A 144,179-nucleotide genomic window follows, 5' to 3' on the forward strand; every position below is an offset into this window, starting at 1 on the left:
TTAAGAAACTTGATCTTCTTATGAAAGTTCACTTTTCCTCATTGAATTCAGTTCCGTTAGGTTATGTAATTATCTGTTGGATCAGCAACCTTGTTCAATCACCAAAACTTAAAATATTCCAACAATTTCTTCTTTTTTGGTGTTTGACAAAATTATACCAAAAAATACCAAATCCATTTATTTTCAACAATGCAAACAACTGAATTATCTTACTGATTATATATTCATTGTTTTTATGTATCATCATCTAAACTGACCAGAGTATTTATCTGTATGTTTCTTCTGTGCATCAGTAGATTTAGGCTGACTGGAACTAGTTGACTTCTTCTCTTCCCCCTTTTTTGTCAACACCAGATTGTGGATTTAGGTAGGCAAGAACAGAAGCTAACTGAGAACTGACGCTGTCAATCTTGTCATTAAAATTTTCTTGAGGTTCCTTTATCTTGATGTAGATTTGAATGTTATTGGCTTGAATTTGCCCACCAAGATGAGTAGAAGTGGCAGACTGGGCCTTTTTGAGCTGCTCCAGTCGAAAAAATTTGTCGATCATGCATCTTGATAGATCTGAAACTTCTTTGAGTATTTTATCTTTGAAAGATTCTAAGACTTCTTTAGTATTCAGATTTCTTCTTTTCAGAACTGTTACAGAGGAGGAAATGACAACGAGACTTGAACTTTTCTGATCCAGAGTTGTTTTCATTAGTTAAGTCCAAATCAGTAGATGATGTCTCTATTCTTGGAATTTCTTTGGATGTAATAACTGTAAGTCAAAGAGCCTTACTATTAGAAGTCCTGCTTGTTCGATCATTAAGACTCTTCATTCAGCTTGGCTGATAGTTACCTCAGCCTATTTATCTATAGTCTGACTGATCTTTTCTTCCGGTTTTGATCATCTTGTTCAGTCATAGCTATCTCAACTATTTCTTGTATAAATTTCTCGAAAAAAAGCATCTTCATAAGATTCAATCATAAGTATGTCCTCAAACATGATGAATTCTGCATTAGAGATCATCTTGGTCAAGGGAGATGTGGAAATAAGTAGTTTGCTTAGTAAAAATTCATCTTCTCATCATCTTGTTGTTTTGCAATGGATTGCCCAACTTCCTCAATTTTTGCTAGAGTAATCTGCCTCAAATGTGGAGAGGTGATATGATATGACTGATTGGGCAGTTTGGCTTCCTTGTAGTCAATGTCAATCGGCTTCTCAGAGACATACTGAAATGAATAACTACCCATTCTCTGTTCCTTGGAATCCACTGGCTCAAACAATTTGTGATCATTCTCCTAGAATTTCACCTTCATCTGCAGGGAGACCATGCCCATATCTAGTTGATTTAGTGCACCTATATCATCAAATGCAGTTAGGCATGAAGGATCATAATTGGATCGAAAATGAGCTTGCGGCCTACAATCAAGTGTTGTTAGGATCGAAAATAAATTTTGAAGGGGTGGTGAATAAATTTATCTCAAAATAGTTCGGTTAGATTTGTAACACTGAAATTTTGTTCTTTTCAATTAAGTTCTCAATAAGTCAAAGTGTGAACTATGTGGAAGTTGACTTACTGAAATTGGTAGAACAAATGGCTTATCAAGAAAATCAGTTGGATTTTTCTGAAGAGTAGTAAGGTAGGTAGACTGAGAGTAAATAAACACGATGTTGTTTCTGGATGTTCGGAGATGTCAAAACTCCTAAGTCACTCTTTCTTATGTTTTATCAACCCGGTTTCGTAATAAGTTAGGCTTCTTAAGAAACTTGATCTTCTTATGAAAGTTCACTTTTCCTCATTGAATTCAGTTCCGTTAGGTTATGAAATTATCTGTTGGATCAGCAACCTTGTTCAATCACCAAAACTTAAAATATTCCAACAATTTCTTCTTTTTTGGTGTTTGACAAAATTATACCAAAAAATACCAAATCCATTTATTTTCAACAATGCAAACAACTGAATTATCTTATTGATTATATATTCATTGTTTTTTATGTATCATCATCTAAACTGACCAGAGTATTTATCTGTATGTTTCTTCTGTGCATCAGTAGATTTAGGCTGACTGGAACTAGTTGACTTCTTCTCTTCCCCCTTTTTTGTCAACACCAGATTGTGGATTTAGGTAGGCAAGAACAGAAGCTAACTGAGAACTGACGCTGTCAATCTTGTCATTAAAATTTTCTTGAGGTTCCTTTATCTTGATGTAGATTTGAATGTTATTGGCTTGAATTTGCCCACCAAGATGAGTAGAAGTGGCAGACTGGGCCTTTTTGAGCTGCTCCAGTCGAAAAAATTTGTCGATCATGCATCTTGATAGATCTGACACTTCTTTGAGTATTTTATCTTTGAAAGATTCTAAGACTTCTTTAGTATTCAGATTTCTTCTTTTCAGAACTGTTACAGAGGAGGAAATGACAACGAGACTTGAACTTTTCTGATCCAGAGTTGTTTTCATTAGTTAAGTCCAAATCAGTAGATGATGTCTCTATTCTTGGAATTTCTTTGGATGTAATAACTGTAAGTCAAAGAGCCTTACTATTAGAAGTCCTGCTTGTTCGATCATTAAGACTCTTCATTCAGCTTGGCTGATAGTTACCTCAGCCTATTTATCTATAGTCTGACTGATTTTTTCTTCCGGTTTTGATCATCTTGTTCAGTCATAGCTATCTCAACTATTTCTTGTATAAATTTCTCGAAAAAAAGCATCTTCATAAGATTCAATCATAAGTATGTCCTCAAACATGATGAATTCTGCATTAGAGATCAGCTTGGTCAAGGGAGATGTGGAAAGTAAGTAGTTTGCTTAGTAAAAATTCATCTTCTCATCATCTTGTTGTTTTGCAATGGATTGCCCAACTTCCTCAATTTTTACTAGAGTAATCTGCCTCAAAGGTGGAGAGGTAATATGATATGACTGATTGGGCAGTTTGGCTTCCTTGTAGTCAATGTCAATCTGCTTCTCAGAGACATACTGAAATGAATAACTACCCATTCTCTGTTCCTTGGAATCCACTGGCTCAAACAATTTGTGATCATTCTCCTAGAATTTCACCTTCATCTGCAGGGAGACCATGCCCATATCTAGTTGATTTAGTACACCTATATCATCAAATGCAGTTAGGCATGAAGGATCATAATTGGATCGAAAATGAGGTTGCGGCCTACAATCGAGTGTTGTTAGGATCGAAAATAAATTTTGAAGGGGTGGTGAATAAATTTATCTCAAAATAGTTCGGTTAGATTTGTAACACTGAAATTTTGTTCTTTTCAATTAAGTTCTCAATAAGTCAAAGTGTGAACTATGTGGAAGTTGACTTACTGAAATTGGTAGAACAAATGGCTTATCAAGAAAATCAGTTGGAGTTTTCTGAAGAGTAGTAAGGTAGGTAGACTGAGAGTAAATAAACACGATGTTGTTTCTGGATGTTCGGAGATGTCAAAACTCCTAAGTCACTCTTTCTTATGTTTTATCAATCCGGTTTCGTAATAAGTTAGGCTTCTTAAGAAACTTGATCTTCTTATGAAAGTTCACTTTTCCTCATTGAATTCAGTTCGGTTAGGTTATGTAATTATCTGTTGGATCAGCAACCTTGTTCAATCACCAAAACTTAAAATATTCCAACAATTTCTTCGTTTTTGGTGTTTGACAAAATTATACCAAAAAATAACAACTCCATTTATTTTCAACAGTGCAAACAACTGAATTATCTTACTGATTAATAATCATAGTTTTTTATGTATCATCATCTAAACTGACCAGAGTATTTATCAGTAGGTTTCTTCTGTGCATCAGTAGATTTAGGCTGACTGGAACTAGTTGACTTCTTCTCTTCCCCTTTTTTTGTCAACACCAGATTGTGGATTTTGGTATGCAAGAACAGAAGCTAACTGAGAACTGACGCCGTCAATCTTGTCATTAAAATTTTCTTGAGGCTCCTTTATCTTGATGTAGATTTGAATGTTATTGGCTTGAATTTGCCCACCAAGATGAGTAGAAGTGGCAGACTGGGCCTTTTTGAGCTGCTCCAGTCGAAAAAATTTGTCGATCATGCATCTTGATAGATCTGACACTTCTTTGAGTATTTTATCTTTGAAAGATTCTAAGACTTCTTTAGTATTCAGATTTCTTCTTTTCAGAATTGTTACAGAGGAGGAGATGACGGCGAGACTTGAACTTTTCTGATCCAGAGTTGTTTTCATTAGTTAAGTCCAAATCAGTAGATGATGGCTCTATTCTTGGAATTTATTTGGATGTAATAACTGTCAGTCCAAGTGTCTGACTGTTAGAAGGCCTGCTTGTTCGATCATTAGGACTGTTCATTCAGTTTGGCTGATAGTTACCTCAGCCTATTCCTCTATAGTCTGACTGATTTGTTCTTCCTGTTTTGATCATCTTGTTCAGTCATAGCTATCTCAACTACTTCTTTTATAAATTTCTCGAACAAAAGCAGATTCGTAAGACTCAATCATAAGTACACTACAAGAAAATATTGAATATACAACACATTAAAGATAACGGTTTTACAAAAAAACCATTGTCTTTTACTCACTAAAACTGTTGTCTTTGCGCGTATTTTTAAGCAAAGACAACTAAAAACCGTTGCTTTTAACTTACTATTTAGGCCAAAGACAACGGTTTTGAAAACTGTTGTTTATGTGTTTGTTTTTTTGTATCAACGACAATGATTTTTGTAAAACTGTGGTGGATTAGCGAGTTTTTTTTACAAACAACAACAATTTTATAAAACCGTTGGGGATTATCGAGTTTTTTCGACAAACCACGACAGTTTTAGCGAACCATTGTTAATTAGAAACTATTTTATAAAACCGTCGCAATTTTTAAATATCGACGGTTTAAACAAAAATTGCCACCAATAGCGACGATTAAACAAAAACCATCGTCATTTGCGACGATTATTTATTAAATTGTCGCTATTAGTGACGGTTTTTTCTTAACCGTCACAAAAGCCACTGTCGATAATAGCGACGGTTTAATAAACAAACCGTGCTAATAGAAACTGTTTTACCAAAAACCGTCGCAAATTTTCTATAAATACCCGCGTTTTTGGTCCATTTTCCTCCACACCGTCCACATCTACGATAAATTTTTCTCTCTCATAGACGATTTTAGTTTCGATTTAAGGTAAATTTTTTCGCTTCAATTCTTGGTAAATTTTTAAGTATTAATTAAGATCATTAATACTATTAGCTTAGCCAGATTGCAAGTTTTTTTGGTAGATATATTTAATTATAAAAGTAATTTTTTTTTATTATACATAAAACATTAATGACATATTATGTCTAAACCATCGCTAATTACGATGGCTTAGTAAAAAAACCGTCGCTAATTTTAGCGATCGTATGTTATGAACCTTCGCTAATTAGCGACTATTTTTCAAAAACCTTCGCAATATGTTGTCGTTGAACGCACTTTCAACAACACTATCAATTACAACAGTTCTATGGCAGCTACGACAACGGATAATATCCGTTGTCTTTTTATGTTTTTTTTTTAGTTGTATGTCCTCAGATAAGATGACTTCTGCATTAGAGATCAGCTTGGTCAAGGGAGATGTGGAAAGTAAGTAGTTTGCTTAGTAAAAATTCAATTTTATCATCATCTTCTTGTTGTTTTGCAATGGATTGCACAACTTCCTCAACTTTGACTAGAGTAACCTTCCTCCAAGGTGGAGAGGTGATAGGATATGACTGATTGGGTAGTTTGGCTTCCTTGGAGTCAATGTCAATCGGCTTCTCATAGACATACTGAAATGAAGAACTACCCACTCTCTGTTCCTTGGAATCTACTGGCTCAAACAATTTGTGATCATTCTCCTAGAATTTCACCTTCATCTGCAGGGAGACCATGCCCAAATTTAATTGATTTATCAGCTATAGCATCAAATGTGGTTAGGCATGAAGGATCAAAATTGGATCGAAAATGAGGTTGCGGCCTACAATCGAGTGTTGATAGGATCCAAATAAATTTTGAAGGGGGGGGGGGGGTTGAATAAATTTATCTGAAAATAGTTCGGTTAGATTGGCAACACTGAAATTTTGTTCTTTTCAATTAGGTTCTCAATAAGTCAAAGTGTGAACTATGTGGAAGTTGACTTACTGAAATTGGTTGAACAAATGACTTATCAAGAAAATCAGTTGGAATTTCTGAAGAGTAGTAAGGTAGATGGACTAAGATTAAATAAACACAAGGTTGTTTCTGGATGTTCAAAGATTTCAAAACTCATACGTCATACTTTCTTATGTTTTATCAGTCCAATTTTATAATCAGTTAGGCTTCTTAGAAAACTTCTTCTTATGAAAGTTCGGTTTTCCTCCTTGAATTCAGTTCAGTTAGATAATTAATTATCCATTGGATAAGCAACTTTGTTCAATCACCAAAACTTAAAATATTCCAACAATTTCCTCTGTTTTGGTGTTTGACAAAATTATGCCAAAAATTACCAAATTCATTTATTTCAACAGTGCAAACAACTGAATTATCTAACTGATTATATATGCACTGTTTTTCATGTATCATAATCTAAATTGACTAGATTATCTATTAGTAGATTTCTTTTGTGCATCAGTAGATTTAGAATGACTGGAACTAGTTGACTTCCTCTTCTCTTCCCATGTTTTTGTCAACACCAAATGGTGGCTTTAGGTAGGAACTGACAGAAGCTAACTAAGAACTGACGTCCTCAATCTTATCATTAAAATTTTCTTGAGCTTCCTCTATCTTCTTGTAGATTTGAAAGTTGTTGACTTGAATTTGCTCACCAAGATGAGTAGAAGTGGTTGCCTGGGCCTTTTTGAGCTACTCCAGTCGAAAAAATTTGTCGATCATGCCTCTTGATTGATTTGACACTTCTTTGAGAATTTTATCTTTGAAAGAGTCTAAGACTTCTTTATTATTCAGATTGCTTCTTTTCATAACTATTGTAGAGGAGGAGATGACAACGAGACTAGAACTTATCTGATCCAGTGTAGTTTCATTAGTTAATTTAAATTAGTAGATGATGGCTCTATTCTTGGTATTTATTTGGATGCAATAACTGTCAGTACAAGATCTTGACTGTTAGAAGGCCCTACTTGTTCGATCATTAGGACTCTTGACTCAGTTTGGCTGATAAGTACCTCAACCTATTCCTCTGACTGATTCGTTCTTCCGGTTTTTGATTATCTTGTTCAGTCATAGCTATCTCAACTACTTCTTGTATAATTTCTTGAACAAAATAAGCTTCGTCAGATTCAATAGTAATTACATTCTCAGATATGATGACTTCTGCATTAGAGATCAGCTTGGTCAAGGGAGATGTGGAAATAGTTGGCTTAGTAAAAATTCATCTTCAATTTCATCTTGTTGTTGTTTTGCAATGGATTGCACAACTTCCTCAATACTGGCTAAAGTAATTTGCCTCGAAGGTGGAAAGGTGATAGGATCCGATTGATTGGGCAGTTTGGCTTCCTTGGAGTCATCGTCAGTCGGCTTGTCAGAGACATACTGAAATGAAGAACCACCCACTCTCTGCTTCTTGGAATCCACTGGCTCAAACAATTTGTGATAATTCTCCTAGAATTTGACCTTCATCTGCAGGGATGCCATGTCCATATCTAGTTGATTTATCACAGTTATATCATCAAATGCGGTTAGGCATGAAGGATCAGGATTGGATATTTGTTCGACACAAACTATGGTCAAATTTTGAATTTTTAGAAGATTTAGAAGATAATCTCGTCGTGGAAGAGCTTCAGCTATGACCACAGTTTTGACTTGATGTAGAACACCTTTTCTAGTGCTATGTACCTTTTCAGCATATCCATATTCTTCAATTTTGTTGCGAAGATGATTGTTATAAATTCCACCCATTCATCAAAAAACTTTATCTTTTCTGCAAAAAAATAATTAAATGCATTCATCAGCAGGTATATTTGAGTCTGGATTGCTGATATTGGTTCCTAGACATGAGATTCATCCACCTTAGCTTTTACTTTTCTCGTGGTTGTGGATAAGGTAGAAACCAGTCTTGATCTGATAGATTGGATGGGATATCATATGCTTTCTCTTTTTGTTGGTCTTGGAGGAAGGATAGTCGTTTTCATATTGATTTTTCTAGGTGGAGATGCCACCACTATCAGTTTCAAATTTTCTGTCGGATGGTCAGTAGCCTTGTTTTCAGTATACTAGACAACTTGTATCTGATATATAGATACTGCCTTGATAGGTGGTCTTGTCTGGTTTTTGTCGTTCTAGCATTTTTATGGAAGAGGAAAATGAGTTAATACCTCAGAGTCACTGGATTGAAAAATCAGTTTCCTCATTGGCCTTGGTCCATTTAACTTGATTCCCTTCTTTTCAACCTGTTTCTTTTCAACAGCCAGTTCTTCTCCAATTTCTTTCTTGATTAAAAATATCCCAATGGGAGAGATATTCAGTGCATGTCCTTTAGGCTTGAGAGAAAGGATATTTAGTGCAGTGAGAGCCTTGAGTTGTGTAAAGTTATAGAGTTTCTCAGTAAGGCTACTGAGTCTTCAAACAATCTGATCAAGAGGATGGCGAATCCAATTGATTGCTTCTAATTTTGAATAATCTCCTTTAGAATCTGAAACATGATGTCTGACTAGTTAACTTTGAGTCATGTGGCTGTGGTTGTTGTAACGTCCCGAAAATTTGAAGGTCCATGTGAACCACATGCATGCAAGTTATCAAATTTCTTATGTATTTTAATTAATTATTTAATTACATGAACTGATTATGATAAGAATGTTTACATGTTTAAAATGTAGTTTTATTTTATAATGCATAAAAATGTGTTTTAAAATGTTAGACGCGATCGAGAAACGGAGACCAGAGAGCATATAAAGGAAAATATTTTTATTAAATAATAATTTTTAATTGTTTAATGTGTGGTGTATTTTAAATGAAATTTTAGAAAATGAGGTGTTTTGAGGTGTTTCTATATGTCGAGTCTCATTTTTAAACGATATTCGATTTTCGACGAAAATATGAATTTTTCGAGAACTCGGCTAATAACTTCACAAACTTTCTTAAACAAAATATTTTAAATAATAACTAATGGTCTTATGGGCTTATTATACTTGGATAACAGGCCCAAACTTGCACCATGAGTTTTAATTAAAATAAAAGCAAAAACCCTCCCCAAAACCCCACACAGCTCACGCCCCTTCACCTAAAATAATACTAGGACTCTTTTTCTCCATCAGCAACACACACCACACGAATTGGAAGGAAATTTATGCAAGGTTTGAAGAAAAATTCAGCAAGCTCCTTCCCCCGTCTCTCCGTCAACGTCTCTCGCATCTTCAAGCCGTTTTTTCTGCTTACTAAACTCAAAGCATGCCTAATTATTTTTTTCTCATCTATCACACCATAATACTTGATTGATGCATGATTGCATGTAAAATATGTCCTTCGTGTATTATTTTCGTTTTTGTGTCATACTACGCCTTGAACATGTGTTTTTATAATGAAAAACTATTGTAATATAGCTCCAAGGGGGCTGCCATGTTAGGTACGTAAAAAGGGGCTAAATTCAGTTTGTTTTCGGGGCCTTAAGGGTCACGGTTCGGGGCTAGATCAGGAGAAGCCAAGGCACGCACGACTCGAAGGTTTAAAGGATGGTACGAGATCGACTTTGGGGTATTAGGAAGGGAGGCTGCGTGGGGCTCTTTTAATGTGAAGGGCTGGGCTCGTGAGGGCCCTGGTCTCGAGAAAAAAAGGTCTACACGAAGCTGGAAGGGCTGGAGGAGAAGAGGCGCATGGAAGGGCTCTTCCTAGCCGCGGCCGCATGAGGGAGAGGATCCATGCACGTTTACATGAATGGGCCGTGGGGGCTGGGCCAAGGGGACTCTAAGAAGGTTAGTCTTTGTCTTAGGAGGGTGGCTCGGTGGTGGCTCGGTTAGTAGAGTCCTAGTCGAGTAAAAGACTCTTAGTCAAGGAAGGTAACTCGCATGGATAGGTTTTGATCGAGGGCCTATGTGCGTGGGTTAGGGCGAGTCCAGAGGGTTCAATAGGGTCCCTAGGAGATCTGTTCAGGTGTTGGCTCAGGTGTGGCTCGAGTAAATCGTGAGGTGGCTTGAGGGATACACGTTAGGGTTCGAATTAGGATAATAATGGCTAAGGGATTCGAACCATGGGACACAGAGGTCGATTCATGGTTCACGAGGGTAATTTATGCATAAAAAGTCTATGTTTAAAATTGGGGATTAAAATATCAAGGTTTGAATTAATCAGAGAATTTAACACTTTACGAGTTAATAAATAGGAAATTAAATTGAAAGCCTCGAATTTAATCTAAATAAAAATATGACAAATTTAATTTAAGCTTAAATAATTATTTGAGATGGTCTAGAGTTAACGAAAGTAAAAAAAAAGTCAAGATCGAGAAATTCTAATTTTAGGGGTAAAACAGTCATTTCACACCTAAAAATATTAGACGTCGTGGCAGTGCCCTGAATGCAGTAAATAATGTTAATATGTTTATTTTAAATATTTATGAAATTTTATGATGAAACGTTAATGCTAAAATACGTGTTGCATGCTTGGTTTAAAAAGAAAAATGATTTCTATATGCATGAATTTTTATAAGTGATGAAAATATAAAACGTTGAAGGAGGTGAAGTGATTGTGACTAATACGATGATACGATTATAGGATTGGAGATAGGGGTGTCAAAATGCGACACGACCCGTCAACCAGACACGACCCAACACGAAAAAAATCAGGTTCGGGTTGGGATTTTTCGGGTTCGGTTGGGTGGATTCGGGTTAGTGTCATGTTAGGCGGGTTTTGAATTGGGTCGGGTTGGGTCGCGGGTTGACCCGCGAACTTTTTTTTTTGAAATATTACCTATATTTTTATATATTGTATGTTTGAACAAAACTTACTGTATATTTATATGATAAATTTTTATCATTTAATATTTATTTTGCATATTTTTATTTTTTAACAATTTTTTATTTGATTTAGTAAATATACTTTTAATTTTCTACAATTAAACATTCAAATTTAAATCGAAAATTTTGTTATTATGTGTTTAAATTATTTTTTTTTTATATTTTTGAATTTTTTTTAATTTTTTAAAAAAAAATTAGAAAAAATTAATAAAATTCGGGTTAGGCAGGTTAGACGGGTTGAGTCGGGTTATACGGGTTCGTGTTCAGGTTGGGGGTTTTCGGGTTGCTTCGCGTTCGGGTTGAAAAAAATAAAAAAAAAATTCGCGGGTTGACCCGAAACCGACCCAACCCACCCGATTGACACCCTTAATTGGAGATATCGTGAGGGAAAAGGCCCCAGAGGAAGCCTGTTTACGGGAGAAGGCCCTAGAGGGAGATCGACAATCGTATTTCCATCGACATGATATGATAATACGTAAGGCCAAGGCTCAGTTGACTGGTGAGAGTATCGTTGATGTCCCCGTCGCCCAATATTGTACATGTGGGATCCATCGATCTTCAGCTGAAACGAAAGTCACAATTAACGATCTGAATTCAATAAAAATAAAAATGTAAATGTATATGATGAAAAGGGAAATGTATATGATGTAAGGAAAATATTTAAGTGTATGCATATTCATGTGAAGTTATTTTAAGTAAAATATTTCACTATTGCATGTAATTGTATATGTATTACTTGTTATCATGGTTAAGATATGCTGAGTTAATAAACTCACTAGGTCTGATCGATGGAGGTGAGCATGATGTTGATGTTAATGAGGGACTTGATGGTTGATCTTGCTGGACTGAAGGTGCACACAACATGAGGACCAGTGCTAGTTTTCCGCAAATAAATTACGTTTATGATTTACGTTTATGATTTATGCTAAATGATTTGAGTTACTTTTAGGATTTTATGACTTATGATGCTTTTGAGAGGTTTTTGAGATGATGTTAGAGTTAAGGTTATTTTCGAAAATATTAAAGTCAGGTTGGTTGATGATTTTTGATTTTATGCTTGAATTTCTTTCCTTTGAATTTTCAAATAATAGTTGGTGAATTTATTTAAAATGGTGCAAAGATATTTTTAAATATATATGTATGTGTATGGTAGTTCGGCCGAATAGTGTAGGAAGGGAAAAAAAATTCTTGTATATTTTAAAGAAAAACGAGTAGTGGATATTTCAGTTGTTATCACCAAAAAAATTACTTCTATGTAGCCATTAAAAGAATCTATCTCCATTAGAATTGACTTGGCCACAACATCAGCCAGAAGTTGATAGTCTAACTTATCTCTTTCTTCTTTCCTGAAGTCTTGATATTATCAGCAGATGGAAAATATTTCACCTTTATCTCTTCAACTGCTTGTTGAGGTATTAGAGAGAAGTCAGTTAGCCCTTCAATGGGCAACTGAAACAATGCAGAGAAATAAACTTGCTCAATTACCAGACTATCATCTCCCATTATATCTTTCGTGTAGAAACTTTTCAGCTCATCCATGTAGATGTCCAAAGATGAATTGAGAAAGCCCCAAGTCTAGATGACTCAACAACTTTAAAGACTTAAGAGACAACATCTTCCAAAGAATAAATTGATTTGAAATCGATTGCAAGAGCGTTCATGATACAGGAACACTGCAAATATCTTGAGATTCAAATGAGAGACAACAGCTTCTTTGGTATGAGATTCAAACTTGTTTGCAGCGTCCGTCAATTGTGGTGGAATTTTGCATTATTTTTGTAAAACTCCATCACATACATTTGAATTAATGGAGTTACGTTGTGTGTTTATGTTATTGTATTTAATTAATTAACATCGAGTATTAGTGAGAAATGTATGCTATATGGGGAAAATATATGTATGCTTTATAGATTCAAATTAATGAATATTTTCATTAATTTGATAAGAAAAATATAATTTCCACGTATTAAAATAGCATCCTTATTTGCGTTTCCTGATTTTATAATAATTGAAATTTTTATAGTTTAAAAATTTACATAAACTATTTTACAACATTAACATACAAATTTAGTTAAATTTACATAAACTATTGTACCATTTTAACATAAACTTTTCCGATAGACCAGATATATAAATTAATGTAGACCGCAAATAGCCAATAAATTAGTGTTCCATGGCACATGATATATGTCATATTAATTTTTTTTTGTTTTTGATAATTTTGGTGTAAAATACCAACTTCTCTATAATTTGTATTAAAAATTCAAACTATCTCCCTAAAATGGAAATAAACTATTGTGTCATATTAGCATACCATATTTAGTTAAATTTGTTAAAGTCTAATAATATATATAATATAGATTATAACTTAGACAGCAAAATGCATGCAGGTCTCTTGGGTTGCGTGGATTTCAAGGAATATGCATCATTCACACATATATGTTAATTTATTCATATTATATCAAAAAAATCAATTTATAACAATTATTACAAGCTACTATAAATATGTTTGTCTCCGCATATGCACACACCTATGTTCTCAATCTCTTTAGGAAAAATGAGTCTGAAAATGGAGGTTGCACAAGGGGACGAGGCTTCTTTCTTATTCGCCATGCAACTAGCCTCTGCCTCAGTGCTGCCTAATGTCCTCAAAGTGGCGTTGGAGCTCGACCTCTTTGAAATCATGAAGAATAAGGGGCCCGACGCCTTTATTTCACCAGCAGAACTCGTTGCGGAAATTCCCACCAACAATCCAGAGGCGCATAACATGGTGGACAGAATCCTCCGCCTGCTCGCGAGCTATTCTATTTTAAATTGCCGAGTGAAAACCCTGCCTGATGGCGGCGTTGAGCGGCTGTATTCCTTGGCTCCGGTCTGCAAGTTCTACACCAAGAATGATGATGGAGTTTCTCTAGCCCCTATGTTGATCATGAATCTAGACAAGGTTCACTTGGAGACTTGGTAAGTATTTGGCAAGTATCAACTACATATCAACCTCTACAAGTACTATATGTGTTTGTGTGTAATTAATCCTTAATAATTGTATGTGTAGGTATCACCTGAAAGATGCAATTCTCGAGGGGGGAGTTCCTTTTGAAAAAGTATATAAAATGAGCACGTTCGAGTATCACGGCACAGATCCTAGATTTAACAAGGTTTTTAATAGAGCAATGTCCAATTCTTCGACAATTTTGATGAAAAGAATCCTAGATACCTATGAGGGATTCAAGGGTCTGGGAACTTTGGTCGATGTTGGAGGTGGAATCGGTGATTCCCTGAAAATGATCCTATCCAAGCATCCAACTGTAAAGGCCATTAATTTTGATTTGCCCCATGTTATTCGAGACGCACCATCTTATTCAGGTACATTAAATATTTGTGTTGGTTCTTTATCATGTATTTTAAAGTGGTTCCACTAAATATTTGTGTTTGTAGACCACCTTTTAATTTAATTGCATGGTTTATGTGAAACTCGAAGTTGGTCGACCTTTTTGTATTGATCAGGCATGGAGCATATGGGTGGAGACATGTTCGTTAGTGTTCCGAACGGCGATGCCATTATCATGAAGGTAAAATTGTTTTCATCATCATCATATGGATCAAGATCCTCTGGTTTCCCCCACAGCAGAGATGCTGTGTATTAAATTTTTTTTATTTTTTTTTAAAACTGGTATTTTTACATTTTAATTAATTTAAAATCAAAATTATTTTTTTTATATTAAAATATGTGAATAATAATTCAATTTAAATTTACTATTTTATTTTTGGTTATAAATATATATTGTGTGGGTAAAATAACGTTTCTCTTATTATTTTTTCTTTTATAATTTTTCAACTTTTTTTTAAAAAAATGTTAATAAAAATTTAATTTTTTGTTATAACTATGTTATTCCGAACGAACAAGAAAAAAATTCGGTTCATTCAATATTTTTTTTTAATATTATAGTTCTTTTTTTAAAATAAACTATTTTTCTTATCTTGTTAATTTTTATTTAGAAATTAAAATTTTATTAATCACATATTTGTAACAGATAATAATCTTGTTGGCTTTTTATATTCTAATTCTTTTGAAAAACCGTCAACTCTTTTTTTGTATTGTGAATTTTTCTCATTCCTTTTTAAAATTTTAAATACAAAAAATATTTTTTCTTTTCTTAGGGATTTAAGAAATAATCCAATTTTCAAAAAAATGTAAAAAAAACTAAGTGTTCGAACACGAAAAAATTACACAAAATAATTTTCTTTTTATATCGTGTCAATTTTTTGGTATTATTTTTAATTGTTCGATAAGTTCAACCTTTTTAATTTTTTTGTAAATTTTTTAATTGGATTATTTCTTATATCCCTAAAATATAATTTTTTTTAATTTGATTATTTTTAAAATATATATATATATATATATTTCCTGTATTTAGACATTAATTTTATTTTTGTTACAAATATGTGATTAATAAAATTTTAAATTCTAAATAAAAAATTAACAAGAATAAAAAAAAGAGAAAATAGTTTTTTTAAAAAGAACTATAATACTAAAGAAAAATGACATATACCGTCGTTTTTTTTGTTCGTTCGGGATCACGTATTTGTAACAAAAAAATTAAATTTTGATTAACAATTTTTTAAAAAGAGAGTTGAAAAAATTATTTAAAAAAATAATAAGAGATGCGTCATTTTACCCACATAATATATATTTGTAACCAAAAAAAATTATGACTCTGAATTGGATTATTAATCACATATTTTAATATAAAAAATATAATTTTAATTTTTAAATAATTAAATATAAAAATATCAATTTTTTTAAAAAAATTACTACACAGCACCCTCTGCTGTGGGGGAACCCACAGCAGAGGATCTTGACCCATCATCATATATATATATATATATATATATATATATATATATATATATATATATATATATATATATATATATATATATATATATATATATATATATATATTTGGCAGCCAACCGAATTCCCTATTTTCACCATTTTGTTAGCCTTCTAAATTGTTCAATAATAATAATAATAATAATAGATGTCACACCTGGGTCATATATATGTGGAAGCATGACTGCAAAATAACATTTATAACAACTACTTTTTATATGTCATTGTCTTTATGAAATACTTAAATGATGTTACTATGGAAGTTCATTGTAAACATCGAAAGCTCTTTTAAATTTTTTTCTTTTCAATGTGAGAATACAGGGGAATCACAAGAAAAGTATATTTTATCAAGACATATAATTAAACAATTGTTCACATTAACTATCCACCCGATTTAAAAAAAATGTTTTTGATAATTTTTTATTCCCAATTGTTTCTTACAACTTTTTAATAATATTTTATGATTATATTCTGATTAGACCAATTCAATTCTTTTTTTATTATATCCACAGTGGGTTCTTCATGACTGGAGCGATATACATTGCTTAAAAATACTGAAGAGATGCCATGAAGCACTTCCAAATAACGGAAAAATAATCGTTGTGGAGCGTATTCTTTCAGAGAACTCAAGAGAAGATTTTATATGTAATTTACAAATTGACATGCTTATGCTAGCACATAGTCCCGGTGGGAAGGAGAGGACAGAAAATGAATTTCATGCATTGGCAAAGCAAGCTGGATTCAAAGAATCTCGAACAGTTTGTTGTGTTCTCCCACTCTCGGTCATGGAGTTTTATAAATAAATATATAAATAAATATTAAGTCGTTAAAGATAATTACCGTTTTTAATAAAAGTTTGGGCTTGCTATTGCTCTTTTCTCTTTTACTTTTGTTAACATGCAAAAACTAATGAGTAAATAATGAACTACATGCATATGGATGATAAGTTCAACTTGAAGAATAAAATATTTAGCTTCACCTAATGTCAACCAGTTTCTTATTTATGAAATATTATTTAGTATAAAAAATATATATATATTTATGACTTTTTTGTATAATATTTTAAAGTTTAAAGTGTATTAAATATTTAAGTTTAATAATAACTTGTATAAAAAAAAAATATGTGTTGTATAATTGTATTATTTTTGTTATTTTTACATGTTTGGAAAAACAATAACAACTTTGGATAGTAAAATGAAAATGTGATGATACTTAGACATATATAAAGTTGATTTCAATGTCCACAATATTGATGAAAATTTTGAGATAAAATTATTATCAAAATTGCGGTCAAATTGAGCAACAAGTGAAAGTAGTACCAATGAAATTACAATTTTACCAAGCTTGAGTATTTTGACCATATCTGTCAAAATACTTGGTAGAAAAATATAAAATGTTTACCAAACTTGACTATTTCTGACTATTTTGGCCAAAACTTTAGTATTTCTGACTATTTTGGTCAAATTTCTGACACGACGCAAGATATATAAGCATTTTCTGACGTCAGATACTGAAAATTTCAATGTCATGTCAGCATTTTCTCACGTCATATGAACATTTTCCGGTGTCATATCAGCACTCCGACGAAATAAGATTTTTTTTAAAAAAACAAAGTTATGTACCAAAACAAAAATTTGAATACTTAATGGACCAAAATTGTTTTCCCATCAAATTAATTTATACAACTGTTGTGGCTAAATCTACAACTCAGGCTAATCCAAAATTGAAATATCCATACAGGTCCTCCTCATGGAAAAATTTTACGTATGTAATGTCTTTTGATTTATACTCGCAACGTGACAATTATAGATAATTTCACAATTGTGAAAAAATACCCATTACCCATCTGTATACATTTATAGAAATAGATAGAAAGAAGGTATTTTTTTAAAAAAAAATAATTTGTCGGATATTGCAAATTAATTTGCAGCGTTTGTCGAAATGGACAGAGGACGCTAGCCTTTTAATTTTTTAATCATTATTATTTTATATAAAAATTTGAAACATCTCTTTAAAAAAATGAACTTATGACAACAACCAAAAAATGAGAGTTGAAGATTTCAATAATTTAAAAGATATCCTTAAAATATTGGACCGATCATTTTTTTAAAAATTCTTTATTTATAAATCTGATGTAATTTACCTTTTAAATTTTTTTAGTTTTTAAACAATTTTTTATTTAAATATACGTTGATTCATAAAAAATCACATCATATTAAATTTGTGCATTTGTGTCGATTCACGTTGATTTAATTTTTTTAAAAATAAAAAATTTATGCGTTTGTGTCGACTCACCTTTAAAAAAATTAAATTAAATTAACCAACACATTTTTAAATAAATAAAAAATACTTTGATTCATAAAAAATTACATCATTTTAAGGAGATCCATCTTTCAAATTATCGAACTTAAACTTCAACTCTCATTTTTGGTATGTGGTATCATGTTCCATTTTTTAAATCAGAGATGTATGTATCCAAGTTCTAAAAGAAAAACAACAATAATAATAATAATAATGAAAAAAATTATAAAAAAATTGTTAGTTTAGTTTTCAAAAAAATAAATAAGGTGCATGTGTATCTGTCCGATTATTTTTTATTTTATTTTTACTAGTAACGTGGTTAATAAAAAAAATAATGATAGTTGGGATATGCAAATTCTTGAATTTTTGTATGAAAAATCTTGAATTTGTGCTCTTTTTATTTTTTAAAAAACAAATTATTTTATTTAATTAAATATACGTTGGTTTAGTTTTAAAAAAAAAATTAAAATAAAGGAAGGTGTGTGTTTAGATCCAATTAATTTTTTATTTTAAAATTATTGACTTTGAGCACCAAATTCCACTTTTTTGCATGTGGATTAATTTGAAACATAAATCACCTTCAAGTGGTGAACCATTCAACTATTTAAAAAATTTCCTTATTTTTAAAATATTAGGCAATTTATCTTTCGAAAAAATTTGTATTCTTTTAATTTTTTTTAAAAATATATTTTATTTATTTTAATATGTGTTGGTCTATTTTCGAAAAATTTAAGGAAAGTATGTGTGTGTAGGTCTACTTATTTTTTTATTTTAATATTTTCTAGTAGTAGTAATAATAATAACTAGTAAAAGAAGCACATGCATTGCATGTGCTGTTATTATTTTTAATTTGATCAAATAATATTAAATAATAACACGAAATTATTTTCGATTTAGAAAAGTTGTTCGATTTAAAATGGAAGTTTTATTTGATTTTTTCTATTTAAAATATGGAGTGATTTGAAAATGTTTTTAGTATGGTAAGAAGGGTAATTATGGAATTAAATATTTTGGTGTCCTCAAATGTAGTTATTCTAAGGCCCTCACACTTAATATAATAGTATAGAAGTATAGATAATAATAATAATAATAATCATAAATATTTTTATAAAAAAAAGAGCACAAATTTAAGATTTTTTCGTACAAAAATTTAAGAATTTGCATATTCCAGATAATAATAATAATAATAATAATAATAATAATAATAATAATAATAATAATATTATTATTATTATTATTATTATTATTATTACTTTTTATTAATCATATTATTACTAAAATAAAATAAAAAATAAGTGGATCTATACACATACACTTTCTTTATTTTTTCGAAAACTAAACCAACATTTTTTTAATTTTTCATTATTATTATTGTTTTTCTTTTAAAACTTACACGCAAAAAAGATATAAGAGTTGAGATTACATGCAAAAAATGAAAGGTGAAGATCAAGTTCAGTAATTTGAAAGATATATCACTTTTAAATAAATACAATTTTTTTTTAAAAAAAAAGTACAAATATTTATTAAAGATAAAGTACCTAATATTTTACAAATCAAGAAATTTTTTTAAAAAAATTTGTTGACCAATACATCATTTTAAAATGATCTATCTATTAAATTATTGAAAAACTTCAACTGTCATTTTTGGCTTATTGTCTCAAGTCTCATTTCTTTAAACAAAGATTTACCAAAAAAATAATTTTTTTTTTGACAATAGCTGAAACATCCTTTGGCCATTTTGGCAGCGGCCATAAATAGTGATGGAGTTTTGCGGTACTTTTACAAAACTCCACCACATACATTAATTTTGAATCTGTCAAAAATAAAAATTTATGGTAAAAAATAAAAATATCAAACTCACAAAATATATTAAACTACAAACTTTAATTTTCTCCACTCAATTGTGTTTTATCTTCACAAGAGAACTATTTATAGAATTTATTTGAAAATAATCTAAAAATATAATTACATCATTACATACATCATCACACACTAATTTTCAATATTAACAACTTTTATTTTCAACACTCACTCTTGTGATGATGATCCTGATACAATGATTGTCTTCATTATGTGTTTTTATACTGCCTCATTAAAAACCTTACTCAGAAAAACTCATTGGGATAAAAACCCTTTTGTACCCAACAGGTTTATATCTTACTATTTCATTTTTCTCATTTCGTTTTCGAATAAAAACCCCTTTGTACCCAACAGGTTTTACACCTTCAGGTGTAAGGACTATAGGTCCAAAAACGTTACGTTTATTTAGCGAATCTAATTCAACTTGGATGACGTCTTTCAATTTTATCCAGTCCTGTCGATTTTTACATTCACAAAAATATTTTGGTTCATGATCTTAATTGTCATTTATGATATCAAACGCCACATTGTAAGAAAACATCTCTCAAATTTTGTATATCTTTTTGGTTCTATATTTTTTTAGTATTAATATAATTGATAGAGATTTTACGATTCTCGTCAGTTTGTGGTTATAATAGAACATTTTTATCATCATATGTTTGTGTCAGAATATCATTCTCTATTTTGTGATGATCGTGTTTATCTATGCTTTTTCTTTCTCGAGGATTTATCATTGGAACCGATTGGCTTTCCACGCTTCAATCGTTTTATGACACCATGAGTGTCTTCAATTTTTTTCTTTTGAATTTCAATTCGAGCATGTGCATTTACAACATGTATAAATGATTTAGTGACCCTTTTTATGTCTGCAAATGCATCTGGTATTTGATTTGCTATTCTTTGCAAGTGCACAATTTTTTGTACATATTTTTCACATTGTTTAGTTCTTATATCCAGATGTTACAATGATGATGCATACTATGTAATTTTTTTTCGATATGTTTTTTGTTCACCCTGACGTTGGAAAGATTTCCTTATTAAAATAACAATCAGCAAAATGTGCTATAAACATGTCGTATATATGAGGTTTAAGATATCGAATAATTGATGGTCTATCATAACCGATATAAATTCCTATCTTTCTTTGAGATTCCATTTTTATTTGTTGAGGCGGTGCAATATGCACATATACCATACATCCAAAAATTCTCAGATGAGAAATGTCTGGTTCTTTACCTAATGCAAGCTGCAATGGGGAGTATTTAAGATATGTACTTGGTCTGATGCGAATTAATGCAACAACATGTAATATTGCATGTCCCTATGTAGAAATATGGAGTTTTATTTTCATAATCATTAATCTAACAATCAGTTGTAGAAGTTTAATCATGATTCAGCTAATCCATTTTGTGTATGTACAACAACAACAAAATGCTCGTGATTTTCATTGACATACAATTATCATTGAAAATTTGGGAACTAAATTCACCAGCATTATCAAGTGTAATTTTCTTGATTATATAATTGGGAAATTGATTCCGTAATTTTATTATTTGAGCAAGTAATCTTGCAATTATCACATTCCGAGTTGATAATAAACATACATGTGACCATCAACTGGATGCATCGATCAATAGCATAAAACATCTAAATGGTCCACATGCTAGATGAATTGGCCCACAAATATCACCCTGAATACGTTCAAGAAACGTGGGTGATTCAGTTTGGATTTTAACGGGTGATGGTTTTATTGTCACGCCCCGAAACCCGAGATTGACACCGGCGTCGTTTAACAATCACACGATTGAAAACAACCAGCCTCGTAGCATAGCATAAACCTAAAACCAGTTTATTAATCATAATCTCAAAAACCAAAGTCTTTACAACTGAAATAACTAATGCGGAAGTGTCTAACATAAAATTGAAAGTACTAAAATTCTAAAAAAAGAATAACATAACTAAACTAAATCACAAACTTCACCATCCCCAAAATTGTTCAGATTCTTCTTCTTCAACCTGTTCTTCGGATTTATTTGGGGAAGGGTGTAAGGGGTGAGTATTTTGGGAAATACTCAGCAAGTGGGGGAATTTGAATACCACATAACATTTTATAACAATTTCGAATCATAACATAGCATGCTTTTCATAATCGTAACATCGTATCTGTAACATAATAACACTGCGATTTTTCACTTTCTATGGTTTACTGATATCAGTCCCTAAGTTTTAATTCTCTAAGGGGACGAGACCATAAAACAGTTCTATCCCACTGTTAAGGGCCATATGTTGGAATTCCACCCATTTTCAGGGAATACTCACAGTGCCAAACATAAACGTACCAAAATTTTCGAAAAAACGCATAGACAAAACGACGGTGCATGATCAAATTTTAAAAACCAAAAACCGAAATCTTATATGCATAAAAATCGAAATCTTATATGCATAAAAATCGAAATTTTAAGTTTTAAAGCAAGCCCACTTACCTTAAATTCTTGAAAAACTAGGGTTCTTCGAAATTCCTACTTCCCTGGCTGGACGGCGGCAGCGCTTCGCTGTGCTCGAAAATTCCTAAGGAGACTAGGCACTATTTTCGAAAATTTAGGTGTGTTGTGAGGTGTGATTTTTGAATACAGGGCCCTCCTATTTATAGGGGTTGGCTGTTATCGGGATCGAGTGATATCGCGATGAAATCTGACTTAAATCTTTTATCTCGAATCGTGATCTATCCGTGATTTGGGTGATAATCGAATTCCAAATATTTTATCCCATACAAATTTCGAAATTTGCATATATATATACACTGATTAATTTCGAATTCTAGGGATTTTATTATTTCTTGTTTGATCTTTATCCTGGTATCTCAATATCAATTCAAATCTTAGACATTTACCTGCGAATGTTCGAAATTTCTTAATAAATCCTTAGATTGATAACCCAAAAATATTTTATATTCTGAATGATTTAAATATTAATATCCAAGATTACACCATCAAATTATTAAGTTTTCCAAGAGAACATCTTTTCCAAGAGAACATCTTTTTCAAAATCCCGGGTTTTACACTTATAATAAGTTTTCCAAGAGAACATCTTTTACATTGAAACTTATTATTTTGAAAGATCTTCTGGTCTTTCAGCGGATGATCGTGTATATTTTCTATATTTTTTCGCATCATTGTTGAACCAGGGTGTCCTAATCGATCACATCAATTAATTAATATTGAAGAATTATCCTACCATGTTTCATTCAATTAATTGGACTTATATATGTATAATGCAATACAATAGGGAGCATTGATAGTTTTTCAACTATATATTTCTTTTAGGTAAGACACATATATTTCTCATTTCCTTCATTTATTGTTTGAGTATCATACCCATGGGAATATATGTTATTAAAACTTAACAAACTTCTTTTCGATTGTGGTGAATACAAAACATCATTTATCTGAAATTTTGTATCATTAGGTAACAAAAATGTACTTTACCACAATCTTTAATCAAGTCTGTAGGATCTGATATTGTATTTATCATTGTTTTTGTTGGTTCTAGTTCCAAGAAACATCTTTTATCTCGGAGAATAGTGTGAATTATACCACTATCAGGTACGCAAACTTCCATGGGATTTGTTCCTTGTTTAGTTTTGTTAATAGTATTTTCCATATTTGAATTTAAAAAAAGTGAAATGAAAAAAATTACCGACAATACATGTATTTATTGAAAAATATAACATATATCATTATTATACTATAAAAAATTATCATATGAGTACATGAAAAATAAAATATTTTACATTTCTATTCCACCATTATATTGATCATTTTCAGAGAAATCATTCGGAATATCTACAGCATCAAAATGAGTAGAATCACTCAAACAGTCACTGTGTTCAGTAAAGTTGGTCTCTTTTTATTTTCTTTTTATTGATTCTTTATAGAGCTTACAAATGTACGAGAACAATGTTCTGGAATGCCACATCTAAAACAAGAAACTTTCAAATCGTTTGAGTAATTTTCATTAACACTCATGTTCTCATGATGTCTTTTTAGTGGGTGGTTCGTTACGCCTTTTGAGATGAGTTACAGAAGTAATTATCTCGATTGTTTTCAAAACCACAGCCGCGACCACGTCCATGACCACGACCTCGATTTCGAACTCGACCAAAACCTTGTTTTTGAATTTGATTTTGCTTTCCAAGTTTAAATTCATTTTTACTTACAACATTTACTTCTAGAAATGATGTTGATCTAGTGGGTCGGGACTGATGATTTCTCATTAGCAGTTTGTTGTTCTTTTCCGCCACAATAAGACATGTGATAAGTTCATAATATCTCGCAAATCCATGCACTCTATATTGTTGTTGTAGAGCTATATTTGATGCGTGAAAAGTGAAAAAGATTGTTTCAAGCATTTTCGATTCCGTAACCTCATGTCCACAAAATTTTAATTTGAGAGATTATTCGATACATTGTCGAGTTATAATCACCGACTTTCTTAAAATTTTTGAATCTTAACGTATTCAATTCATCATGGGCGGTCGGAAGTTTAATGTAGGAAAGAGTGCTTACCGCTTTACCAAAAGCTATAGCTGGTAGTAATGGTGTAACTCAAATATTTTAAACCGCACAGCAGCTCAAGCACCATTGTTCGATCGCTCTACCAAGCAAGGACAATTATTATACCCAACAATCTCCCTCTCAATAATTGCACTCCTTGCAATCAATGGGGATCAAACCCATGACTATGGCTTTGATACCAATTGTAGGACCGAGTGCTTACCGCTTTACCAAAAACTATAGCTGGTGGTAATGGTGCAACTCAAATCTTCTAAACCGCACAACAGCTCAAGCACCATGGTTTGATCACTCTACCAAGTAAGGACAATTATTGCACCCAACATATAACTTCCCTTATATGTTCAAATCTTTCTTTTAATTTTTTTCATAAAGCCATGTGATCTTTTTCAATGAGATATTCACATTTTAATCCTTCATCAAGATGATAAAGCAAAAATATAATAGCTTTTGCTTTTTCTTGTCATGATGAGATACTATTTTCTTTAATTGTTTCATTTAGATCCAATGACAATATACATTTCTACATCGAGAGTCCATAACATATAAATTTGTTCCCGTAATGTCGAGCACAACGGATTCGAGATTTGCCAAATTTGACATGGTGGTATTAGAAAATTAAAAATGTATTTTATTCGTAAAGTTCTAAATCTATTAATATGACAATAAAAAATAACATATAAATTATACGTACAAGCATTCTTAAAAATAAACAAAAAAACGCGAGACAGATATTCTTCGATAAATACAAGACTACTAAGTATAATAACCAAAATAATTATACAAAATAACTTTGAAAGAACCTTCCTTCTTCTTCTTCTTGGAAAAATTGATGAAGAAATTTTTTTAGGGAGGAAAAGTAATTTTGGAGTAATTGAATGTGTTAATCGTGAAATCATATTTATAGGGCAAAAACTAGCCATTTATATATGACCGTTTATACAAATAAAAAATCTTAAAAAATTAATGTATGTATATGCATAATTTTATGGTAATAATATGATGTATATAATGTTAACCATGTTTAAATAATTATGTATATCACATTTCATTATTATAATGAGGTATCATGCATGGACTCTTTTTATATAATAATGTGACATTATATATATATATATATATATATATATAAATTATTATATAAAACAATAAAAATAAATAAACAGTTAATAATCACATATGTTATTATAATGAGGTTTAATAAACTCTTTTTATATAATAATATGATATTATTCAAATATATATAAAATAAATAAACAGTAACACAATAAAAATATATAAACAGTATAGTAATATAATCACATCAGTTATTATAATGAGGTGTCATAGACTCCTTTTATATAATAACATGATATTATATATTAAATATATATACATTAAAAAAATATACAGTAAAATAAATATTTTTACTTTTGAATATTGTTATCTTTTTCTTGTGTTTTGGAGCTTGGAAAAATATGGAGAACATTCGAGTATCGTGCTGATAACGTGTTAAAAATAAAAATTTACGGTAAAAAGTATCAAACTCACAAAATATATTAAACTACACACTTTATAAAATTTTCTCCACTCAATTATGTTTTTTCTTCAAAATTTGAGAGACTTATTTATAGAATTTATTTGAAAAAAATCTAAAACTAATTACATCATTACATACATCATCACACACTAATTTTCAATATTTACCACTCTTATTTTCAACAGAACTTTTATTTTTCAAAAATTATTTATAAAAAATCTCCAGAAATATACACGTTTGGGAAATTATAAATATCTTAGTTTTTCGCTATTAAAGTTGGGAATTATTTTCTTTGTTCCAATTTTTTGTCTAATTTGTTCATCTCAGCCTATTGTCAACTTTGATTTCTTCAGCATATACGTATTGGATTAGATTTACATTCTAGGATCAAAGCTAGCAATTGCATGCGTAATAAATCTCAGAAATAAGTATATATAAATGTTTTTCTAAATTGATGAATAAATGAGAAAACGTAATCATGGATATATAAATAATGCATTTGACAAGTTCAGAAAATTCAAAATACATTTGAAGTAATGGAGTTGTGTGTTTATGTTATTGTATTTAATTAATTAACATCAAGTAGTAGTGAGAAATGTAGGCTATATCGGGAAAATATATGTATGCTTTATAGATGCAAATCCATTAATTTGATAAGAAAAATAAAATTTCCACCTATTAAAATAGTATCCTTCTTTCCATTTCCTGATTGTATAATAATTGAAATTTTTATATTTTAAAATTTAAACATAAACTTTTCCTATAGACCAGATATATAAATTAATGTAGACCGCAATAGCCAGTAATTTATAACAAATTAGTGTTCCATGGCACCAGGGGCGGAGGCACATTTTTGTATAACTAGGCTTTAGCTCGGGTAGCCCAATTTTTTTCAAAAAAATTTATATGTAAATTTTGTATATTTTTGGAATAATATGATATTAGTTCGTGTAGATCAATTTAAAATATTAAAAGATAGTAGACTTTAAAATTATAGCTCAGACAGAGCTATTTTTTTGGCTCCGCCACTGCATGTCACACGATACATGTCATATTAATTTTTTTTAGTTGTTGTAAAATACCAACTTCTCTATAATTTGAATAAAAATTCAAACTATCTCCCTAAAATGGAAATAAACTATTGTACCATATTAGCATACCATATTTAGTGAAATTTGTTTTGATGTGTTAAAGTCTAATAATATATATAATACACATTATAACTTAGACAGCAAAATGCATGCAGGTCTCTTCGGTGGCGTGGATTTCAAGGAATGTGTCCTAACTAATACGTAATTTGACCATCGATTAATGATATACGGCCTATTCTATAACGAATAAACAAATATATACATCATTCATACATATATGTTAATTTCCATGATGCAACGATTATATATATTAATGCAAAAATAAATTAATTTGGATTAAAACAATATGGCTTAATTTTATTCATATTATATCAAAAAAAATCAATTTATAACAATTATTACGAGCTAAGCTACTATAAATATGCTAGTCTCTGCATATGCACACTCCTACCCAAAGTATTGCTTCTTGTTCTCAATCTTTTCAGGAAAAATGAATACAAAAATGGAGGTCGCACAAGGGGACGAGGCTTCTTTCTTATTCGCCATGCAACTAGCCTCTGCCTCAGTGCTGCCTAATGTCCTCAAAGTGGCGCTGGAGCTCGACCTCTTTGAAATCATGAAGAATAAGGGGCCCGATGCCTTTATTTCACCAAGAGAACTCGCCGCGGAAATTCCCACCAACAATCCAGAGGCACATAACATGGTGGACAGAATCCTCCGCCTGCTCGCCAGCTATTCTATTTTAAATTGCCAAGTGAAAACCCTGCCTGATGACGGCGTTGAGCGGTTGTATTCCTTGGCTCCGGTCTGCAAGTTCTACACCAAGAATGATGATGGAGTTTCTCTAGCCCCTTTGTTGTTCATGAACCTAGACAGGGTTCAGTTGGATATTTGGCAAGTATCAACTATATATCAACCACATATCAACTTGTACACGTACTATATGTGTACGATTGTGTAATTAATCATTAATAATTGTATGTGTAGGTACCACCTGAAAGATGCAATTCTCGAGGGGGGACTACCTTTTGAAAAAGTATATAAAATGAGCACATTCGAATATAACGGCACAAATTCTAGATTTAACAAGGTTTTTAACAGAGCAATGTCCAGTTCTTCGACAATTTTGATGAAAAGAATTCTAGATACCTACGAGGGATTCAAGGGTCTGGGAACTTTGGTCGATGTTGGAGGTGGAATCGGTGATTCCCTGCACATGATCCTATCCAAGCATCCAACTATAAAGACCGTTAATTTTGATTTGCCCCATGTTATTCGACACGCACAATCTTATGCAGGTACATGAAATATTTGTGTTGATTCTTGATCATGTTTTTTAAAGTGGTGCCATTGAAATCTTTGTGTTTGGAGACCACCTTTTAATTTAATTAGATGGTTTATGTGAAACTCGAAGTTGGTCGACCTTTTTGTATTGATCAGGCATGGAGCACATAGGTGGAGACATGTTCGTTAGTGTTCCGAAAGGCGATTGCATTATCATGAAGGTAAAATTGTTGATTGCAAAATAACTTTTATAACAACTACTTTATATATGTCGTTACCTTTACAAAATACTTGAATGATGTTACTATGGAAGTTCATTGTAAACATCGAAAGCACTTTTAAATTTTTTTCTTTTCAATGTGAGAATACAGAGGAATCATAAGAAAAGTATATTTTATTTAAGACATATAATTAAACAATTGTTCACATTAGCTATCCACCCGATTTTTTTTTTTTAAAAAAAGGAATGTTTTTTAATAATTTTTTATTCCCAATTGTTTTTTACAACTTTGTAATAATATTTTTATGATTATTTTCTTATTAGACTAATTCAATTCTTTTTTTTATCGTATTCACAGTGGATTCTCCACGACTGGAGCGATACAGATTGCTTAAAAATACTGAAGAGATGCCATGAAGCACTTCCAAATAACGGGAAAATAATTGTTTTGGAGCGTATCCTTTCAGAAAACCCAGGAGAAGATTTTATATGTAATTTACAAATTGACATGATTATGCTATCATATAGTCCCGGTGGGAAGGAGAGGACAGAAAATGAGTTTCATGCATTGGCAAAGCGAGCAGGATTCAAAGAATCTCGAACAGTTTGTTGTGCTCTCCCACTTTGGGTCATGGAGTTTTATAAATAAATATATAAACAAATATTAAGTCGCTAAGATAATTATCGTTTTTAATAAAACTTTGGGCTTGCTATTGCTCTTTTCTCTTCTACTTTTGTTAACATGCAAAAACTAATGAATAAATAATGAACAACGTGTATACGATGCTGGTGTTAAATAATGATCAAGCTTAATGCCCTCCTTAAATTCATGATGTATTTTGAATCACATGCATATAAACGATAAGTTCAACTTGAAGGATAAAATATTTAGCTTCACCTAATGTCAACAAATGGTTTATTTATGAAATATTGATTAATATATATATATATATATAGAGACACACACACACACACACACATATATATATATATATTTTTATTTATTTATTACTTGTCTTGTATAATAGTTTATAGCTTAAATTGATATTTAAGTTTTATAATAACCTGTATAAAAAAATATTTGTTGTATAATTGTATTATTCTTATTATTTCTACATGTTTGGAAAAACAAGAACAACTTTGGTTAGAAAAATAAGAATGAGATGATACTTAAACCTGAATAAAGTTAATTTTAATGTTTACAATATTGATGAAAAGCTTGAGATAAAATTCTTATCACAATTGTGGTCAAATTGAGCAACAAGTGAAGGTAGTACCAATGGAATTATAATTTTACTGAGCTTGAGTATTTTGACCATATATGTCAAAATACTTGGTAAAAAAATATAAAAAATTTACCAAGCTTTAGTATTTCTGACTATCCTGGTCAAATTTCTGACATGACGCAAGACATATCAGCATTTTCTGACGTCAAATATAGAATATTTCAATTCAAATCAGCATTTTATCACCTCATATCAACATTTTTGGGTATCATATCAGCACTCCGACGAATAAGATTTTTTTTTTTAAAAAAAACAAAGTTATTGTACCAAAACCAAAATTTGAATACTTAATGGACCAAAGTTGTTTTCCCATTGGTACTACTTGTATTTATCATTGGTACTTCTTGTTTTCCCATCTTAATCAAGTCTACATGATCTGATATTGTATTTACCGTTGTTTTTGTTGGTTCTAGTTCCAAGAAATATCTTTTACTTCGGAGAATAGTGTGTGTTGTACCATTCTCAGGTATGCAAACTTCCATGAGATTTGTTCCTTGTTCAGTTTTGTTCATAGCATTTTCCATATTTGAACTTAAAAAAATGCAATTAAAAAAATTAATGACAATACATATGTAATTTATTGAAAAATATAACAAATATCATAATTATACTATAAAATATTATCATATGAGTACATGAAATAAAATATTTTACATTTTTATTTCACCATTATATTGATCATTTTCAGAGAAATCATTCAGAAAATCTGCAACATCAAAATGAGTTGAATTACTCAAACAGTTATAGTGTTCAATAAAGTTGGTCTCTTTTTCTTTTCCTTTTATTGAGATTACGAAGATGCCCGGAGGCTCTACAAATACGAGAGTAATGTCCTAGAGTGCCGCATATAAAACAAGAACTTTCAAATCGTTTTGAGCGATTTTCATTAACACTCATTGTAAGTCCAGGAAATTGCATGCAATCTAGGGATTTATTTAAATCATGTGTTTATTTATTTTTATGCATTTAATGCATAATTATTACATGGCTAGGAGTAATTTCATGATATTTTTAAAACTTTATGCATAAAGGTTTCTAGATGCATTTCACGCTCAGACGATGAATGGAGACCGGGAATTATCGGGAAAAAATATTTTTTATAAGATGATTAAATTTAATTAATTAAAGCCTTGGTGGGTATTTTACTCGCCTGGTTGTATTTTTTTACCGGTACGCAAATTTTAACGATTCGGAAGACTTTTGAGGGCTCGGGCAATAGTTTAAAAAACGTATCAAAACGAAATATTAATACTATGATATGTAAGGCCAATGCTCAAAGGACGGGTAATGTTGTCGCTGATGTCCCCGCCGTCGGGTACCGCGGTTACACGTAGATGAATCCATCGATTGAGATGATAATACGAAAGTCACAGCTTATGAACGAAACTAAAATTAAGAAAATGAACATGTATATGTTGATATGATGATATGTGCTATGATTATTATTATGTTTTGACAGGTTACAAATATGCATACGTTTTTTCATGATCATGAAATGTATGTTATTTACGGTATTTTTCATTGCTGCATGATATGTATGTGTATTTGTTATCACGGTACATATGTGTTGAGTCTTTAGACTCACTATGAGTAATTGTTGCTGGTGAGCATGTCGATGAGGGGACAGGAGGTGCCGAATTTTGAGTAGGCAGGACTGGATGTGCGCACATAACCCGAGGACCACACTTTTCCGCACATCGCGTTTTTTGAGTTTGATTTGGCTACGTTAATTTTTTTATGTTGATGATTATCAAGATGTTTATTTGAGTTATTTTTACGTACACGTATTATGGCCGTGTCGGCAAATTTTAAACTGTAATATTTTATTTTTCAACCATCTTTTTAAACTGCAGTATTTTATCTGTAAAGAATTTATGATTATTTTTAAATGACATATTTTTCAGTAGGGTGGCATGCATGCAAAATATTTAAATGTTTATTTTCGATAATATGAGCTTTAAAAAATGTTCAGTAGAATTTTAAAATGAGCAGACGTTACATTTGGTATTAGAGCAAAGATCCTATATAGGGTTGTGCCAACGCCAGCTAATCCAGCTCAGTCTTCACGCCTCAAGTCTATAAGCTTTTACATTTAAATGTTTTAAATGATTTACAACTATCTCCTGCATGATTGTATGATTTACGTTTTACAGTGGTTTATAGTACATGTTTAAATGCTTTCATGATTTACTGTTTTAAAAACTAGATTAAATTGCATGATGGGTTACGTTTAAAACTGGACTGTGTTCAGATATCATGCCTCTAAGATGCGACCCTAGCGTAGACCGGCATGACGATATTCCTGGAGGTGGCAGAGGACCACCACCTTCGCCGCCATTGGATGCAGCTACCCGGATACTGGAGGGTATGGCTAGGCTTTTGGAGCAGGCTCCTGACCTCAGGCTGATGTTTATGAGCAGTTTAGACAGCTCAACCCGAAAGAGTTCGGGGGTACCACTGATCCATTCTTGGCATAGGGATGGATTCAATCGCTGGAGCTGCACTATGAGTATCTTCAAATGAGACCGGGTCAAGTGAGTCATTTATATGTTGAGGGATGATGCATCCCTATTGTGGGAGGGAGCCGCTCATGCAGTGGACTTGGCTACTCTCACCTGGGACAGGTTCAAGGAGATATTCTACGACAAATATTTCCCATCTGATGTCAGGGGTCGCTTGAAGAGGAAGTTCATGAGTCTCCGACAGCGAGGCTTATCGTGGTGGAGTTTATCCGGAAGATTGACAGGGGCTCCAATTTCGTGCCCATTATCGTTAGAGATGCAGCTCAGAAGCTGAGGCACCCTGCGCCGGGATGTTATGTTGATGAGACCATCGATCTATGATGAGGCCACCGCATGTGCTTTTCAGGCGGAGCAGGCGCTACGAGACATTGATTTTGAGATGCAGCAGAAGAGACAGAAGAATCAGTCCAGTTCCCAGCTGCAGAAAAATCAGTTTACAAGGCCACCGAGGCAGCAGGGGCAGCAGAAGGCAGAAGCCCCAGGGACAGTTTCAGAGGCCTAGACAGCAGAGGCCACCTCAGGCATCCGGTGATTCTAAGCCAGTAGAGGGACAGGTGTGCAAGCAGTGCAACAGATTGCACTACGACAAATGCATGTGGGGCTCCTTCAGTGCTTCATATGCAAAGAGGAGTGCCACAAGGCTGCTGATGGCCCCAAGAACAAGGGCCTTACGACTAGCAGGGCCTATATGATGCATGCAGAGGAGGCAGAGGCAGAGGCGAAGCTAGATTCTACTTTGATCACCGGTAACTTTTACACTTAAGTTTTATGTGTTTACCGTTTTGAATGCATTAAGAGATTTGATTATTATGGGAATTAATTGCTCAAATCGAGATATATAGGGGACTATTTTCAAAACTTCTGAAATTTTGGAGATTTAATTCTAATATTTCAAGAATTTTACGATTTTTTGGATTAGAATTCGAAAATTTTGAGGGGTAAAACTGTAAATTTCGAAAAAATTGTTAAAGGCCAAAGTGTAATTTTCAAAACTTTAAGGGCTAAAATGCTAATTCCGAATTTTGAGAATTATTTTTGAAATTTTCGTGGGATAATTGGGATTAATTTAGCGAATTTTTGAGGATTTTGAGATAATGACTAGTAAGAAACTTTTTAATTTCAACGCGATCAGATTTGATGGTATGTTTTGTCACAGGAAAGATATATATTTTAGATGTAGCCACGCATGCATTGCTAGATTCAGGAGCTATACATTTGTTTATATTCGAATCTTTCATCAAGCAACTAAGAATCATACCAGTGGCGATGACTTCAGGGTTCAGAGTATCGATTCCATCTGGGGATCAGATGTTCGCCTCCCAGATAGTGAAGGGATTGGAACTTCGGTTACAGAAATATAAGGTGCAGGCAGATTTGATAGTGCTACTGTTGCCGGAGTTTGACATTATTCTGGGTATGGACTGGCTTTCTTTGAACGGAGCTGTCATAGACTTTCGACAGATGTCGGTATCTGACCGACCTTCTAGTGGTAAGCCGTTAATATTTGAGGCAGCCAGGCACAACAGTTGCCGCATGTCATATCCTGCATGTGTTCAAGGAAGTTTATGAAGAGAGGTTGCTAGGCGTTTTTTGCCAGCATTGTATCTATGTCAGAGCCAGCCGATCAGAGGCTAGAGGACATCGATGTGGTCAGAGTTCTCCAATGTTTTCCCTGACGATGTTTCAAGCATTCCAACAGACAGAGAGGTGGACTTTTCTATTGAGCTCATGCCAGGTACCGTGCCTATCTCTAAGGCACCTTAGCGTCTAGCACCTGCCGAGATGAAATAACTGAAAGATCAGATACAGGATTTGGTAGATAAGGGATTCATTCGCCATAGATTTTCTCAATGGGGCGCGCCGGTACTGTTCGTTAGAAAGAAAGATGGCAGCATGAGGCTTTGCATTGACTACCGAGAGCTGAATAGGGTAACAGTCAAAAACAAGTATCCGTTGCCCAGGATCAAGGATTTGTTTGATCGGCTTTAGGGAGCATCAGTGTTATCAAAGATAGACCTCAGATCCGGATACCATCAGCTGAAGGTGAGAGTATGACGTACATAAGACATCCTTCAGGATGCGAATGGGCACTTGAGTTTATGGTGATTCCCTTCGATCTGGTGAACGTGCCCGTGATATTCATGGATCTCATGAATCATGTGTTTCAGCAATATTTGGATCATTTCGTCATAGTTTTCATTGAAGATATTCTGATATATTCGACGATCAGAGAGGAGCATAGCCATCATCTGAGGACCATACTGCAGACGCTATAGGACAGATGACTCTATGCCAAGTTCAGTAAGTAGGAGTTCTGGCTCGACAAAGTGGCGTTCTTGGGCCACATTGTATCTCGGGATGGTATTGAGGTCGACCTAGTAAGGTCGAGACAGTCAGAGATTCGCCAGTGCCTAAAGCGTGACAGAGTTCTGTAGCTTCTTGGGATTGGCCGGGTACTACAGGAAGTTTATTCAGGGCTTCTCTTCCATTGCGGTGCCTATGACCGCCTTGACGAAGAAGAACGCCAAGTTTTTATAGAGATCGGAGTGCCAGGAGAGCTTTGACAGATTGAAGCAAGCATTGACCACTGCACCAGTTCTAGCTATGCCATCAGGGCAGGGAAAGGTCGTGGTTTACACAGATGCTTCGAAGCTCGGTTTGGGCACGGTTCAGATGCAGCACGACATAGTTATAGCCTACACATCTAGATAGCTGAAGGTCCATGAGAAGAATTATCCGACTCATGACCTGGAGCTAGCAGCAGTGGTATTTGCCTTGAAAATTTGGAGACACTATTTGTATGGGGAGAATTGAAGAATTTTCACTGACCATAATAGCCTGAAGTACTTCTTCAGACAGAAATAGCTGAACATGAGATAGAGGAGATGGCTAGAGCTAGTGAAGGATTATGACTGTGACATTAGCTACCATCCGGTAAGGCTAATGTGGTTGCAGACTCTCTGAGCATGAAGTACGAAGTGATTGCTCATTTGTCATTATAGAGACCGCTACAGGCGGAGATTCAGAGATTTGACATTGCAGTCTATGCCAGGGGCGATGCCCCAAATCTTACTACTCTGACAGTACAACCGACATTGAGAGACAGAATTAGGGTAGGGCGGATTTCTGACGAGTAGTTGTAGAAGTGGAGACAGAGGGACGAGGCTAAGGGCCAGAGACTGTACACAATTGTGGACGGCATAGTCAGAAATAGGGACCGTCTATGGATTCCTGAGAGTGATTACCTTAGAGCAGATATCTTGAGCGACGCCCTCAATGCCCCGTACTCCATCCACCCAGGGAGTACGAAGATGTATAAGGATTTGCAGACTCTTTATTGGTGGCCGGGCATGAAGCAAGATATTCTACTATTCCTTTCTGAGTGTTTAACTTGTCAGCAGGTCAAGGAAGAGCATTAGAGACCTGCAGGGAAGCTGAGACCACTCCCTATTCCCGAGTGTAAATGGGAGAATATCATCATGGACTTTGTGACAGGGTTTCCGAGGACTACTGGGGGATATAATGTCATCTGGGAGATAGTTGATCGGCTCACCAAATCAGCTCATTTCCTACCGATCAGGAAGACTTTAACCATGACTCAGTACGCAGAGCTGTAAATCAGAGAGATAGTCAGACTGCACGGGATTCCATTGTCCATTGTGTCAGACAAGGATCCAAGGTTCTCGTCTGCGTTCTAGAAGAGTCTACACCACGCATTGGGTACTAAGCTGCTATTCAGTACTTTCTTCCACCCTCAGACAGATGGAGAGTCAGAGAGGGTGATTCAGATTCTGGAGGACCTACTCCGAGCTTGTATGATTTACTTCTAGGGCAGCTAGGAGCCGAAGTTATCTCTTGTGGAGTTCACATAAAACAACAGTTATCAAGCATCGATCGGTATGGCTCCATACGAGGCACTGTACGGGAGGAAGTGTAGGTCTCCAGTGTATTGTGATGAGGTAAGAGAGAGAGAGAGAGAGAGAGAGAGAGCAGAATTAGGTCCGGATATTTTCAGACAGACTGCAGAGTTAGTGTTCAAGATTCAGGGCAGGATGAGGATTGCTTAGAGCCGGCCGAAAATTTATGCAGATCAGAGACACAGAGATCTTGAGTTCGTAATCGGGGATCACGTTTTTGTGAAAGTCGCACCGATGAAGGCTGTGATGAGATTTTGGAAGAAGGGCAAGCCCAGCCCTAGATTTATTGTACCGTTCGAGATCCTAGAGAGAGTTGGGACACTAGCATACAGAGTTGCATTACCGTCGAATCTGGTAGGAGTTCATAACGTGTTCCACGTCTCTATGATGCGGAAGTACATGTTGAATACTTTGCATGCGCTGAACTATGAGCCACTTCAGCTGACACCACACTTGCCATTCGAAGAGAGACCCACTCAGATTTTGGATAGACAGGCGAGAAGGCTCTAGAACAAGGTGATCCACATTGTCAAAGTCAAGTAGCTGAATCATTCCGATGAGGAGGCTACTTGGGAGACTGAGGCCGAAATGAGAAGTCGTTATTCGGAGTTATTTGGTATGTTGTAAATTTCTAGTACAAAATTTTATTGTAAGGGGGGAAGAGTTGTAAGATCCATGAAATTTAAATTTACGTAACCTGAATGCATGCAATTTAGGGTTTTATTTAAATCATTTGTTTATTTATTTTTATGCATTTAATGCATAATTATTGCATGTCTAGGATTAATTTCATGATATTTTTAAAAGTTCACGCATTAGGGTTTCCAGATGCATTTCGCGCTCGGTCGAGAAACGGAGACCGGAGATTATCAAGAAAAAAAATATTTTTTATAACATAATTAATTTTAATTAATTAATATGAGTTGTTTTTAAGGGTGTTTTCGAAAAATGGGCATTGGTGGGTATTTTTACTCGCCTGGTCGTATTTTTTTACCGGTACGTAAATTTTAATGATTCGGAGGACTTTTGAGGGCTCGGGCGATACTTTCAAAAACATACCAAAATGAAATATTTTTCGGAATCATTTTTGGGTTGTTGAGTTTGATTTAGTTCTTAATGGGCTCAACATCTTTTTGTTATCCCTTAATATTTTTTTTGGCCCATTAGTGCAATGTTAACATTTATATATATATATCTAAACTAATCCTAACCATAAACCTAAGCATCTGGCCGCCCTCCCCCTTTAGTTTCAGCAGCTTCTCTCGTGAGTTTCAGCAGCATCTTGCTAAAAAAATTTCGGTCCTCCATTACTCTTCAAACAAGCTTTCTCCTCGCTTCTCCGGTGCTTCCCCGACGCGCGTTCGTTCGAGTTTTACAGCATCTACAAATCAAGACATGCTTGTATTTCATTTTTCTCCTCATTCAAGCCATATTATTACTGAAATATATGTAAATTCATGTCCATCCTTTGATCTAACATGTAGTTATGTTTTGGTTCAAGTTTTGGCACGAAAATCGCATTTGCATGTTCCAAGCTCACATTTTTCATGTGTTGGTGCAAGGGGCTGTCGGTTGCTGTTTCTAGGGGGCTGAATCATTTCAAGGTTTAACAGAAAATAGGCTGGAGTCGAGTAAGGAGTCTAAGATTGGTTGAGAGGCGTGTGTATGCCTCGGGGTCGTTCTCGGCGAGGCTAGCTTTGAGGGTTGTAGGGCTCCGGCTGCGTAAGGGTTAACCCTAGCGCTGTACCAAACCTTGGTGGGTTTGAACCATGGCCTAGAGTTGCTCGAACGTGGCTAGGACTAGGTTAGAGGCCGCTTGAGCGAGGGGAGTTGGTGTTGGCTCGGGCGTGCTTCGGGTGGAGCTAGTGGTGCGTGCATCGTGTGGGCTGCATGGGGTAGCAAGTCATGGTCAGCTGGGTCCAGTAGGGGCTGGTCTGAGTAGGTTGTATAGTTTGGGTCTGGTAGGGGCGGTGATCGAGCTAGGGCCGAGAGTTGCACCTAGTGCTTTGATTGGGGAATTCCCAAAAACTCCAGCAGCATTTAAGGGGATGTTCGAAGGTTTAGGGGATCTGGTTTTGATGGATTAGGAGCTGTTAGTGTGTGTTTTAGGTATAGTAAAAGTTTGGGAAAACTCGGTTAAGTTTCGGGTCGATTCGGGTTAATACCGGGACCCCGGTCCAAGTTTTAAAACGAATCGGTTAAGTTTTGAACCTGACTCGAGTTTATGTCTAAGAAATACTTTTTTTTATATATCGGGATGTTTTAAAGAGTTTGGTAAAATTCAGGTCGAAATTTAGAGGTCCATGGGTAAAATGGTCATTTTGGGTTTCCAGGGGCAAAATGGTTATTTTGCACCCGGGGTGAGTTTTTTGTCCTGGCAGCGCCCTGAGCACAAATTTATCATGTTTTTAAATGTTTAAGCATCATTTATATGATTTTTATGTAATTATTAAAATTATGTTGCATGCTTGATTCTAAGAAAAGTTTATGTATATGCATGTTTTATTAAGTGATGAATATGATGACATGTTTGAAGGAAGGGAGTTGGTTGTGACTAATACGAATACGTTAATACGATGATATGTAAGGCCAAAGCTCAGTGGGCGAGTAATAAAGTCGCTGATGTCCCCTCCGCCGGATACCGCAGTTACACGTAGATGGATCTATCGAATAACATAATAATGCAAAAGACACTGCTAACGAACGGAACTCAAATTAAGAAAATGAACATGTATATGTTGATATGATGATATGTGCTAAGATTATTATTATGCTTTGACAGGTTACAAATATGCATACGTTTTTCCATGATTATGAAATGTATGTTGATTACGGTATTTTTCACTGCTGCATGATATATATATGTATTTCTTATCTTGGCACGGGTGTGTTAAGTCTTTAGACTCACTAGACATGATTATTGCACGTGAGCATGTCGATGAGGGGACATGAGGTGCCGAATTCTGAGTAGGCAAGGCTGGATGTGCACAAACGACCCGAGGACCACACTTTTCCGCACATCACGTTTTTATGAGTTTTAGTTGGCATGAACATTTTGATACGTTGATTTTGTTATGTTGATGATTATCAGGATGTTTTTTTGAGTTATTTTTACGTACACGTATTATGACCCTGTCGGAAAATTTTAAACTGTAATATTTTATTTGTCAATTATCTTTTTAAACTTCAGTATTTTATCTGTAAAGATATTACGATTATTTTTTTAAATTTCATATTTTTCAGTAGGGTGGCATGTATGCAAAATATTTAAATATTTATTTTCGTTAATGTGGGCTTAAAAAAAATGTTCAGTAGAATTTTAAAATCAGCAAACGTTACACTCATGTTCTCATGATGCTTTTTTAGTTGGTGGTTTGTGACGTCCTTTTGAGATGAGTTATAGAAGTAACTATCTCGATTGTTTTCAAAACCACGGCCGCGACTACAACAATGACCACTTCCACGTCCACGACCATGACTTCGATTTCGACCTCGACCAAAATCTTGTCTTTGACTTTGATTTTGGTTTCCATGTTTAAATTCATTGTTACTTACAACATTTACCCTTTGAAATGATGTTGATTCAGTGGGTCGAGACGGATGATTTCTCATTAGCAGATCGTTGTTCTTTTCTGCCACAAGAAGACATGTGATAAGTTCATAATATCTCGCAATTTCATGCGCTCTATATTGTTGTTGTAGAGTTATATTTGATGCCTGAAAAGTGAAAATTGTTTTTCCAAGCATTTCTCATTCCGTAACCTCATGTCCACAAAAATTTAATTGCGAGATTATTCGATACAATGTCGAGTTGTATTAACCGACTTTCTTAAAATTTTGGAATCTTAATGTATTCAATTCATCACGGGCGGTCGGAAGTATAACTTTCCTTATATATTCAAATCTTTCCTTTAATCATTTCCATAAAGTCGTGATCTTTTTCAATGAGATATTTACATTTTAATCTTTTATCAAGATGTCGACGCAAAAATATCATAGCTTTTTCTTTTTCTTGTGATGATGAGATACCATTTTCTTTAATGTTCTCATTTAGACTCAATGATAAGATGCATTTTTACATCAAGAGTCCATAGTATATAATTTTTTTCCCATAATATCGAGCGCAACGAATTTAAGCTTTGCCAAATTTGGCGTAGTGGTATTATAAAAATAATAATGTATTTTATTAGTTAAGTTCTAAATCTATTAATATGACAATACAAAATAACGGATAAATTATAAGTAGAAGCATTCTTAAAAATAAAGAAAAAACGCGAGGTGGATATTCTCCGCTAAATACAAGACTAGTGAGTATACTAACCAAAATAAATATACAAAATAACTTTGAAAGAACCATCTTCTTCTTCTTGGAAAAATTGATGAAGAAATTTTTTTACAGAGGAAGAGTAATTTTGGAGTGATTGAATGTGTTTGTGAAAACATACATATAGGGCAAAAACTAGTCGTTTATGACCGTTTATACAAGTACAAAATCTAAAAAAATAAATGTATGTATATGCATAATGTTATGGCAATAATATAACGTATATAATGTTAACCATGTTTAAATAATTATGTATATCACATCAGATTATTATAATGATCTCAGAGACTCCTTTTATATAATATTGTGACATTATACAAATATATATATATATATATATATATATATAAAATTATATAAACAGTGAAATAATCAAATCATGTTATTATAATGATGTGTCATATAGTCCTTTTATATAATAATATGATATTATTCAAATATATATACAATAAATAAACAGTAACATAATAAAAATATATAAACAGTGTAATAATATAATCACATCACGTTATTATAAAAAGGTGTCATAGACTCCTTTTATATAATAACTTGATATTGTATATTAAATATATACACAATAAAAAAATAAACAGTGAAATAAATATTCTTGTTTTTGAATATTATTACTTTTTTCTTGTATTTTGGAGCTTGGAAAAATCGAGTATCGTGCTGATAACGTGTTAAAAATAAAAATTTACGGTAAAAATAAAAATCTTAAACTCACAAAATATATTAAACTACCACTTTATTAAATTTTCTCCACTTAATTGTATTTTTTCTTCACAAATTGATAGACTTATTTATAGAATTTTTATGAAAATAATCTAAACTAATTACATCATTATATACATCATCACACTCTAATTTTCAATATTTACAACTCTTATTTTCAACAGAAATTTTATTTTTTAAAAATTATTTATAAAAAAATCTAAAAAGATACACGTTTGGGAAATTATAAATATCTTGGTGTTTCGCTATTAAAGTTGGAAATCATTTTCTCTGTTTCAATTTGTTGTCTAATTTGTGCATCACAGCCTATTGTCAACTTTGATTTCCTCAGCATATACGTATTGGAATAGATTTACATTCTAGGATCAAAGCTTGAATTGCATGCGTAATAAGTCTCAGAAATAAATAAATAAATAAATAAATATATTATAATGGATATATAAATAATGCATTTGACAAGATCAGAACACTACAACAAAAACGCAAAATTAGCTGTCAGAAAACCATTATAACTGAAAATCTTGTTGAAAGTGCATTCAACGACAACGATTTCAAACCGTTGTCTTTTAGTACCAACGACAACAGTTTTAAACCGTTGTACTTTAATAACAACCACAAAAGTTTCGCAACGGTTTTAAACTGTTGTCATTTAATACCAACGACAACAGTTTTGCAACGTTTAAAAACCATTGTCTTTTAGCACGATTGACAACAGTTTTGCAACGATTTTAACTCGTTTTCATTATTTATCAACGACAACAGTTTGGCCATGTTTGGGGACCATTGTTTTTTAACACAATCGACAACAGTTTTGCAACACCTAAAAATCGTAGTGTTTTGTTGAATCTATAACAATTTAAAACCGTTCTCTTTAATTTTCTTCACTAGAATTCAAAACTTTTGTCTTTAATAATTTCTTTTATTAGTTAAAAATTATTGTATTAAAATGTTTTTTATTTACAATATATCTAATAATAATAAAACCAAAAATAACAATCAAAAATAAAATATTTACCACGTTCAATCCGTGGCTACGTTATGTTCAAAATCCATCATACAAAATATTCCAACGATTAACAAAAATTTTACAAATTTGAATTTAGTACTGCAATTGACCTTGATAAATGTTCTTTATCAACGTGGCAATGCGGCAGTAGAGTCCCACAACATCAAAATTTTCCAAACAGAAAATACGGATATACTGCAATCTTTTGTCATCATCGGCCTCGATCTCCTCAAACCTCATTAACATTTCTGAATCAAAACCTTCCCATGCCATTTCATCTCTGACATATAATCCACACATAGAAAGCCCATTAAAACCCCATGTAAGAGATGAGATTGCAAGCAAAGACATGCAATAGAAATGCAGCTAACACAAATGGTGCATAGAGACGATAATACATTGTTTTCCCATAATAAATATATCCCACACATTGGAATTTGAAAGCTAAGTGAATTTTGACATTGTATACAACATATCAAATTAGTTAATGAATATCAAACTGAACCCATATTTTGCAGTCTAGCTTTGACAGTATCCAATTGTGCTGCTCAAATAATCAACAAAGACAATCGCAACAGTAGACTACATACAAAGACGAAGAATATTGACATGATTAAGAGTACACTTACTTTGTGATGATGTCGTTGCCTTTTGAATGGTTGTTCAAAAAAATATATTCCCATTTTTCTGATATACAGCCTGTATGAAGAAACAAAATAGTTGTATAAAAATAATGTTTATGATGTATAGTAACATTTTTGTTCTAGGAAGTTAGAACTAATGTGAAACTAATATTCACAAGCTCTGTTTCATCAACCTACCTGGAGTTGTTACCAAATATACAGTTCAAGATCATGAGCAGAATGTTCATATGATTTAGACTATTTACTATCATGTCCAGAATATGTGCTCAAGGGCATCATTTACTGAAGAAAATAGAAAAATGATTGATTTGGGTCATTGTAACACAAAGAACTTCATCAATATGTTGCATTCATATTCGTAAATATAATCTTGTATGCATTGCGCCTACTCGGATCGCACTTAATCAATTTCTTCCTTAGAGTACTCTGTTTTCATGAACTGTGAACAAACACAGTGATAATATTAGTAAAAACAATCAATTAAGACATTGAAAAATGAGAAATACACAATTATTTGTGAATATTGAGAATATGTCGAATATTACAATTCAAGATAGTTAGTCCTTCTCACTGGTAACATTTTTTTCAATCATTTCTGTCATAAATATCATAACATAAAAACCACAGTGTTTTGCATCTGGTTGTCGAGGACCTTATGTAAAAAAAAATTGTTAGTGATTGATATACAAATTGAAATAAACTTTAATTAATGACAAGTACACATGCATACCTTTACTACTTCTCATATAGCTTGTTTTTCCTTTTCCTTTTCCTTTCCTTGTTTAAATTAAACAATCTTACACTCCTTCATACATCAGTAACGGTCAACACATGAGTGTTTTTTTTCACTAAATTAAATTAGACATAAAAACAAAATATTAACTTACATATCCACCACATATTTCCAGTCATCGTAACGGTTTCGATGACTAAGTGAATCAAACAAATAAAACATCTGCTTGTAAGGATCGATGATAGTGAGAATCCAATGGTAACTACGCACAAAACACATAACTAGTGCATACAATTCAATAAACTGTCGAGAAAATAAATTAAATTTGATATTGTAATTTTGACTCACCCAACATTATGTGGCACCAAAACTAGTTGATTTCTTGATGCACCACTCTGACTTTCGGCCAAAACACTTGCTCTTTCGTTCAAGTGTTTGATTTACCTTTTTTTTTTTGTCAAGTTTGGTCACATATGGCATGTATGGTTGGTCATATATGGCATGTATGGATCATTTCTGGATTCACAAATCTAAACTTTTCGGCCTTGTTATCCTTTTTCATCTTTTTATAAAGATGCCTAAAATTTCAAATAGAATAATGTGAATATGCTAAATTAATTAATTTTATACAGCTTAAGTGGTAAACAAACAAAAGAAGAAGACTTATTACATGTACACAACTATACAATTGGCAGATATTGGATCCAAATTATAGAAACGAATGATGTCTTCAAGGTGCACAAGTAGTTCGTAATCCTCGTCAAAGAAATCATGATAAAAAAGAAGTGATAGATTTTGTTCATCGTTCTTTAACACGTTTTCAATAACAATACAATAGATGTAAAGATCTAGGCACACTTGAAGACAAACCAAGGTTATTTCTGTGGTCGACATTTTTCTTCCTTTGAAGCTTCTAAACATTGCAAATGTACACATGTTAACTGCAATATTGAATTCTTTATGATAATTTTAAATTTAAATATAATATAAAATTTACCACATCTTGCATTACTACCATGTGTTCTGGCCAAGCTATATGTGTTCATATAGCATCACCAACAGTATCACATTCATTTGGAATTGAAAATGAAAAATGTGATAATATTTCCGTAGATTATCAATGGATATGTGCATGCAACTCATGGGTAATGGAACACCATGAAGTAATTTATCAACCGCATTGGCATGAACAATTGTACCGTAGGCAAGATATTGGTCCTAGATTCCAATGCCAATGCAACCGACTTACCCTAGAAGACAAATAATCATGTTATAAATTGATATAAATCATAGTCAAGGACAATTGCAATAATCAGCTACCTTTTTCCTTGCTCAAGGCTAATACAACCAGAATTTAGCCAGATTCAATCCTAATAAAATATTGCAAAGTAATATAACCACAATTAAATATTTACCTACAAAAAATCAGCATTGCTCAAAGCTTTCACGTCATCATCATTCGAAGTTGTATAGTTCGAGACACTCTTTTTGATTTTATTTTCACTAGTGGGATGCAACTTCACTGAGCAACTACATTTTTCTTCAATCTCGAAGTTGCTTGCACTCTTTTTGAACATTTCTTCAAGTCTCTGGATGCGTGCATCTTGATCTGATATGCGTGCATTTTGTTCTGTGATGCGTGCATCTTGTACTGAGATTAATATCTTTGCCTCCGTCAACTCTTTTTTTTTTTTTGATTAAGGATTATATGGTCATCAACAAGAGGACTCTTCCATTTTCTACCAGTACTAAAGTAGATGCTTGGAGTGATAAGAACTCCAACACCTCTCACATGACCAGCATGTTCATGTGAATCCAGTGCTTTCGTAAGGATATCATTTTTTCCCTCTTCAAATTGCAACGTACCGTCGAGTTTTTGTTGCACATAATCATCCTGTCATGCACAAAAGAACAAGATAATTACTAAAAACAATTATAATGAATAAAAATTATTCATTTTCATGTATTGTTTGATTACAATCTTTTCTATTGCCAATTTCAACTCATCGCCTTCATATTGACCCTTCTTATTGACACGTCGTTTCTTCCACATAATTGCTCGATTTATCTCATCATCGTCACATAACTCATTTGCCTACAAACAATATATATGATATCAACAAATTTATAAATCACATAGCATGGATTTAATAAACTTTCCGAATTAACTCCCTTTCTCTGCCTTATTTGTTCTGCAAACTTTCTCAATAATTTCCTGTAAAACAGTAAGAGTTTCTGAACAGTGTGGTCATCAGAAGGCAGAACATATCGAAAAATAGTGATAAACAGCTGAGGTAGGGATTCACCGTTAAGTAACAACATTATAGTTTTTTTCATTGCATCACTTTTCGCATACACGTCACTACTCATCTGCCTACAAACAATATGTATGATGTAACGTCCCGAAAATTTGAAGGTTCAAGTAAACCACATGCATGCAAGTTATTAAATTTCTTTGGTATTTTATTAAATTCTTTTAAAGCATGAAATGCATGTTTATTTTATTAATTTGTGTTTAATTGTATTCATGCATTTTATGCATAATTATTGCATGATAAGGAATTTATTTCATGAATTTTATCAGTTAATGCACTATGATTTTTAAGATGCATTTCACACTCGAATGAGGAACGGGGGCCGGATAATTTTCAGGAAATTTATTTTAATACATGATTAATTTTTATAAATTAATATATGGTGTTTTAAGTGAATTTTTCAAATAATGGGATTTTACCGGGTATTCTTACCCGCATGACTTTATTTTTTACGGTACACGAATTTTATTGAACCGAAGGACTTTTTAATGGTTCGGCTAATAATTTAAAAATCTTTTCAACACGAAATATTTTTCGGGAGTGCGTTTTGATTTAATGGACCTACTTTTAATCTTGTTGGACTTAAAACCTTTTTCAAACCCTTAATTATCATACTAGGCCCATTAATTATTTGATTAACTACCTAATTATTATAAAGTAAACCCTTAAACTCCCGTAACCCCCCCAGCCGATATACGTTCCTTTTCCCTTTCAGATTTTAGTGCCCTCGATTTCAGAAAAATAACACCAGCTGAAGGCACGATGGTGGCTAGTTCTTGCAAAGAAACTCCCTCCGGCTTTCACCTCGAGTCCCTAGTTTTTGTGCATCGTTTCAGGCATGCTTTGTACCCTCTTTTGCTGCATCATTCACGTATTTATATACCTGATGTGTGTAACTATTCGATCAGTCCATGAGCAGGAAAGATTCTTTTCGGTTTTCATCTTTACCATGCATTTCTTTTAATTGCTACTCACGATTTCTGAGGTGTAATGCAAGGGGCTGCTGTGGTAGGTCGGCAAGGGTTCGTGCAGATCGATAGAATGAGTTGTAGGAGCAGGAGTGTGAAGTGATTGGGTTTTGAGTTGAAACCGTGAGGTCTTGCAGATCGGACCCTTGTGTAGGGGGTTCGGTCCTTGAATTCTTGCACACCAGCCGGGCGAAGGCCTTCTCCAGCCCTGGACCAGACCCTGGTGGGTCTGAGTCAGGGTCTGGAATGGCTCGAGCCATGCTGGAAACAAGAGAATGGGTGATCGGACGAGAGAAGGGAGAGTGGTCTCGGTAAGGAGTTTGATGCGGACTTGGGTTCCTAGCGGTTATAGAGCGTTCATTGGGGCGGTGTTTTGAGTCGGTTGGGTAACTTAAGTGCTGATATAAGTCCTTGGTGTGTGAGCTAATGATTGGTGTCTTGAGTTGAGGGTAGAAGCGTGAGATAGGAGAAAGGATAGTGCATGAGGTGGCGTAACAAGAAAGGGCCGAGAGTTTGGTGTATGCTATTAATTAATAGCCGAGAGTTTTGGGTCTAATCTTGGGGTATTATGAGCTTCATAGTGTTTTTAAAATATGATAAAAAGTTGGGAAGATTTCGGTTTAGTTTTGGTTTGATTCGGGTTAAAACCGAGACCCCGGCCGAAGTTTTAAAACGAATTAGATAAGTTGTGTTATGAGCTCAAGTTTACGTCTAGGAATGCTTATAATTATGTTTTAGGGACATTTTAAGGAGTTTGGTTAGTTTCGGATCAATTTTAGAAGTCCAGGGGTGAAACGATAATTTCCGAGTTTCCAGGGGCAAAATGGTCATTTTGAACCCGAGGTGAGATTTTGGTCTTGGCAGCGCCCTGAGCACAAATATATGATATTTTAAATGTTTATGCATCGTTTTTATGATTTCTACTCAATTATGATAAATACGTTGCATGCTTGGTTTAAAAGAAAAGTTACGCATACGCATTTTTTATTAAGTGATGAAAATGATGATATTTTTTGAAGGATGTGAATTGGTTGTGACTGACGATGTATATGTATACGATGACATGAGATATGATGAGCTGAGGCCCGGGCTCAGTGGGCGGGTAATGCTGTCGCTGATGTCCCCCGCCGCCGGGTACCACGGTTTTTTTATAGATGGATCCATCGATAGAGCTGATACGATAGAGCAGATACGAAAGTCACAACTAATGAACTGAATTCAGTTAAAAGAAAATGTTTAAGTTTATGATGACACGATGAGCTGTTTTGATTACGTTATGCTTTTAAGTTCATGAAAGATATGTTGATTATGATATTTTTCACTGCTGTGTGCTATGTATATGTACTTGTTATTAACGGTACAGGTGTGTTGAGTCTTTAGACTCACTAGGCGTGTGTGATGCAGGTGAGCTTGTTATTGAGAGGACTGGAGGTGCTGAACACTGAGTAGACAGACCTGGTGGGGTGACACGACCCGAGGACCACATGTTTTCCGCATTTTGTTTTTATGAGATTTGAGATGATATGAACATTTTTATACGCTGGTTTTGATACGCTGATGATTTTCACAATTTTTACTCGTTTATGTTTACGCACTATTTTTATTGTCAAATACTTAAGATCATTTTTAAATGTCATTTTGAAAATGCGAGCTTTTTTTAAAAAAAAAAAAATCTGTGCTTTTAAAATTAGTAGATTTTACAGTTGGTATCAGAGCAAGGGTCCTGTATAGGGTTGTGCCACCGCCAGCTTCTGCCGCTCAGTCTTCAAGCCTCAAGTCCGTAAGCTTTTATGTTTTAAATGTTTTGAAAGTTTTATGAAATCACCTGCATGTTTACATGATATACGTTTTACGGGACAATTTTATCTGTCGTTATGTTTTGAGATTAGATGCTTTAAAAATTTTTATGCATGTTACGACATGAAATGAAAAATTATAAGATTTTCATGCATACTGGTTTTGTGGTGGAATTGGACATTGGTAAGAATTTGGTTTTTGGGCGTTAGGAAGGATTGTGAATAATTTAACTATATTAATTTTGGTTAGTAGGTATTGATGTTCTACTTGTGGGTCATAAGTTAAACTTAAAAATTTTGAATGCCTTTGAGACTTATAGATTTTCTAAGAAATTACTGATGGTTCGTGGTTGTTAGTCGAGTTAATATTTGGGGATTCCTTGTAAAGAATAATGATTCGAAGACTACGTCGATTTTTGGAAGTTTAAAATTGTAGAAATTATTTAAGATGCATGATCTACCTAGTTAGATTTAAGGATTGAATTGGATAAAGTTAGAATTTTAGGGACCCACTTGTAATAACCCATAATTTGATGACCTAAGTGCAATATAAAATTCTAAGGGACTATTTTCAAATTTACCGGATTTTGAGATTAAATTTTGAGTTTCGAGAATTTTAAGTTTTAATGATGCTACAATCGGAAATGTTATGGGGACAAAAATACAAATTTCGAATGGTTGTAGAGCCAAAAATGTAATTTTTGAGAATTTTAAGTGTCAAATTGCAAATTCCAAAATTTTTTAGGATTTAATTCGAACTTTGAGGAACACTTGGGTTAAATCAATAATGTTTCGAGGTTATGAGAATTGATTTTGGGTTTAATAAACTAAAAACTTTTGAACTTTATGTTCGAGAAATATATAAAATGAAATTAGGAACGTCAAGAACTTATGGGTAATTGTGGAATTTTAGATATTAAGGACAAATCAGATAATATTCGAGGAAAGCAAGAACTACTTTTGTAATTTTTAAGAAATTTTGGGACTAGTTTAGTAATAAGAGAGAATTGAATGGTTTAAACGATATGAATTATGGGTGATTTAGGCTTGAAGGATATTTAGAGCCTTTAGATATCCGGGTTATAATGTTATAAGAAATGGTAATCAAGGACATTGTAGGATGAATCAATCTTGGGCTTGAAAATCTAAGTGCTAATGGAATAATGTTATGGCAAATTAAGAATTTAAAATGATGACAATTTAAGATAAAGTTGATTAGTTAAGTTATAAGATTAGACAGTAAGTTAACTTATTTTATGGAGCTTAAAGTTTGATGTATCATAAGTTTTAGTCACGATCTTACCAGTTAAGGTTGTACCTTTGCTGGAATTTAATTTTTCTAGAAAGTTGGGTATGATTGATGGTTAGATTACTTGATAGACGCATGTAAGAAGTGTGTTAGACACCAAGTTTTGAAGAATTTTTTTAGAAGCCTTTAAGAAACTTGAGAATAAGTGATTATGTGTGTTGAAATTATGTTAGCCAAAACTAATTGGGTTGCGTAAGTTTGAATTTCAAATTTACAGGATATATGTTCATGCGGAAATTTTGGGTAAAATGAAAACAAAAGAGAATTAATTGTGTTCAACATAGGTTGCCGATGAACTAATGTTAAGATTTTTATCGAGTAAGAAATCTAAAATCTTGATATGAGACTCTATAATTCTATGGGTTATAAGTAAAGCTTATTTATTAGAGTTAGTCCCATATTAACATGGGATGATTTAGTAAGTTTTATACGCTAGTACTAATTAAGCATTTAGGATACGTAAGAATGCGACATTTGTTTCAAGGAGGAAAGTCCAAAGGTCTTAGCTATCAACTTTATTGTAATTTAGAAGATAACATCTTAAGCATGTAATTGATACTAGAATGATTTTATTATTAAGCTAGAAGATCGATATTTCCTATCTTGGGTTTTATGGATTAACGTTACTCGAATTTAAGATTTACAACAGCGTTATAGTGGGACTTGTAAATAGTTAAGTTATGTAAGTGTGGTACGGTAAGATAAAGATTCGATTCAAGGATCTTAGGCTAATATTATTATGGGGTTGAAATAAGGTTTAACTTTTAAGTGTATTGCCAAAGATAGAAGTCGATCAGTAAAGTTTGGTGCTAAGATTTCTTAAGTTGAACTACATAAATGCGAATATAATAGGTCAATGAACATCCCGGTTATAGTATCAGAAAGTAAGACGCAATAAAATTCGGACGGCCATTTCTAATATTGGGAATTTTTAGAAAATATGAAATTCGAGGATATAAAAAAAATGGAACTAGGTCACCATGGGTCGTTATAAGTTTAGTTCCGCAAACGAGGATTTAGAAGGTAGAGTTTACCAGGACCGAGGAGACAAAAAGACGTCTTCAGATTTATTATTTGACCAGAGTAGCGCCGCGAAAGCGTGGACTTTTATGATACTAGAACTAAGTCTAAAATTTTTGTTTATCAAAGATAAGCGAATTTCGGGGACGAAATTCAATTTAAGGGGGGTAGATTGTAACGTCCCGAAAATTTGAAGGTTCAAGTAAACCACGTGCATGCAAGTTATTAAATTTCTTTGGTATTTTATTAAATTCTTTTAAAGCATGAAATGCATGTTTATTTTATTAATTTATGTTTAATTGTATTCATGCATTTTATGCATAATTATTGCATGATAAGGAATTTATTTCAAGAATTTTATCAGTTAATGCACTATGATTTTTAAGATGCATTTCACACTCGAATGAGGAACAGGGGCCGGATAATTTTCAGGAAATTTATTTTAATACATGATTAATTTTTATAAATTAATTTATGGTGTTTTAAGTGAATTTTTCAAATAATGGGATTTTACCGGGTATTCTTACCCGCATGACTTTATTTTTTACGGTACACGAATTTTATTGAACCGAAGGACTTTTTAATGGTTCGGCTAATAATTTAAAATTCTTTTCAACACGAAATATTTTTCGGGAGTGCGTTTTGATTTAGTGGACCTACTTTTAATCTTGTTGGACTTAAAACCTTTTTCAAACCCTTAATTATCATACTAGGCCCATTAATTATTTGATTAACTACCTAATTATTATAAAGTAAACCCTTAAACTCCCGTAACCCCCCCAGCCGATATACGTTCCTTTTCCCTTTCAGATTTTAGTGCCCTCGGTTTCAGAAAAATAACACCAGCTGAAGGCACGATGGTGGCTAGTTCTTGCAAAGAAACTCCCTCCGGCTTTCACCTCGAGTCCCTAGTGTTTGTGCATCGTTTCAGGCATGCTTTGTACCCTCTTTTGCTGCATCATTCACGTATTTATATACCTGATGTGTGTAACTATTCGATCAGTCCATGAGCAGGAAAGATTCTTTTCGGTTTTCATCTTTACCATGCATTTCTTTTAATTGCTACTCACGATTTCTGAGGTGTAATGCAAGGGGCTGCTGTGGTAGGTCGGCAAGGGTTCGTGCAGATCGATAGAATGAGTTGTAGGAGCAGGAGTGTGAAGTGATTGGGTTTTGAGTTGAAACCGTGAGGTCTTGCAGATCGGACCCTTGTGTAGGGGGTTCGGTCCTTGAATTCTTGCACACCAGCCGGGCGAAGGCCTTCTCCAGCCCTGGACCAGACCCTGGTGGGTCTGAGTCAGGGTCTGGAATGGCTCGAGCCATGCTGGAAACAAGAGAATGGGTGATCGGACGAGAGAAGGGAGAGTGGTCTCGGTAAGGAGTTTGATGCGGACTTGGGTTCCTAGCGGTTATAGAGCGTTCATTGGGGCGGTGTTTTGAGTCGGTTGGGTAACTTAAGTGCTGATATAAGTCCTTGGTGTGTGAGCTAATGATTGGTGTCTTGAGTTGAGGGTAGAAGCGTGAGATAGGAGAAAGGATAGTGCATGAGGTGGCGTAACAAGAAAGGGCCGAGAGTTTGGTGTATGCTATTAATTAATAGCCGAGAGTTTTGGGTCTAATCTTGGGGTATTATGAGCTTCATAGTGTTTTTAAAATATGATAAAAAGTTGGGAAGATTTCGGTTTAGTTTTGGTTTGATTCGGGTTAAAACCGAGACCCCGGCCGAAGTTTTAAAACGAATTAGATAAGTTGTGTTATGAGCTCAAGTTTACGTCTAGGAATGCTTATAATTATGTTTTAGGGACATTTTAAGGAGTTTGGTTAGTTTCGGATCAATTTTAGAAGTCCAGGGGTGAAACGATAATTTCCGAGTTTCCAGGGGCAAAATGGTCATTTTGAACCCGAGGTGAGATTTTGGTCTTGGCAGCGCCCTGAGCACAAATATATGATATTTTAAATGTTTATGCATCGTTTTTATGATTTCTACTCAATTATGATAAATATGTTGCATGATTGGTTTAAAAGAAAAGTTACGCATACGCATGTTTTATTAAGCGATGAAAATGATGATATTTTTTGAAGGATGTGAATTGGTTGTGACTGACGATGTATATGTATACGATGACATGAGATATGATGAGCTGAGGCCCGGGCTCAGTGGGCGGGTAATGCTGTCGCTGATGTCCCCCGCCGCCGGGTACCACGGTTTTTTTTATAGATGGATCCATCGATAGAGCTGATACGATAGAGCTGATACGAAAGTCACAACTAATGAACTGAATTCAGTTAAAAGAAAATGTTTAAGTTTATGATGACACGATGAGCTGTTTTGACACGTATATGATGATATGAGATGACATGATATGAGATGACATGAGTTGACACGACATGATTTTATACGACACGTTTACGTTATGCTTTTAAGTTCATGAAAGATATGTTGATTATGATATTTTTCACTGCTGTGTGCTATGTATATGTACTTGTTATTAACGGTACAGGTGTGTTGAGTCTTTAGACTCACTAGGCGTGTGTGATGCAGGTGAGCTTGTTATTGAGAGGACTGGAGGTGCTGAACACTGAGTAGACAGACCTGGTGGGGTGACACGACCCGAGGACCACATGCTTTCCGCATTTTGTTTTTATGAGATTTGAGATGATATGAACATTTTTATACGCTGGTTTTGATACGCTGATGATTTTCACAATTTTTACTCGTTTAAGTTTACGCACTATTTTTATTGTCAAATTCTTAAGATCATTTTGAAATATCATTTTGAAAATGCGAGCTTTTTTTAAAAAAAAAAATTCCGCGCTTTTAAAATTAGTAGATTTTACATATGATATATCTATATATTTAGGCAGATGTATTAAAATCATACTTACAATTTTGTCGGCGAAACGTGCATATCCTTTGCGAGATATATGATGGGGGTATATTTTTTGCTTTCTTTTCTTTTTTTGTTCATCACTTACTTTCTAGTTAATTGAAAATTACCCACATATATCATATTTCAATAGAAATAATTTGTTATGGTCTACCTATTTGAAAATAATAAATTAAGAATCTTATCATGAAGTCATCAGACAAGAGACTGATTACAAATGAACTTCAATCATCTCGTGTAATACCAAACCCAATAGTTGGTTTTTTCAAATCCTCAGTTTTATCCCGCTTGCTAAGAATGAACTTTGGAGTGAGAAAAGCTTTATCGCCACTTGTTATTTGCAGAGTTCAGACATCCCTTCTTCCAGCTTTGATCAATATTGTACGTCAGCTATAGAAGTCATATTAACCCATAACATTAAACATATCATAACCATACGAAAAATAATTAAAATATTCAAAACATTATAACTTACATTAACCGATTCCCATATTAATTATTTGACATCATTTGGAACCTTCTTCCAAGTCTGATAACTTATATTTACCTTTTCTCGAACAAGAACTCCAATATAACTTTGCATCTCACCTGAAAATTCTCCTATTGGTTGTCCCAATTTATTGAACTTTACATCCTTTCTAATTTTGTGAACCCTTTGCCTAACAAGCCTATCCAAAGGAGTACGACCTCTAGATGATCTTGTTGTTTCAATCTCTGTAGATTCCAAAAATGTTCCCCCACAACTATTGTCAGTGGCAGAATATGTAGTATTCTGTTTAGGCTTCTCATTCTTTGACATCCTGCAAGCATTTACAATTTTTTAGGCAAACACAAATAAGCACTATGCAACGCATGTCATATAAAAATTATTATTACTTCTTTATTTTTCTTTCTGCATGAAACTATAATATGCAGAACAGTAAGGGAATGTAACCTATTATGTTGGTTCAAGTCACATAGGATTGCACTTAATTATTTTCAACCCAATACCCATCACAATCTTCGCGCATGGCGGTTCATTTTCATCTATTCCATCAACATCCATTGATATAAACCCTCACGTAAAACATTTACAGTGGGTTAAAACATTTTACAATTCATCACCATTCATGTATTTAATGTACTCTTTGGTGGGACTTGCAAGTACAACATGCCATGCAGGATCTTTTAGATCTTCAATGTAAAACACTTGATTCGCTTGACTGCCCAAGATAAAATAGTCAGACTTGAATCCAATTCTCTTCAGGTTTATCAACGTGAAACCAAGATCATCAACTTTAATACCGTTAATATTCTCAACCCAATTACATTTAAACGTTGGAATTTGAAACATTTGGTAATCAAGTTTGTCACGCCCCGAGACCGGGGTTAGTCGACACCGGCGTTATTCAACAATCACATTATTGCTAAACAACAAGCCTCGTAGTACAGTATAAACCAAAACCAGTTTATATATCATAAATGCCATAAAAATAGAATCATCTTTACAATAGTAACTCTGGAAACGATAAAAATCTGCGGAAGCGTTTATAACTTGAATTAAAAGCTCACGAGAACATATTCTTAATTAAAATTCTTCATGCGTCCACTATCAGTCCCAAAAACTGGTGTCCGATTCTTCTTTTTCTATTTCTTCTTCTGACTTATCTGGGGATGGTAGAGTAAGGGGTGAGTATTTTGGGAATACTCAGCAAGTGGGGGAAAATCGAGCACAATATAACAATATGCATAATTTCGAAAATCACATGACTTGCACTTGCATAACATCATTCATATCACTTGCATAACATTTACCAGCACTGAGATTCGTCTACTTTCTATGGTTTACTGATATCAGTCTCTAATTTTTACTCCTCTAAGGGGGCGAGGCCGTATAGCGGTTATATCCCCCACCGCGTAAGGGTACGTCATGGTTGGGATTCCCACCCATATCCAGTCGACTCCTCACAGTGCTCAAAATCGTATGACAATCAACACAAGAAATGAGTAGGAGAAGAATGTACTCGATCGTATTTTCAAAAACGAATAAGGTAATATGCATAACGAGATTTAATCTTTAAAACAAGTCCACTTACCTTGTACTGAAGAAAACATGAAGAACTCGGAAAACATAGTAGAATCATGCCACGGGCACTTTGAAAACGCAGCAGCACCATCGCCGAAAAATCAGCCGTCTTGAAAAAATCATTGCGCCTTATTGAACCGTTGGATTTTGCTGAAATTTGGATATGTTATTCAGAACATATCGAAGGATATTTTGAACGGTGGAGATCGGATTCTGAACAACCGAACGAGAGAAAATAATTTCTAAACTAGACAGAATTTTGATGACTCGTGCAGAATTTTTTTTTTTTGGGAGAAAAATTTCGAAAATTTCAGTAGCACGCGGAGAGCAAATTTTCGAAATTTAGGGTGTAGGGAATGCTATGCTTGATGTGGTATTTATAGGGGAGGAGAAAGGAGCTAAACTTGGTATTCAAATCTTACCAAAAACCGATTGATTTTCCTTCCAAATTGCGAGATAATTATTCCTTAAATATCGAGATGCTCCTTCCATACATATTGATATGCTTCCTTGTTGAGAAATTATACCTTGTATGTAATATTTCCTTCCAATTTGATTGATATCCAGCCTTATTTCGAAATTAATACATGATTTGTGCTGAATTTTGAATTTCACGTATTTATTGGCTTGGAATTTCCAATACCATGTATTATTTAATATTTTCGAATTTATTATAACTCGAAAATAAATTCTTATACATGTCTATATTTAATTCATTACATGCCCAAAAATTTGGGTTCTCACATCCCTCCCTCCTTATTGGAAGTTTCGTCCTCGAAACTGAAGTCGTCTTGACCTTGGAAAAGGTAGGGATATTGCTTGCACATTTTCCCTTCAAACTCCCATGTAGTTTTCTTGTTCTGTGTGGTTTGACCATTGCACCTTGACGTAGGGAATGATACATCGTCTCACTACTTGGTCCTTGGTGTCCATAATATGAATATAGACATCTTCATGTTTCAGCTCTTCCCTATCTTACCTTTGATCTTGAGTGATTCAATTTCCATAACATGGATTGGATTCCAAGTGTATTTCCTTTGTTTGGACTTGTGGAATACATTGCGGATTCTAGATGTATCTAGTGGCAATGCCATTCTGTAAGCCAATGTGCCAATCTCTCCAGATTTTTTTTTAATAGTCCAACGTACCGAGGTTTCACTCTTTCAGCTTTACTGAATCTAATGATTGTTTCATTAGTGAGACCTTTATATAAGTTTTTTCACCCAATGTGAATTTCATTGGTCTCTTTTTAAGATCAGACTAACTCTTTTGCTGATCTATGCAGCCTTGAATCTGTCTCTGATGATGGCCACTTTTTCATTGTCTCTTGGATTATTTCTAGCCCAATTACGACTGTCTTCTCTATTCTGTCCTAGTACAGTGGTGATCGATATTTTCGTCCGTAAAAGGTTTCAAATGGAGTCATCCCAATATTTCCGTGATAATTGTTATTGTAGGCGAATTCTATCAGGGGTATATGTCCACTTCAATTACTACTGAAGTCTTAGGCACATGCCCTTATCAAACCTTCTAGGGTTTGAATCATTCTCTCTGTTTGACCATCATTTTAAGGGTGATACGCCGTACTAAGAGTAACTTTTGTTCTCACGGCTTTTTGAAAGCTCTACCACAGACGTGACATAGATCTTGGATCTATATCCGACATTATGATTGTAGGCACTTTATGTAGCCCTATAATGTTATCCATGTATAGAGTAGCCAACTTGTGAATATTATAATTCCTTCGGACGAGTAGAGAGTACGCAAATTTTATGAGTCTATCTACGATTATACGTACCATGTCGTGACTCTATATTGACTTTGACAATTCTATAACGACATCAATGGAAATATGTTCTCATTTCCATTCTAGGATTTTAACGGTTGCAGTAGTCCTTCCAGTCGTTGATGCTCAACTTTCACTTGTTGGCATACTTTTCACTTATGTATAAAATCGGCGACATCTATATTCATTCTGCTTCGCCAGAAACTTACTTCAAATCCCTATACATCTTTGTACTGGCGGTATAGATCTGGAATGTTCACTTATGCGCCTCTTACATCACTTCTTATCGAAGATTGTCGATGTCTGGCACAAACAATCGTCCTATCATCCCTAGGATTCCGTCTGGATCCACTTGAAAATCTGATGACTTTATTTCCTTGACTTGTTCTTTGAACTTCTCTAGTGTCGCGTCTCTACTCTGATTAAACTTGACTGCTTTCTGAAGGCATAGTTGCACGGAGAGTGATGGTAGGGTTATGTTACCCATGTTTTTCCGACTTAAAGCATCGACAACTTTATTTGCCTTGGCAGGGTAGTTGTTTATTGTCAAGTCATAGTCCTTAAGTAACTCCATCCACCGTCTTTGCCTCATTTAATTCTTTTTGAATGAACAAATATTTGAGGCTTTGGTGGTCTGTGAATATTTCACACTTGGCATCGTAGAGATAGTGTCTCCAAATTTCAAAGCAAAGATCATTGCTGCCAACTCAAGATCGTGAGTAGGGCCGTTTTGTTCATGCGGCTATAGTTGACTCGCCTGTCTTGCATGAGTACGCATCTGAGACCTCTTTTTGATGCTTCACTGCAGATGGTAAAATCCTAGCCCACAGTAGATAATACCAACATTGGTGTAGATGCTGCTTCTTCTTTAATGTTTGAAAACTCTTTTCACATCTTTCTTTTCAGTTGAATTCATAGTTCTTTTCTGTGAGTCTCGTCAGTGATACAACTACTGAAGAGAAGCCCTCGACGAATTTCTGCTAATAGCCAAAGAAGCTTTTAATTTTGGTTGCGTTCTTTTGTCTCGGCTAATCTAGGTTTGCCTCTAATTTCTTTGTCCCACCGATATTCTGGATTTCGATCTCGTATGACCTAATTCTGAATGCTGACATTGAGGTGTCTTCTGCTCTGACCTATAGCTGATGATAGCATGCCCTCGGGTCAAGCTTGGAGAAGATTGTAGCTCCTTTACGTTGATCGAAAAGAGCGTATATTATTTGAAAAATATATTTATTCTTGATTGTGATCTTATAGAGTTCTCTATAATCTATACACAATCTTATATTTTCATCTTTCTTCCTTACAAATAAGATTGTAGCTCCCCAAAGAAATGTACTTGTCCTTATCTGCTTTTCGTCTAACAACCCTTAGAGTTGTTCTTTTAGCTCCTTGAGTCACCTGGAGCCACTCAGTGTAGTGCATTGGAGATTGGTGAATTATCAAGTACCAAATTTATCTCGAAATCTACTTCACAGTTCGGGACTATTCCAATAAGCTTTTCTGAAAAAACGTCCGAATTTTTATTTTTTTATTATTGGAATATCTTCCAACTTCAGCCCATCTACTTCTTGCACTTTGTTCACCATTGCTAGGTAAATTTCTTCACCCGATATTATGGCTTTCCAAGTCTGGGAAACAGAAAAATGTGTATTTCTGTTCCTTGGCATCGCCATGGTACCTGATTCCTTCTTGGTTTGGGGTTCAGAGTTTGACATTCTTACTCTGGCCATCTACCATCGCACGGCTCTTAGCTAATCAGTTCATCCCTAGGATGGCGTCGAGATCTACCGAAGTCAGTTGAATCAATTTGGCACTGAGTATATGCGAATTGATACTAATTTTATCTTATCTTTGAATTATCCCGATTACTATCTCAAAACTTAAAACCCATATAGAATATTGAAACTTAATTCAATATCGATCTATAGCTTAAATCCTCAAAATTATAACCTAGTCGTTACCTCAAATAAATTTTTTTTTACTAAATCTTACTTTCATCAAGATCATGAGCCTATTACGGTCTAATACAAAGGAGTTCATTGAATGTCAATCTCTTTGAATCATTCTTAGTACCATAAAAGTCAAAACTCATCGTACAATACTTTCTTTGATACCCATCAAAATCTCATAACTTATTTTATTTACGTAAGGTCGTAGCCTACTTGTTATCCCAAAATATTATAATTTCCTTAACCTGATGATATTGTCTCACAAGATATTCCAAGGTCCTAAATATTTAAAGTTAGCACTTAACATTCTTAATAATCCAAACTTAATGCTTGCACAGTAAACTGTTAACACAAAATCAACTTCTCTATTGGAACACCCAAAACTTATAATATAATTCTTATATACTTTTCTTATATTAGTTTTCGTAAATAACATATCATCCTCGAGAAAAATTTTTCTTCTTAATTTAAAAGCTTAAGTCAACTTATCTCTCATAGGTATATTCCTAACAATATAGACAAATACTAATTGTCTCCATAATACAATTCCATAAGATTTCTACAAGTAATCCCAAAAACGCGTTAGAACGTGAATTTTCTAGAGTTTTTCCAAAAATAGAAATTTTGGACATTGACCCATAGATAGAAAGAATACGTCGAGAGGATTCGAGAACAGTCGACGGAATTAAATTATGATTTCGTACGAAAAGCCATAAGTTCTACGAAACTTTCCTAAATAGCAAAAACACGATTTCGGAGGTCCAGATGAAAGTATAAATCGTTGGTCGTTCCGAATGGGACTGCATCAGCCTTTCGCCATAATCTGATAAATCTTTTCTTCCCAACTGGATTATGAACCTGGCGGCTCTGATACCACTTAAATGTCACGCCCCGAGACCGGGGTTAGTCGACACCGGCGTTATTCAACAATCACATAATTGCTAAACAACAAGCCTCATAGTACAGTATAAACCAAAACCAGTTTATATATCATAAACGCCATAAAAATAGAATCGTCTTTACAATAGTAACTCTGGAAACGATAAAAATCTGCGGAAGCGTTTATAACTTGAATTAAAAACTCACGAGAACATATTCTTAATTAAAATTCTTCATGCGTCCACTATCAGTCCCAAAAACTGGTGTCCGATTCTTCTTTTTCTATTTCTTCTTCTGACTTATCTGGGGAGGGTAGAGTAAGGGGTGAGTATTTTGGGAATACTCAGCAAGTGGGGGAAAATCGAGCACAATATAACAATATGCATAATTTCGAAAATCACATGACTTGCACTTGCATAACATCATTCATATCACTTGCATAACATTTACCAGCACTGAGATTCGTCTACTTTCTATGGTTTACTGATACCAGTCCCAAATTTTTACTCCTCTAAGGGGGCGAGGCCGTATAGCGGTTATATCCCCCACCGCGTAAGGGTACGTCTTGGTTGGGATTCCCACCCATATCCAGTCGACTCCTCACAGTGCTCAAAATCGTTTGACAATCAACACAAGAAATGAGTAGGAGAAGAATGTACTCGATCGTATTTTCAAAAACGAATAAGGTAATATGCATAACGAGATTTAATCTTTAAAACAAGTCCACTTACCTTGTACTGAAGAAAACATGAAGAACTCGGAAAACATAGTAGAATCATGCCACGGGCACTTTGAAAACGCAGCAGCACCATCGCCGAAAAATCAGCCGTCTTGAAAAAATCATTGCGCCTTATTGAACCGTTGGATTTTGCTGAAATTTGGATATGTTATTCGGAACATATCGAAGGATATTTTGAACGGTGGAGATCGGATTCTAGCAACCGAACGAGAGAAAATAATTTCTAAACTAGACAGAATTTTGATGACTCGTGCAGAAATTTTTTTTTTTGGAGAAAAATTTCGAAAATTTCAGTAGCACGCGGAGAGCAAATTTTCGAAATTTAGGGTGTAGGGAATGCTAGGCTTGATGTGGTATTTATTGGGGAGGAGAAAGGAGCTAAACTTGGTATTCAAATCTTACCAAAACCCGATTGATTTTCCTTCCAAATTGCGAGATAATTATTTCTTAAATATCGAGATGCTCCTTCCATACATATTGATATGCTTCCTTGTTGAGAAATTATACCTTGTATGTAATATTTCCTTCCAATTTGATTGATATCCAGCCTTATTTCGAAATTAATACATGATTTGTGCTGAATTTTGAATTTCATGTATTTATTGGCTTGGAATTTCCAATACCATGTATTATTTAATATTTTCGAATTTATTATAACTCGAAAATAAATTCTTATACATGTCTATATTTAATTCATTACATGCCCAAAAATTTGGGTTCTCACAAAGTTCCCATATTTCTTGAATAACTCCATAAAAAATCATGTCTGACACAACTGGATTTTATCCTTTGCACTAGCAACTTGCATTGTCGTTGTGACTAAGCTTACTCCGGAATTTTGCACAACTCGTATATCATCTCGCTCTTTTTTATGATAAGTGACCCCATAAATCAAATAACTAGAGTACTTTAACACTTGTTTTCTAGGTCTGCTCTACCCACTTCAATCTTTCTGAATTACACGAGTGGAATTGCCAACTGCACTTGCAACCTACATTTCATAAAGTGCAAAAATTTATCCCTAAGTTTAAAAAAAAAAAAACTCCATAATACTGATATTTAGACAGCTTACACAATCACATAACCAATTAATAAAGGTTCGGTTATGCTCATCTTGTAACCAACTTTTGGATTTAGCCTAAATTTTGCATCCAAAAATGTCATGTGTTCCCTGATGAAATGATTAAGGATAAGTTAACCAATTGAATGTAAAAAAAAAATAGCAAGAAATTATTAATAAGTCAAAGAAATTACTCGATATAAGGCTCAACGTCAACATAATTTTCCAATAGATAACGATGTGCTTGATTCAACTCATCATCACCAGTGTAGTGCATTACTGAACCAGACAGAGGCTTAGTGAGTTGTACTCTCCGATGCATTGATGGGATACCAACTGTATCTACACTAGACATGTGGTCCAAGCAAAATTCCACAATCTCTTCATCAATATAACATTCGGCTTTACGCCCTTCAGGCCGATTGCGATTTCGCACATAGCCATTAAATATCTTCATGAATTTTTCAAATGGATACATATGCCTAAACCAAACCGGTCCACACAATTTTATCTCGCGCACAAGATGAATAGTCAAATGAATCATTATATCAAAAAAATATTGGGGGAAATATTTCTCTAGTAAACACAATATCATCATGATAGGCTCATAATAGCTTGCATTTTTTGTTGTATTTTTGTTGTCATATCTCTCATTGTTACCACTTTCAACGTGCTTAATTGACACATTTTTGTGTGATTTTATTGTAGGATGATATTTTCTGTTCATGCGATAAATTTGGGCTAAAAAAGGTTATTTTATATCACAATTAAAGTTATCGCTATGATCTTAGTGGAAGACTTGAACAGAAAAATTCAGAAGTGATTTTTGGACAATGCGTGATCACGCCTTGTGACTAATACTCGGCTGCCTAGTGAGAGTTGAGGATTTTTCTTATCAAGAAATAAATAGAAGATAGAGTTTTTTCTATAACAAAACTCTATATTCTTAGTGGATATTTCCTAATATATTTTATTTATTAGATTAGGTATAATTTTAGATATTTGGGCTTCTATATTTTTGGACCCAAAAATATTTCCTTACTTTCCTACACTATTCACGTGAGAAAGGAGGCGGCACAATCAATTTTTTCTCCCAACCTTCTCCAACAACTCACGTGAAGAGCAAAAGAAAGGCGCAAAGATTTTCTCTCAAATTCTCTCCACACTTTTAGGCTAAGTTTTATTTCTGATTCAAGGGATATTTTTAATATTTCAATATATCACTGTGAGGATTTTTTGTTTCAATTTAATATTCGTGTTTTGTTCAAGTATTTGTTGATTTATATTTAATTCTATGAAAGTTGTATCTCGGTTAATCTGACAATTTAATTCGATATATAAATTTTTACTGCTATCCATGAATTCAGTGATCCGTAATTGTCATGTACATGAGTAGCGATATATTAGGTGTGTTGTGCTATCATAGCATATTTAATCTAAATAAATAAATGAAACTCGATCTATCAATTGCAGCTATCTCGGTTGTTAGATTTTAGGATTAACTATTTTCACAAAACGAGAATGTTATTTTTAATTAATATGGAACGCTATCGGGCCCAGTTAATTATTGATAAGTTTTGACTGGATGCTGGGTTTGGTCAATTAAATTAGGAAAACACAAGAATTTTAGCGGCAATCCCTATAATTCTAAGGTTAATTACTTTAACTCCATGAATAAATAATATGTTAGCCGATGAACAGTGACATAATTGAATAGTGAAAATCCCCTTAAATTAGAGTTTGGTAATTTAATTCTCGTTTGGTTTATTATTTTTTCATTGCTTTCTATTTTAGTTTTAATATTTTATTTTGTTCTTATCCAAAATCCCGCTTGTATTTACATTTTACTCGAAAGAAATCATACTCTGTTCCCAGTGGATTCGACCCTGCTCACCATTACATTAATTTTATTTAAAGAGTAGGAATTTAAGTTTGGTGGCACAACGATAGCACACCACATCACAATCTCTCTTTGCATCTCATCCAACTTTGAGACATCTATCACTTTATTGTACAACACATTGAAGAACCTACACAACCGAGTGATAGTATCTCTAACATGTTTAGGCAGGACACCATGTATGGCCACTGGAAGCAATTGTTGCATCAAAGTGTGATATTCGTGTGACTTAAGGCCAACAAGTTTCAAGTCCTTCATCAACACGAGGTTTTTAATATTAGATGAGTAACCCGTAGGGACCTTTATTCCAAACAGAAAATTGCAAAATTTTCTTTTCTCAGACTTGCTTAGTGTATAACAGGCTGCTGGCAAATACGTTATTTCCTCCCTCGTCTTTGGTATCAAATCAGTCCTCAAATTCATCTTCATGAGGTCTAGTCTTGCTGCAACTCCATCCTTTGGTTTTCCTGGAATGTCAAGTAACGTACCGGTGAGACTTTCACAAACATTTTTTTCACTATGTATCACATCAAGAACATGTCGAACATGTAGATGTTTCCAATACTCAAGTTCAAATAATATAGATTTCTTTCTCCAACATGATTTTTCATCACCTACCTTCAACTGAAGCTTCCCACTCATTTGGATAGATTTCTTTCAACTCTTTCTAAAACTTCATGCCCAGTTAATGGTTTTGGTGCGAGTTTAAACTCTTGGTTCCCGTTAAATGCTTTCTTTTGCCTTCGAGGATGACTTGTAGGAAGAAACCTTCTATGGCCTGTATACACAATTTTTCTACTATGCTTCAACCTCGTCGAATATGTTTCTTCACCACATATTGGACATGCATGATATCCTTTCACAATACAACCTGACATGTTTCCATATGCAGGAAATTCATTGATCGTCCATAGTAACACAGCTCAAAGCGAGAAATATTTCTTTTCGATATGCATCATATGTATCAACACCTATATCCCATAAAATTTTAAGTCATCAATTAGAGGTGCTAAGTAGACATCAATATAATTTCCCGGTTGTTTTGGACCAGAAATCAACAAAGTGAGCATCATAAATTTTCTCTTCATACACAAACTTGGGGGAAGGTTGTAAGTGATCATCACAATTGGCCAACAACTATATACAAAACTCATCAAACTATGTGGATTGATGTCGTTTGCTGATATGGCCAATCTTATATTTCTTGGCTCGGAAGCAAAATTTGGCCAGTTGTGATCCACTACTTTCCAAGAGGGTGCATCAGCTGGATGACGCAAGTATCCATCACTAATTCTTTTGTCAGAATACCAAGTTAATTCCTTAGATATCACATTCTTCTGAAACCATCTTTGAAATCTGGGAATAGGTGGGAGTACCAAAGGTACTTTGAAGGAACTCTTCCATTTATCGTAGAATTTTTACTCAACTTACCTCGACATCCCGCAAATAAGGCATCTGGTAAAATCCTCATACTCCTTCCAGTATAAGATACAATCATTAGGACAAGCATGAATTTTCACATAATCCATCCCTAAAGCACATAAGCTTTTCTTTGCATCATACAAAGATAAAAGCAATTTATTATCATCTAGAAGCATTTGCCCAAAAAAACTAAGTAAATCGGTGAAACCTTTATCACTCCAACTATATTTTGCCTTCAAGTTATATAATTTCACAAGTGCAGATAACTTTGTAAATTTAACACACGCAGGATATAAAGGTTTCTCGGCATCTTCAAGTAGCTTATGGAGTTGTTTTGGTTTCTCAACATAACTATCATATGCACCATGTACCATACTTATAGGTTCCTCAGTAAAATATTTGCGTTCATCTTACCCTACTCGTTCACTATCATTCATTGAGTTCTCGAACTTAGATCTTTCTTCATGCCAAATCCATGTATGATATGTTAAATCTATACCATTACAACACAAATGAGCCCTTAGATTGTCAATATCTTTCGTCTTTAGATTACCACATTTTGCACATGTGAAAGGCATTGCATTCTTGTGTTACATAGATTCATTTGATGTATTTTTGTGGCGATGAATTTATCAACAATGACATTAATTTAATTCATAAATATGCAGAAACATACATGCAAGAAACTGCCGCTGCAGCTTTTTTACCTACTGTAAAGTTGAAAGTAAGCAAATTTCCTACCCCACTGTCACCTTCAATTTTGTGCACATAAAGCATGAAAAATTCACATCAGGCCCATCACGTGACACAACTACACTTGAGAAACAACCACAACAAAGGAATTACCACTCAAATCCGCGTCAAAGAAGCTTGCTCCTGATAGCTTGCCAACATTGAAATTGGTATGTTGCATTAAATATTAGTCAAAATAACTGCAATCAAATAGTAAAAACTAGTCAAATTACCAACTTGATTTAATCAACTTTCTCAACAATTAAAGATCTTATGGCTGATTACATTATGGGGTTATTTACCAAATTCAACATTGACAAGTTAAAGAATATTTAAAGAAGAAGTGAAAAGTGAAAAGTAAATGATAAATTGAATTGGCCTGTGATTGAAGTATCTTGTTTTGAAACTAGAAGGCATTGTTATCCGATTTCAGTGCTTTAAATTAGTTCTTCAAGACATCATAGTCCTTCTCCAATTGCTTAGTCTTCCAACGGTTCCTCCTCTTCTGGAACCATACGAACCCTTCACCGAGCCAGCCCCAATTTCTGGAATTTCTATCTCTATTTCTTCACAATCTGAACCAACAAAGTAATGGTATATGTTCCTAATAGTGAAGGTTAAGAGACATGGGAAAAGGATATGAGCTTCTGCAATTTAGTTAGCCGCGATCTCGTGAAATATACAGAGGTTTAATACAATGAAAAACCCAAAAAATCGAAGCACAACCTCAACTAAACACAAAACACAAGAAATCGAAGCACAAACTCACCTAAAATATGTTGGAATCGCGCGCATTGGAACAACAGAGCGAAGAGGGCTCGTGCTTGCTAGATCCGGGCTTGTTTTCCTTCTGTTAAAGTTGCTTCGGGTTGGTGACGTCTTCGTCTAGCTGAGGTGGTGGTCGGAGCTACGATTAGAGGAGGCGCAGCGACGAGATGGCGAAAGAGATGACGACGAGGGAATGAAACAATTAGGTTTTTCTTTTTCTTTGAACACATCAGCTGTAGGTTTATATTCACACCAATATTTGAGTTTAATTAAGTCTCTCTTTTAGTCCGATCGTGATAATTTAAAAACATAATACTATTTAAATTTCAAATGTATTTGATATCATTTTAATATTTGATATTATAAAATACACAATTTAATATTTTTTAAATTTTTTAGATATAAATAATAATTTTAATCTAACATATAAATAATAATTTTAAAATCACAAAATTAACAGATAATTAATTACAATTATATATAGAGCTATCAGACGGGCCAATCCAAGACGAGGTGGGTCAGCCATCAAAAAACCAGTCATTTGGCGGGGTAGGGCGGGCCTGCCCACAATCCCGACCGGATGGAAATCTTCAACCCAACCCAACCCAAGGTGAATTGTGGGTCAGACGAGACAACCCGCAGATCAGACTAAAAAAATAAAACAAAAAAATAAAATAATAGAGCATTATAATATATCTAAAATTTCATTTCATAACTAAACATTTAAGGAAAAAAATATCAATAAAATTTTTAATGATTGATTTCATACTTGTGTATTTTATACAAAGTAATTAATACAAAAATATTCAAAAATTTCATTAAAATATACTTATATTATCATATATAAAAAAAGACAAAAAATATTATTTCTTCCAAGTCCACGGACCGCTTGGGTTGGCCCGCCTAGTCCCGCGCGGTTGACCAGCCTAAGCCCGCCTTTTTTAGGTTGAATTTTTTTTAACCCAACTCACTTAAATTATGTGGTGGAGTGGGCTGACTTCACGAGCACAATCTAAATTGACGGTTCTAACTAAATATGTATTTAATAATATATATTTTAACAAAATTTTAAATCGTTAATCAACAACGGTTATATAACACCGTTGTCTTTTTCCAAAAAAACATGCTAATTAACAACGGTTCGCTAAAAACGTTGTTGTTTCTCCAAAAAAAACACACTAATCAACAATGGTTAGCTAAAACCTTTGTTGTTTTCCAAAAACAACACATTAATCAACAACGGTTAGCTAAAATCGTTGTTGTTTGTCCAAAAAACACACTAATCCACAATAATTTTCTAAAACCATTGTCGTTTGTCCAAAAAAACACGCTAATAGACGGTTTATAAAACCGTTGTTTTTTAAACAATAAGACAACGGTTTCTGAAAATCCGTTGTTGTAACTACGAAAAAACACGCAAAACTACAACAGCTTCTCATATACCATTGTCGTAGATTCGAAAAAACCGCTAATACACAACGGTTTTTGTTAAAACCGTTGTTAAAATATAAAATAAAACCATTTTTCTTTGACAGTTGTTGAATAATAAATTTGTTGTAGTGGAAAATACATTTGAAGTAATAGAGTTGTGTGTTTCTGTTATTGTATTTAATTAATTAACATCGAGTATTATTGAGAAATGTATGCTATATCGGGAAATTATATGTATACTTTAAAGATTCAAATCCATTAATTTGATGAGAAAAATATAATTTCCGTTACCATCTGAGGCTTGGAATCAAAGAGGAATATGATACGTGGCATTGTTTTACCAAACTTTTCCTTAGTGACTTTCGCACACATGGAGATTATTGGTTTCCAGCCTATATACCATTTTCAACTCAAATTGAGCTAAGAAAAGGAGAAATTTAAACTCCAGAATAATAATGAATATAAGATTCTTGTTTGGAATTTTTACAAAACATAAAAGGATTTACGAAAGATATTCCAGAGAAATTAAACAACAGAGGATTTATCGAGGGCCCAAAGAATCATAAATTCATAAAAAATCACCCATAAACGCCTTAAACGCCATTTCTCGGCTAAGCAGGCTGAAGGGCTACAACATGAATTTAATCTTCCCGGATAAACTCGAACCTTGTGTTAATCATTTCCTGGTTCATCTTCTTACCTAATGTTCTAACCAAAGACTCTTATATTACATTAGATTCCAGAAATTTAAATAAATCTTTTATTATATCAATCTGATTCCAAGTTACAAATAAATATAGATCATGTCATAGTAAGGAAAATAATTTAGCACAAATGTTTTAGCCTGTCATTCAGGCTAATCTCTGAAATATAAAATTTTAAAACAGTAAATAAAAACAGAAAATAAAAACAGTAAACTTACAAGGTTGTAAACAAAACTTCAAACTTTTATTGATTTACTTCAGAAGGGTTGTATACAAGAGAGAGTAGAGAGGGGAGCAAACTCGACCGTGTCCTCCTAAGAACACAGAAGTAACCTATATATAGATAGAAGAGCCGGACATGAAACCCCGGATTCCATCTCTAAATAAAAACAGTAAATGCTTTATTAAAGCAAAAGTAACATGGTTACAAAATTCAAAAAAGTAAATAGTGATATGCCACCCACTTTTTGTCATGATATTCCATGATGTGTTATTCCACCAACTCTTGAATAGTGAGATTCCACTTTCAACGAGTCTAGTCATCTTTGATATTATCTTTTAAAGATTTCTTCAAGTTTTCAAATATATCATCAATTTGGGATAATTGAGGGATATCCTCATCTGGATCCTGTGCATCATGCATCTTCATTAGATGTATGAATTGATTTTCACTTGATTCAGAAGCCATTGATTTGTTTGATTTTGAATCGGAGCATCCAATATTCTGGAAAAGATCCTTCTTCATTTCTTCAATATAGATCTCAATCATTTTGTCTTTTGAATAAATCTCAGAATATTTCTGAGTAAGAATCTTAAATGGACTCATGGAAGCTTTTTCCTTCTCTTGTTGATCTATAAAATGGAAAGAAATAGAATTTCCAGAAAACTGGATAATTGAACAAGCTGTTCCTAGAAATCCTATAATAAATAAGGATATAGAACAAGTCATACAAACTAATGAAGGAACTGTTCAAATACAGTTTAATAATGATCAAAGAAGATTATTACCTTCTTCTTCTTCTGTCTATGCTAGATCAAGATCTAGTCATTCTTATATTTCTCCTCTAGATTATATGGTTGATATACCACAAACTTCTAGAGCTTCTACTTCTCAAGTTAGAGAAGAATTAGAATCTACTAATACAGTAGATGATTTAATAATAAATCAAAATAATATTGTTCATAAAAGTAACTTTCAAAAAGTTAGAGAAACTGATACAGTTTCATAAATGAATTTTAGTATTTAATGAATAGTAAACTTAAAATTGATTTTACTAAAGGATCTTCTGCTAGAGCAAAGATCAATGCAGAATTTTATTTACCCAAATGGGAATCTTTCATAGATTGGTACTTTAAAAGTTTCTCTGAAGAAGAGTTTGAATATATTGTTTCAACATTTTATAAATATTGTGAAAACCAGAATAAATTAATACATTTTGTGAAACGTCTACCGTTTTAAAAGTGCGGAAATAAATTTTTTTTTTTAAAGCTTGCAATTATAAAATAACATTTAAAATAATCGTATTTATTTACCAACAAGAATGACGCAGTTTAAAAATAACTAACGTAATCCAAAATCAACATAAACGTAAACGTATAAAAATTCTTAAAATCATCAACGCATAAAAATGTTCATATCATCTCATATCTCATAAATCATAAAGCGGAAAACATGCGGTCCTCGGGTCGTGTCACCGCACCAGATCTGCCTACTCAGAGTTCAGCACCTCTTGTCTCCTACTCAAAATGCTCACCTGCATCACACACGCCTAGTGAGTCTAATGACTCAACACACCTGTACCAGTAGTAACAAGTACATATACGTAGCACACAGCAGTGAAAAATAGCATAATCAATATACATTTCATGAGCTTAAAAACATGACCATAAGCGTGTCGTGTAAAATCGTAATGTGTCAAAACATGTCTCATCATGTTATCATTTCGTATGCAAAACCGTGACCTGTCAAAACATGGTAATAGCATGTATCATCGTATCAACATATACTTGTTAAAATCTTAATTTGAATTCCGTTCATTAGCTGTGACTTTCGTATCATCATGTCATCATGTCAGTCGATGGATCCATCTACGTGTAACCGCGGTACCCGGCGGCGAGGGTCATCAGCGACGGCATTACCCGCCCACTGAGCCCGGGCCTATCATATCATGTCAATGGAAATACGATCGTTGGGCTCCCTCTGGGGCCTTCTCCCGTAAACGGGCTCCCTCTGGGGCCTTTTCCCTCACGATATCTCCAATCATATCATCGTGTCATCGTGTTAGTCACAACTAAATCACTTCCTTCAAAACGTGTCATCATATTCATCACTAAATAAAAGCATGTATATACGCAATTTTTCCTTTAAACCAAGCATGCACCGTATTTATCATAATTGCGTAAAAATCGTAAACATGATGCATGAACATTCAAAATATCATGAATTTGTGCTCAGGGCGCTGCCACGACCAAAATCTCACCCCGAGTGCAAAATGACCATTTTGCCCCTGGAAACCCAAAAATTCTCGTTTTAACCCTGGACCTCTAAAGTTGACCCCAAACTTAGCAAACTCCTTAAATTATCCCAAAATATTTTTAAAATCATTCCTGGACGTAAACTCGAGCCAAATTCACAACTTAACCGATTCGTTTTAAAACTTGGACCGAGTTCCCGGTTTTAACCCGAATCGACTCGAAACTTAACCGAATTTTTCCCAACTCTTTATCATATCTTAAAAACACTATAATGCTCCTAAAAATATTCACCAAACCCAAAATATCACATATTTTAATTCCAGAAACTTATCAAATTATCGGCCTTCCCTTATTTGGCACTTTCGTGCACTCCCTTTCCCCAAAAGCTCATGCCACTAGCCTAACCCGACGCCCCAGCCATATACCTGCCTACCATGGACCTTGACCAGACCCTAAGGAGCCTACTGAACCATCGCAACCAGCCCCATGTACGCTCATAAAAGCTAGGAGCCAAGAATTATCAACAGCTCCTACTGCGGCTCACCCCTCTTCACTTGACTCAAGCGATCTCTCCATCAACTCTGACACGGTTCGAGCCATTCCAGACCCCAACTCAGACCCACCAGGGTCTGGTCCAGGGCTGGAGGAGGCCCTCGCGTGGCCAGAACCATGGAAGGCACTATCGAACACTCCATCTCGCACAACCATTAAAAATTCGATCGGCCCTCACAAACCCACCGATCTCGACCAAGCTTCCAACTCCAGAACATAAAATCCATTGATCACAACCTGTACAACCCCCTTACATCACGATACAGCAGCCCCTTGCACAAACGCAGAAAAACCGTGAGCAACGCAATACATGATGCGATAAAATGGTTCAAACCCGAAAGATTAATCATGCTCTTGAATAGATCGAAAGATCTCGTGAAGAAATGCACACACAGTATTAATATGACGTGCATGATGCAAAGAAAGAAGTAACAAGCGTGCCTTGGTGATTATTTAAGTGCAAATGATCGAGCAACACACGGTTGAGAGGGGGGAGTTCTTGCTTGAAGGAAATGGTGACACCGAGACCTTTGGAGCTGCAATACGTGAGAGGAAATGTGAGTGGGGGAGGTTGGCGGCCACTTCAACTTAATTAGGTTTAGGTTAAATGAGGTTAAGGTGTTAATTATATAATAAAATAATAGATAATGGGCCCTAACTTAATAATTAAAAGTTTAAAAAGATAATCAAGCTCAATAAGCTTAAAAGTAGGCCTATTAAAACCAAACACACTCCCGAAAAATATTTCGTGTTGGAAAGTTTGTGAAAATATGAGTCGAACCCTCAAAAAGTCCTCCGATTTGATAAAATTTACGTACCGGATAAAATAAAAATCGTGCGGATAAAAATACCCAATAATTCCCATTTTTTAAAAATACACTTAAAAACATCTTAAAATAATTATTAAAAATTAATCGTGTAATAAAATAATTTTCTGAAAATTCCCCGATCTCCGTTCCTCGATCGAATGTGAAATGCACCTAGAAATCCTAATGCATACACTTTTAAAACTTTATGAACTTAATTCTACCATGCAATGATTATGCATAAAATGCACACAAATAAATAAACACAATTTAATTAAATAAACATGCATTTAATACTTTAAAATAAATTAATAAAATACCAAAGAAATTTAGTAATTTGCATGCATGTGGTTTACGTGAACCTTCAAATTTTTGGGACGTTACATTTTGTTCCTTGGTTTTTTAAAACATTTATAATAGATTATATTTCTATTCTTGAAAGAAATTATAAACTTTCTTCAGGACAGATTCAAAAATCTGTTTATCCTCCTCAACAATCTTTTATTATAGAAAAGAATAATAAAATTCTAAATTTTACTGCTTTTTCAAAATTATTTGAGAATGATATGTTACAAATTACTGTTAAACATATTAATCAGATAATTGAAAAACAAAATTATACCAATTTATATCTTACGATTATAGGAGAAGAGATAAATTCTCTTAAGGATCGCATTGATAAAATTATTTTAGCTATTAATAAAATAAAACCAGATGTTCATATAGAAGAACCAGAAAATAATATTGTTTCTGTTGCTACTTCATCTATTCAATCACCTCCTGATATTAAGGATTTTAAATTTAAATCTTCTGTTTCTGATATAGAAAAATTATTAGAAGAAAAATTTAGAAATCTTAATTTAAATACTCTTAATGAAGAGTTTGAAGAGATTAATAATCATTCTGGAGAAGTAATTAATAAAATTAAATGGGCTGATATACCTACTACATCCAAATATTATTATAATAAACCAACTCCTATGGATGTCCTTATTGAAGAAAATGAATATATTTCCACTAATAGTTATAATGGAAAAAACATTTATGAATGGAATATAGATGGTTTTAGTGATAGGCAAATCTATAATACTGCTCACAGAATGCTAATGTATAGTACTGTATGTAAATCATCAGGTAATACTGATAAAAATATTGCTAAAATGATAACAACAGGATTTACTGGCCAACTTAAAGGTTGGTGGGATAATTATTTACATTATTCTCAAAAAGATGAAATCTTTAATTCCATAAAAATGGAAAATAATGTTCAATCAGAAAATGTAGTTTATACATTAATATTGACTATGATTGAACATTTCACTGGAAAATTCACTGATAATAGTGAACAAATTAGAACTTTATTAAGTAATCTAAAATGTAAAACACTTACTGATTTTAGATGGTATAAAGATACTTTTTTATCTCGTATATATGAGATTCCAGACTGTAATAATAGTCTGTGGAAAGCTAAATTCATATATGGCTTACCTTTCTTATTTGCTGAAAGGGTTAGAAAAATATTAAGAAAAGATGATATAAATATCTCTTATGAAAATTATACTTATGGTAATTTAATTAATACTTGTATTCAAGAGGGTTTAGCTCTCTGTAATGAATTAAAATTAAATAATCAAATTAAAAGACAGAATTTACTAGAGAAAAAACAACTAGGTAAATTTTGTGATCAATTTGGTATGGACTTACCTAATAAGGGTAAAAAGAAAAATAAGGATGAAAAGATTTATAAGAAAAGACATTTGTCTGAAAGACAAAAAGAAAGAAAAAGAAAAAGAAAAGAAAAACGTGAATCAGAGAAAGCTGATAGAAAAGCTAATAAAGCTAAAAATAAATTAATAATTTGTAGAAAATGTAAAAAGCCAGGACATTATGCTAATCAATGTTGGGCTAAAAACAAAATTAATAATTTAGATATAGATGAAAATCTAAAAGAAACATTATTTAAAATAATAATGGATTCAAATAATAATTCTGATAGTGAAAATGAGAATTCTTCAGAATCCCACAATTCAGAAGAAATTCTGGATAATGAATCAGATATTTCTGATTTAGAAGAGTGTAGTAATTGCATACAAGGAAAATCTTGTATAAATCCTATAGAGGATAATAATAATAAAAATGATGAGTTTTATAAACTTATGTCTCAATTTCAAGATTTAAATATTAATGTTTTAACTAACAATAATATTTTAGAATTCCTTAAAATGATTAAGGATCCAATATTAAAATCTACAATTATTGATCAAATGGAAAATACTGCTTCAACAAGTAATAATGATAATAACATTTTTGTTAAACAAGAACAAGCTTATTCTATGAAAGAAGTAAAGAATCTTTTACAGAAAAAATATAGTCAACAAAATCCAGTTACTATACAGGATTTAGTTAAAGAAATTAATAATCTAAAAGAACAAGTAAAAATTTTACATAATAACAATAATAGTTTAAATTATCGTATTTCAGCTATTGAAAATAATAATAATTCAATTTCTGAAAGTTTTGAAAATATTCAAGATATTTCCTTTCCTGATAATAATCAGAAACATTTATCTGTTTTGAGTATGATAATATCTCAAAAATGGTATACTAATATTACTTTATTAATTGATAATTCTTATAAAAAGAATTTCATTGCTATGATAGATAGTGGTGCAGATTTAAATGTTATACAGGAAGGATTAATTCCTACAAAATATTTTCATAAAACTACTCATTCTCTCTCTCTCATGCAGGAGGAGAACCTTTAGAAATAAATTATAAATTACCAAAAGTTTATATTTGCAAAGATAAAAACTGTATTCAAACCAGTTTTTTATTAGCTAAGGACATTTCTAGCCAACTTATACTTGGTCTTCCTTTTATTTATCAAATTTATCCTTTAACTTATATTGATGAAACAGGTATAATAGGAACTTATCAAGGTAATCCTATTTCCTTTAAGTTTATAACTAAACCTGTTCATAGAATTTTAAATGAATTACAAGAGCAGATTGAAAGAAAAACCTTTCAAATAAATTCTTTAAAAGAAGAAATAAATTTTTTTACTATTGATGAAAAATTACAGAATCTTAAATTACAGGAAAATATAAAAATTATTTATAATAAATTTTCATTAGAAATCTGTAATGATTTACCAAATGCTTTTTGGAATCGTAAAAAGCATATTATCTCTCTTCCATATGAAGAGAATTTTGATGAAAGAAATATTCCTACCAAGGCTCGTCCTTGTCAAATGAATTCTGAATATTTAGAATTATGTAAGAATGAAATTTATTCTTTGTTAGATAAAGGTTTAATAAAACCTTCTCAATCTCCTTGGTCTTGTACTGCTTTCTATGTTAATAAACATTCTGAACAAGAAAGAGGTGTTCCTAGATTAGTCATAAATTATAAACCTCTTAATAAGGTTTTAAAATGGATTAGACATCCTATTCCTAATAAAAAAGATTTATTAGACAGATTAGTTCATGCAATCATATTTTCAAAATTTAATTTAAAATCAGGATTTTGGCAGATTCAAATAAAAGAATCTGATAGATATAAAACTGCTTTTAATGTTCCTATAGGACATTATGAATGGACAGTAATGCCATTTGTCCTTAAAAATGCCCCTTCAGAATTTCAACAAATTATGAATGATATTTTTTATAATTATAGCAATTTTATAATTGTTTATATAGATGATATCTTAGTGTTTTCTAATGATCTTGAAACACATTTTAAACATTTAGAAATGTTTAAAAATATTGTTATTCAAAATGGATTAGTTATTTCAAAATCTAAAATGATTTTATTTCAAACTAATATTCGTTTTCTTGGTCATATGATTGAAAAAGGAAAAATAATTCCTATTCAAAGAAGTATTGAATTTGGTTCAAAATTTCCTGATATAATAACTGATAAAACTCAGTTACAAAGATTTTTAGGGAGTTTAAATTATATTTCACCTTATATTCAAAATCTTACTAAAGATTCTGCTATCTTATATGATAGACTTAAGAAAAATCCTTTACCTTGGACAGATAAGCATACTAAAGCTGTTCAGATTATTAAAGATAAAGTTAAGAATCTTCCTTGTCTTATGCTGGCAAATCCTTTATGGGATAAAATTGTAGAAACAGATGCCTCGGATATAGGTTTTGGTGGAATTTTGAAACAAAAAGATCCCCAAACTAAACAAGAATATCTTATAAGATTTTATTCTGGGAAATGAAATAATGCCCAGAAAAATTACTCCACAGTAGCAAAAGAAATTTTAGCTATTGTTAGATGTATTTTAAAATTTCAAGATGATTTATATAATCAAAAGTTTATTATAAAAACTGATTGCAAATCTGCAAAATTTATGTTTAATAAAGATTTCAAACATGATGTTTCTAAACAAATATGTACTCTCGAGGCAGAGGAGAGTCCTCTTATAGAGGGCGAGGTGGCAGGGGTAAACCCCCTAATATTATAGCACAGCATGGCAAACAGAGGCTAATAGCCCAGAACTTATCAAGTTCATCGGCCAGTAATACTGAGCAGAATACTGAATTATATAATGAGTTTCAAGAATTCTTGAAACAAAAGCAGAAGAATAATATTGATTCTCAGTCTTCAGCATCATATGCTAACATCATAAAAGATGATGACAATGATTCAGCTCTATATACAGAGACAAAACATAAAGAATTGATTCTTCTTATAGAAGAAAAGGATATCCAATGGGAAAAAACTCCATGGACTATCATGGAAAGATATTTAACCAATACATCATATGTATATGGTTCTTACAAGCAAAGAGGATATTATGAAAATCTTCTAATATCGACAAAAAGTGTTGATATAACTCACTTTTTCAGTAATACTCAGCAGAAAGGAAGTTATAACTTCTCAAAGTTTATCATCAAGAAGATTATATCTATTGAAGAATGGGGTATATCTCCATTGGTGGAAAAAGAGTTTTATTCTGAAAATCATAAAATGAGTTTGAAATTTAATTTTTGGGATTATATTGAAAGTTTTAATAAAACTTTGTTTTATGAAAATGAAAAAAGGAAACATACTTGGTTTCTAAAGATTTGTGAAAATGTTTTTCACTATCCTGTTCCAAATTGGTTTTTAATTTGGTGGAAGATATTTGGTCCATCTGCAAAAATTTTACCAGAAGTTTTCATAAAACCAATGAATACTTGGTTAAATGTTTCCCCAAGTATTAAAAAATCATTTTCTGAACAATGGATCGATGGAAAGACTTTATGTCTATTTTTCATGGAATTTGGAATCCCATGGATCTGGAAATGGCAGCCAGAATTCGGTTACACTGATGAAGGCATCCCTTGCATATGGAGGGTCAGTTCCACAAAATTTTGGGACAAATTATTAAGAGATGATCCAGAAACTGGAAAACCATATGGTTATGAAACTCTTCATCAAATGGAAGAAAAAATTTCTTTATATCAAAAAGAAATTAATGATCAACAAGAGAAGGAAAAAGCTTCCATGAGTCCATTTAAGATTCTTACTCAGAAATATTATGAGATTTATTCAAAAGACAAAATGATTGAGATCTATATTGAAGAAATGAAGAAGGATCTTTTCCAGAGTATTGGATGCTCCGATTCAAAATCAGACAAATCAATGGCATCTGAATCAAGTGAAAATCAATTCATACATCTAATGAAGATGCATGATGCACAGGATCCAGATGAGGATATCCCTCAATTATCCCAAATTGATGATATATTTGAAAACTTGAAGAAATCTTTAAAAGATAATATCAAAGATGACTAGACTCGTTGAAAGTGGAATCTCACTATTCAAGAGTTGGTGGAATAACACATCATGGAATATCATGACAAAAAGTGGGTGGCATATCACTATTTACTTTTTTGAATTTTGTAACTGTAGAACCCGTAAATCAGTAGACGTATAAGCCATGCATAATTCTAGATTTTTAAATTTAATTAACTTCATTGCATGATTATTTTTTTATGCGTTTATTTGAAGTTAATTATTTATTTATTCAGTTCAGTTGTTGATTTTCAGCATTTCAGTTATTTCAGTGAGGCCGGACCAGAGTTGGAGTTTTGAGATAGAATTTAAGATTCGAGAAATATTTCCAGGACTTACTTTAGCTAGCAAGTAAGTTAATTTAAGTTAAAAAGTAGTTTAAGGAACTATTTTTAATTATTTGGGGTGAGTAGAAAATTAGTTCATTTAAGTTACTTAATTAAGAATTTTATTCACTAAATTATTTAAGGGATTAGTGAGGCTTTTAAGAGTTATTAATTTAGTAATTAAACAACCCTCCCCATCCATTTTAATTGAAGATTTCGGCCACCCCTTGTGGTATCTAGATTTTTCTTTGCCAACTCACCATTGACCAATTCTTTGCCATCTTTTAGCATGCTAATAATTCTAATTATCTATCAACCTCCATTTATTAATTAATTAGCATAATCCTAGTCTAGATTAGGATGGATATAATCGGCCACTACACATTCTAGAATCACCCAAGTAATCTTTTGTTAGCAACTAGAATTCAAATTCAAAAAAAAAAAAAAAAGACTTGGTCATACCTTGGTGTCCCTTTATTATTGGACCTCCCTCACCCTCCTAACCATTTCCCATCCCCCACCACCGATTATTTGAGAGAATTTCAGAGCTTGATCGTGGGTTTAGTGAGGAAATCGAGAGCTCATTAATAGAAAAAAAAAGAATCGAGTAGAAGGAAAGGAAATAAGCGCTCCGTCTCTTCCGTGCCGCGTCGTCGTCTCTTCATTCGTTTTTCACTAAAACGAAACCAAGGCATGTCTATGTTCTTTTCTAAACCTCAATCAAGTCCTATAGTGTTTTTATAGCATCTCATAGTCATGATTTTACAGCATGAAACCGATTTATTTTGGCAGCAACATCATTTAAAAATTCTGCACAGATTGGTTAGTTCTTCATGCTTCACGTTTTCTGTTGGTTTGTGAGTTTCAGGTTATGGATCGACTCCAGGCTTCCAAGGCTGCATCTAGGCATGTAGTAGGATGTATTAAGACCACTTTGGTCCAGTCTTTCAGCCCCCATGATGCCTAGAAATCGAGATAACAGCAGCTCCCCCTTGCTGCCATTTTTGCTCTTCGAAAATTTCAGTTTTGCTGTCATGGGAAGAGATCTGATCTTGGCTGCCCCAGGGGCCTATAGCCATGGTTAGATCACTTCCCTAGCATGTCTAGGACGTGATTAAGTCACCCTTTTGGTGGCTTGGTCCATGGATCCTCGGTTTTAAATAAAAACATGACAGCAGCCCCTCCCCTTTCTTGGCCCCTTCATTTTGACAGCAGGTTTGCATTTCGTTTTTGTGGCTTGGTGTGGATCTGGTTCGGCCTTGTGCCCTTAGCCACGGTCCATACCACACCCCAAGATGTCTAGGTCGTGCCACGGTAAATTAATGGCCACTGGAACGACGCAAGATAACCCACGAAACAAGAACAGCCCACACTCCCCTTCTCGGCCCTTCATTGTACAGCACATGCATTTCGGTTTTGGGTTGCTTGGTGTGAATCTTGGTTGGCCTATGGCCCATAGCCACGGTTCATACCATGCCCCTACATGTCTAGATCGTGCCATGGTCAACCAAATGGCCACTGGAACGACGCAAGACATCGATCAAAGCAAGACACTACACTTGCACAGCTGCTGGAAATTACAGCAACTTGCTGTGTCGATTAGGAGGCTTGTTTGAGTTCTTGGTTGGCTTTTAGCCTATGGCCTTGGACTGGACAGTGCCCCATTGAGTTAGGAAGGTCATGTTTTCGACCGTTCGTGATTCGGATCATTTTTGAGGTCGTTCGAGAATTTACGGTGCGATGTGCCAAATTGACTCTCGAAAGAGCGTTTCATGTTTTGGCCTCCATTTCACCTAGATTTCGACCCTCATAATTTTAGGAGCATAAATTCATAATTTTAAACGTATTTTAATCATGACGTCACGTTGGTTCAGTGTTGGTTCGGGTTGGTTTAAAGTCATGATTAAATACGAGGTCGTTAGACGTAGTTGTCGCATTTTAGAAATTTAATTGCATAAATTTGCCTAAGAAAAATCCATTGCATATTTTCATGGCATTTTTAGGTTGCAGCGAGCCTGGGGACGATCCATTCCAGTTGGTAAAATTTCAGGATATTTTCATTATCGTCAGTTAATTATTTTACGTGCATGAAAACAGAAAAATGATTATTTTTGAGATTTATGCGATATGGCTTGTGCTTCATTCACTATGTGGGAGCATTATTATTATTTATACGGTCGTCAGTGACCGCTCAGTTCAGGTTGGTACCATCGGGTCTTCAGTGACCGCTCAGTTCAGGTTGGTACCATCGGGTCTTCAGTGACCGCCAGCTCAGTTCCAGGCTCCCCGGTAGTCAGTTACCGATCAGTTCAGCTTAGTGCAGTGGCCACAGGCGTAAAACATAATCTCAACAGAAAATTTTACCAGTTATTTCAGTACAGGCTCCAAGGAGCAAATATTTTTACTTTGATTATCAGTTCAGTTATGCACGTATTATAATTGCTCAGATCAGTTTATTTTCAGCATGATTACAGATCATTTTCAGTATGCCTCACGACATGATATTTTACCCCATGCATATTTTACTTCAGATTTTATTCGTTACCTGCGATATATGCATGCTGAGTCTTTAGGCTCACTAGACTTGATTGTTGTAGGTACTGATGAGGTCAGGGCCGAGGGCGGGGACCAGTGAGCTAGCTTGGGTCGGCAGTAGTGGCACCCGAGGACCTCAGTGCAGCAGTTGTCATTTTATTCCGCAAACAATTTTTTTTTCAGTAGTTGGATAATTTTTAAATTGTTATTTTTGGCAAGACTTTATTTTCTTCCGCTGCTACTATTTTAAACATCGAACTTGATTTATCAGACGATTTTACGAATAAGGCCATTTAAGTTCTTTTAAAAAGAAAATTTTTAATTTTTCCGCAAATTTGCAAGCACGAATTTTCGGGCCTTCACAGTTGGTATCAGAGCCAGGTTCTGTATAGGGTTTCACTACTACTGACTGCGAGAAGCTCACGAAGCCACGTCTTCGGTCTGTAAGTTTTCAGTTCAGCATTTTGTTCAGCAATTATTTAAAGGATGAATTTATTTTGTCAGCATGCTTCCAGACATTCAGTATTTCAGTATTCAGTTATAATAAATTATGGAATTATGCATGTTAGTTACGTACGGGTTATGTATGGAACAGTATGCCCCCTAGACGCCAAGTTGGACGCGCGAGAGGTGGTGGCGAGCACCGTCGCGAGGACGATGATCAGAGACAAGAGAGGCAGACACCTCCTCCTCCTTCTCCACCTCCTCCACCGCCCCCACCGGACATGAATGCCCAGATGTTAGCTGGGATGACTCAGTTCTTCGCACAGTTTGTGGGGAACAATGCTGTGGTGACTAGGCCGACAGGGCCCGAGGCCGTCTATGAGCGATTTATGAAGATGTGCCCAAAGGAATTCTCCGGGACATCTGACCCCATGGTTGCCGAGGGATGGATCAAGTCCCTCGAGGTTATCTTTGATTTCATGGAGCTGGGAGACGCCGACCGAGTTCGATGTGTGACCTATTTATTTACTGGAGACGCCCGCTTATGGTGGGAAGGAGCGTCAGTAGCCTTGACTTTGGCTACACTTTCTTGGACCCGATTTACGGAGGTTTTCTACTCCAAGTATTTTACCGAGGAGGTTCGCACCAGACTGACCACAGAGTTCATGAGTCTGAGGCAGGGGGATATGTCGGTTACGGAGTTTATCCGTAAGTTCGAGAGGGGCTGTCACTTTGTGCCCCTGATCGCGAATGATGCCAGAGCGAAGTTGATGCACTTTCTGGTGGGACTTCGGCCGATCTTGCGCCGGGATGTTAGGGTATCTGACCCTGCCACTTATGAGATCGCAGTCTCCAAAGCTTTAGCCGCTGAGCAGGATCAGCGGGACATCGAGAGAGACCGCCAGGGCAAGCGCCCAATCCAGGTACCCCACCGCCCTCCTCCTCATCAGCATCAGCAGCAGCATAAGAGGCCATTCCATGGGCCGCCTAGAAACAGAGGTCACCAGCCGCACCACCAGCAGCAGCAGCAGCAGCGGGGACGCCCAGCCCCGAGGACTCAGGAGTACCCAGTCTGTCTGAGGTGCTCTCGCCACCATCCTGGAGCATGTATGGCTGGCTCAGGAAAGTGTTTTAAGTGTGGCAGTCCAGACCACATGTTGCCACATTGCCCTCAGAGGAATTTGCCTACTCAAGGCCGAGTTTTCGCTCTACATGCCGCGGAAACCAACCCTGAGACCATGTTATTGACAGGTACCTTTAAGTTTAGAATTATTATTGAATTTCAGTGTTTTGGGAATCGGGATTTAGAATTTGAACTTAGAACCGCAATAGGATTGCATGCTCTACTTAGTGATATTTTCGGGACTTAGTTAGAAGAACTTTGACCTTTGCATGTCTATAAGCTTAGCTCTTGTGATCGTTGGGTTCTGCTTAGTATTCCGAACTTTCAGGGAGAATTTTCATAGCCGGCAAAGCTACCAAGGCCTTGATAGATTCAGGGGCCACTCACTCGTTTATATCGGAGGTCTTTGCAAACTTTCTGAAGATCAAGACCATTGGGCTAGACATAGCCTTTTCAGTAGTGTTGCCGTCAGGCGAGGAGATGGCAGCCACCAATGTTATCCGAGATATAGACCTTGAGCTGCACGGTAAGCTCGTATATGCGGATCTGATTGTGCTACCGATGCCGGAATTCGACATCATCCTAGGGATGGATTGGCTACTGAAGAACAGAGTGTTGATAGACTTCCAGCGGAGATCTGTTCTTGTCCGACCGCCTGGAATGGAGCAGTTCTTATTTGAGCCGGACAGGTACTTTTCGTTACCGCGCATTATTCCATATGTTCAGGCTAGGAAACTCATGCATAGAGGGTGTCGAGCATTTCTAGCGACCTTTTTAGCTGTCCCCGAGGAACCCAGCCAGTCATCCTCTGATGTTCCGATTGTCAGAGATTTCTTAGACGTTTTTCCCGAAGACGTCTCTGGTTTGCCACCCGAGAGAGAGGTGGAGTTTTCCATCGAGCTTATGCCAGGTACGGCTCCGATCTCCAAAGCGCCGTACCGTTTAGCACCGACAGAGATGGCAGAGCTTAAGAAGCAGATTCAGGAACTTCTCGACAAGGAGTTCATTCGCCCGAGCTTTTCACCATGGGGCGCGCCGGTCTTGTTTGTTAAGAAGAAGGATGGCTCGATGAGGCTTTGCATTGACTATCGGGAGTTGAACAGGGTTACAGTTAAGAACAAGTACCCACTACCGAGGATTGAGGATCTGTTTGACCAGTTGCAGGGAGCTTCGATTTTCTCCAAGATTGATCTGCGTTCTGGTTATCATCAGTTGAGAGTGAGAGATGCTGATGTCTCGAAGACAGCTTTCAGGACTCGTTATGGTCACTACGAGTTCCTTGTGATGCCGTTCGGTCTGACGAATGCGCCAGCGATCTTCATGGATCTCATGAATCGCGTATTTCAGCCATACCTCGACCAGTTTGTGATAGTGTTCATAGATGACATACTCGTCTACTCCAAGAGTCGGGAAGAGCACAGCAGGCATCTGACCACAGTGTTGCAGACATTGCAGAAGCACAAACTATTCGCGAAGTTTAGTAAATGCGAATTCTGGTTAGAAAAGGTGGCGTTCCTAGGCCACATCGTCTCCAGCAGTGGCATCGAGGTAGACCCCGCAAAAGTTGCAGCAGTCAGAGATTGAGTTGTGCCTCAGAATGCATCCGAGATCCGCAGTTTTCTTGGGCTGGCAGGATATTACAGGAAGTTCATTCAGGGATTCTCATCCATTGCCGTTCCACTCACAGCACTGACAAAGAAGAATGTGAAGTTTGTGTGGAGCGATGAGTGCCAGAAGAGCTTCGATACTTTGAAGCAAGCTCTTATTTCAGCACCAGTTTTGGCCACACCGTCAGGACCCGGCGAGTTCGTTCTTTATACCGATGCTTCGAAGCTCGGTCTTGGCGCAGTATTGATGCAGCATGGGAGAGTGATAGCATATGCTTCTCGACAGCTGAAAATCCACGAGAAGAACTACCCCACCCATGATCTGGAGTTAGCAGCAGTAGTCTTTGCTTTGAAGATTTGGAGGCACTATCTGTATGGAGAGAAATGCCAGATCTTTACCGACCACAAGAGCCTCAAGTATTTCTTTACGCAGAAGGAGCTGAACATGCGTCAGAGGCGTTGGTTGGAGCTTGTGAAAGACTACGACTGTGACATTAGCTACCACCCGGGTAAAGCTAATGTAGTTGCGGATGCTTTGAGCAGGAAAGTCGCAGTGATGGCTCATTTGACGATGCAGAAACCTCTTCAGATTGAGATGCAGAGGTTTGATCTGGAGACTTATCCTCGAGGTAGAGTTCCTCGTCTATCTACCTTGACCATTCAGTCTTCCCTTTTGGATCGTATTCGCAGTGGTCAGGCCGTAGATGAGCAGTTGGCACAGTGGAAGAAGAGAGATGAAGCCAAGGGCAGTGTCTTGTACACAGTCAGCGACGGTATTGTGAGATACCGAGATAGGATATGGGTTCCTAACAGTGATTCTATCCGAGCAGACATCTTATCAGAGGCCCATATGTCCCCGTACTCCATTCACCCTGGGAGTACGAAGATGTACAAAGATCTGCAGCTATTGTATTGGTGGCCAGGGATGAAGAAGGACATCAGGCGTTTTGTATCTGAGTGCCTGACTTGCCAGTTAGTGAAGGCCGAGCATCAGAGACCAGCAGGTTTGCTCAAGCCTCTTCCTATTCCTGAGTGGAAGTGGGAGAACGTCACCATGGATTTTGTGACCGGTTTGCCGAGATCAGCCAGAGGATCGAATGCCATTTGGGTGATTGTAGATCGTCTTACCAAATCAGCGCACTTCTTGCCTATTAAGACGAATTTCACCATGGTTCAGTATGCAGAGTTGTATAACCGGGAGATAGTCCGACTTCATGGTATTCCAGTTTCGATCGTATCCGACAGAGATCCCAGATTCAATTCCTCATTTTGGAAGAGTTTGCATTCGACTTTGGGTACGAAGTTGCTGTTTAGCACAGCTTTCCATCCGTAGACAGATGGACAGTCGGAGCGAGTTATTCAGATTTTGGAGGATCTTCTTCGCGCTTGCGTCATCGATTTCTCAGGGAGTTGGGAGACGAACTTACCATTGGTTGAGTTCACTTATAACAACAGCTTCCAGTCTTCTATTGGTATGGCTCCGTATGAAGCGCTGTATGGACGCAAGTGTCGATCTCCTGTTCATTGGGATGAGGTAGGAGAGAGAGCAGAGTTGGGTCCAGAGATTGTTCAGCAGGCAGCAGAGGTAGTAGCCAAGATCCGTGATAGGATGAGGACTGCTCAGAGCCGACAGAAGAGTTATGCCGATCAGCGGAGGAGAGACTTACAGTTTGCAGTGGGCGATCATGTCTTCGTGAAAGTGGCACCTATGAAGGGTGTCATGAGATTTGGGAAGAAAGGGAAGCTCAGTCCGAGATTCATTGGACCGTTTGAGATCCTCGACAGAGTTGGGACGCTAGCGTATCGTGTGGCTCTTCCGCCGAATCTGGCCGGAGTACACAATGTCTTTCACGTCTCGATGCTGAGAAAGTACATGGCGAACCCTTCGCATGTGCTGAATTTTGAGCCGTTGCAGCTTACTCCGAACCTATCTTATGAGGAGAGACCCGTGCAGATCCTAGACAGACAGGAGAAGAAGCTTCGGAACAAGCTTGTTAAGCGAGTCAAAGTCCAATGGCTCAACCATTCAGAGGAGGAATCTACATGGGAATCTGAGTCAGAGATGAGGGAGCGTTACCCCGAGTTGTTCGGTGAGTTCTAATTTCGAGGACGAAATTTCTTTTAAGGGGGGGAGGATTGTAGAACCCGTAAATCAGTAGACGTATAAGCCATGCATAATTCTAGATTTTTAAATTTAATTAACTTCATTGCATGATTATTTTTTTATGCGTTTATTTGAAGTTAATTATTTATTTATTCAGTTCAGTAGTTGATTTTCAGCATTTCAGTTATTTCAGTGAGGCCGGACCAGAGTTGGAGTTTTGAGATAGAATTTAAGATTCGAGAAATATTTCCAGGACTTACTTTAGCTAGCAAGTAAGTTAATTTAAGTTAAAAAGTAGTTTAAGGAACTATTTTTAATTATTTGGGGTGAGTAGAAAATTAGTTCATTTAAGTTACTTAATTAAGAATTTTATTCACTAAATTATTTAAGGGATTAGTGAGGCTTTTAAGAGTTATTAATTTAGTAATTAAACAACCCTCCCCATCCATTTTAATTGAAGATTTCGGCCACCCCTTGTGGTATCTAGATTTTTCTTTGCCAACTCACCATTGACCAATTCTTTGCCATCTTTTAGCATGCTAATAATTCTAATTATCTATCAACCTCCATTTATTAATTAATTAGCATAATCCTAGTCTAGATTAGGATGGATATAATCGGCCACTACACATTCTAGAATCAGCCAAGTAATCTTTTGTTAGCAACTAGAATTCAAATTCAAAAAAAAAAAAAAAAAGACTTGGTCATACCTTGGTGTCCCTTTATTATTGGACCTCCCTCACCCTCCTAACCATTTCCCATCCCCCACCACCGATTATTTGAGAGAATTTCAGAGCTTGATCGTGGGTTTAGTGAGGAAATCGAGAGCTCATTAATAGAAAAAAAAAAAGAATCGAGTAGAAGGAAAGGAAATAAGCGCTCCGTCTCTTCCGTGCCGCGTCGTCGTCTCTTCATTCGTTTTTCACTAAAACGAAACCAAGGCATGTCTATGTTCTTTTCTAAACCTCAATCAAGTCCTATAGTGTTTTTATAGCATCTCATAGTCACGATTTTACAGCATGAAACCGATTTATTTTGGCAGCAACATCATTTAAAAATTCTGCACAGATTGGTTAGTTCTTCATGCTTCACGTTTTCTGTTGGTTTGTGAGTTTCAGGTTATGGATCGACTCCAGGCTTCCAAGGCTGCATCTAGGCATGTAGTAGGATGTATTAAGACCACTTTGGTCCAGTCTTTCAGCCCCCATGATGCCTAGAAATCGAGATAACAGCAGCTCCCCCTTGCTGCCATTTTTGCTCTTCGAAAATTTCAGTTTTGCTGTCATGGGAAGAGATCTGATCTTGGCTGCCCCAGGGGCCTATAGCCATGGTTAGATCACTTCCCTAGCATGTCTAGGACGTGATTAAGTCACCCTTTTGGTGGCTTGGTCCATGGATCCTCGGTTTTAAATAAAAACATGACAGCAGCCCCTCCCCTTTCTTGGCCCCTTCATTTTGACAGCAGGTTTGCATTTCGTTTTTGTGGCTTGGTGTGGATCTGGTTCGGCCTTGTGCCCTTAGCCACGGTCCATACCACACCCCAAGATGTCTAGGTCGTGCCACGGTAAATTAATGGCCACTGGAACGACGCAAGATAACCCACGAAACAAGAACAGCCCACACTCCCCTTCTCGGCCCTTCATTGTACAGCACATGCATTTCGGTTTTGGGTTGCTTGGTGTGAATCTTGGTTGGCCTATGGCCCATAGCCACGGTTCATACCATGCCCCTACATGTCTAGATCGTGCCATGGTCAACCAAATGGCCACTGGAACGACGCAAGACATCGATCAAAGCAAGACACTACACTTGCACAGCTGCTGGAAATTACAGCAACTTGCTGTGTCGATTAGGAGGCTTGTTTGAGTTCTTGGTTGGCTTTTAGCCTATGGCCTTGGACTCGACAGTGCCCCATTGAGTTAGAAAGGTCATGTTTTCGACCGTTCGTGATTCGGATCATTTTTGAGGTCGTTCGAGAATTTACGGTGCGATGTGCCAAATTGACTCTCGAAAGAGCGTTTCATGTTTTGGCCTCCATTTCACCTAGATTTCGACCCTCATAATTTTAGGAGCATAAATTCATAATTTTAAACGTATTTTAATCATGACGTCACGTTGGTTCAGTGTTGGTTCGGGTTGGTTTAAAGTCATGATTAAATACGAGGTCGTTAGACGTAGTTGTCGCATTTTAGAAATTTAATTGCATAAATTTGCCTAAGAAAATCCATTGCATATTTTCATGGCATTTTTAGGTTGCAACGAGCCTGGGGACGATCCATTCCAGTTGGTAAAATTTCAGGATATTTTCATTATCGTCAGTTAATTATTTTACGTGCATGAAAACAGAAAAATGATTATTTTTGAGATTTATGCGATATGGCTTGTGGTTCATTCACTATGTGGGAGCATTATTATTATTTATACGGTCGCCAGTGACCGCTCAGTTCAGGTTGGTACCATCGGGTCTTCAGTGACCGCTCAGTTCAGGTTGGTACCATCGGGTCTTCAGTGACCGCCAGCTCAGTTCCAGGCTCCCCGGTAGTCAGTTACCGATCAGTTCAGCTTAGTGCAGTGGCCACAGGCGTAAAACATAATCTCAACAGAAAATTTTACCAGTTATTTCAGTACAGGCTCCAAGGAGCAAATATTTTTACTTTGATTATCAGTTCAGTTATGCACGTATTATAATTGCTCAGATCAGTTTATTTTCAGCATGATTACAGATCATTTTCAGTATGCCTCACGACATGATATTTTACCCCATGCATATTTTACTTCAGATTTTATTCGTTACCTGCGATATATGCATGCTGAGTCTTTAGGCTCACTAGACTTGATTGTTGTAGGTACTGATGAGGTCAGGGCCGAGGGCGGGGACCAGTGAGCTAGCTTGGGTCGGCAGTAGTGGCACCCGAGGACCTCAGTGCAGCAGTTGTCATTTTATTCCGCAAACAATTTTTTTATCAGTAGTTGGATAATTTTTAAATTGTTATTTTTGGCAAGACTTTATTTTCTTCCGCTGCTACTATTTTAAACATCGAACTTGATTTATCAGACGATTTTACGAATAAGGCCATTTAAGTTCTTTTAAAAAGAAAATTTTTAATTTTTCCGCAAATTTGCAAGCACGAATTTTCGGGCCTTCACAGTAACCATGTTACTTTTGCTTTAATAAAGCATTTACTGTTTTTATTTAGAGATGGAATCCGGGGTTTCATGTCCGGCTCTTCTATCTATATATAGGTTACTTCTGTGTTCTTAGGAGGACACGGTCGAGTTTGCTCCCCTCTCTACTCTCTCTTGTATACAACCCTTCTGAAGTAAATCAATAAAAGTTTGAAGTTTTGTTTACAACCTTGTAAGTTTACTATTTTTATTTTCTGTTTTTATTTACTGTTTTAAAATTTTATATTTCAGAGATTAGCCTGAATGACAGGCTAAAACATTTGTGCTAAATTATTTTCCTTACTATGACATGATCTATATTTATTTGTAACTTGGAATCAGATTGATATAATAAAAGATTTATTTAAATTTCTGGAATCTAATGTAATATAAGAGTCTTTGGTTAGAACATAAGGTAAGAAGATGAACCAGGAAATGATTAACACAAGGTTCGAGTTTATCCGGGAAGATTAAATTCATGTTGTAGCCCTTCAGCCTGCTTAGCCGAGAAATGGCGTTTAAGGCGTTTATGGGTGATTTTTTATGAATTTATGATTCTTTGGGCCCTCGATAAATCCTCTGTTGTTTAATTTCTCTGGAATATCTTTCGTAAATCCTTTTATGTTTTGTAAAAATTCCAAACAAGAATCTTATATTCATAATTATTCTGGAGTTTAAATTTCTCCTTTTCTTAGCTCAATTTGAGTTGAAAATGGTATATAGGCTGGAAACCAATAATCTCCATGTGTGCGGAAGCCACTAAGGAAAAGTTTGGTAAAACAATGCCACGTATCATATCCCTCTTTGATTCCAAGCCTCAGATGGTATCAGAGCCATGGAAATAGTCTGGTTAATAATTTAGCACTTTTTATTCTAATGAATATTTTCAGCATGAAAGAAACTGTTCATAACAGTTTAAATGAAGGATATGATTTACCTGAAAATTTAGATTTGTTAAATAAATAGACTATTCCTAAGATAGAATCTAAAATGATCTATAAGTTAGGAACCTTTGAAAGAATTGGTTTTAAACAAGTAGTTAAAACTACAGAATCATCAATACCTCTTCATAATGAAGAAATGGTTATTAGATTGTTAAACAATAAAGATATTATGCCTTATATGAAAAATTATAAGTTTATTCATATAGGTTTAATTCAAATTGCTTTTAGACCTTTAACCTTAGAAGGTTTACCAGAAAGCTTCATAGCAGCTTTAAGAGATGGAAGAAATTTGAATTGGAAACAATCCCTAATGGGAATAATTGAATCTAGTCTGGCGCATGGTCCAGTATATTTTGTTGTTTATCCAAATTTATCTTTATCCTTGTCTGATATTAATATTTTAGACTCTTTAACATTAAATGTTAAAACTCATGGTTATAATTATACTCCAGGAACAGAAGTCATATGTGTCTGTACGTTATCGTATTTATTATAAACCATTATTTACACTGAATCCTATGTGTAAAAGAATAGATAAAAAATTAAATGAAACTATTCTTATAGAAACTAATTTTAATAGATCTAATATTACAACTCGTACATCTATAAAATGGAAAGAAATAGAATTTCCAGAAAACTGGATAATTGAACAAGCTGTTCCTAGAAATCCTATAATAAATAAGGATATAGAACAAGTCATACAAACTAATGAAGGAACTGTTCAAATACAGTTTAATAATGATCAAAGAAGATTATTACCTTCTTCTTCTTCTGTCTATGCTAGATCAAGATCTAGTCATTCTTATATTTCTCCTCTAGATTATATGGTTGATATACCACAAACTTCTAGAGCTTCTACTTCTCAAGTTAGAGAAGAATTAGAATCTACTAATACAGTAGATGATTTAATAATAAATCAAAATAATATTGTTCATGAAAGTAACTTTCAAAAAGTTAGAGAAACTGATACAGTTTCAGAAATGAATTTTAGTATTTAATGGATAGTAAACTTAAAATTGATTTTACTAAAGGATCTTCTGCTAGAGCAAAGATCAATGCAGAATTTTATTTACCCAAATGGGAATCTTTCAGAGATTGGTACTTTAAAAGTTTCTCTGAAGAAGAGTTTGAATATATTGTTTCAACATTTTATAAATATTGTGAAAACCAGAATAAATTAATACATTTTGTTCCTTTGTTTTTTAAAACATTTATAATAGATTATATTTCTATTCTTGAAAGAAATTATAAACTTTCTTCAGGACAGATTCAAAAATCTGTTTATCCTCCTCAACAATCTTTTATTATAGAAAAGAATAATAAAATTCTAAATTTTACTGTTTTTTAAAATTATTTGAGAATGATATGTTACAAATTACTGTTAAACATATTAATCAGATAATTGAAAAACAAAATTATACCAATTTATATCTTACGATTATAGGAGAAGAGATAAATTCTCTTAAGGATCGCATTGATAAAATTATTTTAGCTATTAATAAAATAAAACCAGATGTTTATATAGAAGAACCAGAAAATAATATTGTTTCTGTTGCTACTTCATCTATTCAATCACCTCCTGATATTAAGGATTTTAAATTTAAATCTTCTGTTTCTGGTATAGAAAAATTATTAGAAGAAAAATTTAGAAATCTTAATTTAAATACTCTTAATGAAGAGTTTGAAGAGATTAATAATCATTCTGAAGAAGTAATTAATAAAATTAAATGGGCTGATATACCTACTACATCCAAATATTATTATAATAAACCAACTCCTATAGATGTCCTTATTGAAGAAAATGAATATATTTCCACTAATAGTTATAATGGAAAAAACATTTATGAATGGATTATAGATGGTTTTAGTGATAGGCAAATCTATAATACTGCTCACAGAATGCTAATGTATAGTACTGTATGTAAATCATCAGGTAATACTGATAAAAATATTGCTAAAATGATAACAGCAGGATTTACTGGCCAACTTAAAGGTTGGTGGGATAATTATTTACATTATTCTCAAAAAGATGAAATCTTTAATTCCATAAAAATGGAAAATAATATTCAATCAGAAAATGTAGTTTATACATTAATATTGACTATGATTGAACATTTCACTAGAAAATTCACTGATAATAGTGAACAAATTAGAACTTTATTAAGTAATCTAAAATGTAAAACACTTACTGATTTTAGATGGTATAAATATACTTTTTTATCTCATATATATGAGATTCCAGACTGTAATAATAGTCTGTGGAAAGATAAATTCATAGATGGCTTACCTTTCTTATTTGCTGAAAGGGTTAGAAAAGTATTAAGAAAAGATGATATAAATATCTCTTATGAAAATTATACTTATGGTAATTTAATTAATACTTGTATTCAAGAGGGTTTAGCTCTCTGTAATGAATTAAAATTAAATAATCAAATTAAAAGACAGAATTTACTAGAGAAAAAACAACTAGGTAAATTTTGTGATCAATTTGGTATGGACTTACCTAATAAGGGTAAAAAGAAAAATAAGGATGAAAAGATTTATAAGAAAAGACATTTGTCTGAAAGACAAAAAAAAAGAAAAAGAAAAAGAAAAGAAAAACGTGAATCAGAGAAAGCTGATAGAAAAGCTAATAAAGCTAAAAATAAATTAATAATTTGTAGAAAATGTAAAAAGCCAGGACATTATGCTAATCAATGTTGGGCTAAAAACAAAATTAATAATTTAGATATAGATGAAAATCTAAAAGAAACATTATTTAAAATAATAATGGATTCAAATAATAATTCTGATAGTGAAAATGAGAATTCTTCAGAATCCTACAATTCAGAAGAAATTCTGGATAATGAATCAGATATTTCTGATTTAGAAGAGTGTAATAATTGCATACAAGGAAAATCTTGTATAAATCCAATAGAGGATAATAATAATAAAAATGATGAGTTTTATAAACTTATGTCTCAATTTCAAGATTTAAATATTAATGTTTTAACTAACAATAATATTTTAGAATTCCTTAAAATGATTAAGGATCCAATATTATAAATCTACAATTATTGATCAAATGGAAAATACTGCTTCAACAAGTAATAATGATAATAACATTTTTGTTAAACAAGAACAACCTTATTCTATGAAAGAAGTAAAGAATCTTTTACAGAAAAAATATAGTCAACAAAATCCAGTTACTATACAGGATTTAGTTAAAGAAATTAATAATATAAAAGAACAAGTAAAAATTTTACATAATAACAATAATAGTTTAAATTATCGTATTTCAGCTATTGAAAATAATAATAATTCAATTTCTGAAAGTTTTAAAAATATTCAAGATATTTCCTTTCCTGATAATAATCAGAAACATTTATCTGTTTTGAGTATGATAATATCTCAAAAATGGTATACTAATATTACTTTATTAATTGATAATTCTTATAAAAAGAATTTCATTCCTATGATAGATAGTGGTGCAGATTTAAATGTTATACAGGAAGGATTAATTCCTACAAAATATTTTCATAAAACTACTCATTCTCTCTCTCATGCAGGAGGAGAACCTTTAGAAATAAATTATAAATTACCAAAAGTTTATATTTGCAAAGATAAAAACTGTATTCAAACCAGTTTTTTATTAGCTAAGGACATTTCTAGCCAACTTATACTTGGTCTTCCTTTTATTTATCAAATTTATCCTTTAACTTATATTGATGAAACAAGTATAATAGGAACTTATCAAGGTAATCCTATTTCCTTTAAGTTTATAACTAAACCTGTTCATAGAATTTTAAATGAATTACAAGAGCAGATTGAAAGAAAAACCTTTCAAATAAATTCTTTAAAAGAAGAAATAAATTTTTTTACTATTGATGAAAAATTACAGAATCCTAAATTACAGGAAAAAATAAAAATTATTTATAATAAATTTTCATTAGAAATCTGTAATGATTTACCAAATGCTTTTTGGAATCGTAAAAAGCATATTATCTCTCTTCCATATGAAGAGAATTTTGATGAAAGAAATATTCCTATCAAGGCTCGTCCTTGTCAAATGAATTCTGAATATTTAGAATTATGTAAGAATGAAATTTATTCTTTGTTAGATAAAGGTTTAATAAAACCTTCTCAATCTCCTTGGTCTTGTACTGCTTTCTATGTTAATAAACATTCTGAACAAGAAAGAGGTGTTCCTAGATTAGTCATAAACTATAAACCTCTTAATAAGGTTTTAAAATGGATTAGACATCCTATTCCTAATAAAAAAGATTTATTAGACAGATTAGTTCATGCAATCATATTTTCAAAATTTGATTTAAAATCAGGATTTTGGCAGATTCAAATAAAAGAATCTGATAGATATAAAACTGCTTTTAATGTTCCTATAGGACATTATGAATGAACAGTAATGCCATTTGGCCTTAAAAATGCCCCTTCAGAATTTCAACAAATTATGAATGATATTTTTTATAATTATAACAATTTTATAATTGTTTATATAGATGATATCTTAGTGTTTTCTAATGATCTTGAAACACATTTTAAACATTTAGAAATGTTTAAAAATATTGTTATTCAAAATGGATTAGTTATTTCAAAATCTAAAATGATTTTATTTCAAACTAATATTCGTTTTCTTGGTCATATGATTGAAAAAGGAAAAATAATTCCTATTCAAAGAAGTATTGAATTTGGTTCAAAATTTCCTGATATAATAACTGATAAAACTCAGTTACAAAGATTTTTAGGGAGTTTAAATTATATTTCTCCTTATATTCAAAATCTTACTAAAGATTCTGCTATCTTATATGATAGACTTAAGAAAAATCCTTTACCTTGGACAGATAAGCATACTAAAGCTGTTCAGATTATTAAAGATAAAGTTAAGAATCTTCCTTGTCTTATGCTGGCAAATCCTTTATGGGATAAAATTGTAGAAACAGATGCCTCGGATATAGGTTTTGGTGGAATTTTGAAACAAAAAGATCCCCAAACTAAACAAGAATATCTTATAAGATTTTATTCTGGGAAATGAAATAATGCCCAGAAAAATTACTCCACAGTAGCAAAAGAAATTTTAGCTATTGTTAGATGTATTTTAAAATTTCAAGATGATTTATATAATCAAAAGTTTATTATAAAAACTGATTGCAAATCTGCAAAATTTATGTTTAATAAAGATTTCAAACATGATGTTTCTAAACAAATGTTTGCAAGATGGCAGGCTCATTTAGCTCCTTTTGATTTTGAGATCATTTATAAAAAAGGTGAAGATAATCATCTACCAGATTTCTTAACTCGAGAATATTTATCTTAATGTTTTTATTTACAGATATGTACTCTCGAGGCAAAGGAGAGTCCTCTTATAGAGGGCGAGGTGGCAGGGGTAAACCCCCTAATATTATAGCACAGCATGGCAAACAGAGGCTAATAGCCCAGAACTTATCAAGTTCATCGGCCAGTAATACTGAGCAGAATACTGAATTATATAATGAGTTTCAAGAATTCTTGAAACAAAAGCAGAAGAATAATATTGATTCTCAGTCTTCAGCATCATATGCTAACATCATAAAAGATGATGACAATGATTCAGCTCTATATACAGAGACAAAACATAAAGAGTTGATTCTTCTTATAGAAGAAAAGGATATCCAATGGGAAAAAACTCCATGGACTATCATGGAAAGATATTTAACCAATACATCATATGTATATAGTTCTTACAAGCAAAGAGGATATTATGAAAATTTTCTAATATCGACAAAAAGTGTTGATATAACTCACTTTTTTAAACAATGCCACGTATCATATTCCTCTTTGATTCCAAGCCTCAGATGGTATCAGAGCCATGGAAATAGTCTGGTTAATAATTTAGCACTTTTTATTCAAATGAATATTTTCAGCATGAAAGAAACTGTTCATAACAGTTTAAATGAAGAATATGATTTACCTGAAAATTTAGATTTGTTAAATAAATGGACTATTCCTAAGATAGAATCTAAAATGATCTATAAGTTAGGAACCTTTGAAAGAATTGGTTTTAAACAAGTAGTTAAAACTACAGAATCATCAATACCTCTTCATAATGAAGAAATGGTTATTAGATTGTTAAACAATAAAGACATTATGCCTTATATGAAAAATTATAAGTTTATTCATATAGGTTTAATTCAAATTGCTTTTAGACCTTTAACCTTAGAAGGTTTACCAGAAAGCTTCATAGCAGCTTTAAGAGATGGAAGAAATTTGAATTGGAAACAATCCCTAAAGGGAATAATTCAATCTAGTCTGGCACATGGTCCAGTATATTTTGATGTTTATCCAAATTTATCTTTATCCTTGTCTGATATTAATATTTTAGACTCTTTAACATTAAATGTTAAAACTCATGGTTATAATTATACTCCAGGAACAGAAGTCATATGTGTCTGTTATCGTATTTATTATAAACCATTATTTACACTGAATCCTATGTGTAAAAGAATAGATAAAAAATTAAATGAAACTATTCTTATAGAAACTAATTTTAATAGATCTAATATTACAACTCGTACATCTATAAAATGGAAAGAAATAGAATTTCCAGAAAACTGGATAATTGAACAAGCTGTTCCTAGAAATCCTATAATAAATAAGGATATAGAACAAGTCATACAAACTAATGAAGGAACTGTTCAAATACAGTTAATAATGATCAAAGAAGATTATTACCTTCTTCTTCTTCTGTCTATGCTAGATCAAGATCTAGTCATTCTTATATTTCTCCTCTAGATTATATGGTTGATATACCACAAACTTCTAGAGCTTCTACTTCTCAAGTTAGAGAAGAATTAGAATCTACTAATACAGTAGATGATTTAATAATAAATCAAAATAATATTGTTCATAAAAGTAACTTTCAAAAAGTTAGAGAAACTGATACAGTTTCAGAAATGAATTTTAGTATTTAATGGATAGTAAACTTAAAATTGATTTTACTAAAGGATCTTCTGCTAGAGCAAATATCAATGCAGAATTTTATTTACCCAAATGGGAATCTTTCAGAGATTGGTACTTTAAAAGTTTCTCTGAAGAAGAGTTTGAATATATTGTTTCAACATTTTATAAATATTGTGAAAACCAGAATAAATTAATACATTTTGTTCCTTGGTTTTTTAAAACATTTATAATAGATTATATTTCTATTCTTGAAAGAAATTATAAAATTTCTTCAGGACAGATTCAAAAATCTGTTTATCCTCCTCAACAATCTTTTATTATAGAAAAGAATAATAAAATTCTAAATTTTACTGCTTTTCCAAAATTATTTGAGAATGATATGTTACAAATTACTGTTAAACATATTAATCAGATAATTGAAAAACAAAATTATACCAATTTATATCTTACGATTATAGGAGAAGAGATAAATTCTCTTAAGGATCGCATTGATAAAATTATTTTAGCTATTAATAAAATAAAACCAGATGTTCATATAGAAGAACCAGAAAATAATATTGTTTCTGTTGCTACTTCATCTATTCAATCACCTCCTGATATTAAGGATTTTAAATTTAAATCTTCTGTTTCTGATATAGAAAAATTATTAGAAGAAAAATTTAGAAATCTTAATTTAAATACTCTTAATGAAGAGTTTGAAGAGATTAATAATCATTCTGAAGAAGTAATTAATAAAATTAAATGGACTGATATACCTACTACATCCAAATATTATTATAATAAACCAACTCCTATAGATGTCCTTATTGAAGAAAATGAATATATTTCCACTAATAGTTATAATGGAAAAAACATTTATGAATGGATTATAGATGGTTTTAGTGATAGGCAAATCTATAATACTGCTCACAGAATGCTAATGTATAGTACTGTATGTAAATCATCAGGTAATACTGATAAAAATATTGCTAAAATGATAACAGCAGGATTTACTGGCCAACTTAAAGGTTGGTGGGATAATTATTTACATTATTCTCAAAAAGATGAAATCTTTAATTCCATAAAAATGGAAAATAATATTCAATCAGAAAATGTAGTTTATACATTAATATTGACTATGATTGAACATTTCACTGGAAAATTCACTGATAATAGTGAACAAATTAGAACTTTATTAAGTAATCTAAAATGTAAAACACTTACTGATTTTAGATGGTATAAAGATACTTTTTTATCTCATATATATGAGATTCCAGACTGTAATAATAGTCTGTGGAAAGCTAAATTCATAGATGGCTTACCTTTCTTATTTGCTGAAAGGGTTAGAAAAGTATTAAGAAAAGATGATATAAATATCTCTTATGAAAATTATACTTATGGTAATTTAATTAATACTTGTATTCAAGAGGGTTTAGCTCTCTGTAATGAATTAAAATTAAATAATCAAATTAAAAGACAGAATTTACTAGAGAAAAAACAACTAGGTAAATTTTGTGATCAATTTGGTATGGACTTACCTAATAAGGGTAAAAAGAAAAATAAGGATGAAAAGATTTATAAGAAAAGACATTTGTCTGAAAGACAAAAAGAAAGAAAAAGAAAAAGAAAAGAAAAACGTGAATCAGAGAAAGCTGATAGAAAAGCTAATAAAGCTAAAAATAAATTAATAATTTGTAGAAAATGTAAAAAGCCAGGACATTATGCTAATCAATGTTGGGCTAAAAACAAAATTAATAATTTAGATATAGATGAAAATCTAAAAGAAACATTATTTAAAATAATAATGGATTCAAATAATAATTCTGATAGTGAAAATGAGAATTCTTCAGAATCCTACAATTCAGAAGAAATTCTGGATAATGAATCAGATATTTCTGATTTAGTAGAGTGTAATAATTGCATACAAGGAAAATCTTGTATAAATCCTATAGAGGATAATAATAATAAAAATGATGAGTTTTATAAACTTATGTCTCAATTTCAAGATTTAAATATTAATGTTTTAACTAACAATAATATTTTAGAATTCCTTAAAATGATTAAGGATCCAATATTATAAATCTACAATTATTGATCAAATGGAAAATACTGCTTCAACAAGTAATAATGATAATAACATTTTTGTTAAACAAGAACAAGCTTATTCTATGAAAGAAGTAAAGAATCTTTTACAGAAAAAATATAGTCAACAAAATCCAGTTACTATACAGGATTTAGTTAAAGAAATTAATAATCTAAAAGAACAAGTAAAAATTTTACATAATAACAATAATAGTTTAAATTATCGTATTTCAGCTATTGAAAATAATAATAATTCAATTTCTGAAAGTTTTGAAAATATTCAAGATATTTCCTTTCCTGATAATAATCAGAAACATTTATCTGTTTTGAGTATGATAATATCTCAAAAATGGTATACTAATATTATTTTATTAATTGATAATTCTTATAAAAAGAATTTCATTGCTATGATAGATAGTGGTGCAGATTTAAATGTTATACAGGAAGGATTAATTCCTACAAAATATTTTCATAAAACTACTCATTCTCTCTCTGATGCAGGAGGAGAACCTTTAGAAATAAATTATAAATTACCAAAAGTTTATATTTGCAAAGATAAAAACTGTATTCAAACCAGTTTTTTATTAGCTAAGGACATTTCTAGCCAACTTATACTTGGTCTTCCTTTTATTTATCAAATTTATCCTTTAACTTATATTGATGAAACAAGTATAATAGGAACTTATCAAGGTAATCCTATTTCCTTTAAGTTTATAACTAAACCTGTTCATAGAATTTTAAATGAATTACAAGAGCAGATTGAAAGAAAAACCTTTCAAATAAATTCTTTAAAAGAAGAAATAAATTTTTTTACTATTGATGAAAAATTACAGAATCCTAAATTACAGGAAAATATAAAAATTATTTATAATAAATTTTCATTAGAAATCTGTAATGATTTACCAAATGCTTTTTGGAATCGTAAAAAGCATATTATCTCTCTTCCATATGAAGAGAATTTTGATGAAAGAAATATTCCTACCAAGGCTCGTCCTTGTCAAATGAATTCTGAATATTTAGAATTATGTAAGAATGAAATTTATTCTTTGTTAGATAAAGGTTTAATAAAACCTTCTCAATCTCCTTGGTCTTGTACTGCTTTCTATGTTAATAAACATTCTGAACAAGAAAGAGGTGTTCCTAGATTAGTCATAAACTATAAACCTCTTAATAAGGTTTTAAAATGGATTAGGCATCCTATTCCTAATAAAAAAGATTTATTAGACAGATTAGTTCATGCAATCATATTTTCAAAATTTGATTTAAAATCAAGATTTTGACAGATTCAAATAAAAGAATCTGATAGATATAAAACTGCTTTTAATGTTCCTATAGGACATTATGAATGGACAGTAATGTCATTTGGCCTTAAAAATGCCCCTTCAGAATTTCAACAAATTATGAATGATATTTTTTATAATTATAGCAATTTTATAATTGTTTATATAGATGATATCTTAGTGTTTTCTAATGATCTTGAAACACATTTTAAACATTTAGAAATGTTTAAAAATATTGTTATTCAAAATGGATTAGTTATTTCAAAATCTAAAATGATTTTATTTCAAACTAATATTCGTTTTCTTGGTCATATGATTGAAAAAGGAAAAATAATTCCTATTCAAAGAAGTATTGAATTTGGTTCAAAATTTCCTGATATAATAACTAATAAAACTCAGTTACAAAGATTTTTAGGGAGTTTAAATTATATTTCTCCTTATATTCAAAATCTTACTAAAGATTCTGCTATCTTATATGATAGACTTAAGAAAAATCCTTTACCTTGGACAGATAAGCATACTAAAGCTGTTCAGATTATTAAAGATAAAGTTAAGAATCTTCCTTGTCTTATGCTGGCAAATCCTTTATGGGATAAAATTGTAGAAACAGATGCCTCGGATATAGGTTTTGGTGGAATTTTGAAACAAAAAGATCCCCAAACTAAACAAGAATATCTTATAAGATTTTATTCTGGGAAATGGAATAATGCCCAGAAAAATTACTCCACAGTAGCAAAAGAAATTTTAGCTATTGTTAGATGTATTTTAAAATTTCAAGATGATTTATATAATCAAAAGTTTATTATAAAAACTGATTGCAAATCTGCAAAATTTATGTTTAATAAAGATTTCAAACATGATGTTTCTAAACAAATGTTTGCAAGATGGCAGGCTCATTTAGCTCCTTTTGATTTTGAGATCATTTATAAAAAAGGTGAAGATAATCATCTACCAGATTTCTTAACTCGAGAATATCTATCTTAATGTTTTTATTTACAGATATGTACTCTCGAGGCAGAGGAGAGTCCTCTTATAGAGGGCGAGGTGGCAGGGGTAAACCCCCTAATATTATAGCACAGCATGGCAAACAGAGGCTAATAGCCCAGAACATATCAAGTTCATCGGCCAGTAATACTGAGCAGAATACTGAATTATATAATGAGTTTCAAGAATTCTTGAAACAAAAGCAGAAGAATAATATTGATTCTCAGTCTTCAGCATCATATGCTAACATCATAAAAGATTATGACAATGATTCAGCTCTATATACAGAGACAAAACATAAAGAATTGATTCTTTTTATAGAAGAAAAGGATATCCAATGGGAAAAAACTCCATGGACTATCATGGAAAGATATTTAACCAATACATCATATGTATATGGTTCTTACAAGCAAAGAGGATATTATGAAAATCTTCTAATATTGACAAAAAGTGTTGATATAACTCACTTTTTCAGTAATACTCAGCAGAAAGGAAGTTATAACTTCTCAAAGTTTATCATCAAGAAGATTATATCTATTGAAGAATGGGGTATATCTCCATTGGTGGAAAAAGAGTTTTATTCTGAAAATCATAAAATGAGTTTTAAATTTAATTTTTGGGATTATATTGAAAGTTTTAATAAAACTTTGTTTTATGAAAATGAAAAAAGGAAACATACTTGGTTTCTAAAGATTTGTGAAAATTTTTTTCACTATCCTGTTCCAAATTGGTTTTTAATTTGGTGGAAGATATTTGGTCCATCTGCAAAAATTTTACCAGAAGTTTTCATAAAACCAATGAATACTTTGTTAAATGTTTCCCCAAGTATTAAAAAATCATTTTGTGAACATTGGATCGATGGAAAGACTTTATGTCTATTTTTCATGGAATTTGAAATCCCATGGATCTGGAAATGGCAGCCAGAATTCGGTTACACTGATGAAGGCATCCCTTGCATATGGAGGGTCAGTTCCACAAATTTTGGGACAAATTATTAAGAGATGATCCAGAAACTGGAAAACCATATGGTTATGAAACTCTTCATCAAATGGAAGAAAAAATTTCTTTATATCAAAAAGAAATTAATGATCAACAAGAGAAGGAAAAAGCTTCCATGAGTCCATTTAAGATTCTTACTCAGAAATATTCTGAGATTTATTCAAAAGACAAAATGATTGAGATCTATATTGAAGAAATGAAGAAGGATCTTTTCCAGAATATTGGATGCTCCGATTCAAAATCAGACAAATCAATGGCTTCTGAATCAAGTGAAAATCATTTCATACATCTAATGAAGATGCATGATGCACAGGATCCAGATGAGGATATTCCTCAATTATCCCAAATTGATGATATATTTGAAAACTTGAAGAAATCTTTAAAAGATAATATCAAAGATGACTAGACTCGTTGAAAGTGGAATCTCACTATTCAAGAGTTGGTGGAATTACACATCATGGAATATCATGACAAAAAGTGAGGGGCATATCACTATTTAGTTTTTTGAATTTTGTAACCATGTTACTTTTGCTTTAATAAAGCATTTACTGTTTTTATTTAGAGATGGAATCCGGGGTTTCATGTCCGGCTCTTCTATCTATATATAGGTTACTTCTGTGTTCTTAGGAGGACACGGTCGAGTTTGCTCCCCTTTCTACTCTCTCTTGTATACAACCCTTCTGAAGTAAATCAATAAAAGTTTGAAGTTTTGTTTACAACCTTGTAAGTTTACTGTTTTTATTTTCTGTTTTTATTTACTGTTTTAAAATTTTATATTTCAGAGATTAGCCTGAATGACAGGCTAAAACATTTGTGCTAAATTATTTCTCTTACTATGACATGATCTATATTTATTTGTAACTTGGAATCAGATTGATATAAAAAAAGATTTATTTAAATTTCTGGAATCTAATGTAATATAAGAGTCTTTGGTTAGAACATAAGGTAAGAAGATGAACCAGGAAATGATTAACACAAGGTTCGAGTTTATCCGGGAAGATTAAATTCATGTTGTAGCCCTTCAGCCTGCTTAGCCGAGAAATGGCGTTTAAGGCGTTTATGGGTGATTTTTTATGAATTTATGATTTTTTGGGCCCTCAATAAATCCTCTGTTGTTTAATTTCTCTGGAATATCTTTCGTAAATCCTTTTATGTTTTGTAAAAATTCCAAACAAGAATCTTATATTCATTATTATTCTGGAGTTTAAATTTCTCCTTTTCTTAGCTCAATTTGAGTTGAAAATGGTATATAGGCTGGAAACCAATAATCTCCATGTGTGCGAAAGCCACTAAGGAAAAGTTTGGTAAAACAATGTCACGTATCATATTCCTCTTTGATTCCAAGCCTCAGATGTTTAATTAATTAACATCGAGTATTATTGAGAAATGTATGCTATATCGGGAAATTATATGTATACTTTAAAGATTCAAATCCATTAATTTGATGAGAAAAATATAATTTCCGCCTATTAAAATAGTATCCATCTTTCCATTTCCTGCTTTTATAATAACTGAAATTTTTATATTTGAAAAATTTACATAAACTTTTCCTATAAACAAGATACATAAATTAATGGAGACCGCATTAGTCAGTAATTTATATATAATTAATTAGTGTACCATGGCACACGATACATGCAATATTAATTTTTTTATTTTTGATAATTTTGGTGTAAATTAGAATATTATACTTATAAATTACTAATATTAGAATATTAGTGTACCATGGCACACGATATATTATTAGAATATTATACTTATAAATTACTGTTTAGATAAGATTTAGTGAGATAGTTTGAAGTTTTAGATAAATTCTAGAGAAGTTGAAGAAAAAATCAGAAAAAATGAAAGTCGTATAATAAAAATTACTAATAAACATTGTGAAAAAAACTAATGTAAATAAACTATTGTACCATATTAACATACCAAATTTAGTTAAACTAATAATATATATAATATATTATAACTTAGACAGCAAAATGCATGCAGGTCTCTTCGGTGGCGTGGATTTCAAGGAATGTGTCCTAACTAATACGTAATTTGACCATCGATTAATGATATACGGCCTATTCTATAACAAATAAATAAATATATACATCATTCATACATATATGTTAATTTCATGATGCAACAATTATATATATTAATGCAAAAATAAATTAATTTTGATTAAAGCAATATGGCTTAATTTTATTCATATTATATCAAAAAAATCAATTGATAACAATTATTACGGGCTAAGCTACTATAAATATGTTTGTCTCTGCATATGCACACTCCTACCCAAAGTATTGCTTCTTGTTCTCAATCTCTTCAGGAAAAATGAATACAAAAGTGGAAGTTGCACAAGGGGACGAGGCTTCTTTCTTATTCGCCATGCAACTAGCCTCTGCTTCAGTGCTACCTAATGTCCTCAAAGTGGCGCTGGAGCTCGACCTCTTTGAAATCATGAAGAATACGGGGCCCGACGCCTTTATTTCACCAAGAGAACTCGCCGCGGAAATTCCCACCAACAATCCAGAGGCGCATAACATGGTGGACAGAATCCTCCGCCTGCTCGCGGGCTATTCTATTTTAAATTGCCAAGTGAAAACCCTGCCTGATGACGGTGTTGAGCGGCTGTATTCCTTGGCTCCGGTCTGCAAGTTCTACACCAAAAATGATGATGGAGTTTCTCTAGCCCCTTTGTTGATCATGAACCAAGACAGGGTTCAGTTGGAGACTTGGCAAGTATCAACTACATGATATCAACTTGTACACGTACTATATGTATGATTGTGTAATTAATCCTTAATAATTGTATGTGTAGGTACCACGTGAAAGATGCAATTCTCGAGGGGGGAGTTCCTTTTGAAAAACTATATAAAATGAGCACATTCGATTATCACGGCACAGATTCTAGATTTAGCAAGGTTTTTAATAGAGGAATGTCTAATTCTTCGACAATTTTGATGAAAAGAATTCTAGATACCTATGAGGGATTCAAGGGTCTGGGAACTTTGGTCGATGTTGGAGGTGGAATCGGTGATTCCCTGCACATGATCCTATCCAAGCATCCAACTATAAAGACCGTTAATTTTGATTTGCCCCATGTTATTCGACACGCACAATCTTATGCAGGTACATGAAATATTTGTGTTGATTCTTGATCATATTTTTAAAGTGGTGCCATTGAAATCTCTGTGTTTGGAGACCACCTTTTAATTTAATTAGATGGTTTATGTGAAACTCGAAGTTGGTCGACCTTTTTGTATTGATCAGGCATGGAGCACATAGGTGGAGACATGTTCGTTAGTGTTCCGAAAGGCGATGCCATTTTCATGAAGGTAAAATTATTTTCATCATTTAATATATATATGTATATATATATATATATATATATATATATATATATATATATATATATATATATATATTTATTGGCAGCCTCATGAAGGTAATATGTATGTATATATATTTTTTATTGGCAGCCAACTTTCCATATTTTCATCATTTTGTTAGCCTTCTAACTAGTTCAATAATAATAATAATAAATGTCACACTTGGATCATGTATGCGGAAGCGTGACTGTAAAATAGCCTTTAAACCAATTATTTTATATATATCATTGCCTTTACGAAGTAGTTAAATGATGTTGTTTTAGAAGTTCATTGTAAACATCGAAAGCTTTTCTAAATATTTTTATTTTCAATGTGAGAATACAGGAGAATCATAAAAAAATTATATTTTATTCAAAACATATAATTAAACAGTTGTTCACATTAACTATCCGCCCGATTTAAAAAAAAGAATTTTTTTCATAACTTTTTGTTCCCTGTTGTTCTTACAACTTTGTCATAATATTTTTATGATTATTTTCTTATTAGACCGTTTCAATTCTTTTTTTATTATATCCACAGTGGGTTCTTCATGATTGGTGCGATACACATTGCTTAAAAATATTGAAGAGATGCCATGAAGCACTTCCAAATAATGGAAAATAATCGTTGTGGAGCATATCATTTCAGAAATCCCAGGAGAAGATTTTATATGTAATTTACAAGTTGACATGGTTATGCTAGCATATAGTCCTGGTGGGAAGGAGAGGACAGAAAATGAATTTCATGCATTGGCAAAGAAAGCCGGATTCAAAGAATCTCGAACAGTTTGTTGTGTTCTCCCACTCTCGGTCATGGAGTTTTTAAAATAAATATATAAAGAAATATTGAATAGCTAAAGATAATTATCGTTTTATAATAAAACTTTGGGCTTGCTACCCTTCTCTCTTTTACTTTTGTTAACATGCAAAAACTAAAGGATAAATAGTGAGCGGCGTGTATACTATGCTGATGTTAAATAATGATCAAGCTTAATGCGCTCCTCTTAAGTTATGTATTTTGAATCGCATGCATATCGACGATAAGTTCAACTTGAAGAATAAAGTATTTAGCTTCACCTAATGCCAGCTAGTTGTTTATTTATGAAATATTGATTAATATAAAAAATGTATATTTATTACTTTTTTTGTATAAAATTTATAGTTTAAAGTGTATTAAATATTTAGGTTTTATAATAACTTGTATAAAAAAAATATATGTGTTGTATAATTGTATTATTTTTTTTTTTATTTTTACAGGTTTGGAAATACAAGAACAACTTTGAATGCAAAAATGAGAATGAGATGAAAATTAAACTTGTATAAAGTTTGATTTCAATGTCTACAATATTGATAAAAAGATTGAGATAAAATTCTTATCAAAATTGAGCTCAAATTGAGCAAAAAGAATAAGTGGTACTGTTTGAATCAGGAAAGAGTTTAGAGAGGGGGTGAATAAACTCTTTATGAAATTGACGTTTTTAAATTTTGTTTTCAATTTAGGAAGTTGAAACTTTTCTTGAACGATTAGAAATGCGAACCACTTAAAAACTTCGGATGGTGTTTCAGAATTTCTAATGACATCTACAACCGATTGGCTAGCTTGTTAACAAGAAAGAGTTCAAAATATAAGTGTTTGCAAAAACTAATGACACAAGATTTTATGTATGTTCGGAGATAAAACTCCTACGTCACCCCTTCTTTCTCTTTATGAAGGATTCCACTAAAAGACTTTGGCTTTACAAACTGTTGCAACAACCCACTCCAATCAGGACTTATCACACTGCCTGTTTTGAAACCATTAGTGATCACTTTACATTTCTAGGAATTTAAGAACCCTCAGTTCACCAGACCACTTAGTAAATCAAATAACTAAAAGTTACTGATATAAAGAAACAATATGTTTGAGTAGCACGAGATTGATCCTTGAATGATCAGATAGATTTCTGATGAGTGTGTGCTTGAATGAGGGATAAAGAATGAAACTTTAAATCTGCTCAAAATCTTCATATATACAATCTTAGTGATGTGACAATGTAGCAGTTGAAAAGCTTGTATGTCATATGCAAAAGTCAAGGGGCTACTTTGCATTCTTCAACTCTTCATTTATATAGGTCATCAGTACACGGTCAACAAAGGATATGTAACGTAAATCTGTAGCGTTGAAGTAATTTGTTACTATTATCTACTAAAATGTATAAAATTCTCTTTGCTCGTGCAACTTTGAATCCCGTTCATCTGAAGAGTTGCTGTTATGTATAATTTTTGTAGTAATTGTTAGCATCATTAGAACTTGTAGGATATTTGAACTATCTTTCCATTATGGGATGTGATATTAATGAAGATCTTTATTGGGACTGGAGCAAGATACGGTTGACTTGTTGCGGTGCAAAACCATTGAATGCCCTGATCCGGTCAGATAATGTTCTTCATTAAATTTTCAATAATTAACTTCTTTAAATGAAGCGTTTGAAGCCTTTAAGTAGCCGGTTGGAACACTTCCAATGGTTGAAATTCTTCAAGATGCTACAAGGGAGTTGAAATGTTCTTGTTATACAAGATAGATTGCGGCTGTTTCCTGAAACATTTATGTGTGGTTTTTATTTGTCAATCATCAAAACTTAAGGGTAATAACAATATATTAATAATGTTTTCTTTTTTGGTAATGACAAAACCCATTTTTAGAATTATACAAAAAATTACAGTTAATCGAGAAAACGTAATAAAAGAAAGAGTGTATTTCATTGAATGAATGAAATTACAAACTTCAAGCGATACAAACAGTATCATTAACCCAGTGCATTATTATCCCTTATTTTCTGCTTGTCTCTTCTTCTCTTCTTCAAGTTATTTTTGTACCAAAGCTTCGTTAGCTTTGATACGATCTGCAACCTTTTTCCTTACATTCTCTTCAGCTTTCTGAACTTCATTATGCCTCTCTCTTTCCCCTTTTTTGACTTCACCATGCATAAGAAATTACATGATTTCAGTAAGTTGATCTCCTTGGACAACCATCCGCTGATCAACGTGTCCTTGTAATCTAGACATCTGGCCTGAAATCTTGGTGCACATGTTGATATGCAAGGAATTGTGTCGTTCTTGTCGAAGGGAAAAACTGCAATTAATTGCGAGAAATTACTTGGAGAGGTCAGATTTCATAGACTGAAAAGCTTCCTTAATATCAAATTGCTTCCAGTTGAGGGAAATAATCGATTTATCCATAAGCTCCAGGCGGTCCAAAATTAACTTTTAGCCATCTTCCCAACGAATTCTTCCTCTTGTTCGACGATTTCCGATGAAGAAGTTATTCTAGCCTTGATGGAAGCCATTCGGGAGGAGGATTCTTTCTCAATTGACTTTAAATGCTCTGATTCATCGAATTCGGAAGATAGTACATCAACCACTTTTTCATAAGCAACAGAAGAAATAGGAATTGATTCGTTGGGGACTTCTTGTGCTACAAGACAAGTAAAGGAATCCTCGGGAATAAACAATATCATAGGCAGGGAAACAACAATTTCATTGTCATCCTTGGGTACAACAGGTGAAGATACTGACGGTTTTTGCGGAAAGCCCTGAGCAAAATCAATATCAGATTCAGACTTGGAAGCAGAGGATATCTCCATGTGAGTTGTTACCTGATCAAAGTCAGAAAGAGATTGCACAACTTCTTCAGCAGAGATGAGAGGTACTTTAGACAGACTGATATTCGTAGAGAGAGGAGGTGCAACTGATTCAGACTCTTGAATGGGCATGTCTTCCACATGAATCTCTTGCTGAGAGTCCGAGGAGCTGGGTTCATTGTGTGCAGTGACCGTCTTAGTGACTGGAACATCTATTGACATAATGATTTCAGCGGTTGGCAGGATGTTGTCTGCATCACTAGTCACAATGTTTTCAACCGGAACCTTTGGAATAGAAGAAGTGGTTAAAATGGCAGTAGATGAAGTTGGTGGTACCTGAGTGGTGGTGAGATATGTGATGTGCTCTAAGGCCAGCACTTCATCGAGATTGAATTCACTGTCAAACTTGTCCTTATCGCCACTCCCAGTCAATTGAAATTCCTGCCGATTAAGAGTGGTAATTGCTGAGCTTGATAGGGCGTCCGATTCAAGTTGAGATATGACAGATGAATTCTTTGAGAATTTAAACAATGTTTTATCAACAATTCCAAATGAAAAATCATGATCGAGTAAGAATTTGGATAAAATGTCATACCATGCACGTGGTGCTTGCTTTAGGTTATACATTTCTTTATCTAATCTATAGACGTGATTAGGATGATTGTGACTAAAGAAGCCAGGTGGTTGTTCAACATATTCTTCCTCATTAAGCAAACCGTTCAATAATGTCTATTTGACATCTATTTGATATACTTTAAAGTCTTTAAATACAGCAAGTGCAAGAAATATTCTAATGGTTTCTAATATAGCAACAATAGCAAATGATTCATAAAAGTCAATGCCTTCTTCCTGTCTATAGCCTTGTGCTACTAGTATATCTTTATTTCTTACTACCGAACCATTCTCATCCATGTTATTTCTAAAGACCCATCTAGTGCCAATTACATGCATGTTATCAGGTCGAGGAACTAAGTGTCATACTTTACTTCTTTCAAAAAGATTTAGTTCTTCCTGTAAAGCATCTCTCCAATTGATATCATTTAGTGCTTCATCAATCTTCTTAGGTTCTACCTGAGAGACAAATGTTGCATGCATAAATTCATCAATCATTTGCTTTATATTTTTAAAAGGAACGGTTGGGTTGTCGATGACCAGCTCGAGTGGATGATTCTTATTCCATCGGAGACTTGGTCCATATGGATTGGGCTCTATTGGTTGAGCAGTTGCATCTTCTTGTTCCATCATTTCTTTCTCTATTTGATTAATTTCTAGCTGGTGAATGTTCATTAGTTCATCCACCTGATGAAATTGTTCTTGGACGGTTGGATTTTGTTTGGAAACATTTTCAACCGTTCTTATCAGATCTATCTCATCATCACTGCTAGAGTCGAGGTTAGTAGCATCTAATTTATCACTTAAATCATGAATACTTTTACCATTATTATCATGAAAAATAGATGATTCATCAAATACGATATATACAGATTTTTCAACGGTTAGATTTCTTTGATGGTATGCTCTATAAGGTTTGCTAACTGCTGAATATCCAAAAAAGACACCATTATCAGATTTAACATCGAAAGCGGTTAGTTGTATCTTGTCATTGATATGTATGAAACACTTACAACCAAATATTCGAAATTATCCAATCTCGGGTTGCTTGCCGGTCCAAATTCATATGGAGTTTTTTCATGATTCTTTTTTATCATGGACCGGTTCTGAGTATAGCAAGTAGTATTGACAGCTTCTGCCCAAAATCTCTGAGAGATCCCAGACTCTGCTAGCATAGTTCTAGTTGTTTCTTTGAGAGTGTGATTTCTTCTTTCAACAACACCATTTTGTTGCGGCGATCTAGTAGCTGAGAGCTCATGTTTGATGCCAAGGTTCTCAAGATAGGATGAAATGAGTTGGTTCAAGAATTCAGTTCCTCTATCAGTCTTGATTCTGTCCACCATTGCGGTTCTTTCATTCTGAAGTCTCTTGAAATGTTTGATAAGTTAGGCAGTTGTTTGATCCTTGGAACTCGAGAAAATTACCCATGTGAATCGGTCGGTAAAATATTTTTCCATGTAGCTAAGGTCTAAAATATGGAAGAAAGAAGTGTTTCCACCACTCTATCATTTAGTCAATTCTGTTCCACTTAATCCCTCATCAATTACCATTAGGGTATCTTTCTGTCCCCTTAAGCTTATTACTGGTATGGGTCCAAATAAATCAATGTGAAGTAGTTCCAAACATCGAACCGACGAGTTTCTTTCTTTGTTCTTAGAAGTAAACAGAACCTTCTTACCTAGCTGACAAGCATTGAAAACTCTATCTTTTGCAAAATCAATGTTGGGCAGACCATAGACCAGTCTAACCTTGCTAATGGTGGCAAAAGACTTGAAATTTAGGTGATTAAGTCGTTTATGCCATAACCAATTTTTATTTCCATTTAAAGGGATAAGACAAGTAGTGCATTTAGGTTATCATCATTCCATCTCACTTTATAGGTGTTCGATTCTCTTAGATCGGTTAATATAATATTGCTTGCAGTAGATTTAACTTGGCAAGTTTGTTTGTGAAAAACCGTTGTCACATAGTAGACTAATACTAATCAAATTATAACATATATTTTCGACTAAGAGAATATTATGATAACTATTTTGACGTAGGTAATCTTACCTTTACCCACTGCTTTACCTTTAGATTTATCACCAAAAGTGATTCTTGGTCATTTGTAGTCAAAGATTTCTGATAGAAGATGTTTATTTCCTGTCATGTGTTTGGATCATCCGCTCTAAGAACCAAATGGATTCTTCTACATTCTTCTTCTTCCATACTTTAAATTATTTAAATAAGAATTTGGTACCCATATCTATTTGGGTCCTAAACTGGTTAGACCCTTCGAGACCCATACTTGAATTATCCTGAAGGACTTTCCATTTTATGTTCCAAATTGGGTGTGGTTTGTTGCATAAACAAGTGGTGTGTGAATTGTTCTTTCTTTTTTCATATGTTGTTTCGACCGTTTGTTCTTGTCATTCAGTCTATATCTCTTTTAAACATGTCGGTTATTGTAGTGCCGGTTAGGTTTTATTTCTTTTGAGTGATATCCGGTTGAATTGGATTTTCTGCGAGATACAATCTGAGTCGTTGTGAGCGGTTTGATTTGGCTTGCGTCTAAGACAAGATCAGTTGGACTTCAAACTCTCAGATTCGACGTACCTAGACCACGAGGCCTTCCATTGTTATGAAAAATTACATTTTGATTGACTTGGACTTCAGACGCATCATATTCATATATCGTACTAGATCTGACAAATTTAATTGATTTTGAACTGCCTTGATCTAGTAACAGTTGAGTTTGTGCCTCTAAGTACCGCACTCATTGATGTTATAACCAAGCCCAGTTCTATCCCCGATAGTTTCTTCATCTCATGCAACTTCTCTAGAAAAGCAGAGGACTTATTCCATGAGTTGACTATATTTATCAACTGATTGTTTTCTTTCAAAGTGACATGGAATAACCTTCACAAATCATCATTCTCAGCCGTTAACAGACTTATCTTGACTTCCAAATTGTCAACCTCCTTTTGTTGTTAACAACTAGAGAGAGTTAACTTGTTTTTCAATTCTAGGTTTTCTGCCTTGGCTTCATCGAAGTTGTGAATTCCTTTAAACTCATTTACCATGTCATGCAGTTCTGTGACAAGATAATCTCGTGTGAATTCTAATACGTCAAAATCAAATTCCATATCTTCAGTAGTCTCTGATTCTTCATCATCCATGAGACATTTGACTGTCTCATCATCACTTTCACTTGATGATTCCTCAGAAATAGACTACCCTGAGTCTGAGTCAGCCCACTTGCTCTCGCTTTCCTCTGCAATTAATACTCGTTGAATTTTTTTTTGGGAAATTTGTTATCATCTCGGGACCATCTCCTCTCAGCCGGTTTCTTTTTATCCTTCTTTAGCCTGTTGCATTTTGGAGAGTCTTCGACATGAAGAGTCATTTTGGTTACAACAAGAGTCCTGGTTGGATGAGAGGTAGATGGTTTTTCCTCATTTCAAATTCCAAGCTCGAACTCATATACTTTAAGATCAGAAAAAAAAAATCATGAAGCTCTAGCTTGTTCACATCCTTTGGTTATCTCATAGCCACTATCTTTATATCCTATTCTCTTGGAAGAGCTCTCATTACCTTCATAGCAATTTCTCGATCGATTAGAATATTCATTACAAAGAGATATAAGTTCAATAATAATACTGCTAAATCATTCATCAAACTCAGAAAGTGTTTCTCTGTAACACACCGTACTTTTAAACTATTTGAAATTTGCAGAAAAATAAAAATATTTTTAAATAAATAATAATCTTTGAAATTGCATTAAAAATAAGTTGCTCGTCTAAAAATATTTGAAATAAAATAATTACCAACAAAGTTTACAAAAATATAAACGTTTAACTAGCGTAACCAATCTCGTAAAAATCAAAGCATTTGAATCGAAATTCAAAAATTCTTAAAACATGGGCGGTCCTAGAGTTTAGCTTCCGGCGCAGTCCAAGCCTGCTCATTGGTCCCCACCCCTCGTCTCCTCATACTCGTCCTCACCTGCATCGATCAGTATAAACTGGGAATAAAAAATAATACGTAATAAAGTCACGTGCATCTTTAAATTAGAACATACATACTTAAACTTGAATGTAATAACATAAAATCAGATGTGCCATCATCATAAAACTTTTCATAAACATGTTTGCATCATACATACTTGAACATGCATAAACTTCATCATTTTGCAAAGAAATATGTTTCAAAGCAAGTGAACCATACATAAATGTGTCTGATCAGACTTAACCACACTACTGCGCTGGCAGGAAAAATCTATTACCACATACATGAGATCCCCGGTCATGCTTTACCGGGTGGATTAGTCCCTGGTCATGCTTTACCGCTGTCCAATCCCGATCTAAACCCAGTCATGCTTTACCGGGGTGGAGAGGTCCTCGGCCACGTTCACCGACTTCCAAACCCGTTCATAATTGGTCACAAGACATTTAGCATACCTCAAAAAAAAACATTTTCCTTTGCACGTCGAACATATTTACATGGCATTGAGGGATTGGTTGGATATCGTTTGGGGCCAGTGCTGCATATACTAACATAATTTTAAGCACTTAACTTCCATAACTTAGACGTAGTAGTCATGCTCACCACCCGAAATGACAATTTACTTATGACGTTCTAATCACTTGGGACTTGACCTGGCTTAATCATCGTACTAAATCATGACATCGAACAACAAAAAATCTCTATATGAAGTGTGAACATTTGCCAAACATAGAATACATGAACCTAAAAATAGTGGTTTAAAAAGTCATGGACGAGCGCTGCAATGCGGCACTGCCTTGCACCTAGGCGCTAGGCTCTAGCGCCATGACGCTAGCAAGGCCGTAGACCTAGCGCTACGGTGCCCCAAAGGCAGCGCCGCGGTGCTAGGCTTGCACAAAATGTGCATGGAGCGCTGCGGCGTTAATCTTGCGCACAACCAACAAAAATAACACATTTTGATGCAATTTTAAAATTCACGCTCAAACGACTAAAACCAACACTTCAAGACTCATCCTGGGACACTATGGCAATGATTCAACTCACACAAATGCCCTGAAACAACTAAGCATGACATGCAATGCAACACAACTCATGAATACGACATTTTGACACCAATACAATTGCTACGACTTCTAATGCAACCAAGTGCCTATCTGTAGTGCCCAAATTCAGTACACGTATAACCCTTGCATTTAATTAATTATTAAAGCATTTATTTGATTTTTAAAATGAGTCTTCGTGGTGCATGATTTATTTAAATGCATTATTTTAAATTAACGCCTAAACACACACACTCACTTCATTATTCAGATTTTTATTATTTTGAAAGCAAAAACCTAGGGTTCTTCAAGCTAGTGGCAGCCGCCCCTCCCTCCTCTAAGAATTCATCAATTTTCGTCCCTTTCCTTCAAGGAAGATAGTGCCACGTTCGTTCCGGATCGTCTCTCGCTTCCTTCCCGTGTCGGAGTCGTCGTTTCGGTAACGTTAAACATAAAAAGGCACGTATATTCTGTTATTTCTGCATCGATCTCGTCATATTATGTACTGTGTTGTTATTTATGCGTAAAAATACATGTGTGATGTGTAGAATTTTGAGAAATGACGTTTGGATAAATTTTGAAATGGTTTTTGGAAATCTCATTTTTGCTGTCATATTTAAAAACTTCGATTTTTTCGGTCGTGATTTTGAGAAAACTTTCAACATGAAAATGGTAGAACTTTTTGATTCCTTCAATTTGACGGTAAATTCAAAATATTTGGATAAAAATAAAGTGAGTTATGATGTTTTTCATGGGACTGCTCAAACTGCGTTTTTCAGAAAATTATGTATTGATGTGTTCTTGAGATTTTATTGTTGCAGGCCTCGTTGGAAATCGACGGGTGATCGTTGCTGCGTCTAGGTATGCTTAGTATGATGTTGGGTTGTTATTTGATATGTCGTTTAGTGTTGATAGGCACTCGAATACATTAGAAATCGTAGGAAACGATTTGGTGTCTTTGCCACGTTTTTGAATTTTATGTGTCGTAGGGTGGACTTCGTTGCTTTGGGTGTTTGTGCGAATTTGGTTCGATGTTATGGAATGCTAGGATGGGTCTCGGGGTTTCGGTTCATGGTCCGTACAATCGAGTCTAGGATGATAAGCATTGCGTGTATTGGATTTTCGTGAGTTTGAAAGTCGCGCAGGTACACGGACCCTGGCACGGGGTCCGTGCCTTCGTTTCTTATTAGTGCCATTTTTGCGCACCGACACGGACCCGGAGCCGGACCTGGGCACGGGGTCCGTGTCCCTTCTATTTCCCGAGCATTTCTCTTGCGCACCTACACGGACCCGGGCACGGGGTCCGTGTACCACCTGTTTTGGGAAAATTTTATTGTGTCCTTTGGAGTTTCATGTCTTGGGTTAGTACGATGATTTAAATGAGGTCAACTCTCGAGTGGTTTAGAACGTCTTAAGTTCTTTATGGAGTTTGGTGGTGAGCATGCGTACCTACGTCTAAGTTATACAAGTTAAGCATGTGAATTCATGTTAGTATGTGCAGCAAAGGCCACAATCGAAGTCCAACGAATCCCTCAAGAAAGAACCCATTTCGGTACTCAGAGTAGGTTGATAACCGACAGCGGAAGGCATTCTAAACGCCAAGTAAGTATGTTTGACGTGCAAGAAAATATTTTCAAGTTTTTTTGAGGTATGCTAAATGTCTTGTGACCAATGTATGTATGGGGTTGGAAAGCGTTAAATCATGAACGGGGACCAACCCACCCGTTTAAATTATGAACGGATTTAGATCGAGATTGGAAAGCGTTAAATCATGAACGGAGACCAATCAGCCCATTAAATTATGAACGGGGATCTCATGTATGTGGCAGTGGATATGTCCTTGTCATCCCAGTACTGTGGTTAGTCTGATCAGGCGATTATGTTATGGTTCACTTGCATTGAAACATATCTCTACGCAAAATGATGAAGTTATGTATGTTCAAGTATGCAAGCATATTTAAAAAAAGTTTATAATGATGGCACGTCTAAGTATGTATGTACGTATGTTCAAGTTTAGTGCAAGTTCAAGTTTCAAGTATGTATGTCCTATTTTAAAGTTGCATGTGATCTTATTATGTATTATTCGTTACTTTCAGTTTATACGTGTTGAGTATTTAGACTCATTAGACTTGATCAAGGCAGGTGAGGATGTTTATGAGGAGGCTGGAGGTGGGGACCAAGGAGCAGGCTTTGACTGAGCGGGAGGCTAAACCCGAGGACCGCCCATGTTTTGAAATTTTTATGAAATGATCAAATACTCTGATTTTATGTCTTGCTTTATGATGTTTTGAACAAGTATTTTCTTTAGCAAACTTTGTATTTGATCACAATTTGAAAGGGTATTTTATATTTAAGAAAATTTTTAATTTTTCCGCAAATTTTAAGTAGCAAAAGTACGATACTTTACACTATCGACACGAAACGAAGCACCAAAAATCATCTCAACCTCATACTAAATATACCTAAATGCAGTAGCGATTATCCAACGGTCCCTAACGAAGCCTGCAACAATAAACTTCACAAATACGTCAAAAACGCATTTTCATAAAATCGCAGTTTGAGCAGTCCCACAAAAATGACCATAACTCACTCGATTCTTATCTTAAAATTGCGAATTTATTGTCAAATCGAAGGTATCAAAAATTAATACATTTTATATGTTAAAAATTTTTCCAGAAAATCAATCGAATTTTCCCAGTAATCGAAATGACAGCTGATACGTTTTCAGATCTAAAAATATTGATCCAAAAATAATTTCAAACTTTTCACAACATAAATGGATTTTTATGCATAATAAACATCACAACACATAATATTACGAGATCGATGCAGAAATAATATATTATATATGCATTTGATCTTCAAAAATTCTGAAACAACGATACCGAAGCGGGGAAAGTGCGAGGGTTGATTCGGGACGAACGTCGCACGATTTTCTTATAGAAAAGTGGAGAAGAATTGCTGGAAAATTGAAGAGGGTCGGGCGGCTGCTGCTACAACACCTAGAACCCTATGATTTTTGCTCTCAAAAATTGAAATGAAAGAGTGTGTGTGTGTGTAGGTGAAGCATGTGTATATGGGTGTGTGCGTGTGTTTTTTTAAGATCGGGGAGAAAATTAGTGAGTTAATTGGCTAATTAAAAATTGTAAAAACAAATAAACCCACTACTTAAAATACTAATACCTCAATAAAATACTAGCATCAAAAAATTTAAAATAAAACACACAAGTGTTCAACTTTAAAAATCTTAAAAATCACTTAATAATTAAATTAGGCTTCAAAATGTTTAAAACTAAATAAATCATTTAAAATGCCACAATCCTAACTTAAAATAAAATAACATATTTTAAAATCGCCAAAATCGTCGTCGGTCTCTTTTCCTCGATCCCGCGTCGAAAAATCGCTTGAAACATGAAACACAAGAAAAAATTTTAACGTGCATCACATAAACATAAATAATTAAAAAAATGTAAATTCATAAATCACGCACCTCTAAAATCATTTTAAACTTAAATAAATAAATTAACAGTTTAAATTTATGCATGTGTTTTACGTGTACTGATTTTGGGTTCTACAATTCCTCCCCCACTTAAATAAATCTCGTCCTCGAAATTAAATCTTACCAAACAATTACGGGTAGCGATTCCTCATATCTGCTTTGGCCTCCAAAGTGGTTACTTTGTTCTGAGTCCTCCGCTTTTGCCTGTCCAGGAGTTGGACAGGTCTTTCCTCGTACGATAGATTTGGAGCCAACTGCAATGGCTCAAAGCTCAAGACATGCGAAGGGTTTGCTAGATACTTTCTCAGCATCGAGACGTGGAACACGTTGTGTACCCCAGCCAGATTCGGTGGTACGGCTACACGATAAGCTAGAGTCTCACCTCTGTCAAGTATCTCGAACGGTCCAATAAATCTCGGACTGAGCTTGCCTCTCTTCCCAAACCTCATAACACCTTCCATAGGTATTATCTTCACGAAGACATGGTCACCTACGACAAACTCAATATCTCTTCTCCTCTTATCAGCATAACTCTCACCGACTCCATCTTGTCTCAAATCTTGACCACCACATCTGCAGTCCGATGAACAATCTCTAGACCAAGTTCTGATCTTTCACCGACTTCATCCCAATGAATCGGCGATCTGCACTTCCTCCCATATAGTGCCTCGTAGGGAGCCATACCTATAGATTATTGGAAGCTGTTGTTGTAGGTTAACTCCATTATAGGTAACTTCGATTCCCAATTCTTATGGAAATCGATCACACAAGCTCGTAACAAATCCTCCAAAATCTGAATCACTCGCTCAGACTGGCCATCTGTCTAAGGGTGAAATGCAGTACTGAATAGAAACTTCGTCCTCTTGGTTGCATGTAAACTCTTCCAAAAGGACGATGTAAACCTCGGGTCCCTATCGGACACAATAGAAACTGAGATCCCGTGTAATCGAACTATCTCCCTGATATAGAGCTCTGCATACTGAGTCACAGAGAAAGTCGTCTTCACTGGCAAGAAGTGTGCTGACTTAGTATGTCGATCCACTATAACCCAAATGGCAGTGGATCCTCTGACTGACCTCGGCAAATCAACAACAAAGTCCATGGTGATATTCTCTCATTTCCACTCGAGGATATGCAGCTACTTAAGCATTCCTGCTGGCCTCTGATGCTCTGCCTTAACAAGATGACAAATGAGGCATTCAGATGCAAATCGTTGGATGTCTCGCTTCATACCTGGCCATCAATACAAAATCTGCAAATACTTGTACATCTTGGTACCACCTGGATGGATTGAATATGGTTATGTATGTGCCTCTGTAAAAATATCCTCTTTGATCGAATCAACACTAGGTACCCACATTTTTCTTCTGTATCTCACAATACCATCAGACACTGTGTATAGTACATTGTCCTTGGCCTCATCCTTCAATCTCCATTTATGTAGCTGCTCATCCGAAGGCTTACCACTACGGATTCGGTCTAGCAACAAAGACTGAACCGTCATATTAGACATCATAGGAGCTCCGATAGGTGTGGTTTTTACGTGCTTTATTGCATTAGTGTATGTGTGTTTGCATTGTGCATGCCTACATTTCATTGACATTTTGTTCGTTTTAGAATAAGCATACGAATTTTATCATTTCTCACTTGTGCGTGACAAATTTGCAGGTAAAATGTCCGGAAAACCAAAATTGGAGCAAAGTGTGTGAGCCAAGAAAAAAAACTTACAGAAAGACTGGCGCTCGAGAGGTAGAATTTCACCGCTCGGGCGCGAGAGTTGATCCGAGCAGCAAATCCCCAAAGAGGAATATTACCGCCCGAGCGCGAGAAATGCTTTCCGAGAAGAAAACTTACAGAAGACTCGGCGCTCGGGCGGTAATTTTCTACCGCCCGAGTGCGACTGCCGCTGTGGGGACCCGGGCTATAACTCTATTCTTTTGGGATTTAATTGGATCTTTGTTCGAAAATGTGGGTCAAAATTTTGCTTTTAACTTTAATTCAAATGTATTAACTAAAGCATAACATATCTCGATAGAATTTAAACAACGTAATGTACATACAAGTCTGTTAGTACAAACATACACTAGTGTTCAAATGACAACTACAAACATAAGTAGTACAAGTTTCATAAGAAAACACTAGTAATCTGCAATGCCCGAGATCTCCACGCTATCATCATCTCTCATCTAGCTCGTGACCCCGATCCTGCCCCACCTGTTGCATGCACACATACAGACACGACAACAGCCGGATAACTCCGGTGAGAACATATCCAAATATAAAACATGGATGCATGCAATGTCATAAATCATGTACAAATGCATAGCATAAATCAAGTAACATGAATATACATCTAAACATGTAGTAGAATACAAATCTGTATTCAACAATTCACAACTTGACTCGACTCTTTTCTAATCTAGGGATCCCGGTGTGAATAAGACAGTCTGTTACCTACCCAACCACTCGGGGCAACGGTACGTCTTATTCCTAGACTTCGGTCAACTCTGTATCGAGGGTCTACACATATAGCAAATCTGCTCCTATGCGACGATACACCGAAACGTCTAGTTTTGGCAAGTCTGCCAATCTCTCCTATCTCAGGACTCGAATATAAATCAATAAACAAGACATTACATAATCAATGTAATAACAATCTAGTATGTGATTTAGGGAAACTCGTATCAAATCTGAATCGAGTTGTGCAATCCCAAGACCACATGAATTATACCTTTCTTGTCGCACTGTCTGTCGAGATCTCGAATCAAATGTCAAACCTGTCACCTCAAATCTGAAATGGCAATGTGTAGACACACACTATCAATCTCTAACTCAAAGCAACATATATGCCAATCGATAATAAATCTCGGTACAAATCGACGGCATAACAGCGTAATTCTCGGTACCGGTCAACTCAATCTCAACAAAACAATATATACTATAGCCACAACTCATAATCTTCATAATATACTCATCAAAACTCAATATAACATGCTCAATTCTTCCAATCAATATCGATATACATGCTGGAAATTCGAACGTATAGCATATGGTATCTGAAAATCAATCCGGTAACGTTTCTACGATGCTCATCCTATCAAGAACACATTTCTCAACTCAAAACATAATTTCCCCAACATATGGATTTCGAACCATGCTGAAAATAATCGAAGCTTACATCCTTAAATAACTCTTGTTGCAAGGATCACAAATCTTACCTCGGAATACAAGTCGGATGGCTAATTCGCGGACAATCACAACTTTAAGATCACAAGGAATGAAAACTCTCCCTTGCAAGCTCTCTGTCTGAGGTTTCTGAATAAGGATGATGAGTCATGTTACAAACATATATATATACCATGCCAAGTGTCAAGACAAGAAACAAAGGTGGCACTTCGCATGCAACACCGTGGGTGCGGTATCTTAAGAGCGCGGGTGCGCTATGCTCACGGCGAGTTCATCCAAAAATGTAGTACCTAGACCGCGGGTGCGGTCCTTACATGACCGCGGGTGCGGTCTCACACCGCGGGTGCGGTCACGCTAACACCGCGGGTGCGGTGTCTGTTCGCAAAATTCCACAAATTTCTGTCACCTACACCGCGGGGGCGGTAGTCTAAGCACCGCAGGTGCAGTGTGGCTTCGGCCATGCCTTCAAAATTCTCATTTAAATGTCATGTATTCTTACCTCTATGAGTCTAGCATCAATGGAAACTGATAATTCTCGAGCCTTACATTTCTCCCCCTCTTAGACAAGAGTTCGTCCTCGAACTCATAAGCAAGTAATCATGCAATTATATACAAAACTGTAAAGTCACAATGGGAAGAAAGACTCACATCATAAGAATAACTCGGGATGCCTCTGTCTCATCTCAGACTCTGTCTCCCAAGTTGCTTCCTCGATGCCATGACGACTCCATTGAATCTTCACTAGCGGAATGGTCTTGGTTCTAAGCCGTTTCTCTTTCCGATCAAGAATCTGTATCGGTCTTTCAACGTAGCTCAAGGTCTGATCCAGCTCGGCTTCGTCAGGTTGAATGACATGAGAATCATCCGGCATATATTTGCGTAACATCGACACGTGAAACACATCGTGAATGCCAGATAGTGAAGGAGGAAGAGCAAGTCTGTAAGCTCGATCGCCAATCTTTTCAAGAATCTCATACGGACCGACGTATCTAGGAGACAACTTTCCTCGCTTGCCAAATCTGACAACGCCCCTGAAAGGTGAAATCTTCAAAAATACTCTGTCTCCCTGTTCGAATACTAACGGTCTACGTCTAATATTGGCGTACTTCGCTTGCCTATCCTGTGCCGTCTTCATTCGTTTCTGAATGATCTTCACTTTTTCTGTCATCTCACGAATCATATCAGGCCCTAACTCTGGTACCTCAGAAATATCATCCCAGTACAACGGAGATCTGCATTTCTTTCCGTATAAAGTTTCGAACGGTGCCATCTCTATGCTCGTCTGATAGCTGTTGTTGTATGAAAACTCACACAATGGCAATGAATCTTGCCAACTAGTACCAAAATCTAGTACTACAGCTCTCAGCATATCCTCTAAAGTCTGGATAGTCCGCTCTGACTGTCCGTCCGTCTGGGGATGATAAGCAGTGCTCAGGTGTAAAGTCGTACCCAAAGCCTGCTGCAAGCTGTGCCAAAAGTGAGAAGTGAATCGTGGATCCCGATCTGATACGATCGACTTCGGCACACCATGCAATCTGACGACCTCTCTGACATACAACGCTGCCATCTGATCATGTCGATAAGTCATCCTGTACGGAATAAAGCACGCTGATTTGGTCAGTCTGTCTATCACAACCCAAATCACGTCACAGCCCCGCGAAGATCGAGGTAACTTCGTCACGAAGTCCATGGAAATGTGGTCCCATTTCCATTCAGGAACAGACAAACTCTGAAGTAAACCTCCGGGCTTCTTTCTCTCTGCCTTCACCTGCTGGCAATTCAGGCACTTAGACACAAATTCTGCAATGTCTGTCTTCATCTGCTTCCACCAGAATTGTGTCTTCAAGTCGTTATACATCTTCCTGCCACCAGGATGAATGCTGAACCGACTACAGTGTGCTTCCGACATGATCTGTCGTCTCAAATCTGAAATCTCTGGCACCACTAAGCGGTTATTCACATACAGAACAGAATCTCTGACCTGATATTCTGAGATATGACCAGCTCTGACCATATCAATCGATCTCTGCACATTCGGATCGGTTCTTTGTGCTTCTTTGATCCTCGAAATCAAGTCTGGCTCAATCTGAATCGCAGTAAGTCGCAACGGTCTACTCTATGTATTAAATGTTAATCCAGACAAGCAACAATCTTCTACTAAACTCGATACACCTACAGTCGACAAGGAAAGAGCACATACCTTTCGACTCAAGGCGTCTGCCGCTGCATTCGACTTTCCTGGATGGTACTTGATCTCGCAATCAAAATCTTTCAGCAGATCAAGCCATCGTCGCTGCCTCATGTTCAACTCTGACTGAGAAAAGAGATACTTCAAGCTCTTATGATCGGAGTAAATCTCAAATTTCTCGCCATACAGATAGTGACGCCAGATCTTGAGTGCAAATACAATCGCCGCCAATTCGAGATCATGAATCGGGTAACGAGTCTCGTGCGGCTTCAGCTGTCTAGAGGCGTACGCTATCACGTGCCCTCGCTGCATAAGAACACATCCAAGCCCTCTGTGAGATGCTTCACAATATACAACGAACTCACTTGTACCTGATGGAATCGTCAAGACAGGCGCACTAGTCAGCCTCTTCTTCAGCTCAACAAAACTGCTCTCACACTCTTCTGACCACACAAATGGCATGTTCTTCTGTGTCAACTGGGTAATCGGCTTCGCTATACTGGAGAAGTCTCGAATAAAACGTCGATAATACCCGGCTAGACCCATGAAACTGCGTATCTCTGGCACAGAAGTCGGTCTCGGCCAACTGATCACAGCCTCAACTTTACTCGGATCTACCGCAATACCCTCTCCAGATATAATATGCCCCAAGAAGACAACCTGTCGCAACCAGAATTCACACTTGGACAGTTTAGCATACAACTGCTCCTGTCGCAAAGTCTTCAGCACAATTCTCAGATGATCTGCATGCTCAGTCAAACTCTTCGAATACACCAAAATGTCGTCAATAAACACAATCACAAATTCATCTAATAGCTCTGAAAAATGTGGTTCATCAAACTCATAAACACCGCTGGTGCATTCGTCAAACCGAAAGGCATAACAACAAACTCGTAATGTCCATACCTGGTTCGGAATGCAGTCTTCGGAATATCAACGTCTCTAACTCTGAGCTGATGATACCCTGATCTCAAATCAATCTTCGAATATACCGAAGATCCCTGTAACTGATCAAACAAATCGTCGATGCGAGGCAACGGATACTTGTTCTTCACTGTTGCCTTATTCAGCTGCCTATAATCAATACACAGTCGCATCGAACCATCTTTCTTTCTAACGAAAAGCACCGGAGCACCCCAAGGTGATACACTGGGTCTGATATATCCCTTGGACAGAAGATCCTCCAACTGTGCTTTCAACTCTTTCAGCTCTATCGGTGCCATCCTATATGGAGCTCTCGAAATAGGAACAGAACCGGGCATAAGATCTATGCTGAAATCAACCTCTCGAATCGGAGGCAACCCTGGGATCTCATCAGGAAAAATATCTGCAAACTCGCAAACCACTGGCAGATCTGCCAATGCTGGGCTCGACTTCAGTAGGTCTACTGAATATACGAGAAAGCCCTCTGCTCCTCTCTGAAGCAATCTACTCATAGTCAGAGCAGATACTAAGGGAATCCGAGATCTGGAACCCTTGCCGTAAAATTTCCACTCGTCTGTCATTTCGGGTCTGAATCTGACAATCTTGTGGAAACAATCTACAGTGGCCCTGTACTTGGTCAACATGTCTATACCGACTATACAGTCAAAATCAGCTAAACCAAGTACTACACAATCAAGATCAATCTCATGCCCCTCAAACTGAAGCATACAGTGTCTAACAGTAGTCACAGATATCAACCCACTTCCCAACGGAGAAGCTATAGACACTACTGTCGACATTGACTCAACAGGCAATGCATGTCTCAATGCAAAATGTTCAGATATGAATGTATGAGATGCCCCTGTGTCAATCAACACATATGCAAGATAACCGCAAAGGAAACAATTACCTGCAATGACGTCATCTGGCGCCTCCTGCGCCTGCTCCTCTGTCAAGGCAAAGACACGTGCCTGCTGTCGAGGAGGCTGACTCACCGTCTGACTACCTCCTGGCCTCTGCTGTGTCTGTGTGGAGGGTGGCTGGAAGGAGTGTACAGAGGATGCCTGTCTCTCCATCTGTGGCGCTGGTGCTGATGATCCGGTGCTCTGGAATCGTTGTGCACCCCTCTGGGGACAAACTCTGGCGAAATGTCCCTGTTGCCTACAGATGTTGCAGCGTCCCAGAACTCCTTGACATTGCTCCGTCGCATGTCGCCCTCCGCACGAACCACAGTATGCGCCACTATAATCTGACCCCTGACCTCTCTGTCGAGATCCACTCGAACTCGATGAACTACTCCCAGATTTCTTAAATTGTTTGCCCTTAGCCTTCAGAAAATCCTTCTTGCCACTACCACTAGCTCCACTGTCAAAACGAGGAGGAGGTGGTGGAAACTGTACGGTCGTGGACTGTGGCGGTCTCTGCCCCTGAACCCCGTAGGAAGCTCCTCGCTGCCTTATCAAGCCAGCCTCTGCTCCCTTTGCTCGGTTCAGTGCCTCCGAAAAAGTACTAGGCCGGCCCGTGTTCACCAAAGTGAAAACATCCGGATTTAGTCCGTTGATGAACTGATCGGCCACTGCCTCGTCGTTTCCGGCCACATGCGGTGCAAATCGTAGCAATGCAGAAAATTTAGCAACATACTCCTCGATGTTCCACTGCCCCTGCCTCAGATTCGCGAATTCAGCTCCCTTGTCTTTCCGGTACGAAACGGGAAAGAAGCGCTGATAGAACTCATCCTTGAAAACTTTCCACGTGATATCAATGCCTCGGTGCTCCAAGGCTCTCTTCGTAGTCAACCACCAGCTCTTGGCAACCTCCTGCATCTGATGCCCTATCAGCTTCACACGTCGTTCGTCAGTGTAAGCCAAAGACTCAAACAACATCTCGATATCATCGAGCCAGCTCTCGCACTCTACTGCACTCTCTGTGCCTTTCAGAGTAGGCGGATGAAAGACTGGAATCTCTTCAATAAAGTCTCCATCGGCGTAGCGGTGACATCCATCTGTGCACCGGATGTGCTAACCTGCTCTGGTTGTGGCACTCGTCTAGGCGGCATAAATCTGATTATCAAACTGATTAGTACCCAATCAATATCATCTGTCTCAGCCCTCCTCTGATCATATACCTCTGATCGAGAATCGGTTCTGATTCAGGCTTGAAATGCTGTAAATCAATTCAGATAATACAACACAACATATAATAGGGAAAGCAATAAAGCATGCTAGCATCTCAAAAGCAAGGAAGATGACTCGATCTACCCCGCTCATTCTATTCTATTTCAGTCTACAGAACCTACTGCTCTGATACCACCTGTTGTGGGGACCCGGGCTCTAACTCTATTCTTTTGGGATTTAATTGGATCTTTGTTCGAAAATGTGGGTCAAAATTTTGCTTTTAACTTTAATTCAAATGTATTAACTAAAGCATAACATATCTCGATAGAATTTAAACAACGTAATGTACATACAAGTCTGTTCGTACAAACATACACTAGTGTTCAAATGACAAGCTACAAACATAAGTAGTACAAGTTTCATAAGAAAACACTAGTAATCTGCAATGCCCGAGATCTCCACGCTATCATCATCTCTCATCTAGCTCGTGACCCCGATCCTGCCCCACCTGTTGCCATGCACACATACAGACACGACAACAGCCGGATAACTCCGGTGAGAACATATCCCAGTATAAAACATGGATGCATGCAATGTCATAAATCATGTACAAATGCATAGCATAAATCAAGTAACATGAATATACATCTAAACATGTAGTAGAATACAAATCTGTATTCAACAATTCACAACTTGACTCGACTCTTTTCTAATCTAGGGATCCCGGTGTGAATAAGACGGTCTGTTACCTACCCAACCACTCGGGGCAACGGTACGTCTTATTCCTAGACTTCGGTCAACTCTGTATCGAGGGTCTACACATATAGCAAATCTGCTCCTATGCGACGATACACCGAAACGTCTAGTTTTGGCAAGTCTGCCAATCTCTCCTATCTCAGGACTCGAATATAAATCAATAAACAAGGCATTACATAATCAATGTAATAACAATCTAGTATGTGATTTAGGGAAACTCGTATCAAATCTGAATCGAGTTGTGCAATCCCAAGACCACATGAATTATACCTTTCTTGTCGCACTATCTGTCGAGATCTCGAATCAAATGTCAAACCTATCACCTCAAATCTGAAATGGCAATGTGTAGACACACACTATCAATCTCTAACTCAAAGCAACATATATGCCAATCGATAATAAATCTCGGTACAAATCGACGGCATAACAGCGTAATTCTCGGTACCGGTCAACTCAATCTCAACAAAACAATATATACTATAGCCACAACTCATAATCTTCATAATATACTCATCAAAACTCAATATAACATGCTCAATTCTTCCAATCAATATCGATATACATGCTGGAAATTCGAACGTATAGCATATGGTATCTGAAAATCAATCCGGTAACGTTTCTACGATGCTCATCCTATCAAGAACACATTTCTCAACTCAAAACATAATTTCCCCAACATATGGATTTCGAACCATGCTGAAAATAATCGAAGCTTACATCCTTAAATAACTCTTGTTGCAAGGATCACAAATCTTACCTCGGAATACAAGTCGGATGGCTAATTCGCGCACAATCACAACTTTAAGATCACAAGGAATGAAAACTCTCCCTTGCAAGCTCTCGGTCTGAGGTTTCTGAATAAGGATGATGAGTCATGTTACAAACATATATATATACCATGCCAAGTGTCAAGACAAGAAACAAAGGTGGCACTTCGCATGCAACACCGCGGGTGCGGTATCTTAAGAGCGCGGGTGCGCTATGCTCACGGCGAGTTCATCCAAAAATGTAGTACCTAGACCGCGGGTGCGGTCCTTACATGACCGCGGGTGCGGTCTCACACCGCGGGTGCGGTCACGCTAACACCGCGGGTGCGGTGTCTGTTCGCAAAATTCCACAAATTTCTGTCACCTACACCGCGGGGGCGGTAGTCTAAGCACCGCAGGTGCAGTGTGGCTTCGGCCATGCCTTCAAAATTCTCATTTAAATGTCATGTATTCTTACCTCTATGAGTCTAGCATCAATGGAAACTGATAATTCTCGAGCCTTACAGCCGCATTTCCCAAGCAACTTACAGAAGTTGTGGCGCTCGAGCGGTAATTTTCTACCGCCCGCGCGCCACTTATTTTTGGAAAAGGTTCTTTGCCGATTCCTTACCTTATTCTGGGGATGTGGATGATATGGAATGGATTTTTTGGACGTTTAGGGGCATTCAGACATTATTGGAGAGCGGCCACAAGCTTTAGGGAAAACTTTGCGCTTGGAGTTGAAGATTCGAAGATTTCTACGCGTCGTTCCTCACATTTTTTGTCAAATATAGTATTTCTAATTTAGTTTTTATCTTTTAAACATTGTTGTGTTTATGACTATTATTAATTCGAGTAGCTAAACTTAAAATATTTGTTGGGATTTAAGGATATCCTACCCCAAACTTTGATTTAATTAATTTATATTTCGATTGTGCGTTATTCTTGAATGTGCTACTATTTTTCTTCGTGTTGTTAGAGCGTAGCTAAATTTAACAACGTTGTTATATTGCGAGTGAGTTCGAGAGAATAACTTGTGATAGGAACGAGTAGTATAATCCGTGGATCTACAATTTACATAGATATATGAAATTGGATACGCGTCGATAGTCATAGTCCGGTAGGACGAAAACTAGGGGATTTCATAGATCAACATGCGATTCACTCTTGATAAATAATTAAAGACATTTAATTACTTCATGGAGTAGAATTAGTTTGGCATAACTCGAGAGAGTGTGTTCAATTGAATAGGAAATCCTGTCGGAAGCATACAATCACCATCGAATGAAATAATTAATTAACGAGGGGTAGGTGAACCGATATTTCCAACAAATTTATTTCTCATTGAATTTTAAATCAACCATTCCAGATATTATATCTCATTATTTAATGCTTGAATATTTTTATTTGCATGTTTATTTGATCATAATAGTAATAATAAATCAATCAATTTTCGTTCCTAAATATTTAATAACTGAAAATAATAACTGTCAAATACAGTCTTCAGTGGAACGATACTCGTACTCACGTACATTATACTATTACTTGACATCGTGCACTTGCGATTAATTTTTGAGCATACAAAATCATATTTTTATTAAGGATTCCACAGTGCAAGTTTTGCTCGGTCAAGTTTTTGGTGCCGTTGCCGGGGACTGTTAATCTACAATTTTATTTTCAATTGTTTACTTTAGCATTCTCTATTTTACTTTGTTTGAAACCTTCTATTTCTTCACAGGTATCTCTCTTGTGCATGCCAAGGTCTCTAGAGTCTGAACTAGAGATAATCGATCCCCGAGATTGAAAGAACCTTACGCAGGAGACGACAACAGCACAGGCTTAAAGACATAATGAACAGGAACGAACGTGAGGAGGAGCATCACGAAGATCTAAGGGTCGAAGAGCCAAAGCGCATACCCATGCTTGAGTATGCACAACATTCGCTTGATGGAGTACATCCAAGCATAGTGCGATCAACCGTTAGGGCAAACCAGTTTAAGATCAAGCCAACCGTAATTCAAATGATCCAGAACATTGTCTAATTTGGGGGGAATGCGCTAGATGATCCGAACACTCATATCGTCGACTTCTTAGAAATTTGCGATACTTTTAAATTTAATGGAGTTTCAGATGATGCTGTTAGACTACGTTTATTTCCGGTCTCTTTGCGTGATAAAGCTAAATCTTGGTTGAATTGTTTGCATGTAGGTTCAATCACAACTTGGGAAGATATGGCCAAGACATTCCTCTTGAAATACATTCCTCCATAAAAAATCACTAAGCTGCGAGCGGACAGAACCTCCTTCACTCAATTTGAGAAGGAGTCACTCTATGAGGCTTGGGAACGCTACAAAGATTTATTGCGAAGATGCCCACACCATGAGTTATCTCTTAGGTTAGTTGTCCAAACTTTTTACTATGGGTTAATTTCCTCTAACCGTACCATGATAGATGTTGCGGACTGTGGAAGTCTGTTGAGGAAAACGGCTGAGGAAGTATACGAGTTACTGGAGGATATGGCTGCTAGCAGTTATCACCCTCAATCTGAGAGGAACACTCAGCGAAGGAATGCAGGAGTACATCAGGTAACTGATTTTTCAGCTGTCACTGCACAATTAGAAGCACTTAACAGGAAAATAAAAAGCATGAACGTAAACGGGACAACAATGCGCCTGCAATAGATATTTTGTGAAAAATACGGAGGAGAACACTGTGTTAAGGACTGTCAAGACAATCGTACTTTCTATGTGAACGAGGAGGCACTGGTGAATCAAGTGAGGGTCCAAAACGGTCCGAGGAATGATCCTGTTTCAAATACATACAATCCTGGATGGAGACAACACCCCAACTTCTCATGGGGTGGTCAAGGAAGTCAGACTCGACCACAAGGAGGACAGTGGTACAGTAAGCAACCGATGTATCGACATGAGCCTCGAGATGAGAAATCTAGTTTGGAACGAATGATGTCTAAATTCATTTCAGCCACCGAGACTAGACTGCAAAACCAAATGCATCAATAAAGGGCTTGGAGAATCAGATAGGTCAGTTGGCTAAAATGATCACGAGCAGAGAACCAGGCACCTTGCCAAGCAACACGGAACCAACCCGAAAGAGCAAGTGAAATCCATTGTGTTGAGGAGTGGAAAAGCGCTTGAAAAAGAAGATAAACGAGAGGGAGCGGTTGACACATCTACAGGTAAATCTTATAAATCTACACCCGCACTCACTGCACAATCTACAATTGCAATTCCCCCACCTTTCCCAGCAGCATTAAAAAAAGGCGAAATTAGATGCGCAATTCGGTAAGTTCTTAGAGGTATTCGAAAAATTACACATTAATATTCCTTTTGCTGATACTCTGATGCAAATTTCGAGCTATGCTAAATTCCTAAAAGACATTTTAGCTAACAAGCGGAAGTTGGAGGATCAGATGACGGTAAACTTGACTGAGAACTGCTCAGCATTGGTACAAAACAAGATACCGCCGAAAATAAAAGACCCAGGGAGTTTTTCTATTCCTTGCGTGATTGATGATATTGTTTTTTGTAAGGCCTTGTGTGATATTGGAGCAAGTATAAATCTTATGCCGTTATCTGTATTCAGGAAATTAGGATTAGGAGAACCTAAGCCAACAAGGATGTCCTTGCAACTAGTAGACAGATCTGTCAAATACCCGCGAGGAGTCATAGAGGACGTCCTGGTAAAGGTGGACAAATTCATATTTCCTGCAGATTTTTTAGTACTTGACATGGAGGAAGACGTGGAGATGCCCTTGATTTGGGGAGACCACTCCTTGCTACTGGCAAGGCTCTGATTGATGTTCAAGAAGGGAAGTTGAGATTAAGAATGGGCGAGGAAGAAATTACTTTTGACGTCTTTACTGCTCTTAAGCACACACTGCACACCGATAATTGTTTTAGAATTGATGTTGTGGATTCACTTATGTGTAATTTTGTGCAGGAGGGCATGAAAGACCCATTGGAAGCCACACTCACAACTCAATTGGAGGATGAGGACTTGGACGAAGAAAAAGCTGAAATAGTGGCATGCTTTAATGCCAACCATCCATGGAGGAAGCCAATGAGGATGAGACTGGAAGATTTAGGAGTGCGCAGAGATTTGACCCCTCCAAAGTCAAGCATCGAGGAACCACCAACGCTTGAGCTCAAATCCTTACCTCCGCACCTAAAGTACGTATACCTAGGTGAGAACAACACTTTACCTGTCATTATTTCTGCTGCTTTGACAGATGCTATGGAGGAAAGATTGTTGCAAGTTCTCAAAGAGCACAAAAAGACATTCGCCTGGAAGGTAGCAGACATAAAGAGAATCAGTCCATCGATCTGCATGCACAAAATCTTGATGGAAGAAAAGTACTCACCCCTCGTGCAACCTCAAAGACGAATCAATCCAAAGATGCAAGAGGTAGTGAAGGCTGAAACTATTAAGCTTCTCGATTCAGGTATTATCTATTCTATTTCAGATAGTACATGGGTGAGTCTTGTTCAATGTGTGCCTAAGAAAGGTGGGATTACGGTGATCATTAATGAAAAAAAAGAACTTATTCCCACGAGAACTGTTACGGGGTGGAGAGTGTGTATTGACTATAGGAAGTTGAATGATGCCACCCGTAATGTAATGCCCGAGAATTTAATTACCGTAATCTGAAATGATTTGGATATGATTACTGTAATCGGAGATTAATCAGGAATGATTTATTGAATTAATTGAGATAATTATACACGGAACGGATCGGACTAGAACACATGAGAAAGGTGTAAATGTGTGTGTGCCAAGAAAGAGCCCCGCGCACATGTGCTGTATGGATTGGCGCACATGCGCGGAGCTGGCCGAGGCTTATGCGCACATGCGCGAGATAATGCGCGCACTATGCGCGGCAAGGCCAGTACCGTCGGCGCATATGCGCGACAGAGATGGCGCATATGCGCGGGAGGGCCAGAAGGGGTGGCGCATATGCGCGGAAATAATGGTGCATATGCGCGAGTAGCATTCTCGCCGAGACAGTAGGTCTCGCGCATATGCGCGAGTAGTGGCCGCGAATATGCGCGAGACGTGCTGCGTGATGAAGTATGCCACGTTTTTCTACATGCATGGAGTATATATATATATACATATAACAAGCGTCTCTCATTCAGAATAGCAAAGGAAATCGACAAGTTTAGGGAAAAGCTTTGTTCTTTTTCTTTAGAAATTGATTTACGAGCAAATCGTTTATCTAAATTGGAATCCGACTTCAGTTCTGAACTGCTCTCGTTACGAGCTACACAAGGACATCATATATGGACAAGTTTGACTTCGAGACTTCGTCTTCCTCAGACGGGGAAGATAAAGGTATAATTCATGTGATATTCGGGAAGCATAACTCAAATTAGATTAATTTGAGTTTCCCAATAAAATCACATACTAGATTATTGTTTATATTGTTACCTGATTATGCTTTGATTATAGAATTGTATTCAAGCAGGTAAGATAATTGTGATATTCAGTTATGAATATGATTATGCTTTGTTTGCAGATTGTTATTCATTGCATTTAAGATAGGAGAGTCTTTGACAGGCATTGTCAAATAGCTAGACGTTTCGGTGTATCTCAGCATAGGAGTAGGTATTACTCTTATTGCCGCCGTTGATACAGCTCAGACCGAAGTCTAGGAATGAGACGTACATTACCCCGATTGGGAGGGTAGGTAGTGACGTCTTATTCACACCGGGATCCCTAGAGTTATAGATCGAGTCAAGTCTAGACATGATTTGATTTGGACTTCATGCTCATATGGATGTGGCTCCTAGATCATGGGACCCATCGTTATTGCTTCCAGTTGTGCTAGCATGTTTTTATGATTTAGATTGGTTATATGCATGTTTAGCTGATTTAAAGTGCATGCTTGTTGTGATTAGATTTCATAGCTTATGAAATCTAATGTTTTGATTTTATTCATGACAGCATGTTTCATGAACTATTTTATGTATATACATGTTTACCATGTTTTATACTGGGATTTATTTCTCACCGGAGTTATCCGGCTGTTGTCTTGTTTTGTATGTGTGCATGACAACAGGTGGGGCTGGATCAGGGTCGAGAAGATGACGAGAGAAGACGAGTTTAGCGTGGTGATTCCGGACTTGTAGCAGACTTGATTTATTACTTGAATTTAGTAATTGAACCTTAGACTTAGGTTGTACAGTATTGTACTTTTCTACTGAAATGTAATTTTTATACAGATATGTATATTATGTAGATGCCATTACCTTCCGCACTTTATTTTAAAAAGAAAAATTTTTAGACCCTGTTTTATCAAAACTGATAATTAAATCCCCAAAGATGATTAAGAAGAAGATGATTAGCGTCCGGGTCCCCACAACAGGTGGTATCAGAGCGAGGTTAGTTCTTTCAGAGCTATAGATTCCTTAGCGATGGATATCGTAGAAGTTAGTTCCTTTAGAGGTTAGATCTTTTAGCTATAGATCCTTTAGAGATAGATCTTTAGATTGAGATAGTCAGAACTGATAGATCTTTTCGACTGACTTAGATTAAGATAGAAGAGAATGAGCGGGGTAGATGAATTTTCTTTCCTTGCATGTCTGTGCTAGCATGAGATTGATTTTCATGTTGATTGACATTGTGATGCTAGCATAAGATTATATGTTACTGCTTTAAGATACATGCTTACCTGATTATATGATTTGAATTAATATTATGTATTCTTAAATATGAATCAGATCGGATTCATGATCAGCAGTAAGATGATCATGATCAGAAAAGACTGGCACAAATTTGTATTATTGGGTTACTAATGTTTGTGGTAATCAGATGTACCTCCCCGAAGGATTTTGGAAACAGGCAGTACTTCGTATGAGCAGCCATATATACCAGAACCGCAGATAGAGGTGTCAGCGACTCTGATGGAAACCAAGTTGGCAGAATTTCAGTTATTTCAGCCGCCGATTCTGAGTGGTACAGAGACGTCTGAAAAGTGTCAGAACTGGGTTGATGATATAGAGATATTGTTTGATCTACTGGATTGTACAGAGGACCAGAGAGTTAAATTGGTATTTCACCAATTACGAGAGGCTGCCAGAAGTTGGTGGATGACAATCAAAGGAGTATTAGCACTACGTGGTACTGTGATCACGTGGGAAGTCTTCAAGACTGAATTCTATCAAAGATTTTTCTCCGCCTCGTACCGAGAAGACAAGAAAGCAGAATTTGAGAATTTAAGTCAAGGTCAATTGAATATTGATGATTATGCTGCTAAATTTTCTACTCTGTTGCGTTTTACTCCTCATATGTCTAGGGATGACGAAGCTGTAGTGAATCAATTCATTAGAGGATTGAATTCGGAGATAGTTGCATTCATGAATCTACAGCGACCCTATCACTTTGCTGATGTCTTGAGTAAAGCAAAGAGAGCAGAAGAGAGTCTGATTCGACAATTAACGAGGTTGTGTGTGAAGCAACCCCAGACACCACAATCCCCTTCGAGATTTGAACGTGGCAGCACGAGTGCAAAGCAAGATTTGCTGAAAGCTCGAAAGAAGTCATTCAAGAAGTTAGGCAGTGGTTCCTCCAGTTCCAGTGGTTCCAGTCCGAGTTATACTGGAGTTTATTGCGCTAGGTGTGGAGGGAGACATCCCACCGAACAATGCCAGGGAGTGACTGGTAGATGCAATATTTGCGGACAGCATGGGCATTTTGCTAGAGTGTGTCCTCAGAAGGGTTCCCAAAGATTCTGGGGAGCAGGACCATCGGGTGGCAATGCGTGAAAAACAGACCCAGAAGTTACAACAGGTACCATTTTTTTATGATTATATTGCATACGTATTGATATATACTAATGCATTCTTTATGAGTATCTGTGAATGAATAGCATGGAGATAGGCTGTATCTGTTGGGTCTGTATATACTGTAGTATTGATTCCTTGGCTGTTGAGGAATATGTTGATATCAGAAATTTCTGTGACATATTATATACTACAGTTAGATGAGGATGGGACTGGATTAGATTATGATGTACTTGTAATTGTCTGATTTGGATTGCATTATTGACATGTATATGCTAAACAAGTACAGAAATATCGTAGAATGCGTTCCAGAAATGGTAAGATTAAGACCAGATCTAGGTGATAAATGAGGATTTTCGATCTAGAAGTCCTTAGAAAATTTTAGGGTTTAGGACTCGATTATTACAGAAAGGAACAGATGGCTTCCTTAGGTATCCAGTAGATCCACTGAAATCTAGCCTAAAATTTGATAGTAAGATAATAGTTAACTGTTGTTTGCTTAGATAAGATGTCAGATGGGTTCTCTATCAGAGAGAATTGAAAGAATTGACAGATTAAAGTATGGGCTAAGGAATCCAGTTGATTGTGTATTTCTCTTGAAGACATTTTAGTTCTGTTTCTAGATTGACAGATTATGTGTTCAGGGGTATTTTGAAGAATTATGCTTGTTATATCTATGATTCCGGGATATATCCACAGCATCTGAGTGTTTATATTGAATATTTGAAGAATGGGTTAAATATTCCGAGAACTGTGTTTATTGTATACAGCAATGGGTCAGGTATGGATCCGAATGCAGTTATTGATACAAGTGTATATTCAGACTATGCGGTATCAGGAATGTCTGAATCAGCAGAATGTCAGATATGTCAGAACTTTATTATCTGATTTGGACAGATTATCTTATTCTGATTATCTTCTTCTTGTGTTGATTTGCATCTGCTGAGTATTGTTATGATTTTAAATCAGTATTTGAGACATCTTATATTGTTTGGGAGTATATTCTAATTGCAGATGGGATAAAGCAGTTGATCTGGACAGTATTAAGAGTGGTCAGCCAGCCAGAATCTATTATGTTATGAGTTTCTTAAACTCACTAGATCAGCATAGGACATTTCTATTATGAGTTTGGGTTGATGTTAGTGTAATTATTATTCAGTGTGTGATACTATGCAGTTCCAATTGTATCAGAGTTGTTTGTGGAAAATACAGTAGTCCCGAACGGGGATCAGAATTTTCAGACCTGTAGTTTGTTGATCAGATCAATATAACATCGATACGATATTGCGTTTTCTATGGGTTTGGTTATTGTGTGATATCAGAATGTTTCAGAATTGTTCCAGCTTTTGATATGGATAGTCAGAGCCGAATACCAGGTAGGTATTTCTTATTTATTTTATGTTATTAACTGATTTTGTACAGCATAGTTCGAATCTGAAATCTCAGGTATGTCAGAAATGCGCAGTAAGGGATTCAGTTTCATTCAGATGGTTCAGAATGTATGATATTCGAACAGATAATGTTGGTATAGACAGATGAGATCAGTTGGGACAGCAATTTAGGTTGTAAGGTTAGAAAAAATGGGACTGATATGTCTGGATCGCTAACAAAAGAAGCCAGAAAGCTAGGAATCAGAAGATGATTACCGACTTAGTATATTCCTGAATAGAAATGGGAGTACATTTCTATTACTTTTGTGATAAAATTACCGCCATTTTCTTCAGATTGGGATATGGTATGATCGTGATTGATAGATTATTCAATCTATATTTAGTAGTTTATAAAGATGATGTACAAACAGAACTAGATGACAGAGATCCCTCTCAAAGAAATAGTCAGACTGACTAGAATGATGATTTCAAGTAGAGTATATCAGACTATGATTACGATTAAGTTTGCACTTATGGTAGGTTATATCATAAGCTGTTTCTCTCAGACTTGTTACAGATTGACAGGTAGTCAGCGTGTAGTAGTCAGATATTGAAAGATATTAATGGAACTCGAGTGCTGGATGTTAGCACTAGTTATCAAGATAATTCAGAATGAATAGATGTAGGAAACCAATGTCGGATGATGACGATTGGTATTTGAAACCGAAGATGGAATAGGTCCTTGATTGGGATAAAAAGATGGAATAGCAACTACAGGTGGTATTGCTTTGTTATGGATTGCAATTGGCGTATACGGGTGTTGTATAGCCAGTAATATGGGATTGATTCGGCTAGTGAAATGAGTTTGGATGTTAAACTCTGTTTTACAGTTCTTCTGATAGATGTGGTTTGATGATTGGTGAGTTCGAGGACGAACTCAGATCTAAGAGGGGGAGAAATGTAATGCCCGAGAATTTAATTACCGTAATCTGAAATGATTTGGATATGATTACTGTAATCGGAGATTAATCCGGAATGATTTATTGAATTAATTGAGATAATTATAGACGGAACGGATCGGACTAGAACACATGAGAAAGGTGTAAATGTGTGTGTGCCAAGAAAGAGCCCCGCGCACATGCGCTGTATGGATTGGCGCACATGCGCGGAGCTGGCCGAGGCTTACGCGCACATGCGCGAGATAATGCGCGCACATGCGCGGCAAGGCCAGTACCGTCGGCGCATATGCGCGACAGAGATGGCGCATATGCGCGGGAGGGCCAGAAGGGGTGGCGCATATGCGCGGAAATAATGGCGCATATTCGCGGCCAGCATATGCGCGGAAATAATGGCGCATATGCGCGAGTAGCATTCTCGCCGAGACAGTAGGTCTCGCGCATATGCGCGAGTAGTGGCCGCGAATATGCGCGAGACGTGCTGCGTGATGAAGTATGCCACGTTTTTCTACATGCATGGAGTATATATATATACATATAACAAGCGTCTCTCATTCAGAATAGCAAAGGAAATCGACAAGTTTAGGGAAAAGCTTTGTTCTTTTTCTTTAGAAATTGATTTACGAGCAAATCGTTTATCTAAATTGGAATCCGACTTCAGTTCTGAACTCCTCTCGTTACGAGCTACACAAGGACATCATATATGGACAAGTTTGACTTCGAGACTTCGTCTTCCTCAGACGGGGAAGATAAAGGTATAATTCATGTGATATTCGGGAAGCATAACTCAAATTAGATTAATTTGAGTTTCCCAATAAAATCACATACTAGATTATTGTTTATATTGTTACCTGATTATGCTTTGATTATAGAATTGTATTCAAGCAGGTAAGATAATTGTGATATTCAGTTATGAATATAATTATGCTTTGTTTGCAGATTGTTATTCATTGCATTTAAGATAGGAGAGTCTTTGACATGCATTGTCAAATAGCTAGACGTTTCGGTGTATCTCAGCATAGGAGTAGGTATTACTCTTATTGCAGCCGTTGATACAGCTCAGACCGAAGTCTAGGAATGAGACGTACATTACCCCGATTGGGAGGGTAGGTAGTGACGTCTTATTCACACCGGGATCCCTAGAGTTATAGATCGAGTCAAGTCTAGACATGATTTGATTTGGACTTCATGCTCATATGGATGTGGCTCCTAGATCATGGGACCCATCGTTATTGCTTCCAGTTGTGCTAGCATGTTTTTATGATTTAGATTGGTTATATGCATGTTTAGCTGATTTAAAGTGCATGATTGTTGTGATTAGATTTCATAGCTTATGAAATCTAATGTTTTGATTTTATTCATGACAGCATGTTTCATGAACTATTTTATGTATATACATGTTTACCATGTTTTATACTGGGATTTATTTCTCACCGGAGTTATCCAGCTGTTGTCTTGTTTTGTATGTGTGCATGACAACAGGTGGGGCTGGATCAGGGTCGAGAAGATGACGAGAGAAGACGAGTTTAGCGTGGTGATTCCGGACTTGTAGCAGACTTGATTTATTACTTGAATTTAGTAATTGAACCTTAGACTTAGGTTGTACAGTATTGTACTTTTCTACTGAAATGTAATTTTTATACAGATATGTATATTATGTAGATGCCATTACCTTCCGCACTTTATTTTAAAAAGAAAAATTTTAGACCCTGTTTTATCAAAACTGATAATTAAATCCCCAAAGATGATTAATAAGAAGATGATTAGCGTCCGGGTCCCCACACGTAAAGACCACTTTCCCCTTCCCTTTATTGATCAAATGTTGGAGAGACTAACAGGGCATGAGTTTTATTGTTTTCTAGATGGGTATTCGGGGTATAATCAAATCACTATGGCACCTGAGGACCAAGAGAAAACAACTTTCACTTGTCCTTATGGAACCTTTGCTTTTCGCCGTATGCCTTTTGGTCTTTGTAATGCACCTGCTACATTTCAGCGCTGCATGACTGCTATATTCCATTATATGATTGAAACCTTTCTTGACATATTTATGGATGACTTTTCTATTTTTGGTGAAACGCTTGATGAGTGTTTGCAGAATTTGAGATCCTTGTTGAGGAGGTGCGAGGAGACGAACCTGGTACTTAATTGGGAGAAGTGCCACTTCATGATACAAGAGGGAATTGTCCTAGGTCACAAGATTCCAGAGAATGGAATAGAGGTGGATAAGGCAAAAGTGGAAGTTATCAAGAACTTACCACCTCCGACATCCATAAAGGGAGTTAGAAGTTTTCTAGGCCATGTCGGTTTCTATCGGCATTTTATCAGAGATTTTTCTAAAAATTCCAAACCTCTATCTTCCTTACTTATGAAAGACATGTCTTTTGATTTTAATTCTGAATGTGTACAGGCATATGAGGATTTGAAGGAGCGCTTGGTGACGGCTACTGTCTTGGTGGCACCTGATTGGGATCTACCCTTCGAGATCATGTGCGATGCCAGTGACACTGTGGTTGGTGTCGTCCCCGGCCAAAGGCGGAACAAGGTATTTCACACTATATACTATACAAGTAAGATTCTAGATTAAGCACAATTGAATTATGCCACCACTGAAAAAGAGTTACTTGCAGTAGTATTTGCATTTGACAAGTTCCATTCATACCTTGTTTTGTCGAAAGTAATTGTGTTTACTGACCACTCTGCCCTCAAATATTTATTTGCTTAGAAAGAGGCCAAAACCACGATTGCTTAGGTGGATCTTACTTTTCCAGGAGTTTGACCTCGAAATAGAGGATAAAAAAGCTGTAGAAAATGTGGTAGCGGACCATTTTTCTAGACTAGAGCTTATTAATAATGACTGTGTAGATCAGGTTATTGATAATTGGTTTCCTGATGAGCAACTGTTTGAGATTAAACATTGTCCTTGGTATGAAAATTTTGCTAAATTTCTTGTCACGGGCACACCTCCACCAAATCTATCGTTTCACCGACGAAAAATATTTTTTTCTGACGTGAAATATTATTTTTAGGAGGAACCATTTTGTTCAAGATTTGTGCAGATGCCATGATAAGAAGGTGTGTTGCAGAGGAAGAGATTGGTCAAATTCTCAACCATTGTCATGACCGTGAGGTAGGTGGTCATTTTGGACCAACAAGAACGGCATCAATGCTACTTGAAAGTGGCTTTTATTGGCCAACTCTATTTAAAGATGCTCGTTCTTATGTGCTAGCCTGTGATAAGTGCCAGCGGTCAGTTAACATCTCTAACCATCATGAAATGCCATTAAATAATATTCTTGAGTGTGAGGTTTTTGATGTGTGAGGGATAGACTTCATGGGACCGTTTCCCAGTTTGTTTACGAAAATATATATTTTGGTTGCGGTTGATTATGTCTCTAAGTGAGTACAAGCAGAAGCACATGCCACTAATGAAGCTCAAGTGGTCCTGAATTTTTTTGAAAAAAATTTTTTAACAGATTTGGAACACCACGAGCAATCATTGGTGATGGTGGCACTCTTTTTTGCAACAAACTATTTGAAAAACTTTTGAGAAAATATGGTGTCACACATAAGGTCTCTACCCCATATCACCCCCAAACAAGTGGTCAAGTGGAAGTGTCGAACCGAGAGATCAAGCGGATTCTGGAGAAAGTTGTGGGTGTCAGTCGAAAAGACTGGTCAGTGAAGTTAGATGATGTTCTTTGGGCATATAGGACTGCGTTTAAAACACCTATAGGCACTACACCATATAGGTTACTGTTTGGTAAAGCATGTCATCTACATGTAGAGTTGGAGCATCGGGCATATTGGGCCACAAAAGCACTAAACTTTAACTTCACTGTTGAAGGTGAACGACGTCTGCTTCAACTGGACCAGTTGGAGGAATTCCGGAATCTGGCATATGATCTTGCACTGTCATACAAGGAGAAAACAAAGAAGGTTCATGACAAGAGGATCGTCGAGAGGGAATTCAAGGAAGGTGAAACGTCCTGCTGTACAACTCCCGGTTGCAACTATTTCCCGGAAAATTGAAGTCACGATGGTCTGGTCCATTCGTGATTTTCAAATTTTACCCATCCAGGGCTGTAGAATTTCAAGACGGCAAGGATGGTACATTTACGGTCAATGCACAGCGGCTAAAGCACTACATGAGTGGCATAATTGAGCCACAACTTGGAATCACCCGGTTCCAAAACAATCCAAACTGAGACTGACCGACAGTCAAGCTCTCAACTATAAATTGAGAACTACCTCTATTTCCTTTATCTTGCATTTAATTCGATATTTTGTTTATATTAGTTATGTTTTATTTATTTTTATTGTTTTGTTTTCATTTTTTTGGTGAAAAAAT

At 35.0% G+C, this 144,179-nt stretch overlaps 2 protein-coding genes, 1 long non-coding RNA gene and 1 pseudogene across 3 annotated transcripts; 3 read left to right on the top strand and 1 right to left on the bottom strand.

The window, feature by feature from the left end:
- The first annotated feature begins 13,447 nt into the window (after positions 1-13,447).
- Positions 13,448-16,682, top strand: LOC140841035 (caffeic acid 3-O-methyltransferase 2-like). Its single transcript, XM_073208196.1, has 4 exons — positions 13,448-13,868; positions 13,960-14,270; positions 14,412-14,476; positions 16,314-16,682. The coding sequence occupies exons 1-4, from the start codon at positions 13,465-13,467 to the stop codon at positions 16,602-16,604; spliced, it is 1,071 nt and encodes a 356-aa protein (XP_073064297.1). The 5' UTR covers positions 13,448-13,464; the 3' UTR covers positions 16,605-16,682.
- Positions 16,683-27,600: 10,918 nt separating this feature from the next.
- LOC140841038 (caffeic acid 3-O-methyltransferase 2-like) lies at positions 27,601-29,473 on the top strand. The gene is made up of 4 exons (XM_073208198.1): positions 27,601-28,037; positions 28,131-28,441; positions 28,584-28,648; positions 29,006-29,473. The coding sequence occupies exons 1-4, from the start codon at positions 27,634-27,636 to the stop codon at positions 29,294-29,296; spliced, it is 1,071 nt and encodes a 356-aa protein (XP_073064299.1). The 5' UTR covers positions 27,601-27,633; the 3' UTR covers positions 29,297-29,473.
- A 15,941-nt stretch (positions 29,474-45,414) lies between these two features.
- On the bottom strand, positions 45,415-66,940 carry LOC140842146 (uncharacterized). The gene is made up of 3 exons (XR_012120313.1): positions 66,584-66,940; positions 45,790-45,906; positions 45,415-45,705 (listed from the first exon to the last, which is right to left on the bottom strand). It is a non-coding gene; the product is annotated as an uncharacterized lncRNA (long non-coding RNA).
- Positions 66,941-105,850: 38,910 nt separating this feature from the next.
- On the top strand, positions 105,851-108,042 carry LOC140841037 (caffeic acid 3-O-methyltransferase-like; annotated as a pseudogene).
- Positions 108,043-144,179: the final 36,137 nt, after the last annotated feature.

This window comes from Primulina eburnea, chromosome 9 (genome assembly GCF_022965805.1).
Source record: "Primulina eburnea isolate SZY01 chromosome 9, ASM2296580v1, whole genome shotgun sequence".
Lineage (NCBI taxonomy): Eukaryota > Viridiplantae > Streptophyta > Magnoliopsida > Lamiales > Gesneriaceae > Primulina > Primulina eburnea.

What these genes read in the sequence shown, in the direction of transcription:
- LOC140841035 (XM_073208196.1), top strand. Translation starts at nt 13,465, where the DNA reads ATGAGTCTGAAAATGGAGGTTGCACAAGGGGACGAGGCTTCTTTCTTA. An exon ending in AGACGCACCATCTTATTCAG is followed by an intron (nt 14,271 to 14,411) that starts GTACATTAAATA and finishes TGTATTGATCAG; the next exon opens with GCATGGAGCATATGGGTGGA. An exon ending in GCGATGCCATTATCATGAAG is followed by an intron (nt 14,477 to 16,313) that starts GTAAAATTGTTT and finishes TTATATCCACAG; the next exon opens with TGGGTTCTTCATGACTGGAG.
- LOC140841038 (XM_073208198.1), top strand. Translation starts at nt 27,634, where the DNA reads ATGAATACAAAAATGGAGGTCGCACAAGGGGACGAGGCTTCTTTCTTA. An exon ending in AGGGTTCAGTTGGATATTTG is followed by an intron (nt 28,038 to 28,130) that starts GCAAGTATCAAC and finishes TTGTATGTGTAG; the next exon opens with GTACCACCTGAAAGATGCAA. An exon ending in ACACGCACAATCTTATGCAG is followed by an intron (nt 28,442 to 28,583) that starts GTACATGAAATA and finishes TGTATTGATCAG; the next exon opens with GCATGGAGCACATAGGTGGA.